This window comes from Sciurus vulgaris (genome assembly GCF_902686455.1).
Source record: "Sciurus vulgaris genome assembly, chromosome: 2".
In the NCBI taxonomy this organism is placed as follows: Eukaryota; Metazoa; Chordata; class Mammalia; order Rodentia; family Sciuridae; genus Sciurus; species Sciurus vulgaris.
This window is the reverse complement of record NC_136462.1, coordinates 172,817,252-172,961,430: the sequence shown is the minus strand read 5'-3', so window position 1 is coordinate 172,961,430 and position 144,179 is coordinate 172,817,252. Positions and strand designations below refer to the sequence as shown.

General features: G+C 39.7%; 1 protein-coding gene and 1 pseudogene across 17 annotated transcripts; one reads left to right on the top strand and one right to left on the bottom strand.

Moving 5' to 3' along the window:
- Positions 1–42,341: 42,341 nt before the first annotated feature.
- On the bottom strand, positions 42,342–42,626 carry LOC306653722 (dolichyl-diphosphooligosaccharide--protein glycosyltransferase subunit TMEM258-like; annotated as a pseudogene). Its single transcript has one exon. The product of its transcript is annotated as a dolichyl-diphosphooligosaccharide--protein glycosyltransferase subunit TMEM258-like (transcript).
- Positions 42,627–48,799: 6,173 nt separating this feature from the next.
- SHLD1 (shieldin complex subunit 1) lies at positions 48,800–136,039 on the top strand. Of its 16 annotated transcripts, XR_013762152.1 has the most exons (6): positions 48,853–49,416; positions 50,416–50,521; positions 56,388–56,525; positions 58,084–58,270; positions 83,305–83,470; positions 134,880–135,019. XR_013762152.1 is itself a non-coding variant. In XM_079129127.1 (5 exons), exons 3-5 carry the CDS (start codon positions 56,520–56,522, stop codon positions 135,320–135,322), a joined length of 636 nt encoding a protein of 211 aa, XP_078985253.1. In that variant the 5' UTR covers positions 48,813–48,842; positions 50,416–50,521; positions 56,388–56,519; the 3' UTR covers positions 135,323–136,039. The 16 variants fall into 16 exon arrangements, 15 of the variants coding, with proteins under 15 accessions (XP_078985256.1, XP_078985247.1, XP_078985259.1 ...); XM_079129127.1 differs by lacking the exons at positions 48,853–49,416; positions 83,305–83,470 and adding an exon at positions 48,813–48,842 and having other exon boundaries at positions 134,880–136,039; XM_079129125.1 differs by lacking the exons at positions 83,305–83,470; positions 134,880–135,019 and adding an exon at positions 78,475–79,149 and having other exon boundaries at positions 48,849–49,416.
- The last annotated feature ends 8,140 nt before the right edge of the window (positions 136,040–144,179 follow it).

Here is a 144,179-nt window from a genome sequence, read left to right as displayed (position 1 = left end):
GATTGTTTGTTAATGATTTGGTAATACCAATGCTATTCAGTAACAATAGATATAAAGTCAATGCTATATTAGCTGACCAAAACCTTCTTGATTTCTTTTAATCCAAAAGTGATTTGCACATTATTGTGAAGTTGATATGTTGTCCTCTAAAAAGATAAGCAATTCCAAGTTTCTCTTAAACTAAGTAAAAAAATTATCAAACTATTTCCTAGGGCTGGGGTTGTGGCTCAGTGGTAGAGTACTTGCCTAGCACATGTTGAGGCACTGGGTTCAAGACTCAGCACCATATGAAAATAAATAAATAAAGTACTGTGTCCATCTATAACTAAAAAAAAAATTTAAAAAAAAAAAAAAAACTATTTCCTAGAAATTTCGATTTCATCTTGACCAAAAGTTTTGGAACTAGATAGTTTTTCCTGTAGAAAAAATTTAAAGGAGTTATTGTAGGAAAAGGGAAAAACATAGGGAATGTTATTGAACAAATAATCACTGGGCGTGTCATGGTGCATATTTGTAATCCCAGCGACTTGGGAGACTGAGGCAGGAGGATCACAAGTTTGAGACCAGCCTCAGCAACTTAATGCCCTGTCTCAAATATAAAAATATGAAAAAGGGCTGTGGATGTGGCTCATTGTTAACACATTCCTGGGTTCAATCCTCAATGCCAAAATAATAATAATAATAATAATAATAATAATAATAATAATAATAATAATGTCTTAGACTATAGTTTCGCAGAGTTGCCTAAATCAAACTATTAGAACTTGTAACTAGAAAAATGGGTATTTGAAGCTATAGACAAGTGGATCGTATTATACTCATGGAGTGCTATAAGCACAGCCCCAGAAAAAGTGAAGGGAGGGAAGGACTTTAAAGCCAACTGTCTTAAAACTGCCCAGGGCAGCTCAAGAAGGTTTGAGATGTGGAGAATTCCATCCCTTACATGAATGGGCTTCAGGAAGAGCTCACTCCTTTCTCAAAAGCAGTTACTCCCAGTCAGTTGATATTTACCTGGTGTCAACAATAAAATGTGAAAGAAAATACACAGTCACTTTTAACTACACGATGTGCAGATTTGAGGGATTCAGAGATTTGGTGTGCACAGGCTGTAGGACATTTCGGCTTATCCTGAACCCAGAGGGGTCTTACAGCTTTCCTATCACATGCTGTAGATACCCTTTTGAAAGTCCACTCCACTGACTAAGCAGATAAATGAGAAGGCCTGCTATAAGCAAACCTATTGTTCAAATAGCAAAAGAACCCAAACTGGGTTGGGGGGCATGCGGTGTAGCTCAGTGGTAGAGTGCTTGCTTAGCATGTGTGAGGCATGTGTGAGGTTCAACCCCAGCACTGCACAACAAAAAAAACAAGACAAAATAAAACCCAAAATCCACCAAGCTGTTCAAGGTTAGCCTAAAATAGAACACCCCAGTAACGTGATGAGCACAGATCAAAGATCTACATCAGAGAGGGGAGGACAGAAAGTGACACCTTTGGCCAGCAACCCTGCGGAGACTTCCAGGAATATGCAGCAGCAGCTCAGAAATGCTGTTGATAACCAGTGTGTGGGCTATCCTACAGCCCCTGGGTGTTCTTGATTCTTATTTTAGGTTTTGTTGCTGTTTGGTTTTGGGGTTCTCTTTTTTTGTTTTGTTTTTGTTTCTGTTTTTGTTTGTTTGTTTTGGGTACTGGGGACTGAACCCAGGGATAATCTACCACTGAACTACATCCCCAGTCTTTTTAATTTTTTATTTTGAGACGGGGTCTTGCTAAGTTGCTGAGGCTGTCCCCAGACTTGTGATCCTACTGCCTCAGTCTTCCGAGTGTCTGAGGTTATAGGTGTGGGTCACATGCTCCTCTATTCCTCGGTTCTCTACTGCTTTTTTGTGTCACTAAAAACTGACTTAAGGTTTGGGGTGGTGGCTCAGTGGTAAGGTGCATTGCCTAGCATGGGTGAGGCACTGGGTTTGATTCTCAGCACTGCATATGAATAAAGGCCCATCAACATCTAAAAACAATATTAAAAAACAAAACAAAAAAAAAAAAAAAAACAACCCTGACTTATATAGAACAAGTTTCTGAACAGAAATTGAATAGAATCTCTTTAGTTGGCAAGGGAACAGGACTTGCAATTTGCAGATTGTGGACCCAATGAGGAACGAGCATCTATGTGAGAGGAGCAGGTGTGAACCCAACATGGCTACATACACTTTACCATTGAGCTGGCTGTTCAGTTGATATTTTATTCTTTTTGTTTATATTGGTGATGTGGACAAAGTTGTATGTAGTCTTATTCTGATGTGAATTCTTAAAAAATTTGTCTTTTGTCCCTTATTTTTCTGAAATGGTTATTCAAATTAAAAAGAAAAAAAGTTAAAAAGATCCCAGAGTGATGGTGCATACCTGTAATCCCAGCCCATCAAGAGGCTAAGGCAGGAGAATCTCAAGTTTAAGGCCAGTGTAGCAATTTAGTGAGGCTCTAAGAAACTTATTGAAATTTTAAATAAAAAATTAGAAGGGCTGGAAATGTATCTCAGTGGTAAAGCACCCCTGGGTTCAATTTCCAGTACAAAAAAAAAAAAAAAACAAAAAACAAAACCCAATTAATTAATTAAGCAAGTAAGTAAATAAGTAATTAAAAACAATATATATAGGAAGTTAAGACACAGCCCTCATTTTTGGAAAAAATTACTTATTGTTATCAAACATGGATTTGCACTTTGATTTTAGGTATAATACCAGTACGGCTACAAATAGAACTACTTCGTTAAAAAAAAAAAATTTTTTTTTCTATGTTTAAAATTGCCTAACTTTGGGACTGGGATATAGCTCAGTTGGTAGAATGCTTGCCTCGCATGCACAAGGCCCTGGGTTCAATCCCCAGCACCAAAAAAAAAAAAAAATTTGCCTAACTTTGCCAGGCTTGGTGGTGCATGCCTATAATCCCAGCAACTCAGGAGGCTGAGGCAGGAGGATCACAAGTTCAAAGCCAGCGTTGGTAACTTAGCAAGACCCTGTCTCAAAATAAAAAATAAAAAGGACTGGGGATGTGACTTAGTGGTTAAGTGCCCCTGAGTTCAATCCCTGGTACCAAAAAGAAAAAAATATATATGCTTAATTTTGTAATTGCAAATCTGAAATCCTCTAACCTCTTCATCCCATTGAAACAATTGTTTCTTTTTATATTTTGGTTTTATATTTTTAAGATCATACATGACAGTATTTTTGTTCTGTATTGAATGTTAATCTAAGTTATTCACTTAGAGAATTTTGCTTTCATTCCTTCTTTCATCTCTGACCTTCCATCTTAGATTATTTTCCTTCTGCCTACCTAACACTTGTTAGAATTTTCTTTTTTTTTAAATTTTTTTTTAGCTGTTGATGGACCTTTATTTTATTCATTTATTTATATGTGGTGCTGAGAATCGAACCTAGTGCCTCACACGTTAGGCAAGTGCTCCACCACTGAGCCACAACCCCAGCCCATAGAATTTTCTTTCATGTATGTTTACTGGTGTCCAGATGTTTCTTTTGACTTATCCATCCTTCAGTTTGCCTTTGTTCTTGAAGAATACTTTTGTAATAAATTTGATTCTGGATTGGTGGTTACTTTCAGTCTTCTGAAGTTACTAATCCATCTCTTGTAGCTTTTGATAATTCTTTCAAAGTAATCTTTTTTCTATAAATACATTGAAGATTACTCTCTGGCTTCTGAAATTTGTGCACAATATGTTTGCATATGAACTTCTTTTTATTTATCCTACATGAGATTTGTTGGGCTTTATGAATATACACATTAATGTCCTTCATTAATTCCCAAGAATTCTTAACTATTTTTTTTCAGATATTGCTTTTGATAGAGAGAGAGAGAGAGAGAAAGAGAGAGAGAGAGAGAGAGAGAGAGAGGGAGGGAGGGAGAGAGAAGGAAAAAGGAAAAAGCACCAAAGAATTACAAAAGCCAGACCCAGTGGCCTAAGTTTGTAATCCCAGAAACGTGGGAGGCTGAGGCAAGAAGATTACAAGTTTGAGGCCAGCCTCTGCAGTTAGCAAGATCTTCTCTCAAGATGAAAAATCAAAAGCACTGAGCTGAGTGTGTAACTCAGGGGTAAAGCAACCCTGGGTTCAATCTCCAGGACTTCCCCCTCCAAAAAAAAGAAGAGACCGAAATGTAAACTCTCTCTCCTCCATGTGAGGACACAGTGAGAAGGCAGTTCTCTGAAAGCTAGGAAGGGAAACCCAACCCTGCCGATACCCTTATCTCGGACTTTCTGGCCTCCAGAATCATGAGGAAATAAACTTATGTTTTGTTTTGTTTTTTGCAGTGCTGTGGATCAAAACCAGGACCTCCCACTTACCAGGCAAGCACTCTATTACTGAGCTATACGCCAGCCCTAAATGCACATTTTTAAGCCCACAGTCTGGTATTTGGTTCTGGCAACTCAGGAAGAATAATACACCCTCCACTCATTCGATTTTTTTTTTTTTTTTTTTTTTGTAATGGGGACTGAATCCTGGGGTGCTTCACCACTGAGCCACATCCCCAGACCCTTCTCTTTTTATTTTTAGCTTGAGACAAAGTCTCACTAAGTTGCTGAGGGGCCTCCTAAATTGCTGAGACTGGCCTTGAACTTGTGTTCCTCCTGCCTAAGCTTTCAAGTTTCTTGGGATTACAAGCATGCACTGGACCCTCCACTTGGTTTTGTATTTTTCTTTATTTTTTAGACCCAAATGCTCTTTTGAGCTCCTTTTCATATCTGCTAAGTTAGTTTTTACAGTTCGTTTACTATTGGGGTTTTCAAGATTATCTTTTATGTCTTCAAACACGGAAAACAAAGATTATCTTCTTATTTGCGTTTGATGATTCTCTGATATCACAAATTTCTGTGGATCTCTTTCTATTGACTGTTGGTGTTTTTGTTTTTGGTCTTCGCTCATATCGTCTTGTGACTTGTTATCTCTGATGTGTGTTAAGCATTGAATTGATCTGTGGGAATAATTTGAGGCCTGGGATGATGGTATCTTTCTACTAGTCAGCTGGAGGCAACACTAGTCCACTTTGACTTTAATTCAAGTGCAAGTTTAAAGTTTCTGTAGACTTCTCAGGTGACCCAGAACCCAGCTTCAGGACCTCAGGAGTTCTGGCTTACTTCTGATCACTCTTACTCTAAAGATGTAGTCTTGTTAGTGTTAGGGTTAGAGTTAGGGTTAGGGAGGGGGGCAAGAATGGAGGAAGGAAGGACTGTATAGAGGTAAAAGAGGGGTGGGAGGGATGGGGGGAAGGGAAAAAATAACAGAATGAATCAAACAACATTACCCTATGTAAATCTATGATTACACAAATGGTATGCCTTGACGCCATGTACAAACAGAGAAACAACATGTATCCCATTTGTTTACAATAAAAAAAAAAAAAAGAAAGAAAAGTTGTAGTCTTGCTTCCATCCCAAAGTGGTGCCCAGTCTGTCAGAATCCTCAGCTTGGGCAGCCTCTGATCTTTGACACTTAAGCCCCTTTCTCTTTGAGGCCGGGAGAATTCATGCTCAGTTCTGTAGTTATTACTTGCGGATCAACAAATATTCCAGGGGCCAAAAAAAAAAAAAAAATCCTGAGCACCACGATTACCTTTCTAGATTCTTGCCTAATCGATGGTTTAAAGATATGTTATTATTTCTTCTAACTTTTAAAATTGTTCTCAAAAAGGGAGTTAGAATTATCCGACTTTCATGACCAGAAGTAGAAGTCAAACAAAAATATTTGTGTGTGTGTGGGGGGCGATATGGGGGATTGAACTCAGGAGTGTTCTACTTCTGAAGTACATCCCCAACCTCTAACCCTCCCTTTTTTTGTGGTACTGGGTATAGTACCCAGGGCCTTGTACATGCTAGGATAGTGCTCTATGACTGAGCTACATCCCCAGACCTTTTTAGTTTTTATTTTGAGACAGGGTCTCACTAAATTGCTTAGATTCTTGCTAAATTGTTGAGGCTGGTTTTGAATTTGCAATCCTCCTGCCTTAGTCTCCTGAGTTGCTGGGATTGCAGGAGTGAGCCACCAAGCCTGGCCCTTTTTATTTTTTAATTTAAGACTTGTTAAGGTGCCCAGGCAAACCTTGAACTTGTGATCCTCTTGCCTCAGTCTTCCTTGTAGTTGAGATTACTGGCATGTGCCACTGCCACCCAGTTCCCCAGCCCATAGCCCAGTTCCCCAGCCCTTTTCAAATTTTATTTTCAGCCCAGCATGATGGCACATGTCTGAAATCTTAGTGACTAGGGAGGTTGAGGCAGGAGACTCACAAGTTTGAGGACAGCCTCAACAATTTAGGCACACCGTCAATAAAATAAAAAAATAAAATAAAAAATAAAAATGACTGGGGATGCAGCTCAGTGGTAAAGTACCCTGGTTTCAATCCCTCATACCTACCCCCTCCAACCACCAGTTTTTTTCAATGTTTGAAAAAGATTCTTCCTAAGTTGCCCAGACTGGCCTTGAACTTGGGATCCCCCTTGGCTTGGCCTCCTGAGAAGGTGGGGATATACAAGTACGAGCCACAGCACCCAACTTCAATAATCCTCCCACCCCGGTACTAGGGATTAAACCCAGGAGCTACCTAACACTGCACTATGCCCCCAGCCCTTTATTATTATTATTTTTAAAATGTCTATTTATTTACTTACTTACTTACTTACTTACTTACTTACTTATTGGTGGGGGGGTGCCAGGGATTGAACCCAAGGGCACTTAACCACTAAACCACACCTCTAGCCCTTTTTATTTTTTGAGATATGGTCTCGCTAAGTTGCTTAGGGCCTCACTAAATTGCTGAGGCTGGCTGTGAACTTGCAGTCCTCCTGTCTCAGCCTCCCAAGGTGCTGGGATTACAGGTGTGCGCCACTATACCACATATTTTGTGACAGGCTCTCACTAAATTGTCTAGGCTGACGTTGAACTTGTTTTCCTCCTTTTTTAGCTTCTGAAGTCACTGGGATTATGTGGTATGTGCCACCATGCCCAGCTTAGTTTTTGTTTTTTTTTAATGAAATATAATTTTTTTTTTTAATCTGTGTGAGATGTTCAGAAATTTAAATATTTTAGAGGAGAATTCTCACTTGAAAACTGTAATACAAAGCTGCTCTCCCCGCCCTGTTCGGTGCAGCCATTTTCCCCGCCTTCCAACTACTTGTCAGTCTGTGATCATCCTAGCTAGTTATTGGTTCATCAGTCAGCTTGCAAGTATCCTTCTCCATTATTGGTCCTCTGTTAGCCCGGGCGGGATTCAACTACTTAAGGGTAGCTACCCCGCCATCTTCTCATACTTTCTCTCCCCCTGACTCACTTTCTTTCTCCTCCTCGCTTTTCCACTCTCTGTAGCCCACACCCTTTCTCTTTCCTTTCTCTTTTCCTCTCATTTTCTCTCTTGCCCTGCAGGGAGACACTGTTTGCTTAATAAACTCCCTTATGTGATTTCCCGTGTCTGGCGTGGTTTTCGTGGGATTTCTTACACTGTCCATATGCAACTCTCCATCTGCAGGTTCCCCAACCTGTTCCTCCCTTGCAAACTTCCTTGTGCTCTACATATTTATCCCAATTTTAATTTGTCAGTAGTGGAGGTGACAATAAATAATGCTTTTCAACTGCTTGGATGTTGCAGTCCTTCTCTTTTGTGGAGGAATAGAGTGTCTGTGACAAAACCTTGCAAAATAACTGTGGACCCAGGCAGAGATGAAAATATAGGACACTAAAACAGCACACTTGATTTTTCTGTCTCTGATCCCCCAGCTTCTGAGAGTAGGCAGGACTAACTTAGGGGAGTTCACAGACATAACTGTCATGCAGTGTGTACTATTACCCAAACCCACCCTCAGTGTGGTTTCTTGATTTTTAATCTGCTTCAAGTTCTTTGATGCTTATGAAGTGACTTTTTTGCTGGCTTTGTTGACACTGCTAGTGTTGCCATGGCTACCACTGAGCTCAAGTGATACCTGGATCAGACTCTACTTAAATAGATTTCCTTCCTGCCCTGACCTGGCCAGAGACATCACAACCTTTGAGGTTTCTGGTATAGCCATGCCTCATATACAACCTGACATACACAAGTTGAGGTTATTGAAGAAGCAGGAAATTTCCCTTTGGTTCACTTTTGCCACATATTTGATTACACAGAGCCAAAGTTTACACATAAATATCATGATGAGAGACACTGTGTCCTTTTAGTAGGTTAGCAAGATCAAAATGCCTGATAAACTATTAGAGAGTGGGTAGAGAAAGAGATGTTGTTAGTGGAGAGTAAATTGATATGATCCTTTGGGAGAAGGAACGGACCTAGGTCCTTGTCTCTGGAGAAGTCAAACTGAGCAATGTTTCAAGTAACTAGCAAATTTTATTTTATTTTTTTGTTTGTTTTTGTTCCAGAGATTGAACCCAGGGGTGCTTTACCACCTGAGCTTCATTCCCAGCCCTTTTTAATTTTTATTTTGAGACAGGGTCTCGCTAAATTGTGGAGACTGGCTTCCAACCTGTGATCCTCCTGCCTCAGCCTCCTGAGTCACTGGGATTACAAGTGAGTACCATCATGCCTGACAATAACTAGCAATTTGAACTTAAAGTTAGGCCTATATCCTGTCTGTGTCCCTCACCCTAAGGTCATATGTTGAAGCCTAATCACCAATGTGATGGTCTTATGATATTGAGCTTTGGGGAGGGGATAAGAACCTAAGGACTTCCCATCAAGAATAGGATAAGTGCCTTTATAAAAGAGGCCCAGAGAGCAAGCTCAATCCTCCCACCCTGCAAAGACAACACTAGAAAGTGCTATCTGTGAGCCAGAAAATGGGCTCTCACCTGATTCCAAATTTGCCTGTGCCTTAATCTTAGATTTCCCAGCTTCTGGATTTTCTACACAGGCTTCTCCATGTGATCTCTTTGCATAGGCTAGTTTGGGTCCCTCACATGCCATAATCCCCTGAAGTAAGCATCCCAAAGACAAGAGCCAGACAGTGGGATTTTGTGACCTGGCCTTGGAAATCACATAAGCATCCCTTCCCCTGCACTCTCAGTTGGAATGGTCGAAAACCCACTGCAGTGCTGGGGAGGGGACATGGAACCCACCTATATACTTGTGTATATAATCCTGATATATTAAGTGGGCTTCAGATCAGTATCAGTGGGTTCACTGATCAGTATCAACTCATTGTTTTGTGAATTTTTGAACTGGGGATTAAAGCCAGGGATGCTTTACAACTGAGCCTTATCCCCAGCCCTTTTTCTTTTTTTTAAATCTTGAGATAGGTTCTCACCAAGTTACTTAGGGCCTCACTAAATTGCTGAGGCTGGCTTTGAACTTGAGATTGTCCTGGGTCGCTGGGATTATAGGAGTGTGTCACCACGCCCATGCTGGATGGGCGGTATCAACTTATCTTTACCACTTTCTCTTTGAACAAATTCCTTATCTACTCTTTGCCTTTGTTTCCTCATCTGTAAAATGGAAGAATACCACTTCAAGATTAAAAGAGACCATGACTATTAAAGATTTTTGGGTTGATTGCATTTTCCAAGGATGACTCAACAACAGATCCTGTCCAATCTATTTCTACACAATATGATCTCATCATTCCCCTATCAAGAGATAGAATCTCTGCTGGGCACAGTGACACATGTGCCTGTAATCCCAGGTTGAGGTAGGAGGATCACAAGTTCAAGGCCAGCCTTTGCACATTAGCGTGATCTGCAGCAACTTACCAATACCCTGTCTCAGAAAAGTTAAAATGATTGGGGATGTAGTTCAGTAAAAAAATGACTCGGTTCGTTTTCCTGTGTGTGTGTGTGTGTGTGTGTGTATACATGGAAAGAGAGAGAATATCTCATCTCCTTCCAGTGGGCTTGTAACATCTCTAACCAATGGTATACAATGGAAATTATATGGTTGGCTTTCCAGGTCTGGCTCAGAAAAGATCAGATAGTTTCTGCCCTGTTCACTGGGAACACCCACTCTGGGAGTCCTGGGTTGCTGGGTAAGAAATCTTGCAATGCTAAAACTGCTGTGCTGTAGTGCAATCACAAGGTCACACTTAGACGCTTGGTCAGCAATCCCAGTCTTTGAGCCAGCCCATCCCAGGAATCAGGTAAGAGAACAATTCCAGAAGATTCCAGCCTCTGATAAGTCTCCACCGGCCCTCAAATTTTCCCAGCTGAGCCTCCATATATCATGGAGCAGAGACACGTCATTCCCATTCCTTGTCTGAAATTGCTATTCACAGTTTATGTAAGCAGAATTAAATGTTTTATTAAGATACTACCTTTTGGGGTAATTTTTTTTTTTTTTTTTTTTTTTTTTTTTTTTTTTTTTTTTTTTTGTGGTGCCGAGGATTGAACTTAGGGCCTTGTGCTTGCAAGGCGAGCACTCTACCAACTGAGCTATCTCCCCAGCCCTTTTGGGGTAATTTCTAACACAGCAATAGTAACTGGAACACTCCTAAAGCAAGTTTTAAGACATAGCTATTGAAATTAGTTATTTTTTTTTCTCTTTTCTCTCTCTCTTTTTGAACCAGCAATTAAACCCAGAGGTGCTTAACTGCTGAGACACATCTCCTGCGTGGTTTTTATTTTTATTTTGAAGCAAAGTCTCAATAAGTTGCTTAGGGCCTCACTAAGTTGCTGAGATAGCCTCAAACTTTTGATCCTCCTACTCTCCTGCTTCAGCCTCCCAAACCACTGGAGTTACAGGTGTGCACCACAGCACCTGGCTCTTTCTTTTTTGAGACAGGGTCTTGCTGTATTTCTCAGGCTGACCTCCAACTCAAAATCCTCCTGCCTCAGCCTCCTCCTGAGTTGCTGGAACTAAAGGTGTGTGCTTCCATATCTGGTCTAGTGCACAGTGTTTTTCTTGTTGTTTTGTTTTGTTGCAGTACTGGGGATGGAACCCAGGTTCTTATGCAAGGGCTGTACACGGAGCTATAGTCCAGTCCCCAGCTCTTTTACTTTCTTGCATTGCTCCAAACAACCTAGGATACCACAGGAAGCATCTGACAGTGTTGGGGATCTAGAAGAACACATTTGTAAGTAACTACAACAAATATTACATCACCTATATGCCACAGAGAGAAACCAAGAGAGCAGAGGTTAGACACTCATCCCTGGCAAAGCTATGGTGGATTTCATGCCAGGAGGCAGGTATACAGAGTTCAGAGCTAGGTAAAGGGTCAGGAAAGGATGGGTCAACCAAGTCCAACATGTGACAGCTCAGCAGGGAATTGTTCCTGGGGTTTTCCAGTAGCATGAAGGACTTGCGAACAGGGAGGAACCCAGTGTTATTTAATCTTGGGGCTTGGACTGTTGCAATATGGTGGTGATTAATATGGGAGGGAATGGGAACTGACTGTATGATCTACCTCAAAATGGAAAAACACCATAAACTACCCATTATCCCAAGGGGCATGGTGCTTAGAGTTGTTGGTATCCTAGATGATGTGGTTAAACCAGTGGTTAAGACAAGGCAACAAATCTTAACCCAGGGCCTTGTACTTGCGAGGCAAATACTTTACCAACTGAGCTATATACCCAGCCCCTAGGCAACAAATCTTCATAGATGGCAGGTATTTCTTTAAATAAAGCAGTATCAGTCTTGTGAGTTCCCAGTCTATTTTCCAGCAGGAAACTGGCGTCACATGCAAATGAAGTAACTGAGGAAAATTTCATAGACTATTTAGAAAGGTCTTTGCAGATTAAGGGAAGTCAAAATAGAAAGGGCAGTATGAAGGGACCAGCAAGAGTGGGGAGCTATTTATACCCCTAACCCTGAAAGGCCAATGGGCAGTAGTAGGTATAATATAAAGCTGCTCCCCCACCCTTTACCCTGCAGCCATTTTCCCACTTCCCAACTACTTGTCAGTCTGTGAACATCCTAGCTAGCTATTGGTTCATCAGTCAGCTTGCAAGTATCCTTCTCCATTATTGGTCTCCTGTTAGCCCTGCGGAATTCAACTGCTTAAGGCTAGCTTCCCCTGCCATCTTTTCTCATGCTTTCTCTCCCCCTGACTCTCTTTCTCTCTCCTCCTCACTTTTCACACTCTGTTGTGTGCGCCCTTTCTCTTTTCCTCTCATTTTCTCTCTTACCCTGCAGGGAGACACTCTGTGTGTTTAATAAGCTCCCTTATGTGAATTCTGGTGTCCGGTGTGGTTTTCTGGGTTCTTACAGTAGATACAGTTAAAAAGAGTAGCAACTTCTTGGTAGCTCTGACTTTCAGCTGAAGGACACAGCCTACCTGTTGCAATCTTTGGGGAATACTTCAGGAAAATGAAGTCTCTAGTGTTACTCTCTGCCAGCCACAACACTTCTTGGCTAGATCCAAAGGAAAGGCAGGGGAAAGGGCCCACTGCAGCAGTCCAGAGGTCAGCATCCAGTGTAGAAAACAGAATGGAGAAAGGTTAGGATTGGATTTGGAGGGGCAAATGTAAGAGTGTAACACACTTTTTAACCAGAATAAGGTCCAGGCTGCTCACCCCTCAGTGGTCAATATCCATGACAGGACAGTTTGTAGGAAGGAAACATGTTTATTCAAAGACCAGGATCTTGATAAAATAGAGAGGACCAATCTCAAAATTCCATCTTGGGATAATCAGGAGCATAAAGAATTTTTATAGGAGGGAAAGGAAGGTCAGGACAGGAAATTTACGTGCTAAGCAGTCTCCGTCATCTGGGCTGTGTGTCTTCGTTTTCCTTCTTCTCTGGAACATGCAATCGACCTCCACCTCTGGGGGATAGTTCCTGTGGCTCTTTTTAGACATATTACTTTTCCCCAAATCAAATTTCATAGTAATTTACATGCTTTGTGTCAGTGTAGACATGAAACTAAAGACTAAGGAGGGTTATGACAAAGGGTGTGCCAGATGTTCTGGGTTCTGTAAAACTAAAGAGAGATTATTTAGCAGTTAACATAATAACCATTTAGGTAGGACTTCTCTTTAGAATTTAGAATGCTGGGATAAAGGAAGGGGGATGTAACCCTTTCGAAAGGATTAGGGATGGCCAGCAAAAGTCACTCTGCTAAGGGCCACAACTCCCACTGGAGCAGCCCAGTCATGCACCATGTCATCTGCACATCCAATTTAGGATAACAGTTCGACCGTAGAGCAAGAGTGAGCATCCTTGAAAGAGCCTCGTTGGTAAGAACTAGGCATGGGCTAGCCTGGGTTTATTTATGTGGTGGCAGAAGATCTAGCAATAGGAGGTAAACCTTCATGCACAAGTATTTTTTCAAGTCTCTATTTGCATCCTAATGCTAATGTCCCATTGACAAATTAATTTACATAACCAAGTCCAAATTCAAAATTGACTCCATCTCTAAATGGGAGATGCTGCCCTATATCGTGTCCCTTCCTTCCCATCTCCAATCTATTGCACTGTGTTTGTGGGGAGGTGGGGAGGGGTGTTGGTAAAGCAATGGTAGAGATTTTTAAGGAAAACACTGCAAACAAGCCAACTAATGTTGACCATACAAACACAAATGAACTGAATTTACCCTATAATTATCTGAGACTGCTCACTTGGCCTTTGCAATAAATGCATAACCACCAGAGGTGGGTGATATGTCAAATTATAAATACAGATAACGTATCAAGGACCTAGACTCTTCACTCTTGCCTGTGAATGTCCAACCGGTGGCTAAAAGCAAGATTAGACCTGGCAGACCTGCCTCCATTTTGCATCTATCTCCTTTGCTCCAAGTCACCTTGGATTCCAGAAACAAGGTCTGAATCAATAAACATCTTGTGATGAGTGAAAGCTACCTGACCCTGCTCCAGGCAACAGCAACATTCTTATCCAGCACAAGACTCCAACTGACCAATCCTGAGATAATGATGGACAGACCACATGTGATCAAGATCACCTGTTTTGGTCTCTGTGAAAGGCCTCCAGCTGCTGGGCATGGTGGTGCATACCTGTAATCCCAGCGGCTCAGGAGGCTGAAGCAGGAGGATCATGAGTTCAAAGCCAGTCTCAGCAATTTAGCAAGGCCCTAAGCAACTTAGTGAGACTCTGTCCCAAAATAAATATAAAAAGGGCTGGTTCAGTGGTTAAGTGCCCCTGGATTCAATCACTGGAACCAAAAAAAAAAAAAAAGAAAGAAAGAAAGAAAGAAAGAAAGAAAAACCTCCAGCTGTGTCCCCAACCCTTCCCCTTATTCCTCTTTTAATAAAACCTCAGGGTCATTGTCAGACCCTCAGAGATAGGGCTACAGTGTTCCCTCTGTGGCTGATAAAGTTCTTTTCATACTTTTCACCCCTATCTTTTCTGTTTGGTTTTTGGGATAAGAGTTGGACCTGATTTATTGGATCCCCAAAGTCAAGCCTCTGGCCTAGAACTACAGAAACAACATGAAGGAAAGACAGACTTGTCATCTAAGTGACCCATGAAGCCTGCCTATTTTGCTGGGGATATTCATGAGAGGTTAGCCATATTCACCTTTTAAATATTCCTGGTGGGAGCATGGTTCCAGGTTTTGTTTCAGAAGCCTTGGCAGCTTCTTAAACTGACTGTTGCACTGAAAAGTGTTGTGCAAACCACATCCAGCAGGATCTGGATGCCATTCATAAACATGTCCCTTCCAAGAATGTGCTCGCCAAAACAATACGTCCTATTTCTCTTTGGATCAAAACCGAGTACAAAAGATTAGAATCATTGCTTCTGACTATTGATTACTGGGCAGGCAAACCTGGAGCAGAAACCAATGCACCAGCAATTTGGCCTTGGAATTTTTGTTTTGGAATTTTTTTTTAAATAAAAGGACTATCAACTCTCAATGGCAACATAGTATAATGGCTAAAAGTATGGACTCTGAATTCAGAGTTCAGGGTTCAGATTCACTGGCCCACTCACTGTGGGCTTGGGACAAGTAGTTTAACATAATCTGTGCCTTCCTTTCCTTGCTTTTATTTATATTATTGTACTTGGGATTGAACCCAAAGGTGTTTACCACCAAGCTACATCCCCATACTTTTTAATTTTAAGGCAGGGTCTCACTAAATTGCTAAGGGTTTTGATAAATTGCCCAGGCTGGCCTCCAACTTGTGATCCTCCTGCTTCAGCCTCCCAAGTCACTGGAATTACAGGCATGCACCAATATGCCCAGCTTCTTTGCTTTTAAAATGAGCATGAGGGGATGGAAGTGTAGCTGAACTGTGGAGCACTTGCCTACCATGCACAAGGCCTGGGTTCAATTCCCAGAGATTGAACTGGGGTGCTTAACCACTGAGCAACATCCCCAGCCCTTCTTATTTTTTATTTTGAGAAGTGGTCTCACTAAGTGACTGAGGCTGACTTCAAACTTGTGATCCTCAGCCTCCAGAATCAATGGGATTACAGGCATGCATCACCATGCCTAGCACCACTAACGATTTTTAAAAGGACTATATAAGTTTATGTTTCTGAAATTTTGAAATTCTGACATCTGCTTTGGATAAAGTTAATGAGACTCGGGGGCACTTGACCACCGAGCCACTGCTCTTTTTTATTTTTACACAGGGTATCTCTAAGTTGCCGAGGTGGACGTCAAACTTGAGATCCTCCTGCCTCAGCCTCCTGAGTTGCTGGAATTACAGGTGTGCACCAGGGTACCCACCTCGCCATCGGCTTTTTGAGGCTGATGGGGAAGAGATGGCAGTGTCAACACTGTGGCTAGAGAATGTCAGAAGATTTCAATCATCTATGCTTTTTCAATCATCTGATTCCTCAAGTTGTGCTTTTTGGTGAAGTGGAGTGTTAATAAAGTGTGAAAATCACAGTCTGTAGACTCGACCCACGTATATAAGACTTGCGTTGGCTTTCTTGAGCTACCCAACACAGAAATCGTAAGCTGGGCACTGTGGTGCATTCCCATAGCTCCGGCTAAGGCAGGAGGATTCCTTGAGCTCAGGAGTTGGAGTCCAGCCTGGGATGTGGTGAGACCCTGTCTCAACAAACAACAAAACAGTAAAATTCAAAAGAATGACTAGCCATCATTAAAAATCACAAATACTTAGTATACAAAAATTATTATTCAGGAGGCATTATTAAATAAGCAAATTCTAAATGAGTTTCAAGGAACACAAATGAAGATTAAATGACTCTACATGAAGGACATGATGACACATGCCTGTAATCCCAGTGACTTAGGAGGCGGAGGCAGGAGGATTTTATGTTCCAGGCCAGCGCAGCAACTTAATGAAACCCTGTCGCAAAATAAAAAAATAAAAGAGGGTTGGGGATGTAGTTCAGTGGTAAAGCATCCCCGGTTCAATCCCCAGTACCAGAAAACAAAACAAAAAAAGATTAAATGACTCTACAGAAGAATGAGTAAATTCCTTGGGGCTAGCTTTGGAGCATTTCATTAAATCAGATAGCATTTTATTTTAGGTTGATTAAACCAACCATCCATACTACCCCAGATTCTTGTCTCATACATCCTTGATGTCCTTTCTTTCCACACAGCCAACACAAATATTTGTTGAATGAAAGAATGAATAGTTTCCTCAATGTAACTGATTTCAAAAAACACTCTATCAGGAAATGATTACTCTGTGAAGTCTGAGTCAACAGATATTGTTGAAGGGTGGGAAGAGAGATGAAGAGGGATTTATGCTAGCAAAATTGATAAGAAAATTATCTCGGAAAAAGATTTCATTTCAACAGCATTGCTGATATTTTAAGGATGGGGAAATCTCAGAAAAGTGAAAATAAGGATTATTTTTTTCTCCCGATTGAGCATTATTTGCAATCTCACTCTCAAGTTTTGTCATCTGGAAACCCTCCCAAAAGAGGGTTATTGTTTGATGCTTCATTCTATAAAAATAAATTTTAAGGAAAAGTTTCCATGAGGTTCCATAAAATCTCTAAGAGCATTGAATTCTGACCACATCAGTTGCTGGGAAAAGATGAATTGAATTGGGGGAAGGAGGAAAGGTCAGCTCTGGATTCTATTAGTAGAATTGAGACATTTGTTATTAAGAAATAAACTGGGGCTGGGTATGGTGGTGCATGTCTGTAATCCCAGCAACTCTGGAGGCTGAGGTAGGAGGATCCCAAGTTCAAGGCTAGCCTCAGCAAATTAACGAGGCCCTAAGCAACTTAATGAGACACTGTCTAAAGATAAAAATAATAAATAGGGCTGGGATTGTGCTTAGTGGTAAAGTGCCCCTGGGTTCAATCCCGAGTATCAAGAAAAAAGAAGGAAGGAAGGAAGGAAGGAAGGAAGGGAGGGAGGGAGGGAGGGAGGGAGGAAGGAAGGAAGGAAGGAAGGAAGGAAGGAAGGAAGGAAGGAAGGAAGGAAGGAAGGAAGGAAGGAAGGAAGGAAGGAAGCTGAAAAAGCTTCAGACATCTTGTTATGGTTATTGTGTTAGCTGAGAAGCATACCTGCTCTCTTTCAATACTTACATGTACCTGAGTATTCTGGGAAGGAGTACCACAGCAAAAACTGCTCCAAACTTGTTACCATAAAACAATCAGCTTTTTATTTTGAGTATATCCCTGGGTGAGGAATTCAGAGAAAGAACAGCAGGGACAGCTTGTCTCTGCCTCGCAATGGGTGGGACCTCATCTGGGAAGACTTATACAGCAGGGAGTGACTTTGCAGGTTTGGCTGCAACCATCTGAAAGTTGCTTACTCACACGCCTGGCAGTGGGTTCTGGCTGTTAGCTAAGAACTCAACTGGACTTTTGTCTAGGACAGCAACACAAGGCCTTTCCACGCCTCTGCTTGGCTTCCTCATGGCACACAGTGGCTGGGTTCTGAGACTGAGTTTCCCACGAGAATCCCAGGGAACCTGTCCTCTTTTATAATCTGGCTTTGGAAGTCATGTAGTATCCTTTCCACCACAGTCGCAAGTCCACCGTGATTCAAAGGGAGGGAGCAAGGCAGATAAGAGGATGGTCCTTTACATTGTAAGATGAAGTAGAAGGCCGGTATTATTGTGTCCATCTCTAGGAAATGTGAGTTGCAACTTCGGGCATAAAATACATTTCAAGTGTTCTCAAGCAGTGTAGTTTAGTTATTTTTTTAAATTTATTTTTTGGTCCCAGGGATTTAACCCAGGAGCACTTTAACACTAACACCTCCTTTTTTTTTTTTTTTTTTTTTTTTTTTGTATTTTGAGGCAGGATATTGCTAAGTTGCTGAGACTGGCTTTGAACTTGTGATCCTCCTGCCTCAGCTTCCCAAACCACTGGGATTACAGTCCTGGGCCACCATACCTGGCTCAAGTAGTATAGAGTTTAACAATGTCTTTAACCTTCATATCTGTTTGTGTAGTTTGAACAAAATTAATTAATACCCTTTTCTCTTTACACTGGTGAGGGGGAAAATAATCTTTTGTTAACACAGAGCGAAGATAGAGACTGTGAGAATTACAGGTAAAAATCTATAGTTCCATAATAAGAGAACACAAGAGTATAATAGATCTAGGCAAAAATGAGGTACAGTGAACAGGATGTGATGGCACATACCTGTAATCCCAAAGTCTCAGGAGGCTGAGGCAGAAGGACTGCAAGTTTGAAGCCAGCCTTAGCAACTTGGCAAGGCCCTAAGTAACTGAGTGAGACCCTGTCTCAAAATAAAAAAAAATTTTAAAAGGCCTGTGATTGTGACTCAGTGGTAATATCCCTCTGGGCTCAATTCCCCATACCAAAAAAAAAAAAAAAAAACAGAGTTATGGTGACTGCAAGAGGAAGTTTGATTAGATAAATAGCACCCTGGCATAAGAAAAGCCCAATTTGACAAAGTGAAGTATCAATGAAGCAGAAGCGCAGAAGCTTCTCTGAAGAATCAGCCCAAACTAACAAGAGGATTCTTGGGTTTAATGTAGCCTTAAAGCTTGCCATTCTTTCCCTCTTCTGAGAACCAAATTTCCTAAGTGTTTAGGGAGGTCCAGTGTGACCAGTATTTGCAATTAGTCCAGTAAATTTCTCTACACCAATATTTCCTCCTCTTTCTTATTGTGCTTTCTGCAGCATCCAACTCTATCTAGATTCAAGTTCAGGCAAATTCCTTAGACAAATTGCCGGGAGAGATTGCTCTTTCACCCTGCTGCATTTCCTATAAATTTTTGCTAGTGATAGACTTGAGATCCTTCCTTGGTTACTATAAGGGGTTCCTACAACCACTTGAAAATGTGTAGAGTAATGGAGATCTTCCTTTTTTTTTTTTTTTTTTTTTTTTTTTTTGTACCAGGGATTGAACCTGGGGTGCTTAAACACTGAGCCATATCCCCAGCCCTTTTTATATTTTAATTTTATTTTGAGACTGGGTCTCCCTAAGTTGCTTAGGGCCTCATAAGTTGTTGAGGCTGACTTTGAACTTGCAATCACCCTGCTTCAGCTGGGATTATAGGTATGCCCTTCCACACCTCGCTAGAGATCTTCCTTCTGAAGCAGTTTGGGGTGTTCATAAATTTGTCAAGGGAATAACAACTAAGAACAGTGTGGTAGACAGATTTATGCCCTCCCCTGCCCACAGATATTCACATTCACATTCCTGGAACCTGTGAGTATGTAACTTTACATGGCAAAAGGATTTTGCAGAGGTCATTAAGTGAATGAGAGATAGATTTTCCTAGATTCTCTGGCTGGATCAAGAGTTCTTGTAAGAGGGAGGTAGGAGGCTGAGTGTCAGAGAAGGAGATGTAATAGCCAGGTAGAAGTGGGCCACAGGGAAAGAGGGAAAGCAGAGAAGAGAAGAGAGGGAGGGAGATTTAAAGATACACTGCTATCTTTCTTTTTCTTTTTTCTTTTTTGGTACTGGGGTTTGAACTCAGGGATACTTTGTCACCTAGCTACATCTCCAGCCCTTTTTATTTTTTGTTTTGAGACTGGGCTTGCAATTCTCTTGCTTCAGCCTCCCCAGTCACTGGGTTTGCAGTTCTGTGACATCATAATCAATTCTCTAAGTCTTTATGGGTTGAAATGGGTTCACTATTAGGGGGAGATTAAATGAAGCTCTGGACATTGACTTCTGAAAGCAATACCTGAAGATATGCGAGGACAGCAAAATATCCAAGTTTACTGTTCTAAAATCAACTTTTTTTCCTATTTAAGCCACAATCACTCACATGAGGTATAATACAGACATATTGTACCAGACACCTGCACTGGTGACTTTTGTTATAGCAAGCCTAGCTCATATTAAATAAACCTAAATATGTTCACATTTGTCCAGAAAAATTGTTTTGACACTTCTGACTCCAGGTTGTACAAAACAATGGGGAATGCTGTGTGGACAGACCTTTCAAATCTCATGTATGGTAATTGTGAGATTGGGCATGCCTAAATGCTAGAGTTACCTACAACTTAAAAAAATGAAATGCTTTATTTTCCAAATGTATATGAAGATATATAATAACAAGATTTTCTTGAGAAAAGCCTGCATTATATCTTCCATTTGCCCTTCAGACTGGCAAATGGAGAGACCCAGCAGGTAATCTGGGAATGAGGAGGGTCAGGTAGGATTATATGTCCTTTCAACTTGCTTCCCAATAGACTACTAGTAGTCTAGTAGTAGACTAGTCCTAGTACTTGAATTCTTGATTTAGAGTCTGCTTCTGGGAGAGCCCAGTCTAAGACAGCTTGGCACCTGAGAATTGCCCTCCTCCCTTAGGCATCCTTGTTTGTACTACACAGAGTTGGCTGGACCCAAGCTGGGCACCTGACCCAAGCAGAACCCATCAGATTCTCTTTAAATTCTCATGTTGGACACAGAGAATGTCGGTGTCTGCAGGAGGCTGGGGCTCTCACACGTGAACTCAGAAACTTTGCAAAGTCATAGTGTACCACGTGAGGAGGAGGAACAGAGAAAGCTGGTCTGGGGTAGGAGGAGATGGATAGGTGAGGAAATCAGAGCTGGCTTCCTGTCTTCTCGAAGCCCTACTCCTGGTCCTGGTCTATGAATTATGTCAATATACGTATAACAATATCTCATCTCTCAGGCTAATCAATCAAAGAGTCAATTAATCCAGAAGAGCACACCCATACTCAGTGTGCCAGACAGTTCTGCTCCACTACACTCCTCATAAGATTTCCCTTCTCACAGCCCTAAGGCACAATGAGTGTTAATCTCCCCACAGGTGAATGAACAACTAACTACCCTCAGCTACCCTCCAGCATTCACAAGACCTGACCTGAAAACCTGGCTGGCACTTAGAGCAAGGTGCTTGTGGTCTAAGACAGTCCAGAATGATACAATTTATTCCCTAATTACCTTAGCTGAGGCAGCACAAGCTCACCAAGCTGCTCCAGATTTAGAGATATGCGGCAGTGGGAGGGAGTTGGGGAAATCAAATATGCAGGAAGAGGAACGGGCTGGGATGCCAGTTCTGCAGACTCCTACTTGCTTTATCCACCAGAGTTCCCAAATCCTCACTTTCCTGCCTTTGCTACTGAGTCACTTGGATGTGTGGGTAGAAGAGGCAGCTCCCAGTGAGATGTGTTATTAGCATCTGTACTTCGACCAGAAATATCTTTCTTTTTTATCATAGTTCATAAAATTCTCATTACTGAATTATCTTTTGATTAATGTATTATTTATAAAGAACATCTACTAAGAACATAAATATACTATAAAAATGCAGAAAGAAGACTGGCAGCACAGTCTCTGCCTTTAAGGTACTGCCACTCTGGTGGGCCTTGGAGTAGCTCAGTGACCACAGGCTTGGTCACTGAAATCTTTCTGACCCTCTAACCTCCATAACCGTTCATCCACAGACCTGTCCCATGGAGGTCTGCCACCTCCCAGGAACTCTTGCAGAGGCAGGTGCTGGACCTACTGTAGGCCTTCTCTCCCAGTGGGAGGGTAGGGTGACCAGAGAGGGAAAATTAAAATGTAATATCACCCTCCAACACACACACGCATCTTGTCCAGGAAAAATAAAACCCTTTTCTCTTCTCTCTCTGGAACAACTGATGCAATTCCCCAGGATGAACCAGACTTTTCGAACAAAGGCCTGAAACTAGAAATGTCTTTGTTCCTGTCCAAAGAAACTCAGGAGTCTGTCCTTTCCAATCATGGTAGGGTAGTGACAGGGAGATTTCTTTTTATGCTTTTTGATGGTGAGAGAAAGGATATAAGAAAGAGAGAATAAATCATCAAAGGGCCTTTAACTCTGTTGGAATTAGATGTATTCATTCATGAAACGAGTAGAGTGCCTACCTGGAGCATTGGGAATATGAAAACATTATAAAATTTAGAGATAAAAGAAGATATATAGAAATCAAATGGTCAGCAGGGAATGATGGTACACTTCTGTAATCCCAGCAACTTGGGAGGCTGAGGCAGGAGAATTGCAAGTTCGAGATCAGCCTCAGCAATTTAGTGAGACCCTGTCTCATAGTGAAAAACAAAAAGGGCTGGGGATATAGTTCAGTGATAGAGAGCCCCTCGGTTCATTCCCCAGTTAAAAAAAAAAAAGAAAAGAAAAAAGAGAAGAAAACAGAAAAAAAGAAAAAAGAAAAAATTAAATAGTCACTTCTCAATAGTGGTTCTAAATGAGGGACACTTTTGTTCTCTAGGGGGACATTTGGGAATAATGTGAGATATTTTTGTCATAACTGGAGGGGCCACTGGCAGTATCTATTGAGTAGACGAGAAGGATGAAGCTAAACATCCATTAAAGTACAGAACAACTCCTCCACAATAAGTAATTATCTGGCTCAAAATGTCAATAGTGCCAAGACTAAGAAACCTTGCACTAAGACAATGATTCTTGTGTGATACCAGGACAGAGAGCATTGGCATTACTTGGAAACTTATAACAAACGCAAATTCTTAGGTCCTACTTAAACCCACTGAATCAGAAACTCTCAGGATGGTAGCTAGCCATCTGTGTTTTAACAATCCCTCCAGGGAATTTGGAGGCACACTAATGTGTGAGAACCACTTAATTAAGGAATGAAAGGTATCTGTCAACAGATAGATGCTGAGACAAATGTTCTGAAGAAAAAGAACTCCAGACCAACACTTCTCAGAAGTAATTTGCCCACTATCAGCAGCTCAGTACCATTCCAGATTTTGTTAGAAATTCTACTGGAGGGCATTCTAGGTCATTAAGACTTTTTGGCTGTGGGAATGGGGTTGAAAGTGGCACATGCCAGTAATCCCAGCAATTTTGGAGACTGAGGCAGGAAGGCAGGAAGATTATAGGTTCAAGGCTAGCCTCAGCAATTTAGCAAGATCCTCAGCAACCTAGCAAGACCCTGTCTCAAAATAAAAAATAAACATGGACTAGGGGTGTAGCTCAGTGGTAAAGTACCCTTGGATTCATACTGCAAAATAAAATAAATAAATAAATAAAAACTTTGCATACTGGGAAACCAGGAGCCTCTGAATGATTCAGATGCTGGCAATAAAAAGGATTTAGTGGGTTGGGGCTGTAACTCAGTGGCAGAATGCTTGCCACTGAGTGTGTGAGCCACTGGGTTCAATCCTTAGCACCACATAAATATAAACAAATAAAATAAAGGCATTCTGTTCATTTACAACTACAAAAAAGTTTTAAAAAAGGATTTAGATGGAGAAACATTATAGGTAGAGAGGCCAATTGCAAAGCTATTGAAACAACTCCATGGGGATATGAATCAAGGCAGAGGTTGCAGGAATAAGATGAAGGAAATACATGGGAGAAAATCTCAGATGCTAGAGTGAACAGGATGTGACAACTCATTAGGAAATGGAGTGAAGGTGTATCAGGAATTCTTTTATTCTTCACAGTGCTGGGAATGAATCCAGGGTCTCCCACATACTAGGCAAGTGCTCTAACTCTGAGTTACATCCCCTAGCATGTTATTTTATTTTTTTATTCTGAGACAAGGTCTTGTTAAGTTGCCCCCTCTGACCTCAAACTTGCAATCTTCCTGCCGAGGCCTCTTAAGTAGCTGTGCCTAGCATCTCTGGAAATCTTTTGATTAAAAAAAATCCCAATTTATGCAAGCACAAGGACCTGGGTTCAATCCCCAGCACCGCAAAAAAAATAAATAAATAAAATAAATAAATAAATAAATCCCAATTTATTTATTTATTTATTTATTTTTTATTATTGTTTATAAACAAATGGGATACATGTTGTTTCTCTATTTATACATGGAGTCAAGGCATACCATTTGTGTAATCATAAACTTACATAGGGCAATGTTGTTTGATTCATTCTGTTATTTTTTTCCTTCCCCCCACCCTTCCCACCCCTCTTTTCCCTCTGTACAGTCCTTCCTTCCTCCATTCTTACCACCCTCTTTATCCCTAACCCTAAACCTAACCCTAACCCTAACGCTAACCCCTCCTACCCCCCATTATATGTCCTCATCCACTTATCAGCGAGATCATTCGTCCTTTAGTTTTCTGAGATTGGCTTATCTCACTTAGCATGATATTCTCTAATTTCATCCATTTGCCTGCAAATGCCATAATTTTATCATTCTTCATGGCAGAGTAATATTCCATTGTATATATATGCCACAGTTTCTTTATCCATTCATCAACTGAAGGGCATCTAGGTTGGTTCCACAATCTGGCTATGGTGAATTGAGCGGCTATGAACATTGATGTGGCTATATCTCTGTAGTATGCTGATTTTAAGTCCTTTGGGTATAGGCCAAGGAGTGGGATAGCTGGGTCAAATGGTGGTTCCATTCCAAGCTTTCTGAGGAATCTCCATACTGCTTTCCAGAGTGGCTGCACTAATTTGCAACCCCACCAGCAATGTATGAGTGTACCTTTATCCCCACATCCTCACCAACACCTATTGTTGCTTTGTGTTCTTGATAATCGCCATTCTAATTGGGGTGAGATGAAATCTTACTGTAGTTTTAATTTGCATTTCTCTTATCACTAGAGATGTTGAACATTTTTTTCATATATCTGTTGATTGCTTGTATATCTTCTGTGAAGTGTCTGTTCATTTCCTTAGCCCATTTGTTGATTGGATTATTTGTATTCTTGGTGTAGAGTTTTTTGAGTTCTTCACAGATTCTGGAAATTAGCGCTCTATCTGAAGTATGAGTGGCAAAGATTTTCTCCCACTCTGTAGGCTCTCTCTTCACATTACTGATAGTTTCCTTTGCTGAGAGAAAGCTATGTAGTTTGAATCTATCCCAGTTATTGATTCTTGCTTTTATTTCTTGTGCTATGGGAGTCCTGTTAAGGAAGTCTGATCCTAAGCCAACAAGCTGAAGGTTTGGACCTACTTTTTCTTCTATAAGATGCAGGGTCTCTGGTCTGATTCTGAGGTCCTTGATCCATTGTGAGTTGAGTTTTGTCCAGGGTGAGAGATAGGGGTTTACTTTCATTCTGTTGCATATGGTTTTCCAGTTTTCCCAGCACCATTTGTTGAAGAGGTTATCTTTTCTCCATTGCATATTTTTGGCCCCTTTGTCTAGTATGAGAAAATTGTATTTATTTGGGTTTGTGTCCATGTCCTCTATTCTGTACCATTGATCTACCCGTGTATTTTGGTGCCAATACCATGCCATTTTTGTTACTATTGCTTTGTAATAGAGTTGAAGATCTGGTATTGCGATACCCCCTGCTTCGCTCTTTCTACTGAGGATTGTTTTAGCTATTCTGGGTTTCTTATTCTTCCAGATGAATTTCATAATTGCTTGCTCTATTTCTGTAAAGTGCATCATTGGGATTTTAATTGGAATTGCATTGAATCTATATAGCACTTTCGGTAGTATGGCCATTTTGACAATATTAATTCTGCCTATCCAAGAACATGGAAGATCTTTCCATCTTCTAAGGTTTTCTTTAATTTCTTTCTTTAGTGCTCTGTAGTTCTCATTGTAGAGGTCTTTCACCTCTTTTGTGAGATTGATTCCCAAGTATTTTATTTTTTTCAAGGCTATTGTGAATGGGGTAGTTTTCCTAATTTCTCTTTCTGAAGATTCATCACTTAAACATGTCACTTATGTATAAAAATGCATTGGATTTATGGGCATTGATCTTGTAACCTGCTACTTTACTGAATTCACTTATGAGTTCTAAGAGTTTTCTGGTGGAATTTCCAGGTTCCTCTAAATAGATAATCATGTCATCAGCGAACAGGGATAGTTTGAGTTCTTCTTTTCCAATTCGTATCCCTTTAATTTCTTTGGTTCGTCTAATTGCTCTGGCTAGAGTCTCAAGAACAATGTTGAATAGAAGTGGTGAAAGAGGGCATCCCTGCCTTGTTCCAATTTTTAGGGGGAATGCTTTCAGTTTTTCACCATTTAGAATGATATTGGCCATGGGCTTAGCATAGATGGCCTTTACAATGTTAAGGAATGTTCCCACTACCCCAATTTTTTCTAGTGTTTTGAGCATGGAGGGATGCTGTATTTTACCAAATGCTTTTTCTGCATCTATTGAAATAACCATGTGATTCTTAACTTTAAGTCTGTTGATATGGTGAATGACATTTATTGATTTCCAGATGTTGAACCAACCTTGTATCCCTGGGATAAAACCCACTTGATCATGGTGCACTATCTTTTTAATATATTTTTGTATGCGCATTGCTAAAATTTTGTTGAGAATTTTTGTGTTGATGTTCATTAAGGATATTGGTCTGACATTTTCTTTCCTCCATGTGTCTCTGTCTGGTTTAGGTATCAGGGTGATATTGGCTTCATAGAATGAGTTTGGGAGGGTTCCCTCCTCTTCTATTTTATGGAATACTTTGAGGAGTATTGGAATGAGCTCTTCTTTAAAGGTTTTGCAGAACTCGGCTGAGAACCCATCTAGTCCCAGACTTTTCTTTGTTGGTAGGCTTTTGATGACCTCTTCTATTTCATTGCTTGAAATTGATTTATTTAAGTTGTGTATGTCCTCCTCGTTCAGTTTAGGTAATTCATATGTCTCTAGAAACTTGTCGATGTCTTCGAGGTTTTCTGTTTTGTTGGAGTATAGATTTTGAAAATAGCTTCTAATTATGTTTTGTATTTCACTCGTGTCTGTTGTGATATTTCCTTGTTCATTCCAAATTTTAGTAATTTGAGTTTTCTCCCTCTTTCTCTTTGTTAGTGTGGCTAAGGGTTTATCAATTTTGTTTATTTTTTCAAAGAACCAACTCTTTATTTTGTTAATTTTTCCAATTGTTTCTTTTGTTTCAATTTTGTTGATTTCAGCTCTGATTTTAACTATTTCCTGTCTTCTACTACTTTTGGTGTTGGTCTGCTCTTCTTTTTCTAGGGCTTTGAGCTGTAGTATTAATTCGTTTATTTGTTGATTTCTACTTCTTTTGTTGAATGTACTCCATGAAATAAATCTTCCTCTAAGTACTGCTTTCATAGTGTCCCAGAGATTTTGATATGATGTGTCTTTGTTCTCGTTTACTTCTAAGAATTTTTTTATTTTCCTCCTGATGTCTTCTGTTATCCAGTCATCATACAATAGTGTATTATTTAATCTCCAGGTATTGGAGAAGTTTCTGTTTTTTATTCTGTCATTTATTTCTAATTTCAATCCATTATGATCTGATAGAGTACAAGGTAGTATCTCTATCTTCTTGTATTTGCTAACAGTAGCTTTGTGGCATAAAACATGGTCTATTTTAGAGAAGGATCCATGTGCTGCTGAGAAGAAAGTGTATTTGTTCTTTGTTGGATGGTATATTCTATATATGTTGGTTAAGTCTAAATTGTTGATTGTGTTATTGAGAGCTATGGTTTCTTTATTCAATTTTTGTTTGGAAGATCTATCCAGTGGTGAGAGAGGTGTATTAAAATCGGTGTGGTCTATTTGATTTCTGGAATTGACAAGGATTTGTTTGACGTACATGGATGAGCCAATGTTCGGGGCAAAGATATTTATGATTGTTATGTCTTGCTGATTTATGCTTCCCTTGAGCAGTATGTAATGTTCTTCTTTATCCCTTCTGACTAGTTTTGGCTTGAAGTCCACATTATCTGAAATTAGGATGGATACTCCAGCTTTTTTGCTGTGTCCGTGTGCATGGCATGTTTTTTCCCATCCTTTCACCTTTAGTCTATGGGTATCTCTTTCTATGAGATGAGTCTCTTGCAGGCAGCAAATTGTTGGATTTTTCTTTTAAATCCAATCTGCCAGTCTATGTCTTTTGACTGATGTGTTCAGGCCATTAACATTCAGGGTTATTATTGTGATATGATTTGTATTCCCAGTCATTTGACTCATTTTTGTTTTTTGACATGATTTGGTTTCTCCTTTATTTGGCTATTCCTTTAGGCTAGTTCCTCCTGTTGCGGATTTGCATCGTTGTTTTTCATCTCTTCCTCATGGAATATTTTGCTGAGAATGTTCTGTAATGCCAGCTTTCTTTTTGTAATTTCCTTTAGCTTTTGTTTATCATGGAAGGATCTTATTTCATTGTCAAATCTGAAAGTAAGTTTTGCTGGGTATAAGATTTTTGGTTGGCATCCGTTTTCTTTCAGGGCTTGGTAAATGTTGTTCCAGGCCCTTTTAGCTTTTAGGGTCTGGATTGAAAAATCTGCTGATATTCTTATTGGTTTCCCCCTGAATGTAATTTGATTCTTTTCTCTTGCGGCCTTTAAAATTCAGTCTTTACTTTGTATGTTAGGTATTTTCATAATAATGTACCTTGGTGTGGGTCTGTTGTAATTTTGTATATTTGGAGTTCTATAACCCTCTTGTACTTGGTTTTCCATTTCATTCTTCAGATTTGGGAAATTTTCTGATATTATTTCATTGAATAGATTGTTCATTTCTTTGGTTTGTTTCACTGAGCCTTCCTCATTCCCAATAATTCTTAAATTTGGCCTTTTCATGATATCCCATAATTCTTGTAGATTCTGTTCATGATTTCTTACCATCTTCTCTGTTTGGTCAACTTTGTTTTCAAGATTAAATATTTTGTCTTCAATGTCTGAGGTTTTATCTTCCAGGTGTTCTATCCTATTGGTTTTGCTTTCTATGGAGTTTTTAACTTGGTTTATTGTTTCCTTCATTTCAAGGATTTCTGTTTTTTTTTTTTTTTTTTTTTTTTTTTTAGTATCTCTAACTCTTTATTGAAATGATCTCTTGCTTCCCATATTTGCTCTTTTAACTGTTGATTGGTGTGATCATTTAATGCCTGCATTTGCTCTTTCATCTCCTCCTTCAATGCCTGCATTTGCTCTTTCATCTCCTCGTTTGCTTCCCTGATTGTTTTAATTATGTACATTCTGAACTCCCTTTCTGACATTTCTTCTGCTGTGTTGTCATTGGGTTTTATTGATATAGTATCTAGATTTGTTTGGGACATTTTCTTCCCTTGTTTTCTCATATTGGTCAGATGTCAGTGGGACTCTGAGATATTGCAGATTTCCTCTATTGGCTTATAGTGTCCCTGTAGATTTCCAGTGTATCACCTCCCAGCCTTCAGTAGCCTGAAGTCTTGGAATAACTTGATAATGCTGTGCTTTCGAAGAAAGCTGCCCCTAGCCTGCTACTGGTTCCAGGGCTTGGAGCTGGTTCTGTGTGGAAAGGCTCTCACTGGGGGGCCTGCTCAGAGAAGCTGGCCGTGTGGGAGGAGCCCACTGCCCGAGTGCGCAGGGCCGCCTGGGGAAGACTCTAGAAGCCCTGCCCTGCTCTGATAAGCCACCCCTATCCGGGCCTGCCTCCCAGGCCGAGCTTCACCGGTTTGGGGAGACTCACCCCGTGGCTTTATTTTAGTCCAAGTCTCTCAATGCCTCCCCTTCTTGAATCCTGGTTCTGGAGTGACTGGAGATGCAGTCACCCTCTAGTCCACCATCTTGGATCGCCCCGTGGAAAGAGCCTGCGGCCGAAGGGGGCAGGGCCTCCTGGAGAAGTCTCTGGCTGCCCTGCCCTGGTCCCAGAAGCTGCTTGTGGGTCGGAGCTCTCCGCTGGCTTGGGGACTTGTGGCTGGCTCTGTGTAGAAAGGCTCTCACTGGGCGGTCTGCTCCCGAGAAGCTAGCCTTGAAAGGCACCTCCCGCCAGAGGGAGCCGGGCTGCTTGGGGAAGTCCCTGGCTGCCTTGTCCTAGTCTCTGAAGCTACCTGCGGGCCGGAGCTCGCTGCGCTGGCTCCGGGACTTGGAGCTGGTTGTGTGTAGAAAGGCTCTCATTGGGAGGCCTGCTCCGAGAAGCTGGAGAAGCTGGCCATGTGGGAGGAGCCCACCGCCGGAGTGCGCAGGGCTGCCTGGGAAAGACTCTAGCTGCCCTGCCCTGCTCTGATAAGCTGTCCGTATCCGGGCCTGCCGCCCAGGCCGAGCTTCACCCAGTGGGGGAGACTCACCCTGTGGCTCTATTTTAGTCCCAGTCTCTCAATGCCTCCCCTTCTTGAATCCTGGATTCTGGAGCGACTGGAGATGCAGTCACCCTCTAGTCCATCATCTTGGATTGCCCCCAAAATCCCAATTTAGAGTGGCTTTCTCACAAAGAGTTTATTTTTCCTCTATAAGAAGTTTGACTTGAGGCAACTGCTGCTTTTGTTTCAATAGTTCAACACTATTAAGACTAATATATATATTAATATATACATATACTATTTTATATATGATATATACTGTTAAGACTAATATATATATGTGTGTATATATATATTTATATATATACATATTTTTTTTTTTTTGATACTAGGAATTGAACCTAGGAGCATTTAACCACTGAGCTACATCTCCAGTCCTTTTTATTTTTTATATACTTTGAGACTGGGTCTTGCTAAGTTACCTCGTGCCTCACTAAGTTGCTGAGGCTGGATTTCAACTTGGAATCCTTCTGTCTCAGTCTCCTGAATAACTGGGATTATAGGCAATTGGCACTATGCCCAGCTGTTGACCCTTCTTAATGTTTATCACTTAATGGTTATGAGGCTGCTGTAGCTCCAGACATTTTATCTATTCAGGATTGTAAGGGGGAAATAAAGGCAGAATCTGTTCCTTTTAACAAGAAAGCAAAAGTTACACAGCAAAAGTTCACTAAACCAGTCACAGAGGACTGTGAGTGTAGCCTAGTGATAGAGTGCTTGCCTAGCATACTCAAGCTTCTGGGTTTAATCCCCAGCACTGAAATAAAGAAAAGTTGCTGCAGACTTCAGTGTGTTGGCCAGCATTGTATCACATGAGGATCTGTAGCTTCAAAACTGTGTGAAAAAGCACATCTATTTAATATCTGCATAATAGAGAAAGGGGATGGGAATTGACATCAAGTTCTCCAACCTATATCTGCTGCCAGGGATGAGAGTGTAGACTAGAACATCTCTCTCTGGAACAAGTGGGGTGGGATGGGGTGGGGGCTCTACACTGGCACATTCCCAGGGATAGAAGAGACAGAAGAGACAAATTTGGAAAAGGAAGAACATTGTGGTAGGTTGTCTGTTTCAGTAACTCTCCTATCTCTGAATACATGACCTTTTGTTGTATGTATTTGCTGTTCTTTCCATAAAGAAGTAGAATTTTGGGGGCTGGGGATATAACTCAGCTGGTAGAGTGCTTGCCTAGCGTGCATAGGACCCTGGGTTCAATCCCCAGTACCATCAAAAAAAAAAAAAAAAAAAAAAAAAAAAGTAGAGTTTCATTTCTCTGTCCTGAATCAGGGATTGGCTGTGTAACTTGCATTAGCCAATGGGACATTAGCAAGGGAAACCTAAAGAGAGACTTTAAAAAGCCTTCACATTGAGGCTGGAGTTGGAAAACTGAGGCAGAGATGTAAACAAACCTGGTGGTTAGCCATATCAAGAACAGAGATGTCTTAACCAAGAGCTGGCACAAACCATCAGACATGCAAGTGAGGCCATTTTAAGCCACTGAGCCCCAGACGAGCCACCAGATGACTGCAGCAACATGAGTGAGCTCCAGCGAGTTCAGTGGAAGAGCAGCCCAGCCAAAGCCAGCTTGTACTGCTACTCGCAGAATTATGAGCAAATTAATATCCTGAGGAAATGCCCAGGAAGTAGCTGGATTCTTTGATCTGGAACTGAAGATAAAGATGTGGGAGTTATTAACAGATAGGGGAAATTTGAAGCTACAAAAAAGGATGAGGTTGCCTTGAAGCAATCTCAAGCATACTAGTAAAGGCAGAAAGTAAAATGTAAAGGAACGAGGGAGGTGGGCTGGGGGTGGGGGCACTACACCGACACTCATTTAAGAAACCATAAGAGGAATTTCCAGAGAGGGAGGTATTGGTAGTGCCCTGTGCTCAGGAAATGTTAGGAAAGATGAAAATTGGAAAGAGGACATTGGATTGAGCCATTGGTAGGTCATTAGGGATCTTGTGTAGGACCAATTCAATAGGCAGTGGAGGTGAAGGTCATGATGAATGGGTAGAGGAGTAAGTGGGAAGAAAGGAAGTAGATTATTCATCCTAGGAGTTAGAAAAATGGAGAGAGGGGATGATAGACAGACAAAAATACATTCAAGCAGGTCTGGACCTTTTTAAAATTTCTTCTTCTAAGTCAGAATGGGTCAAAACTGTTTAGACAAAGTCCGAATGTTTTCTCTGATAAGTGCATGACAATTATATAACAAGGGAGGTTATGGGGGAAAGAGAAGAATGAAGGAACTTTGGATGGTTTCGAGGAAAAAGGGGTGGGAGAGGGTGGGGACGGAAAAACAGTATAATGAAACAGAAGTATTACCCTATATATTTGTATGATTACATGAATGGTGTGAATCTACATTGTGTACAACCATAGAAATGAAAAGTTGTACCCCATTTGTGTACAATGAATTGAAATGTGTCTGTAAAAATAAAAAATATTTTAATTAAAAGTAATAATAATTTAATTATTAACTAAATAAAGCAATTAAGTAAAAAAAAATGTTTAGAAAATGTTGGGAAAGGGGATTGTAAGAAAAGTCTTAGAGATCATTGGGGTTTGGTCTCTGAGAAGCAGAACATGTCTTTTTTCATCATGGTGACCAAAGACCCAATAAGAACAATTAGAGAAAGAAAAGTTTGTTTGTCTCATGGTTTCAGAGTTCTCAGCCCAGAGATGGCTGACTCCATAGCTCTGGGCCCAAGATGAAGCAGAACATCATGGCAGAAAAGTATGGCAGAGGAAAGTGTGATGGGCTGACAGATCTGGCTCCATGAGAATGTTACAGGCCAGACTATGAGGGAAATGACTAAACAGACTCCATTTTGCTCTGAGACTCCATGTTATGTGGGAAATAAGTTTCTCCCATGGGAACACCCCGCCTCTGTGCCCATCATCAGTTACTTGGTGTGACATGTTTAACAATATAAAATGACAATTCCTAGGTAATGAAAAATTGCTCTCTTTTGATCTCTATCGCTCCTAACCAGTGTACCATGTAGCAGTAATTGTGTGGTTGTTAGTAATCATTCTTTAGTTTGTACCTAGGTGACCCACTCCCCACTCGCCCCTCTGTCGATGATCTCATGATGTTAATGTGTAATTTTGAATCATAGCAACAGACACTTATGATTAATGTACTTTTTGGTATAAGAACCCCTACAACCCGGTGGTCGGGGCTGTTCTCCCAATAGCCATTTTTGGCGGCATTGTGTGAGACAGTCAGCCGACTGATTTAATAAAGACTCTCAAATTTGGACTTCTCAGTGGTGATCAGTCTGTTCTTAAGTTGCGCCCCATAACAAAAAGCAGCTCAGGACATGGCAGTCAGAAAGCAGAGAGAGCTTCTCACAAGTGACACACCCTCAGTGACCCACCTCCTCCAGCTACCCCCTACCTGCCAATTGTTGTCACCCAGTTAATCCATATCAGTGGATTTGTGCACTGATTAATTAATTAATTAATTAAGTTAAAGCTCTCATAACCCAATCGTTTCACCTCTAAACTTTCTTGCATTGTCTTTCACATGAGCTTTCGGGGGACACCTCATATCCAAACCATAACTATCTCTTAACCAGGAGAAAAGGCAACATGAAACAAAAAATGAAACAAAACAAAAAAATTAGAGCAGTGTTATGGGGAAGAACCACAGAGATAAGTTGTGAATATACTAATGGGAAGTTGAGCATGAGGTTGTCAGGTTGTTAGAGGTCAGAAAAGACCCATGCTTTTAAGAGGGGAAGGTTTGAAATAGCCTCTATGGGGGGTGGGAGGGGGACAAGAATGGAGGAAGGAAGGACTGTATAGAGGGAAAAGAGAGGTGGGAGGGGTGGGGGGGAAGGAAAAAAATAACGGAATGAATCAAACATCATTACTCTATGTAAATGTATGAATATGCAAATGGTATGCTGTTACTCCACGTACAAACTGAAACAACATGTATCCCACTTGTTTATAATAAAAATAAATTTAAAAAAAAAAGAAAGAAATAGCCTCTATGGAAGAGGAAGGATAAGCCAACTCAGTATCAGAGCAGGATTAACTAAGGCACTGAGGTTCACCTGGGACTCAGCCATCACTCAGTTGACCACTACCTGTGCAGCTATGTAGTGTTTAGCAGTCTTGAGTATGGGGACAAGAAATGTGAAGTTAAAACTGGGCATGGTGGAACGTACCTGTAATCCCAGCGGCTGGGGAGGCTGAGGCAGGAGGATCAAGAATTCAAAGCCAGCCTCAGCAATTTAGGGAGGCCCTAAGCAATTCAGTGAGACTCTGTCTCTAAGTAAGCTATATTTTAAAATGGCCTGGGGACGTGGCTCATTGGTCAAGTGCTCTTGGGTTAGATTCCCAGTGTTAAAAAAAAAAAGTGAAGTTTGGCTTCATTTGTGAATTTTCTCCAAATTTGGTTCCCTACAAACTAGCTCTTCTTTCAATTCTTCTAATTATATGTTGAGGCAGAGACTGTTTCTTATACCCCATAATTCATTCTGACATTTAACTGGGCACATAGCTCCTTGAATAACGGTTAAACTTTCAAGCATGTCTTCCACCTAGATGACAAAGCTCCCTGTTTATCCCGGCTGGAATGCAGGCACAAAAATATGAATTCAAGCAATAATTTTCAATGAAGAAGAAGCCACACGTTTAATTGCAAAGTAACAAAATAAGAGTTTTGGTCCCATTATAATCTTGGAGCCTGTATATAAACACTAGCCTCTGGATTTCACTTATGGGAAGAAAAATCTTCTATCATGTTTAAGTAAGTTTTATGTTATATGTAACTGAAGCTCATTCTGAATTGTTCATACTCATTGATAATTTATTTCAGATGCCTACATCTTCCACAGCTCACCATTTCATCTTCCTCTAAGGTCTTTTTCAACATCTACCTTTTTTTTTTTTTTTTTTTTTTAAGAGTAGGAAGTAAAAAGTTTTATTAAAGAAAAGTAAAAACAGACTTCTCCCGGGCAGAATAAGGGGACCCAAAGGCAGAATCCATGAGATAAGCAAATCTTGTCCTTTTTATAAGTTTTATTCTCCTGTTCCTTCCCCCTTATCTCTTTCCTTCCTGCCTATGTGACTAGACCAGGTTTTGCAGGTGAGATGCAAAAAGTGAGAAGCAGATGGGCAGGGGTAGGGCAGGTAAGGGCCCAGGGGCATTAATTAGCAACTCTGCCTGTAGTCCCCCATAAGGACAAGTAATCTTGGGCTCTGGAGATCCTTGACATTCCATTCTCCCAGGGGCAGTCTCCAACTTCCAGAGGCAGATGGCTTTCATGACCTCCATTTCCTCCATTTGACCTGATCCCCTATGTCTACACGAACTGCCTGTCCTCAATTTTGGTTTCATTCCCCCCTCTAGTTTTAGGAACTCCTTACTACTGTAAGGAAAAGGGAGTACCTTATGGTTTTAACCTGATCTCCTGTTTGCTTATTTAAATCTCTGAGCAAAGTTTTGTCATGTTTGCCTTTGGGGCACCTCTGCTTATATTTTATTTCTGATTAAATTGCAATAGAAATTCCCCAAACCATTCCTCTGTTATTTTTAGTATGATTTTCATAGTGTTATTAACAACAATTCCATCATATATTTTGCATCTGTTAATTCATTTATGCAATATTGATAGAATATCTTCCATGTGTTGAGGTAATGTTCCCCACAGGGATACAAAAATCAGTAAGACATAAGGTCATCTATTGAGAACCCGACAACTCAATCGGGAGGGGTGGCTCATTCCTGTAATCCCAGCAGCTCAGGAGGTTGCGGCAGGAGGATGGCAAGTTCATGGCCAGCCTGGCCAATTTAGGGAGACCCTTTCTCAAAAATAAAAAAAGACAGGGGAGATAGCTCTATGACAAAGTGCCCCTGGGTTCAATCCCTAATACTGCAAAGAAAGAAAGAAAAAAGAATCTGAGAACCCAGTAGAAGAGAGAAATACTAAAATAACTAATGTAATGAAAGTGAAATAGAAGCAGCTATATTTTGCATGCCTTCAGGAAGTCCACAAAATTTAAAATCTTTCTGAATTCACCACTGACACTTATAACTAGAGTGTAAAGTAGAGTTCTCTTATTCTCAATATCCTGATCATAGTATCAGAGTCCACAGTTGATTTTCATTCCACGTCTCTTAAAAATATTTTGAAGCCAGGCACCATGGTACAGTCTGTAATCGTAGCGACTCAAGAAGCTGAGGTAGGAGGATCACAAGTTGGAGGCCAGCCTGGGCAACTAAGCAAGGCCTGGTCTCAAAATAAAAAATAAGAATGTCTGGGGATGTGACTCTGTGGTAGAATGAGCACCTCTGGGTTTAAACCCTGGTACTAGGAAAAAGAGAGAGATAGAGAGAAGGAAGGAAGGAAAGATTGGTATAGCAAAAAAAATATAATAAGCAAGCAAACAAAAATCACCATGGGGCAAGGATATAGCTCAGTTGGTAGAGTGCTTGCCTTGCAAGCACAAGGCCCTGGGTTTAATCCCCAGCACTGCAAGAAAAAAGAAAAATCACCATAAACAAAGTCAAAAGGAAAATAACAAACTTGAAGGCAATAGTTGCCACATATTATATCTATTTCTTAAAAAGTTATTTTATAATTTTTTGTTTGTTCTTTTTAGTTACACACGACAACGGGATGTATTTTGACATATCATAGATACATGGAGTATAACTTCCCATTTTTGTGGTTGAACGTGATGTGGAGTTACACAGGTGGGGTATTTCTATATGAACATAGGAAAGTTATATCCGATTCTACTATCTTTCCCATTCCCATCCCCTCTCCCTTCTCCCTACTCCCCGCTGTCCAATCCAGTGAACCTTCATTCCACACTCCTACCCTCAAACTCACCTATTGTGAGTCAGCATCCGCATTTCAGAGAGAACATTTGACCTTCGGTTTTTTGGGGGATTGGCTTATTTCACTTAGCATAATAGCCTCTAGTTCCATCCAATTATCAACAAATGCCATAATTCCATTCTTCTTTAAGGCTGAGTAATATTCCATTGTGAATATGTACCACACATTTTATCTATTTTAAGTATTATAGAAAAAGTAACTTATCTATCCATGGAACCAGTCGAGAGGGAGAAACTGGCAAGGGAAGGAAGGGGAGGGAGGACCAGTAGTGTGAGTGTACTGTGAACATGCAGGGGCAGAGTGGTAGGCATAGATAGACAAAAAGGGACCCTGCAACTTCTGAGCTAAATGGAGGGAAGGAGGAGCTGTGGTCTGGACTTGGATGGATTTGGAGATTTAATAGCATTACAAAGCAAGTCTGCAACTGGGAGGGAGAGGAGGGAAATCTGAGATAATCATGGTGGAGGGGAGGAACGTGTGCTAACTGAACTGGAAGTGGAAGTCTCTGTTGAGTCAGCACAGGTGGCAAGGGAGGAAGAATTTACAAAGAAGCCATTGTGCCCCATGAGTGACTTTTCCCTGGCCTTTCTCAGAGAACTGAATTTGACTTTTCATGATCTTCTTGGGAAAAGGAGTGCCTTCTCTTTGGACCATTATCATGGGAACTTGCCTCCTACAGCTCCACCCAAAGGGAGGAAATGGAGGAATGGTCAGCAAGAAGCACTTGAATTTGTATTAGAAATATTATGTTCAACTCATTAAATTTTTCATGTAAGACAGGTGAGCAATGTCTGACACAGAGAGAGGCAGAGAAACCCAGAAGATTCCGAGAAGAATGTTAGGGACGACCATCAGGAGAAGGCTAGTGATGTGAATCTTGTCTCTATTCTCTGCTCTTCCTAACATGGTGGGTGACTGAACCCTTGCTCAGAGTGCAAAGTTCTAATGCTATTAATTTCGGAGGTGACTGCCTGGAGACGGGGGCGTGTGGGAGTGTCTGCCTCTGGACCGTGGATGCAACAGATGCCTTAACATCGGTAGCTTGTGATTTTCTTTCTGGCCACCCTGCAACCCCATGCAAATTTGTTGTTGTTGTTATTGTTTGTGTGTTTTGAGACAGGGTCTCACTAAGTTGCCCAGGCTGGCCTTGAATTTGTGTTCTGCCTGCCTCAGCCTCTTGGGTTGCTGGGATTACAGGTGTGCTTCACTGTGCCCAGCCCCGTACAATTTGCCTCTGTGTGTGTGTGTGTGTGTGTGTGTGTACGCACACACGCGCACAAGGGATTGAACAGAGGGCCTCACACAAGCTGAGCATGTGCTCTATCACTGAGCCAGTCCCCACCCCTCACTGCCAACTTCTGCAGTCTGTAAATTAAATATGCATTAAAAGTTTTCTGTTATGCAAACCTCTTCGCATTCAGGGTTGATGGGAATGGTTCTTAGTTTTGTGTTGTTGGAATTTAGAGGACAGTACCAATCATGGTAAAAGAAAGAATGTGGATATAATTAGTTCTTTTGCAAGAGGGAAAAGACAGGACCTTGGGATTCTTAATCAGAGTAGAATACTGACTCATTCTCTATGGAAAAGAAAAGATTTTTAAAATCTGTAGTGACAATATAATTAAAAAAAAAAAAAAAAAAAAAAAAAAAAAAAGAAAGCCAATCCTCTGGGGTGCAGAGGAAGAAAAAGTCCCTAGATTTCTTGCCTGTCTACATCTGATCTTTGACAGAGCCCAGCCCCAGGGGTCTGCAGGGCCTCAAACTGAAGAGAGAAATGATGCCAGTGAGTCACCTGTGTGCTTTGATTGGTGGCTGTTGTTTGCTGGGAAACTGCTTTTCAGTGTGGGGAGGGAGGTGACCACAGAGGGAGACCAGCCTGAATTGAGGTTTCCATGCAGTTAGAAAGTAGACCATCAGCTTGGCCTTGATCATGTGGGATATAATTACCTACCTAGAAGTCTGAGAGTCCTCAGCTATAGGGCTTGTCCTAAGCAAGATGGTCTGTGTCTCCTTTCTGGGGAGAATGACACCCTCTAATTCCCATGGGGCTTTTGAAACACCATTCTCTAACCCCAATTTAGAACTCACTGCTCATGCATCACACATCTGTAATCCCAGCGGCTCAAGAGACTAGGCAGGAGGCTCATGAGTTCAAAGCCAGACTCAGCCACAGTGAGGTGCTAAGCAGCTCAGTGAGACTGATTCTAAATAAAATGCAAAATAGGGCTGGGGAAGTGGCTCAGTGGTTCAGTGCCCCTGGGTTCAATCCCTGGTACCAAAAAAAAAAAAAAAAAAAAGAACTCAGCACTTATATGTAGGGCTGATGTGAGACTATTTGCATTTTGAAGGGGACTCTACAGGATTCAGAGGAATGTGTTTCTAATGGCGAAACTTCAATACATACAGTGACAAAGATAATTTGAGGTATTCTCTATCTTGTGCAATTCAAAATGCCAGACAGGTGGCCACCATCTTCACCCTTGTCAAAGGACAAAATTACAACAATTTAGTTCAGAGAAGTTAATTGGCTTTATTTTCAATTATAGAATTGGGCAACATTTTATTCTATAAAATAGGATAAGTGTTCTAATGAGCCAAGTAGAGGAGGTTGATGGAGGTTGGTTTTATAGACAGCTAAGGGCTGAAGAAAACAGAAACAGAACCAAAAACAGATTGGCTTACTTAATTTTTAAAAATTTTTATTTATTTTTATTTTATATATTTTAGCCACAGTGCTGGGGATCAAACCCAGGGCCTCACAAATGCTTGACCAGTGCTCAACTCTTGTTTACTTCTCTTAGTTTCAGGACAGGAGATGGAACAATAGGAAAATAACTGATGGGGTTGATATCAGGTCACTTTTTTGGTGTAAGGATTAAGGCAGAGACCTTAATTATCTTCCCAACTGACACTGGTTCACTGGGGAAATTTGGCTTAATCCCTCTAATCCTGATTTCTTGGAAGGTCAGATGAATGGCTTAGTTATAGCTTAATGAAGGGAACTTAAACATGAGTTGACTCCATTTAAATTTTTAGCCTTGTCTGTCAGGGCCTAATACAGAAGCTTAGTCCAAAATCATGGCCTCATAATTTTTATTAACACTCTCTTGAGAGGTTGGTTCTGCCTTTTGGAACTTCAGCAACATTTGGCTGGCTGTGCTTCTGGGAAATTCGCTGACTTCAGGCAGCTGCAAGAACTTGTTAATAATGGGTATTTATTGTGAAATTTTAAAAATCACATATTTTAATTGTTGATGGACCTTTATTTTCTTTATTTATTTATATGTGGTGCTGAGGATCAAATCCAGTGCCTCACACATCCTAGGTAAGCACTCTACCACTGAGTTACAATCCCAGTCCAATAATGGATAATGGGTATTTATAATAGATGCTATCAGTAGACAGTACGTCAGTGCTTCTCTCAGGGAAAAGGGAGTAGCAAGGACAGTCCCTTTGATGGCACGGAAAGACTATGCTTCATGCTCAGTTCCCTGCCTTCAAGTACTAGGTGAGATAGGTTTTATTACCTCGGTTTTATAGAACAAGAACTTCTGAAGCCATAGGTGCTGCCCACCTCAAGTACCACTGCAGACATAAGATTAGCACTTGGCCTCTCTCCTGAGTCTATATGGCCATCCACAACAAAAGAGGGAGCCAATTTAAGATAATAAGCCCATGGGAAGGGCTGTCTTCATATGTTTATTTTCTACATCAATCAGCATGAGGCATGTTAGTTTCATAATTATACATTTCTCATTTATTCTTTTATTAGTGATTTTCCCCTCTCTTGCCTTTTAAACAAGCCACTTTCGTAATGAGGTACTCTGACGTTGGGGGTTTTATAGCACACATCAGTGATGCTTCTAAAACTCACAAAGAGAGCTGAGCCTGGTCAAGCACACCTGTAATCCCAGCTGCTCAGGAGGCTGAGGCAGGAGGATCACAAATTCCAGGCCAGGCTCAGCAATTTATGGAGGCCCTAAGCAGCTTAGTGAGACAATGTCTTAAAATAAAAAATAAAAAGAGCTGGATATATGGTTCAGTGGTTAAAGTACTTCTGGGTTCAACCCCTAGTGCTCTCCCTTTTCCCCAAATAAAACTCATAAAGAAGGGGTTGGGGATTTAACTCAGTGACAGAGTCCTTGTCCAGCATGTGCAAGGCCTGGATTTGGTCCTCAGCCCTGAAAACACACACACACACACACACACACACACACACAGGATTTGGGTCACAGATATTCAGGACAGGGTTGCCCTACTGTATCTATTTTAGTAATGTTTTAAAAAATTCATGAATTCAGTATGGTCTGAGTCAATTTTTCTTTAACTAAAACTTACTTTTATTTTATTTTTGGTACTGGGGATTGAACCACCACTCAGCCACTCCCTAGTCCTTTCTAATTTTTCATTTTGAGACAGGATCTCTCTAAGTTGTTGAGGATTTTGCTAAGTTTCCCAGGCTGGTCTTGAATTTACAGTCCTCCTCTCTCAGCCTCCCAAGTCTCTGGGATTACAGGTGTGTGTCACCTGACTCCTCCAACTTTTTTTTTTTTTTTTTTTTTTTTTGGTACTAGGGATTGAACTCAGGGGCACTCAACCATTGAGCCACATTCCCAGCCCTATTTTATATTTTATTTAGAGACAGGGTCTCACTGAGTTCTTAGTGCCTTGCTTTTGCTGAGGCTAGCTTTGAACTCTTGATCCTCCTGCCTCAGCCTCCTGGAATTCCAGGTGTGGGCCACCACGCCCAAATCAAAACATTCTTTTAAATTATTTTCTAAAGGTGGGAATAGTAACTGTGTTAACCTTCCATCACTGTAACGAATACCTGAGATAATCAGTTTATAAGGAGGAAAGGTTTATTTTGGATCACAGTTTTGGTCCCTGGTTGCTTGGCCCTGTGGCGGCATTGTACCTCATGGCAGAAGCACATAGCAGAAGAGGCCTATTCACCTTATGGTAGCTAGGAAACAGAGAAAAGTAGGGTCTGGGTTCCAATGTCTCTTTCAAAGGTACACCTACCAATGACCTACCTTTCTTCCATTAAGCCTCACTTCCTAAAAATTACATCACCTCCCGTTAAAATTAATATATACACATATAAAAATATAAATATATGTATGTATATGTGTGTGTGACATCTGTCTTTATTGTGAGCAGCAGGTGGGACACTTCCAGCAACAATTAAAACATTAATTTACAAAAGCAGGGATTTAGTGAAGCTACCTGGTGAGTACCTTTGAGAGTTCATACAGAGATGCTGACCCAGAACAGGAGGTGGAGAACACATTGCCCATGAGGAGTGAGGCCACCAAGGAGATGAGGAACTCGTTGTAGATATCCCGTGTGTGCTTGGTGGCGGTGACCTCATAAATGAAAAACCAGGTGGTGAAGAACATGCCGATAGGCAGAAGCACCACGGTCAGTCAGATGGGGGAAGACAGCTGGGTGGACTGGGCTGGTATATCTGCTCCTGGTTCCATTTTGCCCTGCACACAGTAAGCCTCTGCTCTGCCTCCCACAGGCTGGCATCCAAGCCTTTATCAAATGAACCTTTGGGGAACATTTAGGAGTAGCAGAAACTATGATTCTTTTTGGATAATAGCATTCTTTACAGTTTATGTATTTTGTGTGTGTGTGTGTATGTGTGTCTGCTGGGAATTGAACCCAGGACCTTGTGCATGCAAGGCAAGCACTCTACCAACTGAGCTATATCCATGGCCCTAGTTTATGTATTTTAATATCTCTTAGCTAGTCTGGCTATTCGTGAGTTCTGTCACAGTTATTATATTCTCTGTGCCTCAGTTTCTTCATCTGTGCAATGATATACTAATAGTAGCCTATCACACCTTGGTTATTAAGATTAAATAAGGAAATTCACATAATTAGTGCCCTTAGTACACTCTAGAGTACTCTACCAAGCTTAGCTGTCATTAGCATTATTATAGATGTTTTTGCATTACAAAAGTAATATAGACATAAAAAATACCAAAACAAAATAAATATAAAAGTTTTTTTTTTTTTTTTTTTTTGATGGGGGTATAGGGGATTGAACTCAGGGACACTGAACCACTGAGTCACATCCCCATCTCTATTTTGTATTCTTCATTTAGAGACAGTCTCACTGAGTTGCTTGGTGCCTCCCTTTTTGCTGAGGTTGGCTTTGAACTCATAATCCTCCTGCCTGAATCTCTGGGATCCCAGGTGTGTGACACTGAGTCTGGCTTATTGTTTTTAAATTTTGAAACAGGGATCTTGCTGAATTGCCCCGACTGGCCTTGAACTTGCAATCCTCCTACTTCGGTCACCCTTGAGTCATTGTGTTCAGCCAAACATAGATTATAAAGTAAAAAGTAATAGCGTCCATTCTTGAGTCAGTCCTACCCAATTCTACTCTGTAAATAACCACAGTCCATTGGTCGTAGTTTTTGCCGAAAATTCATGCAAATGTTTTAAAATTTTGCTTGTGGCATCTAGCAAATTAACTATTACTTCTTTCCATGACAACTCCTCTTCACATAATTATGTGTATTAGCTCTTCATCTGATTTGTTTGTGGTTTTGATACGTGTTTAGGGCATCTTTCACGTTTCTTTTTTCTTTTTTCCTTTTCATTGGTATATTATAATTATGCTTAAAAGTGGAATGTTCTTACATATTCACATATGCACACAACATAATAGTATAATTTGGTCAATTTCATTCCCCCTTTCACATTTCTGGGTAGTCAACTCATCATTCTTTTCCTTATACCTACTGGTATTTTGTTTGTTTGATTTGGGGTGGGGTACCGGGGCTTGAACTCAGGGGTGCTTATCCACAAGGCACATCCCCAGCCCTTTTTGATTTTTATTTCAAGACAGGATCTCACTGAGTTGCTTAGGACCTTTCTAAGTTGCTGAGGCTGACCTTACAGGCATATGACCCCATGCCCAGCTATGTCTACTGCTTATTTGTTTGTTTTTGCAGTGCTGAGGCTTGAACCCACGGTGCTCTACCACTGAACTACATCACCATCCTTTTAAAATTATTTCTGTTTTGAGACAGGGTCTCACTAAATTGTTCAGGCTGGCCTTGAACTTGTGATCCTCTGGCCTCAGCCTACTGAGTCACTGAGATTACACATGTGCACCAACACACCCAGTCGCCTGGTGCATAAAAAATTTTTTTTTTTTCTCTTGTTGAGTTTTTAGGTATTTTGAATGTTAACCACTTATCAGCTGCATAGATTTCCATTCTACTGTCTTTTCACTCTGTTGATTATTTTTGTTGATGGGCAGAAGCTTTTGGGTTTGATGTAGTCCCACTTGTCTATTTTTTGCTTTTGTACTCTTGGGGTCATATCCAAAAAGTCATTGCCTAGACCAACATCATGGAACTTTTCCCTTCTGTTTTCTTCTAGTAGTTTTGTAGTTTCAGATCTTACATTTAAATCTTTAGTCCATTTTGAATTGATTTTTATAATTTTATTCTTCTGCATGTGGATACTTGATTGTCCCAATATTGATACCTCTGCTTAAAATCAATTGGCTGTAAATGTGTGGATTTATTTCTGGATTATTTTGTTCCATTGGTCTCCGTGTCTATTTTTATGTCAGTATTGTGCTGTTTGAGTTACTATAGCTTGTAGCATATTTTAAAACCACACAATGTGATGCCTATAGCTTTTTATTTTTTTTGGTACCGGGGGTTGAACTCAGTGGCACTTAACCACTGAGTCATGTCCCCAGTCAGTTTTTTAATATTTTATTTTGAGACAGGGTGTCACTAAATTGCTTAGGACCTCACTAAGTTGCTGACTCTGGCCTTGAACTTATAGTCCTCCTGCCTCAGCCTCCTGAGGATTACAGATGTGTGTCACCATGCCAGGCTTACAGCTTTGTTCTTTTTGCTGAGAATTGTTTTGACTATCCATACTCTTTTCTATTTCCATATACATTTTAGGATTGGTTTTCTGATTTCTATAAAGAATGTTGTTGGTATTTTGAAAGGAATTGTGTTGAATACATAGGTTGCTTGGGTAATAAAAACCGAGGTTCACTTTACCTCTGAACTATACCACTAGCCTCTTTTAGTTTTAATTTTGAGACAAGATCTCACCACGTTGCCCAGCTTGGTCTCAAACTTGTGATACTCTTGCCTCAGTCCCCCCAAGTTATTTACTTCATTAAGAAGTTAAAAAAAAAAAAAAAAAGTCCTGAACAGAAAGGGGAAATACTGGGGAATGATATTGACCAAATTACATTGTTATATAGTGTACATGTACAAACGTAACAAAAAAAATCCCACTATCATGTAGAACTATAATGCACCAATTAAAAAATATGGAAAAAGGGGGAAAAAAGGGTCCTGATGCTGGGAATATCACTCTTAGTAGAAAACTTGCCTAGCATACTGCAAGTTCTGAGTTTGATCCCCAGAACCTGCAAAGAAAGAGGAGGAGGCGGGTGTGGTGGCGCATGCCTGTAATTCCAGCAACTTGAGAGGCTGAGGCAGAAGGATCACAAGTTCAAAGCCTGCCTCACCAATTTAGCCAGGCTCTAAGCAACTAAGCAGAATCCTATCTCAAAATAAAAACAATAAGGACTAGGGATGTGGCTCAGTGGTTAAGTGACCCTAGGTTCAGTCCCTGGTACCAAAAATAAAAAGGAGCAGGAGCAAAGAAAAGTCTGGAAATCTCTCTGTCTCTCTCTTTACTGGGCATTGAACCCAGGGGGCACTTTGCCCCTAAGCTTTATCCCCAGCCCTTTTTATTTTTTATTTTGAGACAGTGTCTCACTATGTTACTGAGGGTCTCACTAAGTTGCTGAGGCTGGCCTCCAACTTGCAATCCTTCTGCCTCAGCCTCCTGAGTCACTGTGATTATAGGCATACGCCAGCACCAGAAAGCATTTATTGCTCCCTTTTTGCAGATAAGGAAATCAGGGCTCAGAGAGAGAGATTAAATGGCCATAGTCATATAATTGGTTGGTAAAAGAGCAGAATTCAAGGGCTGGAATCCACATTGAATATACTCTTGACTCCACATTCAGGGCACCTGATGTTTTGCTGTTGAGTACAGACAGTTGAGGGTGGCTCTGGACTATGAGTCAGATATGCCTGACCCTAGCATCATGAATTGTGCTCTTTATTAAGCACTTGAATACTTGAGGTGCCAGGAAATTCTTCTTCCTAGCATTATGGAACGTCCATCAAGTAGCATTTTAAAAGTCTTTACCATTTACCTAGCACTGTATTAGTACTAATTTTAGTTTTTACAGTCCAAGCTTTTGTTCTTTGTAAATATACAAGAAGTTACTGACTAAAACATTGTCCAAGTGCTGGAAATTTATGGGGAAATAAAGTCCATACTACCACCCTTGTGGATCTTTCAGTCCTCCCCTCCCGCCCACCCCTTGGCTTTCTTTTTCTTTTCTTTTCTTTCCTTTCCTTTTCTCCTCCTCCTCCTCCTCTTCTTCTTCTTCTTCTTCTTCACTATGGATTGAAATAAAATACCTTGAGACTCATTAATTTTTTAACCCTTGAACCTCTGGGATGTTTCCTTTCTCCTTTCTTAAAGTTAAGTTCTCAAGTGAGAGAGCAATTAGACAGATCAAGGTTCAGTATGACAAAGAGTGACAAGATAATTGCAAATAACCTCACTCTATTTTGAAAAAGCTATTTTGGTCTTTCAACTAAAATGACTTCTTTCTGCTGAAAAGAGATTTGGTTGAAGTAGATGGCATGAAATTTAAAGAGCATCATAAAGTTGTGACATAACTCACTTTCATAGCTTCTATACAATCAATGTCAAAAGATCAGGGAATCCAAAATGATTTATACTTTATGTTTGGAATGCAACAAACTATTTTACTGTCTCTGCAGAGTTAAGATTATGTTTGCATGACTACTTCAATTAGTTTTCATTTTTTGTGGACTGAAAGGAGTTAGAGAGGATGGTCAGAGGCATGCTATATGGCAAGGAAAGTCACTCTAGACTTAGAAATATGCTCCAAGAAGCTCATTGGAAAGATGAGCCTCATTAAGGGAAAACCACCAGAGAATACCTGAGAGTTAAGTTAGACACATTTTTTTCTCTTTAGTACTGGTGACAACGGCAAAAAGGCTTCAAGGTTTGTTTCACTGTGAACAGGTCAGGAAGAAATCATGTCTTTGAGACTTCTGAGATGTTGTAGTGGGGTATGTATGGAAAAGGGAGAATGAAGAATTCCTGGGTGAGATATAGTCATTCACACACATAACAGCAATTTCTGAGCAATATGTGAGTCATTGAGCTGGGGTCTGGAGGACAAGATAGACCTGGTCCTTGTCCCTGAGGCAGGTACAGTTTGGTGGGGGAAGTGGAAAGGGCAAAGGAATTTAGAGTCATCAGGATGAATAGAGGAATGTGGACAACTAACTCCTGTTTGACAAATCAGAGGTAAAATTCCCTAAAGTTGAGATATGAGGAATACCAAAGGAAAGAGGAATGTTTCTAAGGGAGGAAAGTTGTATAGGGGAAAACTCAGAGATAAGAGAGGGTAAACATGTAGTATTTAACAAGAAAACAAAAGAACAAAAACCCAGCCATTGTATGGGTAGAGGGTTGGGGGATAGTGAGGGGAATAGCTCCTGTGTATCTTCATGGCAGCTGGCAAGTGGTTGGTCAAACCCCAGCCAGGGTCATTTAAAAATATTCATCTTAAATGCAGGAGGTCCTAATTTGTGGGTCTTATCCCAAATAAGACATTTCCAGGAGGCTACGAGTATTTAGGATTGTTTCAAGAAGAAGCTAAAATAGGAAAATTGCTCTCACTCTTGTTAAAGTTACTGTAAGGCCATTATTCTGGACTTCTGTAGTAGGCCCCAGCAGACAGAACTCAACCATACTGTAATCACCTGTACTAAGTGCCACATAAACCAACTTGGAAACTCAGAAAACGGTCAGTTTTCCCCAAACCGGAAGTTCTGTTCAACCTGTCAGTGTACTAAGGAAGTCTTCTCCGTTTTGTTTTGGTACTGTGGGTTAAACCTAGGAACGCTTTCTCACTGAGCTACATCCCCAGTTCTATTGTTATTATTATTTTGAAACACAGTGCCACTAAGTTGCTTAGGGCCTCCCTAAGTTGCTGAAGCTGGCTACGAACTCTGATCCTTCTTGCTTCAGCCCCTCCAGCTGCTGGGATTACTTGCGTGCACCACATCACGCAAAATGAAAAGTAACTTTGAACCCGACAATTCTTTTTTTGTTTTGTTTCTGCTTTCTTTAGCCCCTTTCTACTTGTAATGCCAACCTCCTTTGCTTAGCTCTTCAGAACATCGATTAGACTTTGTTGTCATTTTGTCTTTTAACAGTCCCTTGCCTGGTCTCTTTTCTATGGTCCTGCAATTCTAGCAGTTGTGTCTAGCTGTCTGAATGCATTAATGTATTAAAATACTTTCATGCTCTTTACTTAACTTCTCCCTATTTTTAACGTTTCTTTTAAATAGGAGGAATTTAACTTTTTAAAGACTTTAAATATATTTTTTCTGTTCCCTTGGTATCTACCAACTGCACTTAAAAATGAGCGTCCTCTACAAATCAATCACCCAAGTGCGGTGAACTTCCTAGGCCGCAAAAAAATGCCCTCAGTTAAGATGGCCGCACTCCCTTCTATTGCCCTCGCCTGCCCATAGCAAGAATGGTTCCAGAGACTTCCTTTCACGCCTCGGTTTTCCAGTAACAAAGATGGTGTCACCACTTCCGGTTTCCGGACCCTGGCTGTGGGCGGTGAGTGTAATTGAAGCGTCCCTGATTTTTTCTGCCACTTTTATCCATCAAATCAGGAGCGCCTTGGGAAGGGGCCAAGGGGTCACAGCCAAGTGTTCGATCATTCCAGCTTCACAATTAGAAAGCTATAACGATTTCCGTAGGCTGTTAACCATTTCTTCCCCTCCCCTCGTCCCTCCGCTTCAACCCTAGACGCCCCCGCGGCTGCCAGGGCTTTGGGACTCCCCGGAATGTACAGGCGGTGGAGCGGGGTGATTTTCAGTTTTCTTTTTCTTTTGAAAAATGGTTTTCTTAAGAAATTTCACGAACTGTAAAATTTGCTCATTTAAAGTATAAGATTCAGTGAGGTTTGTGGTTCTCAGCATGTGCAGTCATCATTACAAGCTAATTTTAGAATAGTTTCGTCACCCCAAAGAAAAACTAGCCTTGGGAACTGTAGTGAATTCCTGTGCGGAGTAGCATCACACTCTTCATTCACCATGACCCCCCGGATCTAGGCAATTAGTGGTGTACTTTATAATTTTCTAATGTAATATAAATGGAATCATATCTTTGACCCGTGCCTTTCAAGTAGGTATGTTTTTAAAACTTGTCCATGTCACTTGTTATCAGAACTAAATTTCTTTATTGCTGAACAAATATTCCATTGTTTGCATATATCATGATCCATGAATATGGGATGTCTTTCCCTTCCTTCAGCTTTTTAATTTCTTCCAACATTTTAAAAACAGGTTTTAGTGTATGTCTTACACCCATTTAATGTGTTCGTATTTTTTCTTTTTAGACTATAAAGTGGAAATACTATACTTATAAGTGGAAATGTGTTCTTAATTTCATTTTCAGATGTTTATTGCTAGTGTACATAAATTCAAATGATTTTTCTATATTGATCTTGTATCCTGCAACTTTATTCTAGTTTTTTAAAAAGTGGATTCCTTAGGATTTATATACATAAGCTTATGTCTTTTACAGTTTTGCTGCTCTCTTCACAATCTGAATGCTTTATATTTTAGTTTCTTGCCTAATTGTCGAGGCATAAGGTTCTAGTAAAAAAGTGTTGAATAGAAATGATGAGAGTAGACATCTTATCTTGTTCCTGCTCTTAGGGGGCCATCATTTAGTCTTTTACCATAAAGTAGTATGTTAACTATGTGTTTTCAAGAACACTCTTTAAAAGACTCAGGAGGTTCCCTTCTATGTCTAGTTTGTTGAGGGTTTTGATTAGGAAAGAGTGGCTTTGTGGAAAACTTGTGTGTGTGATGTGGGGGAGGGTTGTGGGTTTTATACTTTATTAATATAGTATATTACTTTGATTTTCAGATATTAAAATGACTTTGAATTCCTAGGGTTTCACTTAGGCATGGAATATAATCCTATTTTTCTTTTGAGGGGAGGGTGCTGGTTATTGAGCCCAGGGCCTTGTGCATAATAAACACAGCTGAACCACTGAATTATACCCCCTGGAGTGTAATACTTTTTACATTTTGCTAAATTTAGTTTGCTAGTATTCTATGGAGGATTTTTGTACCTGTGTAATATTGATTTGCAGTTTTCTTGTGATGTCTTTTTCCAGTTTTGATGTCAGTGTAATTCTGGATGCATAGAGTAAATTGAAGAGTGTTCCCTCCTGCCAGGCCTGGTGCTACATCCTCGTAAGCCCAGCTGCTTGGGAGGCTGAGGTAGGAGAATCTCAAGTTCCAGGCCAGCCTGAGCAATTTAGAGAAACTCTGACTCAAAAAATAAAAAGGGCTGGGGTATCTCTCAGTGGTACAGGGCTCTTGGGTTCAAACCCCAATATTGAGAAAAAAAAAAAGTAAAAGAATTAAAAAAAACAAAGATTGAAAGAAAAGGGAGTAATAAAAGAAAAAAGGAAATGTTCCCCCTTTTTGTCTTATTTATTTATTCATTCATTCATTCAGTACTTGGAATTGAACTCGGGGGAAATATACCACTGAGCTACATCCCCAACCCTAGCCTTTTTTTGGAAACAGGGTCTCCCTAAGTTGCCTAGGCTGACCTTAAATTTGTGGTCTTCCTGCCTCAGCCTCCCAAGTTGCTGGAATTGTCCTGTGGCACTGTTCCTGACTCTCCTCCAGTTCTTAGAAGCATAATTCAGGAGAGGAAGATGCACTTCTGTTGGAAGGAGGACTATATTGGAGAACCTGAAGGAAAGCTGTTATTCCTGAAGCAGGGAAGGAGAGGGGGCCAGACATGCAAGGGGGAGTTGAGGGGGAGAGAGGTTACTGGTGATCATTACTGCCCCACAAGAGGAAAGGAAAGGAGGACAGGAACAGGCAACAAGGTGGGAGAACAGCCAAGAGACAGACTTCTTGAAAAGAGTATTCAAAGGAGTTTCTGGAAATTATGCAGTGGAGTGATGGAGTTGGTGGACCTGTGGACATGAGCCACTGGTAGGCTATTTGAGAAGTTGGTGGAGGGAGAGGAGGTATCAGGTTTTTCTTTGTGATTTTTTTTTTTTTTCTTTCTTGACAACTTTTTATTTTTTTATTTTATTTTATTGGGGGGCAGTTACTAGAGATCAAACCCAAGGACAGTTTACCACTGAGCCACATCCCCAGCCCTTTTTATTTTTTATTTTGAGACAGGGCCTCATTAAGTTGCTGAAACTGGCTTTGAACTTGCCATCTCATGGCTGAACCTCCTGAGTTGCTGGTATTACAGGTGGATGCCACCATATCCAGCAACTGTTTATTTCATATACTTTTATACCTTAAAAAAATTGTAAGACTAGAACCTGGGGTATATAGTTAAGTAGTAGAGTCTTGCCTAGCTGTGTGAGGCTCTGGGTTCAATCTCCAGCACTTCAAAATAAAAATAAAAATTTCAAGGAATTCCCAAATAACATTTTCCAGATTCTTTGTCTATGTTTGTTCCTTTTACTTTATCTTTCTCCCTCTATTTCTTTCCCCCCTTTCTCTCTTTCTCATATATTTATAGAGAGAAATAAAATATTAACAAATATGACTATACTATATGTAATAATAATTACAATAATAATTTAGATGAGGAAACTCAGGATAAGTTACCTGCCCAGGGTGACACAGTTAAACAGTGACAAGAGGGCTTGAGCCTGGGGGTCTCTAACTCCAGGATATTCAGGGTCCGTCAGTTTGTGTTTCATTCAGCTAAGAGTGAGCATCTGAAATTCCAAATTGATCATATTACACTCCAGTTCAACCTTCCTTAAGATTTAATGAAAATATCTATTAAAAGTAAATGGATTGATGAATCAATAGAGTTGAATAGATGGGTAGTTATGAAATAAATCAAATTATAATAAGATATTAAGGAATCTGGGTAGTTGCTTTGTGGATGTTCATTGTATAATTCTTTCTACTTTGTGTACATGTGTGTAGTGCTGGGGATTGAAATATCCAGGGTCTTGTGCATGCTAGGCAAACACTCTACCCTTTCTACTTTTAAGTTTGAAATTTTTCATGCAGTATATTGGGAGAGGCCAGGTGTGGTGGCATAGGCTGTAATCCCAGCATTTTAGGAGGCTGAGGCAGGAGGATCACAAGTTCAAGACCAGCCTCAGCAATTTATTTAATTTTTTATTAAAATGTTTTTTATTTTTACAGACTGCATTTTGATTCATTGTACACAAATGGGGTACAACTTTTCATTTCTATGGTTGTACATAATGTAGATTCACACCATTCATGTAATCCTATACATACACAGGGTAGTACTGTCTGTTTCATTCTACTGTCTTTCCATCCCCCACCTCCTCCCACCCCATTTTCCTCTCCACCATCCAAAGTTCCTTCATTCTTCTCTTCCCCCAATCACCCGCCCTCATTATATATTGTCATCTACTTATCAGAGAAAACATTTAGCCTTTGGTTTTTTGGGCTTGGCTTATTTCACTTAGCATGATATTTTCCAACTTCATCTATTTAGCAACAAGTGCCATAATTTTATTCTTATTTATGGCTGAGTAATATTCCATTGTGTATATATACCACAGTTTCTTTATCCATTCGTCAATTGAAGGGCATCTAGGTTGGTTCAACAATCTGGCTGTTGTGAATTGAGCTGCTGTGAACATTGTTGTGACTGCATCACTGTAGTATGCTGCTTTTAAGTCCTTTGGGTAAAAACTGAGGAATGGGATAGCTGGGTCAAATGGTGGATCCATTCCAAGTTTTCTGAGGAGTCTCCATATTGCTTTCCAGAGTGGCTGCACCAATTTGCAGCTCCACCAGCAAAGTATGAGTGTGCCTTTTTCCCCACATCCATGCCAACACTTACTATTTATTGCGTATGTTCTTGATAATAGTCATTCTAATTGGAGTTAGATGAAATCTTAGGGTGGTTTTAATTTGCATTTCTCTAATTACTAGGGATGATGAGCACTTTTTCATATATTTGTTGATCACCTGTATATCTTCTTCTGTGAAGTATCTGCTCATTTCCTTAGCCCATTTATTGATTGGGTTCTTTGTATTTTTGGTGTAAAGATTTTTAAGTTTTTTATAAACTTTGGAGATGAGTGCTCTGTCTGAAGTGTGTGTGGAAAAGATTTTCTCCCATTCTGTAGGCTCTCTTCTCCCATTATTGATTGTTTCCTTTGCTGAGAAAAAGCTTTTAGTTTGAATCTATCTCATTGATTCTTGCTTTTATTTCTTGCACTATGGGGGTCTTGTTAAGGAAGTCTGGTCCTAAGCCAACATGATGGAGATTCGGGCCTACTTTTCCTTTTCTTTGGTGAAGGGTCTCAGGTCTAATGCCTAGATCCTTGATCCATTTTGAGTTGAGTTTTGTACAGGGTGAGAGATAAGGGTTTAGTTTCATTTTACTGCATATGGATTTCCAGTTTTGCCAGCACCATTTGTTGAAGAGGCTATCTTTTCTCCATTGTAAGTTTTTGGCACCTTTGTCTAGTATGAGATAACCGTACTTATGTGCTTTTGTCTCCGTGTCTTCTATCCTGTACCTTTGGTCTACCTGTCTGTTTGGGTGCCAATACCATGCCATTTTTGTTACTATTGCTCTATAGTAGAGTTTAAGGTCTGGTATTTTGATACCTCCTGCATCACTCCTGCCCAGGATTGCTTTAGCTGTTCTGAGTCTTTTGTTCTTCCAGATGAATTTCATGATTGCTTTCTCTATTTCTGTGAGAAATGTCATTGAGATTTTAATTGGAATTGCGTTAAATCTGTATAGCAGCCTCAGCAATTTAGCTTAGGGCCTGTCTCAAAATAATAAAATAAAAAGGACTGGGGATGTGTCTCAGTGGTTAAGCATCCTGGGTTCAATCCCCAGTACCAACAACAACAAAAACGTGTTGATGGTGTAGCTCAGGGGAAGGCACCTGTGGGTTCCCCAGTACTCCAAAAATTTTGGGAAGGAAGTGACTTAATTGCAAAAATGTAAGTCAAGTTAAAACACTTTTTGTATGTGACCCTTATGGACGTATATTGGTAGGTTTGTAAGGTTCTGTAAAGTAATAGAATACTAGCTGCTTCCTTCTGGTAAGCAGGCTTTTATGTAATTAAAGTCTTCTTATGCCCAACTTCAAGACAGACTAGACTTCCAGTATTGAAAAATAATATTTATTTAGATTGTATAATTAGGGAAATTTTAAAAGTGGAAGATAAATATTCCTGGAGGGAGAAGTTGAAGCATCTATCAAAAGATTTTGGGGAGAACGGGCTGGATGGGGATGTAGCTCAGTGGTAGAACACTTGCCTCGCATGCACAAGGCCCTGGGTTTGATCCCCAGCCCTGAAAAAAAAAAGAAGAGTTTGCGGCAAAGGATAATCATTACATCCTCCTTGCCATCCATGCTATTTCATACCACAGGAAGGGGCTCATCTGTCTCATTGCTTGCTTTTTCCTGTACATATTTACTGCTTCCCAAATGATGTATTTAGAAGAAGAAGATGCTTATTTTGTAATTAAAAGGATTCACCTTTCAGTAGGCTTTCCTTTTGGGGGCCCAGTGTGTAATGTACTTGGCTTTTAATGTAAGCAATTCTAAAAGCAAAGAATAGGTAACCACATCACTGTGCTAATTGTTGCAGAAAACATTCCTTTCCTTTCTTTTTTCTTTTTGACTCAGGGGTGCTTTACCACCAAGATACATCCTTTTATTTTTACTTTGAGATAGGGTCTTGCTAAGTTTCTGAGGATCTTACTAAGTTGCTGAGACTGGTCTTGAACTTGCCATCCTCCTGCCTCAGCCCACCGCCTCCCCCCAGAGTCACTGGGATTACAGGCATGTGCTTAGACCTTGCTGATTGATTTCATCAGACTCTCAGTTGATGGTTCACTCAAGGCACCTTTGAAAACAGGCAGGATATGCCAATATCATTGCTGTTTGTGCCCTTCCGGAAGCCTCTGAAGCAGAGTGTTAGGTAACTGGAGGGGAAGGGGAGCCAAAGGAGCCTGCTGCAGAGGTGTTTGCTGAAACCTCAGGGTTGTTGACTAATATAGCACTTGTGAAAAGACAGGACATTCTGACTTCTTTGGGAACGTTGATCATTGCATTCAGTTCAGGAGAAATCAGCTGATATGTTGTCTCCCTCTCTGCCTGAAGGAATGTCCACAACAGCACATGACTGGGTGTCTGCAAATAAGAAGGATCTCCTTGGGTTTCAACATTGATTTGTTTTCGTATGCTTCCTGTCTTTGCTATAAGGTGTAGCTTGGCTGCAGGATTGGGGCTGTACCTTCAAGTGGGCTCATCCTAGTGTAGCTACTTTCTAGGTCTGGCTGTAAGTGAGGGTGATAATAATAGGATTACTTGCCTCATAGGTTTATTGCAGATGAAGCTCTTAGGACTATGACTGGAATCTAACACGCATTTAGTAAATGTTAAGTATTCTTATTATACTGCTCATATTATTCTGAAATTGCTTTTTTTATTCAAACATGTCTTAGATCTTTACGTACTGATTAACAGCCCCACCCCACATCCTGTGCTGGGGGTTGAACCCAGGGTGCATGCTAGGTGAACATTCTGTCCTCAAACTACATCCCCAGCCCCTGTTTATTATTTCTAACAGCAGTGTAGTATTCCTTAATTGGGAACACTGCCTCCTCCCAAATCTATTCCTAATTCAGTTGATAATTAAACCAGCTACCGAAATTGTCTCACCTCACTGACACAGTTCCTCTTTAATGCCTTTGTTCATTCAGTTACTAAGTTCTATTCTCTGCTTGATTCTTTCTTTTCTTTTCTTTTCTTTCTTTCTTCTCCCCCCTCCCCTCCTCCACTCTCCCCTCCCCTCCCCTACCCTCCCCTCCCCTACCCTCCCCTCCCCTCCTCTCCTCTCCTCTCCTCTTCTTTTTTTCTCTGCACCAGGTATCGAAACCTGAGGGTCTTAACCACTAAGCCACATTCCCCAACTCATTTTTATTTTTTTATTTTGAGACAGGATCTTGCTAAGTTGCTAAGACTGGCTTTGAACTTGTGATTCTCCTGCCTTAGCTTCCCAAGCTGCTGGAATTACAGGCATGTGCCATCACGTCTGGCTTAAATATATTCTTAATGTTTCTCCTGTTCTTGACCTGTAGGGCCCTGACTTGTTTCACATGGTTTTCCTCTCACCTGTACCCTGTATGTGAGTGATTTCCTATTTCAAGACTGCCTGCTACCATAATTAAGCAGGCTTAAGCCTCAATCCACCTGCCATCCAGCTACCAAACATGAAGGTATGACTACATAAATTCTCTGCTTGGTGCATGGAAGCTGGTGGCATTCATGGCACCTGGTACTGGCCATGATAAAATTTATTGATGATAGCAGCTTATAGGGCAGAGAGTAGCAAAGGTCCAAGATCTGCCCAGGTCTGTAGTTACTTCATAGAGAGGTAGACGGGGCTGGGTGCACTGCACAGAGCCCTCTAGTAAGACCTGGAGGTCCCCACAAGTAAACGTAGACCCAGGAGTGGGAGGGAGCACAAGGAATGTTTAAATATTGAACCCAGCAATTCACCTTCAAAGCCTCCGGAGTTCGGCTGGAAAGTATTTGTATTCCAGGTTGCTGACTGATAGCAGCAAGGCCTTACTGTCCCTTTCTAGAGTCAATGCAGGAGGAGGAGGGCTCCTTGGCCTTTCAGCTGGAGACAACAGTGTTTGTCCCTACCCACTCAGTGCATGATCAGTACTTACCTCTCCCTTGAAAATCCCCAATACCCTATGTTACTTGTGATTGTCTAAACTGGTTCTTTTTGAGTTCATGCTTGCTTCTGACCATGGCTGTAGCCTGGCTTGGTAAATTCTTCTAGAAAGACTCTGGTCCCCTTCTGGGCCATTCTCTGTCTTGACTCACTATGTTAACAAAATAAGTCTCTGTGTTTGGATCACCCCAAACTATGAGCTTCTTGAAAGAAGTATCTGTTACATTCACCTTTGTATCCTCCAAGCTTGGCACCAAGCCTGATATGCTAACTAACTGGCTGACTGCACATTTGAATAAGCTACAGGGGAACATGCAAATTGCCTTCACCTCATTGCAGTTAATTTGGAATATATATATCCTTTTGGACTTTTGCCCCTAGCTTTACATCTCTATTTCACACACGTGCACACACACACACAAACATGCATGCATGCAGTATTTTATTTTATAAAATTCAGATCAAACCTTAAAACCATCCCATAATTTACTATATTATGAACATTTCCCCTCATCAAAAAATTATTTTTATTTTTTACTTTTTACTTTTTTGGCACTGGGGATTGAACCCAGTGGTACTTTACCACTGAACTACTTCCCTAGCCTTTTTATTTTTTATTTTTATTTTTTTGAGACAGGGCTTGCTGAATCACTTAGGGCTTCACTAAGTTGATGAGGCTGACTCTGAACTTGTGATCCTCCTTTCTCAGCCTCCTGAGCTGCTGGGTTTATAGACATATGACACTGCACCTAGTTATCAAATATTCCTGTGGCCTTTGAATCAGTCTTACACAGTATTTTAGTGAGGAAGTGGTCTGTGTTTGAACCTTTCCCATTTTCAAAAATATAGCCTGTTTTCCAGCTGAAATGACTAATGGTGTCTTTCAGCCAACAGTATTTCTTTCTCATGATGAAGAAAACATGGTAAACAAATAGTAGGTCTGAAGCAAGACAAGGAAGACCATTAATAAGAGGGGAAAGGAAATTATTCTGGTTTTACTGATGTTTGATCTTTAAGATTCTTCAGGCAGTGACTCTAATGAAGGTTTCTGCTATTAGTACCTTTTGTGAGAATTGTTGTTTTCTTTCCAGAGCAGAACTATGGCAGCCCAGGAAGCCAGTTCAGGCAGCCAGTCAGGGGAGAGTTGTGCTTTGGACCTACCATCAGCATGTGACATAAGAGACTATGTGCTGCAGAGGCCCAGCCAGGAGATCAACAGCGAGACTCTTAGTTCTGTGGAATTCCATTCTTTTCCTTGCTCTTCTGATGTGGATCCAGGTAATAAGCAGAGTTTAAAACAATCTAACATAAAAACAATTTAGCAGATACACTGGTGTATGAAATAGCTTGTTTCTCCTTCTTCTAGTAGCCGATCTCAGAGGAATGATTTATTGTCCTATGTAGAAAAACATCATACCCCAAGAAAAGCTGTAGGAAGAGACTTCAAAGGACAGCCTCCCTGACGTGACAATGAGGAGGAGCTGTTTCCTGGAGTTCTTTTTAATCTTGGGTCCCTTTCTGATCTCTATCCAAATGTACTCAGAGACAGGCAAGCACTTTGTTCAACAAGGAGAGGGTAGAATTGGTTTTTGTTTTTTTTAAAGGTGTTATTGTTAATAATTGAGATTATTATTCCTATAATGAAGCATATGCTGGACTTAATATGTATATATGTATATATATATATATATATATTTTTTTTTTTTCTATGTATGGTGCTGGGGATTGAACCCAGGGCCTCATGAATACTAGGCAAGTTCTCACCACCAAGTTATACCTCCAGCTACTCTGGATTTTTAAAAACAAATATTTACTTACTTATTTATTTTATTGTTTTTTTAGATACACATGACAGTAGGGTGTATTTTGAGATACTTTGTGTTTAAACAACAAATTTTCTATAAGGGTCCCTGATTCTGACTGAATTGCCAAAAAGTTTATTATTTAAGCTTAATGATAATTCCCTGACAGAGCTAGTGACCATCTCTAGTTGAAAATTCATCTATTACCTATTCATTATCCATCCTGGCGGTCTACAAACCTGTAAAGTTCAGCTTTGCTATTTACTGCTGTGTGACTTGGGGCATTTTTCTTAACCCCTCTGAAAATCAGAGTCCTCTATAAAATGATAACCAGAATGCTTGTGGAATAAGGTTTAACTCAAGGAATAACGTAAAGTACTTACCATGGTATCTATCATATATGGGTGTTCATACTGTGTTTTTTTTTATTGTTATTAAGAAATCAAAACATGTATTTTTAATTAATTGTTTCTTATACTGGGGATTAAACCCAGTGGCACTTTACCACTGGGCCACTTCCCTAATTCTTTTTATTTTTTATTTTGAGACAGGGTCTCATTAAGTTACTGAGGTTGCCTCAAATGTGCAATCCTCGTGCTTCAGCTTCACAAATTGCTGGAATTATAGGCATGTGCCATTGCTCCTGGCTAAAATACATATTTTTAAAGAGCACTCATTGGGTATGAAGAAAAATATAGGCATTTGTGATAAATTCATTGGTGACTGTGGCAAGGGTATGTGTATTAGTCACCTTTCTATTACCATAGAACAAATACCTGAATTAACCAACTGATAAAAAGAAAAGATTTATTTTGACTCATGGTTTTAGAGATTTTAAAGATTTCAGTTCATGGTTGGGTGCACCCATTGCTTCTAAGCCTCTAGTGAGTGGTTGGGGAGCATAGAATATGAGGGACATGACAGAGCCAAACTACTCACCTCATAACCAGAAAGTTAAAAGGAAAGAAGAAGAAAGAGGCTGAGTTCCCACTGTCCTCTTCAGGGCATGCCCTAGGTGACCTCAAGACCTCCCACTGTGCCTGATTTCCTAAAGGCTCTACCATCTCCCCACAGCACCACGCTGGGACCAAGCCTTGACTGATGGGCCTCTGAGGGACATTTAAGATCCAAACTACAGCACAAGTACTTGTCATTGTCTTGAAGTAGTCTATGAAAAAAATTTAAACTTCCTTGTGATTCTGTTCTGATGTACAGTAATCAGGATCAGTTAGCCTCCCATTTAATTTAGTTCCGGACCAAGAATTAACTTCATCTTATTTTCCTTAACCTTTTCTCTTCTTCTTCCTATACTACTGTTTCTACTTTGAACCTCTAAAACTGATTTTGTTCATCATCTCTGATATCAACAGCTTTTCCTACAAGTTAATGGATGTAATTGAACAGAACTTTTGAAGTGTTGGCCTATTGCAGTACTTCAGGGCAATGACTCTATGCCATGTAAACTACTCCATAACCCTTATGTTCAACCTCCACAAAGTACCATGGTTTTATGGTTTGGTGATGAGGTTTCCCCCAAAAACTGCTGTTCCTGCAGGAGTGAGGTGACATGATCAGATTGTGAGAGGTGTAACCTAATCTGTTCCATTTTAATTTGAACCGACTGACTAGGTGGTAATGGTTGGAGGAGGTGAGTCACTGTGGATGTGCCCTGAAAGAGTGCATCTTCCTTGTGGCCCTTCTCTGTTTCCTGACTGTCATAAGCTGAGCAGTTTTCCTCTGCTGGGTCCTTCCCCTATGAGGTGCTACTCTGTCTTGGGCCCAGAGCAATGGAGTCTCATCTGTCTATGGACTAAGTTCTCTTGAAACCATGAGCTCTAAACACACTTTCTTTTCCCTTTTCCAAGTTGTTCTTGTCAGGTATTTTGGTCACAGCATTGCAAAATTTGATAAAAACATCTCCCATCTTTAAATAAAAAATACCCATCCTTGACCCTAAATCTCTCTCTAGTTACAGTCTTTTTTCTCTGTTCTCTTCTGTAGACTTTCAAAAGATATTATCTTCGCCTGCTGTCTCCAATTCCTCTTCAGTTCCTTCCAACCCCCCCAGCCTGGCTTCTATCCCGAGTCCTCCACGGAAAGAGCTCTTGTCAGGGTCACTAGTGACCTCCACATTTTTAAATTCATTGGCCCTATTTTTGGCCTTATCCTTTTCAGTGTATTAGCAGCGCTTATACAGTTGACTTTTTCCTTCTTTGAGTTTTTTCTTCTTGTCTCTTGGTGTTCTTATTACTTTTCTGGTTGTTTTAGTCTCCTTTGCTGATTTCTTCTTTCTTATCTCTCCAGCATTTAATGTTGGAAAAACCCAGGACTGAGATCTCAGAGCTCTTCTCTTGTTATCACTCACTCCCTGAGGGATCTTATCCAGTCTGGGGGCCTTAGATGCCCTTAGTACCTTGCTCAATTCCAAATTCCTGTCTCCAGTTTAGATGTCTAGGCTGACATTTAGACCATCTGCAAACTTGACATCATCATCTAGTTCTACTTAGACTAATTAAACCTGACATGTCCTAAACCAAATTAGTAATTCCTCTACTTCCCCCCCAACCCCTTCTGAAACACACACACATCCACCTGCTCTTTGAAATTGTCTCATCTCAGAAAAGGATTTTCATCCTTCTATTAACTTAGCCATAAAACCTAGGAATTAACTTCTACTTCTTTCTTCCTCTTAAACCTCACATCCTATTCAGTTCTACTATTAGAATAAATCTAGAATCTAAACAGCCTTTGCCCTTTCCACTTTTGCCACCCAGATCCCAGCTACTCTCTTTTCTGAATTATTATTATATTCTCCTAAATAGCTTTTCCACATCTGCCCTATCACCTTACAAGCTTTTTTTTGGGGGGCGGGGGTACCAAAGATTGAACCCAGGGGCACTTAACCACTGAGTCACATCCCCAGCTCTTTTTATTTTGAGACAGGGTTTCATTAAGTTGCTGAGGGCATTACTAAATTGCTGAGGCTGGCTTTGAACTTGTGATCTTCCTGCTTCAGCCTCCCGAGCTGTTGGAATTACAGGCATGTGCCACTGTGCCCAGCACAAGCTCAGATCACGTTAGTCCTCAGTACAAAGCCTCTGTGGCTTCTCATCTAATTCAGAGCAAAAGCCAAAGTACTTATCAAGGTGCCCATGATCCCTGGGCTGTATACCCTGCCATGTCCCTGACCTGGTTTCCAGCCCTGTCAACTTCCTAACTATGCCTCTACCATACTGAGCATACCCTTCTGCCTTGCATGTGCCCTTTTTGGGAAGGTCCACCCTCATCCCGTTTCTTAGATCACTTCTGCCAACCACTGACACTCCTTCCTGGCTTTATTCTTCTCCACAGCATTTACTACCATTAATATTTGATTATTAGCTTATTTGTCTCTTCCTGCTAGGATATAAGTTCTAGGATAGCAGATACTCAATAATACTTGTATGAGGAATAAACAAGAAAATGTGAACTGCTTTTATTATATCATTAAGAGATGGGCGTTGGTGGGTACAGTGGTGCCTGCCTGTAATCCCAGCAACTTGGAAGGCTGAGGCAAGAAGATCACAGGTTTGAGGCCAGCCTGAGCAACTTAGAGAGGCTCTAAGCAATTTATGGAGACCCGGTCTCAAAATAAAAAGGGCTGGGGATGTCACTTAGTGGTAGAGCATCCCTGGTTCAATCTCCGGTACCACTAAAAAAAAAAAAAGAGAGATTGAGAGAGAGAGACAGAGACAGAGACAGACAGATGTAGGTACAGATCAGATTTAGGGCTGAAGTTGTTCACAACATAAAAATTTCTATTCTTTTCATACACTTTACATAGTTTAGAGCTGGTGTGGATAACTTGGGGAAGTTTCATGTAAAAGGAGTGAGAGTCATATGCAGCACTGAATTAGGTGGAGTCTGAATTTAGTCCCCTAGAATGATCTTGTTAGAAGAGGAGCTTATCAGGTTACCTCTGCTTCCCAGAAGCCAAAACATGTGACTGCAGTATATACGCAGCAGAACTGTCAGCCATTTTAACATGTTCAAAGTGAGTCATAAAGTATGCTGCCATGGTATGAACTCTGTACCACTCTGTCAAGATGGAAAACTTATGTAATGTGTGCTCCACAAACTGGTGAGTCACTCTGCCTGTGCTCTTTGGAGTCCCAGTTCTCAATTCCCTTCTCCCCAGCTCTAGGTGACCAGTGCCTTCATGTGTCTCTTATTAAAATTTCTCAAAAAAGTTAGAAACTTACTCAGAATAGAATACAAAGGACTGACTGTGGCTTCAAGTGCTACCTTTTCCAGGCAGGTGTTTATAACCTAAAAGAATGGTGAGATTTCAGGAATCAAGGGGCAGGTAGAAGACACATTGGCAGGGATTGCCTCTCTGGTATCCTCAGAGACCTTTTATATTTTCCACCCCATATTTTCTCACTCTTCTTTCTCTGCCCACCCTCCAACTTGACCTTTCAAGGTGGGATTATTCCTAAGTAGCTGGGATTACATGGGTGCACCACTGTGTCTGCCCTAGGTGGGATCATTCTACTTCACTGTGACCATCTCTGACATCCAAACAGAAGCAATCTCTATTCTGTACAACATATTTAATTGTTTTTTTTTTTTTGTTTTTGGTACTGGGTATTGAACCCAGGGTATTTTACCATTGAGTTACAACCCCAGCCTTCTTTATTTATTCATTCATTCATACATACAAACATACATACATACCAGGCATTGAACCCAGGAGTGTTTAACCCCTGAGCCTCATCTCCAGCCCTTTTTAAATATTGATATATTTTTTTTTTTTTTTAATTTAGAGACAGGATCTCAATAAGTTGCTTAGGGCCTTGCCAAGTTGCTGAGGCTAGCTTTGAACTTGTGATCCTCCTGTCTCTGCCTCCCAAGCTGCTGGGATTATAGGCAGGTGCGACTACACACAGCTCCTTATTTTTTTATTTTGAAATGGGTCTTGCTAAGGCACTGAGGATCTCTCTAAGTTGCCCAGGCTGACCTTGAGCCTTACAAATTGCTGAGATTACAGGTGTGTACCACCACACTCAGCTATATAGCATATTTTAAACGCTCACATTAGTTTATACATCCAAGGAATATTCTATGTATAATAAGTTTCTCTGTATCTATAGACACTGGATGTTTTAGAGCCCATTAATAATTATCACTTCCAGTTATCCAGAACCTACTACCTCTAAGTAGTAATTTTGTATTTCTAATTCTATGCTTTGTATTTGATAAACCCAGGGACACCCAACCTCTGAGCCACATCTCCAGCACATTTTTGTTTTTTATGTTGAGTCAGGGTCTTGCTATGTTGCTTAGGGCCTTGCTAAGTTGCTGAGGCTCGCTTTTTTTTTTTTTTTTTTTAATTGTAAACAAATGGGATACATGTTGTTTCTCTGTTTGTACATGGAGTAAAGGCATACCATTTGTGTAATCATAAATTTACAAAGGGTAATGTCGTTTGATTTATTCTGTTATTTTTTTCCCTTTCCCTCATCCCTCCCACCCCTCTTTTCCCTCTGTACAGTCCTTCCTTCCTCCATTCTTGCCCCCCTCCCTAACCCTAACTCTAACCCTAACACTCACCCCTCCCACCCCCCATTATGTGTCATCATCCGCTTATCAGTGAGATCATTTGTCCTTTGGTTTTTTGAGATTGGCTTATCTCACTTAGCATGATATTCTCCAATTTCATCCATTTGGCTGAGGCTGGCTTTTAACTTGCAGTCCTTCTGCCTCAGCCTCCCCAGCTGCTGGGATAACAGGTGTGCATCACTATGCCCTTCACCTTTTTAAAATTCTTATCACAAACCTGCTAAGTAAAAATCATCCACCTTTTGTAAATGAGAGAACAGGCTTGGAGAAGCTAGAAAGCTCGTCCAGTGTCATTAAGTAGTTGAGAGTGGTGGGTCAATGCAGAGGCAGTGTTTTTATGTTTTGGTACTGGGATTGAACCCAGGGATGCTTTACCCACAACCCGCTGTATTTTTTATTTTGAGACAGAGTCTCACTAAATTGCTTAGAACCTCACTAAGTTGTTGGGGCTGACCTCAAAGTAGCAATCCTCCTTCTTCAGCCTCCTGAGTCTCTGAATGATAGGTGTGTGCTACGGTGCCTGTCTGGGGCAGAGATTTTGTTTTTGGAGTTGGGGTACTGGGGATTAACTCAGGGGCACTCAACCACTGAGCCACATCCTCAGCCCTATTTTTGTATTTTGTTTAGATACAGGGTCTCACTGAGTTGCTTAGTTCCTCACCATTGCAGAAGCTGTCTTTGAACTTGAAATCCTCCTGTCTTAGCCTCCCAAGCCACGGGGATTATAGGCATGGGCCACCACACCTGGCCAGGGGCAGAGTTTTAAATCACATTTTTGTGGGAAAATAATTACATTTCTAACCTTGGAAATGACTGAAGGGATGGTACAGATAAGGAACTGCTGGACATTTTAGGCAAGTTTTATTAGCTTGATAGAGCAAACAACTCACATGGGGTTAAGGAGGAATTAGCATGCTTTGGTATATTTTATTCAGACTTCATACTGAAAAACAATTTTGATTGTGTTGTACATTCTGCCATTCTCCATTAGTTTTGTGTATTATGCCATCTGTTACTCATAATGATTACTAGCTGTGTTTAAAAAAAAAAAAAAAGAATAAAAGGAGTAGCTCATTCAGTTTCCCAGAACTAAGTAAAGATAGTATTTTCCAGCCATGATGGGAGCAAGACATTAGAATCAAACGGAAGACCAGCCACCCTGTTTACTTAATAATATTATCTCTAGTAATTTATGCTCAGGTTTATCTTCTCCAAAGGGAACTTTGTGTACATAGCATGGAAACATTAATTTTTGTCCTAGAGCTACTGTCTACAAAGTCAGTACTGTCCTAGAGACTGTCTATAAAGGTCATCACTTGTGATATGACTATTACCAAGCAATGAACTTGAGATGGACAACCCTGAACTATGTCCTAATAGCCCAGCCTGATTTACTTGCATCTGACAGTTTTCCATCTCTAGTTTCTCAAAATTGTATAAGGGCCTGGGATTTTCATTTTCCATTTGCAAGGTCAGTCCACTTTCTCCTATCACTGCATGTTCATTGATAGTGGCAGTTATGTGTTCTCTCTTCTGTAACTTCTCAACAGACTTTTCTAACATTTTAGCTTTTCTCTGAGAACTCTGACTCTTATCTGCTCAGAGCCATACCGACCTTTACATTGATCTTCAGTGGTGTTCCGATGTCTACTGTTCTATCTCAGATTCTTAACACATTCAGGTCCCAAGCTAATCTGGTATCCTTGGTTTGTTTGCTGTTATGTGTTATTGGGAAATTAATCTTTCAGGGATTGGTGAATACCAAAGTTTCCGGTTAGATAGTCATTCATGGTAACTCTGCATTGGTCTATACCCGCCCTGGTACTCAGTGAGGCACACTCTTGGCTGTATTTGTGTTGCCATGCTTGGGTCTAAATAGAATTGACTGTCTCAAGCATTGGCAGATCATGGCAGGTAACTTACAGTGGAATGGGGTGGCAGTGGGGGTGGGGTCTAAGGGTGAACCTAGTACGTGACTCTCCCAGCTACTAGGTGAAATAGGAGCCAGGAGTTGACTATTAGAATTCAGCCAGATCATCCCAGTTGTCAGAATCTTCAGTCACAAGCCAGACACACAGTTGGCACTGGGGTGAGGTAGGCAGTAGAGTAGAGCCCTGCAATGGGTAAGCTAGCAAGAGAGCTCTCAGAAACTTAGGCAGGTGGCAGGTAGTGCACAGGTGGCTTATCAGTGGGTATCAGGGGCCCATCTTCTGGGTTGGAGTTGCTGTCACAGTTTTCTAACCTCTGAAGAGTAGTAGGCAAGAGAAGAGTAGCCTTAGGTTTATGAGGCAGCAGGGACACTATAACAGCTTAGTTACAATGATGTGGCTCAGGCTTAAGCCTAACTTTTGTAAAGGATTTCCTGTTTCATCTCTAGCTGTGGCATTTCTCTGCCTTGCTCTTCCCAGTCATTCTTTGTGAAGGGGCTGCCTGCCCTTTTTAAGATTTTTGGTGCTGGGGATTAAACCCAGGGTCTTGTGCATGCTAAGCTATACCCCCCAGCCCTACTCCTTTCTGCTTCTTCATCTTATGATTGTTCCTCTTGCCTGGGCCCATGCCCTCTACCCCATCTACCCACTGGACTAAACCTGCACTTAGAGCCAAATTTAATGGACACTTCCCTGTCCTTATGTGTTCAACTACCATGTCACTGTTCATGCCCTGGAGGAGGCTATTAGTGGCAAGAAACATGAATCTTAAGAACACTTTCAAGAAATTAATGGGTTGATAAGAATCCCAGTCAGAAAAACCTCAAAAGTCTTGATCATTTCACTCTGGTATGCAAAGGCCGGTAAGTCTGGGCTGAGATGTCTTAGTAAACATATATCCATTCTGAAGTTGGAGGCAGCACTTCTCATGAAGCCCTGGTGGAGGAAATGACTTTTCACTGGAGCCAGGCATAGGATTATGAAACTCCTCCCAGCTGCCCTTCCTGGTGAGATAAGGGAGAAGACCCACTGTTGCCAAAAAAGGTCTTCCCAGGATACTGCTTCCATTGCGTTCCTTTTGCATTGAGATGTTGTGTGTACTGCTTCATAACTACCAGCTTCAGTCAAAACTCCTCTGACTCATTTTCAGGACTCTTTATAATCTGGTGTTCAGGGTATTTGTTCAAAGTAGTTAGCCGCTGGTACAGCAGTTTGGCAGTATTTTAGCAACTGGTCAGGTTGTGTAGGTGCACACCAGCTGAATGAACATGGGCCCAGCTCTATCTAACTACTGATTAACACAGGCCCACTGCTTCTGCTTTTAGGCTGAGCCAACCTTTAATTCCTTACAATGTTCCTCTCTTCCCTGATCAACTCTAATTCACTCCAGAGGCTACTGAATTGGATCCATCAATTAGTCCCAAGTTCAGACTAGATGGACTTGAACTCCCTGTTAGGTGCTTGTTTCCCTTCTCCATTGCTGCTGGCCTCCAGGGAAGCAAGGAGTATACAGAATGGGAATAACCCAGTTAAGTGACAGGTACTCTTGGTTAAACCTCTCATAAGCAATGTCACAAAGGTTTCCTGGGAGCACAGTCCTGTTTATACTGCTGTGGCTTCATAAGCTACTGGTAGCTTCTGTGGCATATCTTATCAGGGCCTGTGGAACCTTTGTCCTGCAGAGCACCCAAGGTGAATTCTAATACAGGACAAAGAGTTTCTCTGAAGTTGTTGTTTAGACATTGCAGTACGGATATAGGAAATCTCAGCCCTTTCCTTAAACTTGAACTTCTGTCTAAGAACAGTGTTGGGGAAATTAGTTGAATGTGTGCAGCAGATCTGAATGTTAAACACAATAAGTCTTTGATGATTAAAAGCCCTAGCTGGCAGGCGGCTATAAGTTTAAATAATAGTTTAAAGCCCCTTTATTCTTTTTTTTTTTTTTTTTTTTAATTTGTCAACATCCCAGTCTTTAAAGGTCACTTATAACCTTTATCTTGAGATATTTCATCCAGGACATTTAATATTTAAGAATGAATAAATATAATTCATGTGGTATCTCTTTGTAAGTCTATAAAATTTTATTCTCATGTAAAAGCAGTTATAAGCTCTTGAGTCAAAAACTCAGGCTAGAAGTTTTCTAAATATTACAATATTCTGGCTGTGTTTTTACTGTTTTTAAATAGTAATCGGTATTTTTCAGACATGTAAATAATGTTAAAGACATTTTCTTTTTATAGGTACATTCAGTAATATCCAATATAGTAGCTAATGATCCAGCACCTTCTACACTGGACCCAAGATACAACGAGGAAAGGAAAGAACAGGACAGTAATTGTTAAGCCAATTCTCTGAGATATGACTGAGCATAAAACTAGCTTGTTTCCTATCATATGCCAAATTGATGGGTTTTATAAGGAAGATTCAGGTTTTCTATATGGCAGTGCATTTTTTTTTGACTCTTGCTGGATTGAGTTATGCAGATTCAGCCATTTAGACTGAATTTTCAGATTCAAAACAGGATTCTGAATGCATTACCTGCTGCTGGTGGAAAGCAACAATAGTGGGTCCTAATTGTGTGGCCCAGATAATGAAAGAACGACAAGCATGTTTACAACTGAGTGTCACAAGGTTAGAGCTTCTGGGCTGGTGGATGCTCTGGACAGCTCTTTAATAAATACAAATTTGGAATTGGGAGAGAGTTGTGAGCTTGTAGGGGCCCTGGTCTCTCTACCTGTGCATACTTTATTAGCTTGTTTACAGTTTGGGCTTCCAGGCCAGCGTTCATCCAAAGAACAACTTCCATGACCAAAGGGAGTTTGAACCACCAAGCTTCAGTAATTCTCTTATTTTCCACATGTGGAAGTTGAATTTCAGGGTAATGAAGAAAATCACCCAAGGTCACAGCAATCTGGCAAGTCCTATTCCTGAGTACACAACTTATATAACTTCTGACCCCTCCCCTTTTTTTTTTTAGTAAAAACAATATAGTTCTCTATTTAATTTTTTCTTTTTTTTTTTTTTTTTTTTTGTGCCAGGGACTTAACCCAGTGGCACCTAACCACTGAGCCACATCCTCAGTCCTTTTCTCAATTTTATTTTGAAACAGGGTCTCACTAAGTTACTTAGGGCCTCACTAAATTGTTGAGGCTGGACTTGAAATTTCAATCCTCCTGCCTCACTCTCCCCAGTTTTTGGGATTACAGGTGTGGGCCACCATGCCTGGCAGTTCTCTATTTTAGACCACTAAATTGTGGCTCACATCAGGCAATCATTGGAGATGGTATTGTTTCAGAGAATTATTTTTAAAAGTACAAGAATGATACTTGCTAACAAAGTATTCTCTAAATTAATAAAAAATTTAGAAAGAGGGGCTGGGGTTGTGGCTCAGTGAGAGTGCTTGCCTAGCATGGGTGAGGCACTAGGTTCGATTCTCAGCACCACATAAAAATAAGTAAATAAAATAAAGGTCCATCAACAACTAATAAAAATATTTAAAAAAAAAAAAGGAAAGAATGCTACTTGCCATCTGTGACATCTTTGATGGCTCTTCAAGGATACCTGCTACTGGAAGAGATACTTGTTTACTTCTGTGTACTTTGCCTGCAGTTACAGTTTTATTTAAAAGAAGTCCCAATGGAGTTGAAAAACAGGTTGCGCTTCTGTCACCAGTCACACCTGCAGGGCACTTATCTGCAGAGTCCACGTCTACAGGAGTGACTTCATGGTCTGACCCAACAACTTTCTTCAAAGTCTTCGCCAAGTGAGCATTCATCCGTGACTTGTCACTCAGCTGTGTCTTCTTAAAATATTAGAAAACAACTTGATTACAGTAGCCAGATAGACACCACCCCTAGTTTAAAAAATTCATTGTTATATATCTATAGGATGAACAAGACTATCTGTGATTAGGGAAGATTGAAAGATTGATCATTTCTCAGTCGTCAGTACATGTTCACTGTAGGCACTGTGCCAAATGCATTTTATAGGCACTGTCTCCTTGAGTCCCACAGCCACTCCCAAGAAGTAAATACTGTTATGATTCCCATCTTACCCAGGAGGAAACAGAGCCTTAGAGAGGTTGGTTATATATTAATACATTACCCAAGAGTGGTAGAAAGTTGAGACTCAGTCTGGTCAGGCTGACTTCAAAGGCAGGACTTTAAAGAAATGTAAACATGAGATACACTTAAGTACTGTGTATTCAGCAGTGAGCCTTAACCATTTATAGGTACCTCTTCAGGTCGCTGCTGGCTCTTTTCTGCTTACTTTGAATATTTGCAAAGTGATATCAATACCCTCTCAGGGTCCACCATGCCTCCTGACTCAGTTGGCCAGCCTTGTGTCCACTGTCCACAGAACTCCCAACCTCTAATCTTTTCATTGTGGAAGAAGCTCTAACCACCTGCAGACTAACTGGAGAGAAGGCATTGCTTCCCCAGTTCAGTTCCACGCCATGTAGGATATATTAAAACCCAGGGAAGAAAATAGGAATATTAACTCTGGGAATGAATGAAATCCTTTTTCTACCCAGAAGGAATTTTCTTATCTGGCTCCAAAACCTTTATATTTGTTTATTTGGTAATGAGGATTGAACCCAGGGGCTTTTTACACTGAGCTACATCCCCAGCCTTTTTTACTTTTTATTTTGAGACAGGACCTCAAGTTATTGAGTATCTTGCTAAGTTGCCCAGGCTGGCCTTGAAGTTGTGCTCTTCCTGCCTCAGACTCCCCAGTCACTGGGATCAGAGGCATACGCCACAGCACCTGACTTCTGGCTCCAGAACGGTTTTTATTCTTCCTTTTGGCCTTTGAAATTGTTCTCTTTTTTCCTTGAGTTGCTGCCCTTTTGTTCCCTGGGTGCTGACATACTTGAAGATACAAAACCCAGCTTATTGGAACATAACTCTTCAGGGTAAGTGCTTTATTCATTACTGAGTTCCCCAAGCTTGACTGGCAGAATTCATGTTCTGATTTCTGCCAATTCTGATCACACAGCACCCACAATTGCCATCTGCTAAACCTAGACCCTGGTGTGTGATTAGAGAATAAGGGGACAGTGTTTGACACTGGTAGGTGCTCAGTAAAGGCTGGTGGACTGAATATATGAAAAACACATAAAAGGGAAACTTGATAAGATTTAAAAATAAATAATATAGCATTTATCAAATGCCTTGCTCATCAATTTGTAACTATCAGCAAATTTCAGCTATGTTTGTGTAGGAGAGTATGAAAAAGTTTTTGAGTAAAAAACTATATACTCTTACTTAGGCCCTGCTTAACTGTTTAACTCTTGAGTTTATATAAAAGTCTTATTTAGAAAGTCTGGACTAGCCCAAACTACCCCTGGCTTTTTTTTTTTTTCTGTGAAAACAAAACAGGAAAATGAATAGCTGTAAGGAGAGACAGTGCTCCTGAGAGTAAAATATCCCTCTGCTTCCTCTTCATGAAGAAAGTATGTCCCAAGTAGATTATTTATTTATTTGGTAGATATTTCTCTAGTCATAATGTGTGAGGTTATGGCTTTAAGGATATACAGAAAGACTGTTTTTAATGCTACTTTCTTAACTATTCCTATCACATAGCATTGTGAGTTTTTTCATGATTGCAAAATAATACAATTGAGGTGAGAATTTAAGTAAATTCTAAAAATCTAATAAATAGAAATGTACACCTGTTTTTATACAGTATATTCAGGAGTTGTTCAGAATTTCCTTTCACAAGATTTTGGAAAATATTAGGGAATGTTAGGTGCAGTATAATTAAAAAGATGAGGAAGTTATTTACTAGCCAACATCATTTTAGAAGTAGAGTTCTGGGGAAATTGGTTGAAATAGTCTGTGTTTTCAGCCAGTAATTTCTAAACAGCGTAGTGGAGATGGGACCTAGCTTTCTTGACATAGGGCAGTGTTTGAATCTACTGCCCTCTAGGGGCTGTTTGTTGCACATTCTTGAACCTTACAGCGAAAAGGAATTTAAATGTCCTGGATGTGTTGGGCCTTTAACATTTATTCCTTGCAGAGTTCTGTGCCTACTAGAGATAAAATGAAAAGTTGTTAGAGATTATTTTACTCCACTGAAATCTGAGAAGCTAATTTTTCTTAAGGTCACCACTGTTAGGTATATTCACTGTGCATGTGTTATGTGATTTGAAGAGACCTTTTTCATTTATCCTGCTCAGTTGATTGCAGACTAGGATGCAAAATATAGATAGTAATGTCTGATTTTTCTTTGTACATTGTCAAGTAAAAGTTGTGCTCTTTTTTGACCAGTCCAAAGGGATTTAAGTTTCTCCTTCTTTGAGGAAATTACAATAGCATTTAAGGGCACTCATGAAATTTAAAAACTCTTGGGAGTTTTAACCCAACAAAATGGCATGAACCTATTTCTCCTTGATTTTCCCTGCTAAGTACAACTATAAATAACTTGAAATACAAGAGACAACCAAAGGAGATATGATAAGAAGAAGGTGAGGGCTGGGGTTGCAGCTTGCAGTAGAGTGCTTGCCTGACATGTGGGAGGCCCTAGGGTCAATCCCTAGAACTGTCACCAAAAAAAAAAAAAAAAAAAAAAAGTTTAAGAAGAAGATGAATTGGTTTGGAGCAGCAGGGTGTCTGTGTCCTCTTACCCAACTGAAGAAGGTGATTCAGACCTTGTGCTTCCAGACCTGCAATCTAGCAACACGAAGGTGTCCCAGGTAGGTTCATTTCTCCCCAGGATTGATTGGCTACCTACCCATCAATGGAAAAGGCTAGCACCCAGCAAGGGGGATCAAGTGGCCAAAGACACACTCTTCTCTGATGGGCCTGATACATCCTTCCCCTGCTAAGCTATACCCTGGGGACCAGGAGACACACAAGATTTGGCCAAAACAAATGATCCAGCCTGGGAAGCCTCTTTGTCTTTAGGACCCGAGACTATTCCCCACCCACACTCAATGGGGCAGCCAGGGACACAGGCAAAGAGGATCTCAGCACAAAAAGCAGCCTGGTCTGGGAAGCCTCCCCTCTGAGGGGCCTTGAGATCTCCTTTTCCCACCAAGAAATATCCATACCTTGAGGCTAAGGCCTGGAGGCTACACCTAGATTAAAGGGGGGGGGGGGGGAGGCAGTACCTCTACTATACCACATAAAGCAAGCCGACTAAAATAAACATTAGATACTCAGAAAATTCAATCATTGAAACCACAACCCTCAAAATTAGGTGAGGACCTGTATACTAAACCTAAACAGGATGACTAAAAAGTCATTTACTTTGGCGTCTATAAACCTCATAGTTGGAAATGTTCAGGTACAACCAAAGATCACCTGTCACGCTAAGAACTGAAAAATCACAATTTGAGCGTAATAAGAGTCATAAATGCCAACACTCAGAGGAATCAGATGGAGTATGACAAGGGATTTACAGCAGCCACTGTAAAAATGTTTCAACAATTATAAATTCTCCTGAAACAAGTGAAAAAAATACAAAATCTGAAAAGAAGTTAAAGAAACAAATGGAAGTGATCAAACTAAAAAATACAATAGCCAAAAATTAGTAAGATGACCTTTTCAAATTAAAGAGCTTTACTTTGTGAAAGCCCATGTGAAGAGAATGAGAAGTTATAGATAGGGAGAAAATATTTGCAAATTCTGTATCTGACAAAGGGCTAGTATCTAGAACATATAACTCAACTCCCCCAAAATTTATGCAATCCAGTTTTATAAAACAATACCCAGTTTAGTTTTCCACATCCTCACCTCACTACTTATTTTCTGTTTTTTAATGGTGAAGTCCTTTGCCATTTAAAAAATTGAGTTACTTGATTTTTTTTTATTGTTGAATTGTAGGAGTTCTTTATATATTCTGATTATTAACCCCTAATCAAACATTGTTTTCCCTTTCACTCTATTGTGTCTTTTGGTATGTAAAAGTTGAATTTTTAAAATATATTTTTAATTTGTTCTAATTAGTTGTACATGACAGTAGAATGCATTTTGACACATCATACATAAATGGAGTATAACTTCTCATTTGTCTGGTTGTACATGATGTAGAGTTACAAAACTCATGTAATCATACATGTACATAGGGTAATAATATCTGATTTATTCTACTATTATTCCTACTCCCATGTCTCCTCCCCTCCCTTCATTCCCCTCTGTCTAGTTCAAAATACCTCTATCCCCCACCCCTCCGCCCTTATTGTGAATAAGCAATAAGGGATTGTTTATTTCGCTTAGCATAATATTCTCTAGTTCCATCCATTTACAGGTTATGCCATAATTTTATTCTTTCAGACTGAATAATATTTCATTGTGTGTGTGTATATATATATATACACACCACAGTTTAAAAGTTAAGTTTGAAAAAAAAAAGTTACATTTGATGTAGTCCCATTTGTTTGTTTTTGCTTTTGTTGCCTGTCCTCTTGTATCATCCAAGAAATCATCGCCAGTTCCAACATCATTCTTCTAGAAGTTTTATAGTTTTGTTTAGGTCTTTTAATTTTTTCAAGTTAATTTTGGTATATGGTATAAGATAAATGTTTTAACTTCATTCTTTTGTATATGGATATTCAGTTTTTCCAGCACCATTTCCTTTCCTCATTGAGTGGTCTTGACATTCTTGTCAGAGATCATTTGACCATGCACACGAAGGCTAATATATATATATTTTTAAAAATGTATTTTTTTAGATATACATGACAGTAGAGTGTACTTTGACATGTTATATATACATGGAAATATAACTTACTCTAATTATGATCTCATTCTTGTGGTTGTACAAGATATGGCGTTTCACTGGTCATGTATTCATGTATGAACATAGGAAAGTTATGTCAGTACTGGGGATTGAACCTGGTTGCTCTACCACTGAACTGTTACACTTTTTAATTTTGAGACAGGGTTTTGCTAAGTTGCTTGAACTTGTGATCCTCCTGCCTCAGTCTCCTGCCACCACCTGATGTCCTTTTGCTTTTAAAGGTTCCCCTTACTTTAAAAAAAAAAAAAAAAAAGTCATGGTCTACATTTTTATTTTCAGTTTTGGAGCCAGACTTGTCCTGAATTCGACCTTGATTCTGTACTTACTAGCTTTCTGACTTTGGGCAGGTTGCCACATTTTGCTTTGCTCAGTTTCTTCATCTGTGAAGTGAGAATGATGATAATATTGTCTGTTTCACCTGGAGCTCAGTATACTTTGTAAAAGCTAGCTGTTGTTATAACTAGTACTGCTACTAGCACTGCTAGCACTGGCTTCTGGTTTGCATTTCTTGGTCAAATTCCTTTATGTTACTTAGAACAAAGCAAAAAAAGGATTTGTCCTGGAACAGAGTCTTCAGAGAAGAAATTCTGATTAATACTGACCCAAAGTATCTATAGAATTACTTTCAAGCATTTGCCATTAGTTATAGCCAGCCCTCTGTATCTGTGGGTTTCACATATGTGGATTTAACCAACTGTGGATTGAAAAATATATATATATATTTTTAAATTGTGTTGAAATTGAACATATACAGACTTCTTTTTCTTGTCATTGTTCTCTAAACAATATAACAACTATTAACACAGTATGTACATTGTATTACTTATAATGTAAGGATGATTTAAGTATAGGCGAGGATTGTGCAATATGCAGAGAGCTTTGACTTGTATTTGAAAGGTGTTCCTATACAGTCTCTACAAATAATCTTTGTTTTTTAACCAGGAATTGTATTCAGGTGTGCTTAACTATAAAGCCACATCCCCAGCCCCCCACCACCCCTTTTTTTTTAACATGTAGAGAGAGGGGTTCTCTGAATTGCTGAGGCTGGCTTTGAATTTACAATCCTCCTGCCTCATATCATCCTACCTCAGCCTCCCAAGCCACTGGGATTTACAGGGGTATGCCACCATACCTGGCTCTACAAATAATCTTATGATTAAGGATCCCAGTGAATTTGAGGTGTCTCTCAGCAGAGCCACATCTGTAAGAATATATTATATAGCATGTTTATTATAGGTCTGATCAGTCAACTGAAACAGTTTTTTGGTTGTCCTAATTTCACCAAGCACCATGATACATATTTAGGGTGATAGGAAACAGTGGGAATACATGGTTCTCAATGGCCTAGGTTTTTTTCAGTATTGGGGATTGAACCCTGAGCTACATCCCTAACTTGGGATTTCAGGCATGCACCACTGCATCTGGCTGCATATCACTTTTAAAATATTAACTCAACCTTCAACAGGCATGAGAGGTTGAAGTTGTTTGTAACTGGCCAGGAAAATGAGAAGGTTTATCGAATATCTTTCAGCATAGTGAAAACAACTGGGAAGAAATAACAAACAGAGCTGTGAATTCTATTTTTATTTTTTGCCCCAAGTAATGACAAGAAACTTAATTTCTCTAACAGTGTAAAATGTAACTGAAAACTTTAAAACTACCTTTTTTTTTTTGGTACCTAGGATTGAACCTAGGGTGTTCTACCACTGAGTCTCATCTGCAGCCCTTTTTACTTTCAGTTTTGAGACAGGGTCTCACTAAGTTACTGAGATTGGCCTTGAATTTGTGATCCTCCTGCCTCAGTCTCCAAGTCACTGGGATTACAGGCATGTACCACCATGCCTGGCTGAAACTACCCTTCTCAATGAAAGAAGGAAGAATAAGGAAAGAAGAAGGCAGAAAGGGAGAGAAGGAAAGAGGTAGAGATGGATGGTAGGTATGGATGATGCGTACTTCTTCCTCCTGCCAGTAGTCACACTATTAATTCTATCTGCCTCAACAGTGATTTAAAACAACTACCATTGTATTATGTCTCACAATTTTGTGGGTTGACTTGATTCATCCGGTGATCTTTGTGCTCTATATGATGTTGACTGGAGCCACCTCAGCTGGGGGGTAGAGCGGTCTGGTATGTTCAAGACTGCTGATGCTAGCCATCCATGGAGCCCAGCTGTGCTGTCAGCTGGAAGAAGCCACCATGGCCTCTTCGTGCCCATGAGGCTCAGGCTTCTAACCATATATATGGCAGCTGAATTCTGAAAGGGAAAATCCCAAGAGTGAGCCTCCCAAGAGAAGGAAAGCAAAAACTGGCATCCTCTTAAAGGCCAGCCCTTCTTCTCATGTCTTCTATATGTCAAAGCAGTCACAGGCCAGCTCAGACTCAAGTGTTGAGGCTGTTGACTTTTTTTTTTTTTTTTTTTTGGATGCCAGGAATGAAACTCAGGGACTGAAGGAGTTCTAATCACTTAGGGATGGATGTAGCAGTCACCATCCTCAATATTGTTATTGCCATGTAGAGGGGAAGAGAGAACTCTAGAGAGCTTCACTCTGGCAATTAAATGATCTGCCCTGGAAATGGCAAGCGTCAAGCGTCAATTCCATTCACAGTTCATTGCCTAGAACTATTTACATGGCCTCATTTCCATAAAGGAATGAGGAAGTGCAATCCCGACAGTGGCTGGAGAGGGAGGATTGGAAATGTTTGTCATACCGCTCTACTGCCTCCCTCAAGAGCCAGGGGAGACAGAATCTGATAGAAGGAAGAAGCCACAGCTCAAAGTTGCACAGGGCAGGACTACGGTAGAAGGTGGCAGTGTCTCCTAAAGTCATGAGGAGGAGGCGAGAACAAAACATAGTAATTTCTTAAAGCATTGTAACAGGAATGCTTATGAGATTGATATCCACCTGTATCTCAGAGATGGGAGAATTAGGATGAGTGCTCTATTTTTTTTTAATTGAAAGATATTTATTTTTAAAAAATTACCTTTAGTGATGATAAATTTCAATCCATTTCACTTATTTCTGAACAATTGTAAGAATTTCATCCTTGTATATTTATATTAGGTTGAATCAAATGATATTGCTAATATTCAGCTGGTTTTGACCTACAGAAATGGCAACTTTTTTTTTTTTAGGATGAGTGCTCTATTTTAACTTAGAAATTTTGTAATATTTAGTAAGTATTTAATGTGCTATAGAAGTTACACAAAGCCTTTTCTAAAAGGTTTTGTGTTCAAAATTACTGTGGCTAGGGTACAGTGCCTGGTACATAGTATGTACTCAGTTAATATTTACTGAATTGAATGAAAGCTGTAAATTTACCTTAGGAAAAAGCAAATGCTAGTTTTAAAAACTATTATTGTTCTTATCATCATCATCATCATCATCCTATTATTCTTTCTTACAGACAAGGTTTGTTTGGAAACAAGTCAGAGTCCTGACCCCCGTGATAGGACACTACTTCAAGGAATTGCTTCTGCTCAGCAGGCTACTGCTAGGAAACAAATAAAAGGCATGTCCAGCATGAGAATTTAGACTCCAACTTCCCTTATTTTATAGCTGAGTCCTTATTTTTCCTTGTAAGTTCCTTGACCCATTCACCATAGCTTCTCTTCTCACCTTCTCAGCTTTGCAAAGGATGTCCTTGTCCTCCAGGCCCTGCTTTCCTGTTGGTGGCTTCTGTCTGCGTTGGATTTCTGGAGACAATACAAGTGGGTTCAGGAGTCAGACTGCCTGAGTCCACATGTGCTACTCACTAGCTCTGACATATTTTTCTGGGCCTCATTTTCTTCATTTGTAAAGTTTAAATATATTGCATATATCATAAGGTACTGTGGTGAATATGAAATGAGATAATGCTTAAAAAGTGCTTGGAACAGTGCCTGGTACTTCATAATTTGGTCACTGCTGCACCAGGCTATGTCCATATCCAGCTCCTAGGACTTCTTAAAGGCAGCTCCTAGGAAGAATCCTCATCTCTTCATTCCCTTTTATTCTGGATGATAATTTCTTTGACATTTTTTTTTATAAGTCAATTTCTCAATACTTCAGAATCCCAGGATATCGTTTTTAGAACTTGCTTAGTATCAAGTCATTGTTAGCATTTAACCTCATGTACCTTCAGAAAATTATTTAGTGACTATGTCTGTTTTTTGCTGTGTGAAAAAAATGAGAAATACTTTTTCTTCCCCTTGCTCATGGATTTGGGTTTTTTGTTTTTTTTTTTGGTCCTTGTTTCTTTCTCCAGGCTTTATTTTACCATCTTGTAGACTTCTGTATATCCTTAAAGCCATCTTCAGTCTTCATGGGAAAAAATAGGAGTATACATAAATAAATTAATTATTTAAATAATTTAAAAAGAGTAGTTATGAAAGCATTGAAACAAAGCATCATACATATTATATATAAGACATTCTTAGGCAGTATTATTATAGAGGTTGGAAAATCCACTTTGTCATTATGTCCTTTGAGCTTAGAAATATCCAAGTCACTGTAGATTTCATGTCATATCTACAGAAAATAGAATGTAAGAAAAATACTGTGATGGTTAATTTTATGGGTCAACTTGACTGGCCTAAGGGATGCCTAGGTAGCTGATAACATTATTACTGCTAGCAGAACTAAGAACATACTTTTTTTTTTTTTTTTGGTGGTGGTGCTGGGGATTGAACTCGGGGCCTTGTGCTTGCAAGGCAAGTACTCCACCGACTGAGCTATCTCCCCAGCCCAAGAACATACTTTTAAAATATGTGGTCACAAGGTTCTGAAATGGAAGCATTAGCATAGAAATCATACTAAATCTATATAGTCTTCAATGCAAAGGTTACAAAAATTATTACAAAGGGAATATTAAATCTCCTGAAAATAGTAATCATGATATTTGACATTATTAAATGTATACTTGGCATTATCTCTGATAATTCTTTAGTAAGCAAAGATAGAGATACTATCTTTATCCCCTTTTCACAATGGACAAAACTGAGGCCCAGGTAAGCTCATTTGAACCCTTAAGAACATGGTAAAATTAAGCAGTCTTAACTCAGAGCTTTGTTTGGAGACCATCATATGCAACACTTCCCCTTGATTAAGCAGTTTCTCTTAGCTCACGCCCTAATATGGAACAGTGCTTCTGGAGATTTTTTCTGATAGCTGTGCCACAGAATTCTCTGTTGCTTACACTGCAGGACCAGGGCCAGCGTTGGGATAAAGTAAGAGAGTTCCATTTTGCTTTGGCACTCATCTGGCTTGATTCCCAGTCCTGGCTTTACCTTCTCCCCATCGTAGGTTTATTCTTACCTGTGGGGACTATATTTCAATATGACCTTTTTGAAGACCAGATAGCCCTTTGAGGACATTTGATCTTGACTTCATATGATTGTAGATCATGTTGAAAATCTGATAGAATAAAAGCTTTTGGGTTGGTGGGGATGGGTTTCAAACGTGGAGGTATGTGGTTTTAGGAGAGCCACCAGAAACCTAGGCCTTGGGTTTAACATTTAAAGGAATACAATCAAAATGAGAAAAGAGCAAGTAGGCGGGCTTACTGTTTGGGGTTTGGAGGCCTGGTTCCAGACTCTTCAAAGAGGAACTTGCCTACTCCTATGGTTGGACTAATGTAATTAATGGTCCCCATCTTAACAATGAATTGGCTTGTGATTTTTTGAATTTGTGATGATGTAAAAGCCATACACATTCAATAGAAACTATACTTCCAATTTTGAAATTTGATATTTTTCTAGACTAGCAATATGTGGTATGTATTCTTTTGTGACATTGGGCATGGCAGTCAGTCCCATGACCACAGGAAGTGGGGAGGACCCAATACTTCATAGCATACTGTGTTGCTGAGCTATGATGTGGAGTGGATTAGGATATTAAATGCATTTTCTTTTTTTATTTTCTCATTTTTTATTGGTGCATTATAGTTGTACATACTGATGGGATTTGTTGTTACATATTCGTACATGCACACAATATACCACTATAATTTAGCTAGTATCACTCCCCAGAATTTCCCCTCTCCCTTCATGCCTCCTACCCTTTCCTCTACTCATCTCCCTTTGATTTTTAGGAGATCCATCCCCACCTTTGTTTTCTTTTTTTCTCTCTAGCTTCCTCATATGAGAGAAAACATTCAACCTTTAACCTTCTGAGTTTGATTTATTAAATGCATTTTCAACTTAAATATTTTCAACTTAAAATAAGCTTTGGGGGGCATGTTCCTTTTGTGAGATTACAGTGAGACAGTAGATTAGCTTCAATAAAAGGCTTCTGTTCATTTCTACTCTTACTAGTGAGACATAAGGTTTTGATAAACTGCCTCCCAATGTTTGAAATAATTAGGAATAGCTTGCAGAAACTAAGCATAGAATGTTGAAAGAAGCAGCACAGAGGCCTGTAGTGCTGTCCCAGGAGCTGTTGACCATAGACAGAAATTCTGACCATGGATAGAAATTCAGCATCACCATATTATTGTAGAATGATGGCAGAGTTGGCTTCAGTCATCTTGTCTGTCCATGACATGCAGATCAGTTAGGACACCTACATTTGTTTTTACATTCTGTGGTTTTGTTTCTGCGCACCCAGAAAGTGTGTAGGAGAAGGTTTGGAGTAGTGGCAGTAATGACTGCACTTTCTTCACAAGAATGCCACTTCTTGTGTCTTTCCACTAAAAAACTTTATTTTAGCACCTAAGAGTGAGTGAGTGATCTTATAACTTTTGCCTGTAATTTTCTGCCTTGAATTCTCATTTTATTCATGAACACACTCTGGCTTAGATATCAGTTACCTAGTAGCTGTGTGCCAGGACTGTTTCCAGTGAGTTTTTGGAGTTCTGCAGGGTTGTGCCTCTCCCTGATCAACCTTTGCCTCATTCTCCTCCTATGCCAGGCTGAGTGCTCTTGGCCATGTTTGATTATACTTGAATTGTAATTCAAAATTGACACAGTGATATAACTCTCATTAAAAAAATAAAATCTGGAAATACAGTATAGACTTCTAACTTCTGAGAATATTTCTGATAATACCACCTATCCCAGTCCTTTAAAACAGTTTCATAAGTTACAGAGTCCTATTGCTATGGAATGCTTCCAATTTGCTAAATCACAAATCCCAAAATTATTGGGAAAGAGGTTTCCCTTACATTCCTTTGTCAGGATTCAGAACTTATGCTGCTTAGAAACTAGTAGCAATTTTAGGCAACGAGCTATAGTAGCTCCTTTTTTTTTTTTTTTAATGGTAGACTCACTGCTACTAGTCTTTGGAGGGAGGTACCCACTTGGGTATATTCATGATAATTATCACACTTGTGATTTTTTTTTTTTCCTCCAGCATGGTACATATTAGGCAAGTGCTGAACCACTGAGCTACATAACCCAGTTCCTAAAATTATTTCTAATATAATGATAAAGCATTCATCACCCTTTTATTGAAAATTATAAATAGTACAGAAGAGAATGAAATAAAATATTAAAGTCCTGGGTCTCCTCGATGCTTCTTCCTAGAAATAATCATTAGAAGTAAGTTCTATATATTCTTCCAGATATTTTCCATGTGGGATAGGGGTATAGGTCAGTGGAAGAGCACCTGTTTAGTTCGTGTAAGCCCTGGATTCAATTCCAAGGACAAAAAACCAAAAACGAAGCACTCAGGTATTTTCCATGCAATTATAAGCATATAAATACATACACATTATACATGGACAGACATACTTAGGCACATTTATACCTATTCACCTATTTTACACACACAAATAACACACATATCTATTTAAAAAATTACAAATGGAATTTTACCATACTTCCATTTTGTATCTTGCTCTTTTCATTTAATGCTTTATCAAGGCACCTTGTTATGTTAGTACATGTAGATTACTCATACATTTAGGGGCTTCGTTGTATTCCATTGTATGACTCGGCCACAATGAAGTTAATGTGATGTTTGCCAATGAATGTTTAAAGTCACCCCTGCTTTTTCACTCTCATAAACAATATTGCAGTGGATCTCTTACCTGATGCATTTGGTGAATGAATATGCTCATTAATGTAGTTAAACGTTAACATGATGTTACTATATTTTAAGTATTAGCAATTTAGTAGATTTTAGTGGAAAATATATTGAAACCTAATGACTAAGTAAGAAAAGATGTCCCTAAAAATGTATAGGAAACATATTTCCAGATTGTAGAGGTGTTTAGAATCTAGGTTAGTTAGGTTTATTAATTTATTAATAATTTCAGTAAAATATTTTAGAACATCAAATTAATGCCCCATGCAGAAGTTTAAGAGGGTCACATTACTACTCCAAACCTTACTGTAGTGGCAGGTACAGAGATGTGGCACATGCAACATTAGACTGTACTTCCAGAGGTGGAACTGAAAATGAATAATTTCTCATAAGAGGAGGTGAGAAATGTTGGGGATGGACTTTTCTTTCTAAAAGTGTATTTATACATGATTAAAATGACAGCTTTTAAAAATTATTTAATAACTAAACAGTAGAAAGGATCTGAATGTATGTATTTGTACAAAAATAGGAAAGATTTTAATTTCATGAAATGAATACCAACTACTGTTTAGAGTGAATCTTGAAAACATTAATAGATATGACTGGTTTGTTGTTGTCGTCGTTGTTGTTTTGTAGCAGGGATTGAACCTGGGGGCACTTAACTGAGCCACATCTCCAGCCCTTTTTAAATTTTTTATTTTGAGATAGGGTCTCGCTAAGTTGCTTAGGGCCTCACTGAGTAGCTGAAGCTGACTTTGAATTTGTGATCCTCCTGCCTCACCCTCTCAAGCCACTGGGATATGACTGTTTTTAAGTAGATCCTTAGAATTAGATTTGTTTGCTCTGAGCTCACAGTCAAATCCCATTTCCCTTTATGTCACATCCCTACAGTCAGGTGTCTGATTAGCAGATTCCAGGTAGGAGCTGAGTGTCTCGTGTGAAGTGAACCCCCATTACCATAGTTCAGATTGTTCCTGAGGGGACTGCCACTCTGCCACCACTAATTGCTCAGTGCATTTGGCCCTCAGCAGCCCCAGCTCCAGCTGGACTGGTTTTCTGCTAACTGCTCCTTATCCAACATCTTACAACAACTGCATCCATCCTCCCTCCGTGTAAGTTAGCTCAAGTATTTACACCACCAGTGGTTCTCAGTGCAATTTTGCCTCTGTGCATATCTGACAGAGTTGGACTCAACATTTTTGGTTTTTATGGCCTCAGGTGTGCTACTGAAATCTCGAGGGTAGAGAGCAGGGACACCACTTAACATCCTACAATGCACAGAACTGCAACCCACACACAACTAAGAATTATGTAATCCAGTAGTCCTGGGGTTATGAAACCTTGCTGTACACAGTGATGCCAGATACTGGGGTCTCATTGCTATTTTAATTTTCTGGTACCTAGTTGATTGTTTACTGTGCCTTCATCAAAAATTGTGTTATTCAACAATGGACCACCTTAGACTCAGAGTAACTAAGGTGACTGATATTGCAGTGGAGTGATATTAGCATTAGGCTGGATGGCAATTAGGAGATAGGAATTCTAAGCTCATTATTGCCTCTAATTAGATGCAGGACCTTTGGCAAGCCATTTAATTATTTTTCTCTGAAATGAGGGCATTTACCTGAGTTATCTGCAGAGTCTCTTTAAGGCTTAAAATATCCTATCACTCTACCATTACAAATGTACTTCCAAGGTAGGGTAAGGATGAACAATAGGTATATACAGATGTGCTGTCCCATTGATTCTTTCTGTTTCCCCTGTCACCAAACATAGTTCTGTCTTCTAATCCTTTGCTAACTCTGCAGATGTGCAGGATTTTAAGATCATCCTGTTCTTTGACTCTAGATCTCCAACTCTAAGAAGCTCTGATGACCTAATAATATATCACAATTGACCCTTAGTTTTCCTGCAACAGTAACGCAGCATTAGTTCATTCAGCATCCACTGTTCAAACAGACACTTACTGAGCACTGATCTCTGCCAAGTATTTGATCCATACAGCAAGGCTGAAGACAGGCAGAAAAGAGCTCATTCTTCCGTAATTAGGGTGCAGAATCACAGCTTACAGAAATGTCTCAGTCATATGGCCCCCTAAGTGACAGTTCTAGGGTGGCAATCTCTTGGATCCCCTTAATTCTCAGAAGGGAACGTCTTTCTCCTGTGGTTCCATCAAGTCACAGGACAGCAGAACCATGGCCAGTTGCATCTGAGTTGAGGCCTTTACTGATCAGATTAGAAAACATGTGCCCTCAGAAAGGTGACGTCTCACAAAATGGACACAAGTCTCAGGTGTTTTAAATTTCCTTTGTAAATAATGCATTCTAGATAATGCATCTTTGTTATTAAGGATTTTAGTCCTAAATGGTCTCTCTCTGGCAACAGAATTAGAACATGTATTTGACCAGTTGTGGTGGAACATGCCTGTAATCCCAGTAACTAGGGAGGCTGAGACAGGAGGATCATAATTTCAGTGCTAGCCTTAGCAAGCAACTTAGTGAGACTTGGACTCAAAATAAAAAATAAAAAGGTCTGGGGATGTGGTTCAGTGGGTAAAGTGCCCATGTATTTTGGAATTGGAGTCTTGCATTAATTCCATCTTCTACATTTCCAGCAAGTTACTTAACCTCTAAATCTTAATTTCCTCATCTGCAAAATGGGAATGAATAATATTTAATTTAGGGAGATGAGTAAAGGAAAGTGACCAGGGGAGAGAGGAGGAAAGGAAAAGGAGAAATACTGGAAAATGATACTGCCGAAATTATATTGTTACATTGTGTGCATGTATGAATATGTAAAAACAAATCCCAACATTATGTATAATTATAATACACCAATAAAATATGGAAAAAAGAACGGGGGGATATAGCTCAGTTGATAGAGTGTTTGCCTTGCAAGCTTGAGGCCCTGGGTTCATTTCCCAGCACCACAAAGAAACAAAAACAAAAATATGGAAAAATACAATAATTTGTAGGGTTACTATGAGGTAATCTATATTTAAGAGTCCTAGACTTTTTATTCTCCCCCCCCTTTTTTTCTTGAGAATCTATTATGATGTCCCCAAAAATGCACAGGTGAGATAATGCTAGAAGGTTCAGAGGAGAAATGATTGGGTTGTGAGAGTCTTAACCCAATCAGTGAGTTAATCCCCTGATAGGGATTAACTGAGTGGTAACTGAAGTGGTAGGGAATGCTGGAGGAGGTGGGAATCAGGGCATGACTTTTGGGGCATATATTTTGTATCTAGAGAGTGGAGTCTCTCTCTCTCTCTCTCTACCCCTCTCTCCCCCTCCCCTTCCCCCTTCTATGCTCCCTCTCCCTCTCTGCTTCCTGATGATGTGAGCTGCTTCCCTTTGCCACAACCTTCCATCATGATGTTCCACCTCACCTCGAGCCCCAAGAAACGGAGCTGGCCTTCTGTGGACTAAGATTCTGAAACCATGAGCCCTCAAATAAACTCTTTCCTCCTCTATAAATGTGCTGGTCAAATCATTTAGTCACAGCAGCGAAAAAGCTGACTAAAACAGAATCCATGTAGATTAGCCCAAATTTTTACTTTGCAACAGAAAGATCTTAGAAATAGCCTATATGACTATCCCCACAAATCCACCATAATCTCATAAAAGAAATGATATTTTAATATCCAAAGTGAAAGAAGGGCCTAATCAAAGACCAGCTTTCTGTAGTCCCTGGTTCTTTTACTTGACCATGGCTGGTAAGAATTCCATCGTCTACAGGCCAGTGTGTGGGAAACATATGTATGTCGCATATCTAGCACTGTTTTCTGTACTAGGTGCTTACTGGAAGATGGTAAGAAATATCATCAATACCTATATTGCTTAAAGATTTTGATGCATAAAAACTTGAGTCCTTTCTTTCAATTCTAAAGATCCAACAAGCATTGAACAAGTGAATGAATGGGTGGCCTCTTGCAAGAAAACAAGTTTTGTTTTCTGACCAGATTAGTGAATCATATTTTTTAGATTATTCAGATCTTTAAATATCTCATAAGTATCTCTCTGCTTTATAAAGTAAATCACGAGGTTAATGAGAAATAGCTTTGCTGTGTGTGTTACATTCACTGGGTCTGTGTCTCACCAACACACTGAGTTCTTTTCCGTTTTCTCCGTATTATATTGAGATGTTTATCTGATCCCCTCATGACTAGATTCTTTTCAGTGCAGTGGATGTTGTTCATTCAGTTATTTGAGACATGTTTATTCAGTATCTCTTCTGTTCCAGGCCCCATGCTTGGCTCTGGGGACACACAGTGAACAGAGCAAAGACCCTGATGTCAAAGGGGCTTTTTTATTCTATCCAGGATTGGGGTGGGGTACTGAATAGGGGGTGGACAATTGAACAAAGAAATATCTATGAAGAAGAGGAAAGCAGTATTAAGGATGGGGATGTGTTTAAAACAAGGTATCCAGGAAGGGCCTTTCTGATAAAATGACACATTTGTAGAGCCTGGAAGAACTCTGGGAGTAAGGGAGTAAATTCATATATTTTTCCTTTGCTTGTGAGGTTAATTCTATGATATGGCACTCTTCTGTAGAGGAAGAGAAAATGCAAATATTAGATGAGAACAAGAAATGGTCATATATTTTAATAGCACTATTTCCTCACCTTACAAAGAAAAGAAAAACAAATGTGCACATACTAATTGGTTGTTTTAGGTTTGATTTTTTTTTTCTTGCCAAGAAATGAGCCTGCTTGTTTTCAAAATGCATTATTATTTTTTCAGAATAGAATATTTATTCACTATGGCTGCCTTGGTATAGATTCTGGAACTATCTTTAAGGGTATTTAATATTTATTAACACTGGGTAAGTCTCGTGTGAAATTGTATAGGATCTGAGTATCTTGGAGAAACGCACTGACCACTCATTGGTGGCCTATTTAGGAATAACTGAATATTTTCAGTTAAACATTTCAAAATTTAAAATATTTCTGAGCATAGCCCTAAAGGATTGAATTAGGTCCTTTAAATAGTTTCTTGAAAAAGATGAATGCGTTCTCTACTTTTAGGTAAATGTTAAACTTTTGAGGCTGAAATGGCTAACATCCTTTTAAATAAGTTCTGTATTTCCCAAAGTGCTTTTTCTAGTGACACATACCACCAGAACCTTGAAAAGAAACATCAAGAATTTTCTCTAATGTTCTTTGTCATCCCTCTTGCTCCTTACTACCCTGTGGTTCTGGAATCCATTCATCCCTGAGAAGAACTAGCCCTGGCAGAGAATTGGGCTGCTTTCCCTACTAACCAGATGAGCTTGATGATTGATTTGATTGAGTCAGTCTCTCTCTGTCTCTCTCCCCATCCCTCACCTTCTCCCTTCCCCCTCCCTCTCTTTCTCTCTCTATGCACATGCAGTACTAGGGATTGAACCCAGGGATGTTCAACCACTCAGCTACATTCAAAGCCATTTAAAAATTTTTTTTATTTAGATACAGGGTCTCCCTAAACTTAGCTTCTCTAAGTTGCTAAGGCTGTGATATCTAAATAAGATCGCAGAGCAGAAGTTGGCTGGCTATAGTGTACAGATGTTGATCTGGCCTGAGGCCTGTTTTTATAAAAGCCTGTCAGCCAAGAATGACCTTTATACTTTTAAAAGAGCTATTTAAGAAAGAAAAGGAGGAGGAGAAGGAAAAAAAGAGAAGGAGGAGAAGTAGTATAGAGCACATATATGGCCCTTTAAAGAAAATGTTTGCTGATCCTTGCTCTAGAATAGGATTCCTTAAAAAAATTTTTTTTTATTTCTTCTTTTTAGATACACATGACAGTAGAATGTATTTCAACATATTATACATACATGGAGTATAATTTCCATTCTTGTGGTTGTACATGATGTGGAGTTTTACTGGTCGTGTATTCATATATGATCATAGCAGGTTATGTCTAATTCATTCTACTGTCTTTCCTATTCCCATTCCCCTCCCTCCCCTTCATTCCCTTTTATCTAATCCAATGGACTTCTATTCTTCCCTCCCTCCCATCCCCCAGAATAAGGATTCTTGATACAGCTGCACATTATCACTGAAAATCCCTTCCAGGATTATCCTACATTGGATTCTGTGACCCCTTTTCTTCCTATACTTAGGAATTTGTTTTTATATAAGAGAAGTGGCATTATTGGTAGAATTTGAGGCTCATGAATTATTGGTCATAGAACTGACTACAAATATAAGTGTTATAAAGGAAATATCAACTCTAACTACCTTTTTTTTTTTTTTTTTTTGTTACCAGGGATTGAACCCAGGGGCGCTTAACCACAGTCCTTTTTATTTTACTTTTACTTTTTTTTTTTTTTTTTTTAATTTAGAGACAGGATCTCACTAAGTTACTTAGGCCCTCACTAAGTTGTTGAGACTGACTTTGAACTCAAAATCCTCCTTCCTCAGCCTCTGAAGTCCGTGGGATTACAGGTATGCATTATGCCTAATCACTACATTTATTTTTTAAAAATTTTTTAGTGATTTCATTGTAAATGTAGTGCCCAAAAGACACCTGCTCTTTGAGTGGTGATTTTGTGGTTTTGGAATCTATTCATCCCTGAGAATACATAATATATACATATATACTGGGGATTGAACCCAGAAGTATTCTGCTTTTGAGCTACATCCTCAGCTCTTTTTAATTTATTTCAAGAGGGGGTCTTAGTAAACCATTCATACTTGCCTGGAACTCATTATCCTCCCCCACCTCAGCCTCCCAAGTAGCTGGGATTACAGTTGTTTTCCACTGCGTCTGGTAATTTTCTGGTTTTAAATAAGGGTTCTCAGAGAAGGATTCAAAAATCACTGAAGATTCCTCTTTAGATACAGTACAGTTCCACTATTGCAAATCCAGGATTTATCAAAGAGAATCTGATTAAACAGAACCCAGGATTTAGCAAACAGAACCTGATTGAAGAATGAAAAAATTCAAGTGAAATGCTAAATAAGTGAATTTTGGTGCTTTAGGAATTCATTGTCTGTGGGTGAATAGGAGGCAGTATGAGTCTAAAAAAAGGAAAATTATTAAGGTCAACATCTACAATTCACAGATAGGGAAACTAACTCTAAAAATTTCAGGTTAAGGATCTGAGGACCATAGCAAGACATTGGCAGAACTGGAACTTGTTCTAATTTGATTCCATTTCATAATTTTTCTATGATATCACATTCTACTCAAGAGTTAATTTATGACTAAAATGTATGACCAATTTAAAAACTTATCATGGATATTCCTGTTCTTTTGTACATTATGTTCATGCTTTTCTTTAAGTCTTTGAGGGTATTTATAATACTGTACTTTCAAATCTTTGCTTAATAATTTTATCATGTCTGTAATTTCAACATCTGTTTCTACTGCCAGATTTTTCTTCTGGTTATAGATCCTATATTCCTGCTTCTCCTGTCTAGTATTTGTATTGGATGCTGGACATAATGATATTACATTATTGTGTGTCTGGACTTCGCTCTTTTTCTTCAAAAAGTATTAAAGTTTGTTTTGGAAGACAGTGAAGTTGCTCACTCATCATTGGGATCCTTTCATTGTGATCACTAGGGAGATTTTAGAGTAGCATTTACTCTCTGACTAGAACTTACTACCAAGGTGGGCATTTCTGGGTCTTTCCAGAATAATCCAGGTGTTTCACCAGTATCACCACTCTGGCTGTTAGAGCATGCATTTCTCCCAACCCTGTGAGAGCTCTGGGAGTTGTTTAGTTCACAGCTCCCATGGCTTTGTCTGCTTTTATGGAATTTCGTCCTAAACATGAACAGTTTTAGTGCTGAGGAAGACTCAGAAGAATCCCTTTGCTGATTCCTGGAGCCCTTTCTCTGGGTGGCTCTCTCTCCCCAGGACTCTACTGCACACATCCAAGCATCTGAATCTCTAATCTCTGTCTCTTCAGTGGGGAGATTAGAGACTGCTGAGAGTCAGTGAGTCTGCTGTGCTCTGCTTGGATTCTCTCTTCCTACACTGTGGTCCAGATGGTGCTTCCAGGTAGAAAGGTAAGGCAATTGTAGGCACACCTTACTTGTTTCCTTTTGCTCAGCGATCAAGGTTTATACCACCAGAGTTCAGTATCTGAAAACAATTGTTTTATATATTTCACCCAGTTTTCTAGTTGTTTACTGCAGAAGAGAAAGGTTATTTTGGTCCAGTTATTCTGTCATTGCTGGAGGCTGTTTAATTAGATTTTTCTTTTGATATATGAATATATTTGATAGTGGGGATTGAACTCAGGGATGCTTTACCACTGAGCTACATCAATGGCCTTTATTTTTTAATTTTGAGATAGGATCTTGCTAAATTGCTGAGGCTCCCTTCAAACTTGCAGTCATCGTACCTCAGCCTCCCAAGCCACTGGGATTACAGGCATGCACCACCATGCCCAGCATCTTGATATTTTTCTCTTGTAATTAAAGTCAGGGATTCAGTCCCCATTTGGGGCAGGGTACTGGGGGATTAACCCCAGGGTGCTTTACACTAAGCCACATCCCTAGTCCTTTTTATTTTTTATTTTGAGGCAGGGTTTTGCTAAGTTGCTGAGACTGACCATGGACTTGCAATCCTCCTGCCTTAGCTTCCAGAGTCACTGGGAGTTCAGGCATGCACCATGCCTGGCCCAGTCCCAATTTTATGGGTTAGATAGCCCAGAATTGCCAGGAGTCACTGGGAGTACAGGTGTGTGTCACCATGCCTGGCCCAGTCCCTGTTTTATAGGTTAGATAATGCAGAGTTGCCAAGAGTGAGAAAGACTTTGACAACACATATTGGGTTGGCAGGTTAGGAGGAACTCTTGGACTACATGACCTGGGCCTTGCCCCACTAGACTTAATCCCATGTCTTTCCTTCTGCATACCTGAGCACACCTTGTATATTACTGGTTTCCACTGGCAGAGACAAAGCCCGTGAAGTTAAAAAGGAGAAAAGAAAGAGTAAGACAGAAAGGTGATAGAAAACAGGACAGGAAAAGTCTCTATAATGTGTCAGGAAAGAGTTTTGGGGATGGAAGAGGAACCCCAAGAGCTGCAACCAGTATCATTCCCATCACCCATAATGATATAGAAATAGTAGGCACCTTTATCAGTATGCCAGGATCCCTCATTGTTTCATCTTTTCAAATCTTCATTCTTTATAGAGGACCCTTTATCACTATTTTACAGATCAGGAAACAGATTCAGAAATGCAAAACTGTCTGCTCAGAGACCCAGCTAATATGCAGCAAAGCTAAGACTTTAACCCAGATCTGCAGACTTCAAAGCTCATACTTTTGATCATTGTGATATAATACCAGGTGTTACTTTTCTCTGTATTCATTTTTACTGAAACACTGTTTTTCCTCCTTCCATCCCTGTTGGAGGACCATTTATTTTCTTCTGACTTCAAAACCAATTCATGCTAAGTATAGACGAATTTGAAGATACAGAACATCCAAAAGGAAAAAAAAAAAAAAAAAAGAGTTGTTTATACTCTTACCTTTATCTATTATTTCCAGTCCCAACTTTGTATATTAACTGTAATGCTCACCTTCAGAATTGCTTTGCCTCCATCAAATATAGGAAGTACTCAATGAATGCCTTTTGATTTCAGGTACCATAGGAATGGCATAGAATATTTAAATATCATGTGACTTACCAAAAAAGCCATACCTTTGCGTTTACACCTAAAAACCTACTGGGTTCCAGTGGAAAAACAATGAGGACTTGGGAGTCCTTCTGAATACTCTTAAGTAATATTTTACTTTAAGTTTTGTGGCCCTGACAGCTTTTGCACTGTGCTATAGCCTGTAGGCATTCAACAGATATTCTTTGGTAGGCCTTCAGAGATGGAAAGCAAATTCAGTGCATTTATTCAGCAGATATTGATGAACTATCACAGTGCCTGGCACATATTAAGGGGGATGAAGTGTGAGTTAAATGCAATCAGTGTCTGCCATTTTGTAGTTTACTACCTAGTGATGGAACACTCAACAAACTAGCCCCCAAAATATTAAGGTTAGAAAAAACACTCCCACAGTGATATTTTCACCTGGGAAAGTTTAAGGCAGAATCATTGGAAAAGACAAGGGAAAGTTTATAAAATAAAGAAAGAAAAATATTACTTGAGTCTGATATTAAGTGATAGCTTAGCCAGCTGACCATACTATCTCACAGGGAAAGATGTTCCCTTTGGTCTTGTCTACTTTTCATCTCCAGGTTTGACATATACGTTTAACTTGGGCCTTTGATTTACAGTGTTTTGAAGAAAGAGACCAGAGATGACAAAACCAGCTAGGATGTACCTAAACCCCTGATGTGTTTGTTGTCCTAGATCCAGAAATCCTAGCTACCTCAGGGAGAGCCTGCTGGGAAGGTAGTTCCCCTCAAGCCCCATAAAAGAAAGAGTTTCCCAACTCTTCTTTGACATACATAATTTGCTTGGGTATTGGATATTCTAGCAACGATTCTGTAGTCCTTTGAACTATCTTTTAGCATTTGAGTTTAATCAGTTGAAAAACTAGATTATGACTCCATCAATTATAAATGTATTAATTATGAGGTTTTAAAAAATTGCATGGAAGTCAGTGGCCAACACTTTTTTACTGTAAAACACAGTTTGGTGAAGACTTTGTTTATAACATACTTGATGTGGAGCTATAGGAAATTTGGTTACCCGTTAGGAGATATTACAAATTATTCCCCAAATCAGTGGCTTAAGATGACAAACATTAGTCATCTCAGTTTCTGAGGTCAGAAATCCAGGCTGGCTTAGCTGGGTGCTTCTGGCTCAGGCTATTTCATGGGATTGTTGTCAAACCTGGACCAGAGCTGGAGAATCTGCTTCTATGAGGGCATTAAGTGACATGCGGGCATTTGGTTCTTCTCCAGAGGCCTCTCCCCAGGGCTGCTGAGCATCTTCAACACATGGCAGTCAGTTTCCCTGACAGTAAGTCATGAGAGAGAGAGGGGAGACAGATTGAAGATATCACTTCCACCATATTCTGTAAGTCACACAGACCAGCCTAGGTACAGTGCGAAAGAGGACTACACAGGGTGTGAATCCCAGGAAGTGGGGACCATCTTGGAGGTTGGTCACAACATGGGCTATTGGACAGGCAGAATTTCACTTAGTTAATTGGTTCATTGTGTTGGCTCAGGTGAACTAACATATACTGCATTTTTTTTTTCTCAAGAGATTTAAAGTACAAACCAGGAGCTATGTGGCTGTGTGTCTCTGAATCCCAGCAATAGGACCAATTGTATAATTATCATTCTAAGGGGTTCAAGAACTGACTCCTGAGAGGCAGGGATCAGTCCACAAGAAGACTTTAAAAGTTTTAAATCTCACCCTGAACAAGAACAATGCTCCAGGTATGAGGGACAAGCCTCTTGTATTCTATTCTTCGGTTCACTTCAGGGGGCACTGGCCAGGCTAACCCTGTGAGAGATCTGAGGAGGGAGCCTTTTATCATTGGAACTATTCTGGGAACACCATCTCAAATATGGCCTGGGTGCCTTTTCATCCTTGTTTTTCAAAAAGGGAAAAGTAAGAGAATCCAGTCCCAGGCAGCTGGTGGCGCCCGTTTCCACATTAGTCCTGGGGTTAGGTCTTAGAGCAAGACCATGGTTGCTCTGGACCTTAATTTCCTCCACAGTGACCAAGTGGTTGAACCAGAAAGGTGATCAGCACATTCCTTCCTTTTGGCTCGGTCATTTTGCAGCTGCTAGTTCACCAGTATTCCACAGCAGAGTTCTACTGCAATTACCTGGGCACTCAAATGTGAAAGCTGCTGGCTTCCAAATGATATTTGATTTCAACTCAGAACCCTGCAACCAGCCAATCTTATGGCATGCAAGTGCCATAAGTTACCCAGTAACACTGCAAAGTAACAAGTAGTTGGAGGGAATCTCCAAAGTCCCCCAACATAATAAGCAGTGTGCAGACCACTTGCTTATTTATATTTTATATCCAGTGTTGCTTTTCTTCTTTTTTTTTTTTTTTTTTATTTGTTCTTTTTAGATATACATGTCAGTAGAGTTTATATTGACATATTACACATACCTGGAGCCAATGTTGCTTTCCAAAAGGCGTTAGTTGTTATAAGAGTAATGCTGTCATTGGGACATACAGAAAAGCTTAAAGAAAGCTAATAAAGAAGGAACTTCAGAAGGAAAAGGATGGAAAGATAGGATGGTCTTCAAATGTATCTAATGATTTATTTCTTTGTAACCATCAATATTTGTTAATGATGCTGGGTGAGCTGGGTGAAGTGGTGCACGCCTGTAATCCCAGCAGCTCAGGAGGCAGAGGCAGGAGATCACGATTCCAAAGCCAGCCTCAACAACTTAGTGAGGTCCTAAGCAACTCAGCAAGACCCTGTCTCTAAATAAAATATAAAAAAGGGCTGGGGATGTGGCTCAGTGGTTAAATGCCCCTGATTTAAATCCCTGGTTCTGTCCCCTCCCCCCCCCAAAAAATTAATAATAATAATAATAATAATAATAATAATAATAATAATAATGTTGGGTGGTGGGTATGTAGAGGTTAACAAATTTGCTTTTGTTTGTATTCTGGTTATTTGAATGCTTCCTTTTTTTTTTTTTTTTTAAAGAATTCAGAGGAGAGTCTCTTTTTTAAAGGCTAGAGATAATCATTGTTACCATTTTTGTAATTTACTTGTAGCTTTTTAATTAACCTAGTAAGGATTATGTTGTCCATGTGATTTTTGCACCTGACTTTTTGAGTCTGTGGAACAGGTTCCTAGCAGTGCTAGGAACTTGATGTGTCAAAGGGCATGTACATTTCCAAATTCATTAGAGAACTGCTAATAACTCTGAAAGGCAGTACCAAAAATGTGTGGGAATGCCTGTTTTCTAATATCCTTGCTGACATGGATGGAAAACAAGAACTTATTGTTGTTCTAATTTACATTTCTCTCATTAGTGAAACTGAGGATTACTCCGTGTAATTTTGTTAGACACCTTTATTTTCCTGTAATTTTCCTATCCATTTCTTTAGTTCCTTTTCCCCCCCAAAATTGGGTATTGGCTTTTGTTAAAAAAATAACCTCTACAGATTGTCCTATTGTTAACATTTTGCACAGTTGCTTCATCATTCTCTCTGTATATTATTTTTTCTTGAAATAATTTGGGAGTAATTATATTCATGATCCCCACTTCCCTTTAAGTACTTTGAAGCAGTGTATATTCCTAAATACAAGGAAATTTTCTTTCCCCCCCTTCCTTCCTTCCTTCCTTCCTTCCTTCCTTTCTCTTTCTTTTCTTTCTTTCTTTCTTTCTTTCTTTCTTTCTTTCTTTCTTTCTTTCTTTCTTTCTTTCTTTCTTTCTTTCTTTCTTTCTTTCTTTCTTTCTTTCTTTCTCTTCCTCCCTTCCTTCCTTCCTTCCTTCCTTCCTTCCTTCCTTCCTTCCTTCCTTCCTTCCTCCCTCCCTCCCTCCCTCCCTCCCTCCCTCCCTCTCTCTCTTTCTCTCTCTCTCTCTCACCCAGGGACACTTTACCAAAATTATGCTCCTCCTGCCTCCGTCTCCTGAGTCACTGGGATTATAGGTGTGTGCCACCATGCCCAGCATTACTTTCTTTTTTGACTACAGCATGATTATCAAAATCAGGAAAATCAACAATGATACAGAATTATCTAATCCACAGACCTGATTCAAATTTTGCCAGATGTTTCAGTTTTAGCCATTATTATGAGCCTTTTCTTAGGTCATTTATAATCTGAAATATGGGGCTGGGGATTTAGCTCAGTTGGTAGAATGCTTGCCTTGCAAGCATAAGGCCCTGGGTTCAATCCCCAGCACTGCAAAAAAAAAAAAAAAAAAAAAAAACAGTTCTATAATCTGAAATATGATAATTTTTAGTGACAAGTAATGTTCCAATATATAAATGTGCCACAATTTAGTAACCATTTTGTCACCTATTATTAATATTTTTGCTTTCAGATACTGCCACTGTGAACACAATGTCCCACATATTTTGCATTGTATCCTACTGATACACCAGAGCTGGCAAGTCTGAAAAGATGATTGTTTATAAAGTGTGTTAGAGACACCTGACTCAATCGTTCTGATCTCTTTAAATAATATCCAGATGGACTGCTGACCTCCTTCCCCACTCTTTCTCTTTCCAGCTCCTCTGGTTTCTGATTTTAGGACAATTTCAGTTTCTGCTGAAACTGGAACTGGGCAGGGTGGTGGCTTCCCTAGTCTCTTGCCCACTATTATTTGTGTCTTTCAGACATTTCTTCCAGTTGTTGTCCAGTGGAGGTATGCTCTGGCCTTCCAGCACACAGTGGATCAAGACAAATGCCTTTAGTTATTCTGAGCCCGGCTACTATTTCTTTTGAATAAATTCCTCTTTGTGTGTGTGTGTGTGTGTTGCCTGGGATTGAACCCAAGGTCTTGTGCCTGCAAGGCAAGCACTCTACCAACTGAGCTATATTCCCAGCCCTTGAATAGATTCCTGACAGATAAATTACAATTTTCTCTGGGAAAATGACACCTGCTTAACCTGCACTCAGTAGGCTGGGAGGGAGCTCATCCCCCACCTCTGCCAACCCTGGGGGACATTTACTCTTCATTCTACAGATCTCCTTGCCCACTGTGTGTCCTCACCAAAGACGCAGTATATGTGCAAAATGTCACCTCATTGTTTTAATTTGCATTTATTTTGCCAATAAAATGCAATTTTAAAGAAAATTGTTGTAAAATGCATTTAACAAAAAGTACCATATTAACCATATTTAAGTGTATCGTTCAGTGGCATTAAGAACACTCGCATTATTGTATGACCATCACCACTATCCACCTTTAGAACTTCTTCGTCTTCCCAAACTGAAACTCTGTGCCCATTAAGCACTTAATTCCCTGCCCCACCTCTACCCCTAGCCATTGGCAGCCACCACCCACTTTTTGTCTCTATGGATAAAATACAATTTTTTTCATATGTATTGGCCATTCACGTTTTTTAAAAAACATATGGATTCTTTGTAAATGACCTTAGCCCATTTTTCCTATTGAGACATTTTCCACATTGAGTAGGATGAATTCTCTGGGACTATTGAGAGTGAATGGATCAAAGATTTTAGTTTTAAAGCATTGTTAAAAGGTTGTTAGTATTTCTCTGCCTGGTCCTGATTCCTGAGAGATTTGCCTTTTGTCTCCTGGCTGCTTAGTAAGGTATTCCTCTCCTTAGAAATGGGCTTCGCGGTCTCTTACTGGGAGCTGAGCTGCCAGGTGGGCTCTGGCGCCCCCATGCATCCAGCCTGAGGCTTGTTATTGTCTCCTCTGTAGAAAGCTGTTTCTGCCTTTTCTAGGGATCACCCCAAGAACCCAAACCTTGCTTCCTACTTTTACTGGGAAAACTGAAAAATCTTTCTCATCCCCTACCACCTGCTTGTGTCCCCAGACGCCCCCAACTGTTACTGAGGATGAACTGTCTGTGCTCCTTTTGAAGGCAGTCTCTCTACTTAATCCCGCTTCCTGTCTCCTGGTCACGGACATAACACCTGCAATATTCTCCTCAATTCTACACTATTGATTTTTTCCCTCTTGACCTGCTCATTCTTAGCAACATACAAAGATGATGTAAGAGTTTCCATCTTAAAAAAAAAAAAATCCTTCTTGACCACATATTTCTCTTCAGTTACTGGCCCGTTTTTCTCCCCTTTTTATAGCAAAAGGCTGTGAAAGATGTGCCTAATTCTTCTATACCCATTCTTCCACCTCTTCCTTTCCCAATTTCTCTCCAGCCCACTCCAGTCAAGCTTTTGCCTTCCCCACCCCAACCTTCTCCCCTCCCCCTGTACACTCTCCACCACTGTTATTTTTACAGCTTTGCTGTGGTGTATTTTGTCTTCTAGAATCCAGTGGACAGTTCTCAGTCCTTATCATGTTAGACCAAAGAGTGACATTTGATGCATTTGGTGATTCCCTTCCTTCCCTGTCCTTCCCTTGGCTCTTGGGCCACCCTTTTCTCCTGCTTCTCCTCCCACCTCACTGGCTGCTCTTGTTCAGTTTCTTCTGCTGCTTCTTCAAGGCTCTTCCCTCTTCCTCTGTCTCTTGGTGCTCTCTTTTTACCTCTGTGGTGCCAGTCTTCTCCCCAGAGCCCTAGATGTGGACTGTCAGTGACTACTCAGTATCCCCAGATGGCATCCAACAGCACCTCAGACTTGGCAGCTTCCAACAGAACTCTTGATACCCTTAGACAACTCTAGCTCTTTCTTAATTGTCTTCTCTTCACCCAGTTTTTGTTTGTTTTTGTTTTTTTGGTACTGGAGATTGAACCCCCCTGGTGCTCTACCAACCCTTTTTACTTTTTATCTTGAGACCAGGGTATTGCTAAGTTGCTGAGGCTAGCCTCAAACTTGGAATCCTCCTGTCTCAACACTCACTGCCAGCCCCACCCCACCCCACCTGCCCCGCAGTTGCTGGGATTGAAGGGTAATGGAAAATAATATTCCTAAAAGACAGCTCTCCAAGAAAAACAAAGGGACAGTGTGACTTGGGAGGAGGGAGGGGAATTTGGCCAAACATTAAGCCTCTCCCAGCGCACCCTTTCCTAATAACAATGGGCCCTGAACTTAGACCTTCCCCCATCAAAAATTAGCCCTAGATGGAGGCACAGCAAATACTGAAACTTTGGGAAACAATGGATCCCAGAGAAAGAACAATGAGCTTCAACCTTTTTACAACCACCCTCCTAAGTTAAAGTTTTAACCTGTACAACTAGCCCCTGATGGTCAAAACTGCATGAACATGGCTTCCAATGATTACATCATTGTACCCTATAAAACCAAAATCCTCCTTGTAACTGATAGTCATTTTCCCCATTTGGAAAATGGCTCCCAGTGGCACCCATGTCCACGAAGGAATAAAGGCTTCTCTGAATGTGTTGAGTTCTGCCTCCCATCCTTTTGCACTTACAGGGATTACGGGTATGTGTCACCATACCTGACTTCATCCAGTTCTTTAGGCCTCTCTTCCTTCCACTCCCTGTACTCAATATAAGCAAGTCCCATTGGCCCTAACTCCAGAAGTGTTCAAGTAAGGTAATGACTCCACCTCCTCTATTCCACTCAAACCCAAGCCATACCAGCTAGCACAAACTCCTATAGAAACCTCCTAACTGGTCTGCAGACTATTCTTACCCCCCTGTCTGCTTCCCAGCGGCAGCCAAAGTGATCTTAAAAACTGCCAGTTCCTCCACTTTTCTCTCCTGCTTAAAACCTTCTAGGGTATTTAGGATACAATCCAGTACTTCTTTTGGCTCTTAGGACCCCAGGTAACCTGACTTCTCCCTCTCAGGCTATGACTGCTCTTCCTACTTGTCCCCAGCCACATTGACCTTCCTCTAGTCTCCACACTCAAGCTGATTGCCACCTCTAGGATTTTGCACTGCTGGACCCTAGAATGTTCTTCCCCCAGAGCATGGAACATTCTCTCGTGTCTTTCAGATAGCTGCTCAAATATAACTTCTTCCAAGAAGTCTTCCTGGCCCACCCATCCAACCTGGCTTTCCCATTCGTCTCCTGTATTCTTTCTTTGCTTTCTCTTTCATCATAGCATTTATCCGTGCCTTCAGTGATACAATTCTTTATGTATTTTGTCTGTTTTAGTTCTGGGAACCTAAGTTCCATGATATCAAGCTCTTTGTCTCTCCCTCCGTTTTTTTTTTTTTGTTTGTTTTGTTTTGTTTTTCTTTTGGTACTGGGGATTGAACTCAGGGGCACTTTACTACCTAGCCATATCCCCAACCCTTTATTTTTTTTTTGTAATTGAAAGACTGTGTTTTAAATAAAATAGTACAGATCTCTGAGATGAATTATTTGCTTATATGTCTATTTTTTGCCTTGATTTAAAGTGTTATTTGTCATGTGAAGCTGTGACAGCATAGAATCTATAGGATTCTGCTTATGTGAGGGATCTAAAGCCTACCAGTACTAGCATCTACTTTTACCTTTTAGTGAAGAGGACTGGAAGTGCTATTTTTTATGGTAACTATCAAACATAATTTGGAGTAGACCAGAATTTTGATATGGATTTCCCCTATGACCATGGCTTAAGTGAAAGGAGACATTTCCTTCCTGGAAAAGGAGGTGGCTTAGGGAATTGAGGAAGATGAAAACAAGAGCTCACAGGGAAAGAGATGTTACCAGTCATTGGATAAGTGGCATGAAAGAGAATCTGAATAAATATTTTTAAATAGATCAATAAATTTATTTGGGAAATAAATTTAGTTAAAATTATAAACATTTGCATATAAATTAATAATATTTAGCCAAAAAAATTCTTCCCAATGTAGAATTTATTTAAATATCATGTATGTTGATAACCCTAAGGTTATAGATGAATTATGTTTTAAAAAATACCTTTTATAAGTCAGTTGTTTAGAACTCAGAGTGATTTTTTTTTTTCCCCCTGTAAAAACCATTTTGGATGCAGCATTTAGATTTCCAAGCATGCCTACATTTAGAAGTTGGTTTTGGTCACCTGGAGCATATGGGTCACGGCAGGGAAATTGTTTCTCCTGGCCTTTGCCTCTGTAGCTGCTTCAGCAGTTGTTGGCATAACAGCCCAGCCCCACCCGACTATCGGGGGAATCCTATGCTGTCGACTTGAGGAATTTCGAATTGCTATGGTGTTCAACATGCCCACTAGGCAGCATCTGGAGAACTATAGGAAAATGTATATGTGAAACAGTGATACACTGATTTAGCTCATTTCTCTTTTAGGCACTCTCATGTAATTCTGATTATAGAAAGTAATTTTGTTTTTTTATTTGTTAATTTTCTACCTTTTTTTACATTATTGGGAACCACTTTATTGACTTTTTTAACTTTTTAAAAGTTGTGTTGAAAGGTTTTGCATTTTAAATGTTAACAAATTTTAATTTCATAGGAATAACCTATAATTTAATTTTCTAAGTTACCTTAAGGTTAAGCCTACATATTTCAAATGAGTGACTTTCTAAAGTTTTAAGAAAAAAAGGTGCTTGATTTTTCAGGCTACATTAAAATAAAATATAAATATTTTATTTTTGTTTCACAATTAAGTCTTTTGACAAAATACTATAAAAACATTCTGTACCAAAAATGTTATCAACACAAAATAAGCACTGTTTTATAAGCATTTGTATTGCTGCTTCATGGCATATCACTCGTGAATTAAAATGATTCCTGCCCTGACAGGCTAGGATTCTGTCCGTTCTTTGGAATCTAAAGAATGTCTTCCCCCACACACATTTGCCATTTCTTTCAAAGTTATAATTAAACCGTAAAATTATTTGGATAATATTTAAATAAAAGTACACTGAAATGCACATAAACCTAAACAGTGATATTAAAAGAAAATGTAAGTGTAATGTAATTATTTATATTATCTGAGATAACAGGTAAGATTAGTTTATGCAGGAAGATTTTTAGCCATTTTCAGGTAGAACATTTAGCTCATGGTGGATCTGAGACTTGGTGGTTAGAAGAGAAGCTGTTGAAGTATCAAGTATTGCCTCTTTCTTAAGTTTTAGAGATTAAAAATGTAGATGTTATCTTATATGCCAAATATCAGAAATAGAATTTGGGTCATCCAGTCACCATTCTGAGCTGGATAGCCATAAGATTCTGGGGCAGTCTAGAGTGGCCCTATTCAATATGGTAGCCAGAAGTTATTTAAGTCTCCTTAAATTAAAATTAAATGAAGTTTAAAATTCATTTCCATAGTTGTACTTGTGATTCAAGTGCTCGATGATCACATGATCTAGTGGCACCACATTGGATGGAATGGATAGAGAACATTTCTGCCATGCAAAGTTCTCCTGGGTAACCCTGGTTTAAATGAAGGAAACAAAAATGAACTTTCCTTCTAGTGGCTTAATGGCTTTTGCAGAGTGCTATATAAATAGTCTGTTATCTTTATTCATTGAATTTAAAAAATAACTATCAGCTTTAAATTCACAGCAAAATTGAGAGGAAAGTACAGAGGTCTTGTCTGCACAAATGCATAGCCTCCTCTCTCACCAATCTCCCCCACCAGAGTGGTGCATTTGCTATACTGATATGTCATTATTACCTAAAGTACAAAGTTTACATGAGGCTCTTGGTGTACGTTCTGTGGATTTGGACAAATGTAAAATGACTTATATGTGCCATTATAGTATCACACAGAGTAGTTCCACTTTCCTGAAAATCCTCTCTCGGCCTATTTCTCCCTTTTCTTCAACCCCTGGCAACCACTGATATTTTTACTGTCTCCATAGTTTCCTCTTTTAGAAGCTATATAAGCTTCTTTTAGAAGCTATAATTTATACAGGGAAATTGATAACAGAATTTTGAATTATCAATTGCAAGCTTTTTTAGGGACATTTTAGTGTTTTATTAAACTTTTGAATATCCTAAGAATAGGATGTGAATACCATACTGTTTTGCTTACCCCAATAGAAATTTATTTCTTGCTCATGTAAAACTCCTGGGCAGGTCAGCAAGGTGGTTTTTCTCCAAGCAGCCACTCAAGGACCCACATTCTTTCCATCATGTGGCTCCCCAGGCTTTATCATTATTCACAACCATCCAAACAGGAAAGAGTGTGAAGGAGCGATCACAGTATTTTTATGGGCCATTCTTGGAAGGGGCACCTATCACATCTGATCTCATTCCAGGGGAGAGGCCGTAGTCATGTTGGCCACACTTGGCTGGAAATGCAGCCAAGCTGTGCATGCAAAGAAGCAAAAGTCAGATTTGCAGGGGACAATTAGTGGAATGTCACAGTGAAAAGGGAAACGATCTCAGAGCTACTAAAAACAGAATGAAGCAAGATGTGAATGTACACTCTCTTCCCTGTCAACTGTAAAGAGGATTTCAAGAAGAACCCAGGTAGTTCTGGATAACCCAGGCCCCACACACAGAGGCAGGGCTGCCTTTGTACAGTCAGAGCACAGAGCAGCAGACCAGAAAGCATGCTTCCTGCCAGCAACTAGTGCCCAAGCTTAATTTCAGGTGAAGGTTGCATTTTTAAGGAAAAAAACTGCACTATGGAACAATTTTTATTGCAAAATCTCCAATTTTCTACAATGTAGATTGAACTTTGTTCTTGTCAGTTTTATTTGAATATCTTAAACGAGATTGCCTTTTCCAATACTTGATGTTTAGATTAATACTTTAAAGTTGTGGATTGATTCCTGTGGCTTATATATACACATTGACCATTGTAATCATTAGAGACCTTAGCTTTCCTTTCAGAACCACAGGATTGCTTAGCTAAACAGTGTTCTTTTACTACTTTATTGAATCCCTCCCTCTACCGTCCCCAAAGGAGAAGGTGTACTCCTTTAAAACAAAATAGAAATTTGTACTTGCTTTTGCAGGGCTTCTGTTAATATAAGTGTGTGGAACATCACTGACTAACAAGTGTCATCTGCCCACTACCCTTTCTTGCACATAAAAACTAAGCGTAATCATAGCAAGGTGCCTTTGATGCTGAGTGAACAATTGCAAAAATGGACTGTTCTCTCCAGTTTTGTCACTGCTGTGCATGAGACCCTGCATAAGGACATTCAGGAAGCGCAGAATGAGGTCAAGGCCAGTGGATAGAGTCAGTCACTGTTATCAAAAGCCCACTGCACAGCTAAAGTCTCCTGGCAACATTTTAAAGAGCCAGTTATTAGATTCCTCATTTCAGTCTTGGCTGAGCTGGTATGTTTGGCAGCCCACAGGGCAAATAAGAAAGATATGTGTCTGACTAGGGAGCATTTTCCTTTTCTTTCTTCCTCCTTAAGGGGAAGAAAGTGCTTGCTGGGAAGTTATTTCTGGTATTAATAGGCATGTTAGCTTGGCTCAAAGACAGCCTGAGTTAAGATGGTGAGATGCCATTTAAAACAAGTAGCAGGATGTGTCTTGCTCTTGTTACACACCTATAGAGCATTCCTCACTTTCCAGAGCACTGTTGTTTTCATGATCTTATCTGCCGTACGAGACCTTAAACAAACATTATTAACTATATTTTCCTTACAGTGTAAATTTTCATTCTGAGAACTGTTATCCTGCAAACTGGCTGTTATGTAACTGACTGAGCGGGGAGCAGGTTTGAATATTCTGGACTACTAGTGGTAGTGATTTCAGCACCTGAGGGAGCCCTGGACCTGTAGGAAGGAAGCAGCTGCCCATGGAGCACAGGGTTCACCTCGCACTCTGTGCCTGGAGGGAGGCCAGCTGGCAGCACAGGCTTCTTTGCTGTGAGTGGGTGTGAACTTGGATCAGGTTTTCTGTGCTGTTCATGTATAAAGGTGGGATTGGTTATTACATATTCATACATGCACATGATATAACAATATAATTTGGCCAATATCATCGACCAGTATTTCCCCTTTCCCTTCCCACTCCCATCCCTTTCCTCTACTCTACTGATCTCCCTTTTATTTTCATGAGATCACCCCCTCTACCTTTCTTTTATTTTTCCTCTTTAGATTTCATTTGTAAGGGAAAACATAAGACCCTTGACTTTTTTGAGTTTGGCTTATTTCAATTAACATGGTGTTCTGAAGTTCCATCCATTGGGTATACATATATTGCTATAGTATGCTGACTTAAATTTTTTAGGATAAATACCAAGCAGTGGTGTAGTTGAGTTTTATTGTAGTTCCATTCCTCATCTTTTGAAGACCCTCCGTACTAACTTCCATAGTAATTCTACTCTTTATTGTTGAAGTTCCTGTAGGAAAAATTATCTAGTTTGTCTCTCTGCAAGTGCAACCCTCCTTTCCTCATATGGAAATAGCTGTTTCTTTAATATGCTTTTTAATAATGTGAGGTTTCTTTAAGACATAATTATGACTTTATAGCAAAACTAATTAATTTATTTGGATATGGTAATTTAGTTGAGAATTACTGCATTCTGCTACCTGCACAAAATGATGTATTGTCATTGAGCTGGGGTTTGCTTAGCATAGCAAGATTTTCCCAAAGTAACTTTTCTTCAGCAGTCTACACAGATGGCCAAGAGGCCAAGACTGCTGTCTCCTTTTCTACTGTTCCACCCATCTACAGACTGCTCACCAAACACACCATGACCTTTGCAACTTGTTTTCAACCTTCTATTCCTAGCCCCTTTCCCAGGAATGCTCTGCCCCCTTTGTAGGCCTGGAGAAATGCTAGAATCATCCAGTATTGGATACCCTTGTTCTCTGAAGTCTTTCCCTGCCTCCTGTTAGGTTCCCTTACACCTGACTCCATGCATAACTCAATGTGGTACATTTCATGTTGTGGTCTTGCTGGTCCTTTGTGGGACTGCTTCCCTATAGACTAGATCACTCCTTGTGACCACACCATGGTCATGTCTGCATTCCTTTGTGTTGCTTCCAGGTAGTTGAACCAAAAATGAGTGTTCAAGAAATTATCTACATTGAAATGACTAATGGAAAGATATGATGAGTATCATTTACCTGACAGCAAATGGTGTTAGTTATGGATAGTAGACCCAACACGTTTTACACTCATTAACTGTATCACCTATTGTACATAATCTAGTCACTCCCAGACATACATGCTACCCACCCACATTTAGTTGATGTTGTGGCCTCAAGGAGCACCTTGCATACCACTTATTCGTGTAATTACTTATTCTGTTTCACTCCTCTCTAGCATCTTTAGCTCCATGAAAGCAGGGTGCTTGCTGCATATTTGTGTTGTTCATCCTGGACTCTCCAGGCCTTAGAATAGTGTGTGGTATGTAATACATCTTTCATAAGTGTTTTATTTTTACTTTTCATTTGTCTTCACTAATTATGCTTATTTGTATTTTTTTAAATTTGTGGTGCCAAGTAAAATATATTTAATTGTAATTTGGACCATCTCAAACCTATTTAGTAATTTGAAAATGTATAATAGGCATTATTACATGTTATGATTGAAAGTTGACATCTTTTTATATTATTCATCATTAGGATAATCAAACCAGATTTTATTATTGTTAAATGACTTCAGCGAGTTCTTTCTAAAGGTCACAAGTGATGTTTAATAACCTGAAAAAAGATTACCTTATGGAAACAGGAAGTAGCAACATAGCCTAGAAGCCTTAATTTATTTAAGCCATGTCATTGCTCAATGGTCTTTTCATCTGCCATTTTCCAGAGGCTTAATTTTCTGAAAAAAGCATTCTGGAAAGGAAATTAAACCTGCAGTTTGAGATAACAGAGCTTTTGAAACTTATAAACTGAAGATATTAAAAAAGATATTGATCAAAAAAAACCAAAAATCATTGTTTAGAGGTACTAAGTAGGATTGTCAAAAGTGAAAACTTAAAAAAGAAATGGGCAGATGGTCTTAATAAACTTGGGGAAGACTAACTCTGGAGCTGTGTTCTAACAGGTTTTTACTGATGCATCTGTTGCTAACTAATTTCCTCTTGCCTGTCTGATAAGCTAAGCTTAAGTTTGGAGGTTTTGTAATAGAAGCAATTAAATGTTCAATACTGTCATATTTTTCATTAATTTACTAGTAAGTACTTGATTTATATGGAAAATTTGATTTATTTTGAAGTGAATAGTAATTACAAGTTGTGTTTTATTAGGCAGCTTGTTCTTTTGTGATATGATTTGCTTTTAGCTACAGTATAATTTCTTCTGCCCTTCTTAGTTAATAGCCAGTTCTTTAGAGGGACAAATAAGCCTAGGCAATATTTATGAAGATAGGATTTTTAAGGCAGATTAAAATAGATTGGTTTGGGTAGGCTCTCAAACTTGGGTAATAGATTGGATTTGGTACAGACCTGGTATATGATGCCATTATTATGATGTAGATAAAAGTAGAACTGGGCCCTTAATTCTCTGAGAAGCTCTCATACCCATTTGCAGTATCTCCAAAAGCTAAATATATGTATAACTGCAATACAATAGTTCTACTCCCAGGTAGGTACCTAGCAGCAGTGCATCCATGTGTTCATGGAAAAACATGCCCTGAAAAGGTCATAGCAGCCCTAGCTGGAATCTACCCAAACGCCTGTCATCAGTAGAATGGATAAGTAATGGATGATGATGTTTTTCCACAATGGAAATCTGTCATTGCAAAGGAACACACTGCTGCTGTGTTCATCATTTGAAATGATGAATTTCACAAACATAAGGATGAAGGAAAGAAGCCAGATACTAAGGAGTACATATGGTATGGTTTCATATATGTAAAGTATTTAAAAAGACAATCTAGGTGTTCAGAGTCCTTAGAAGTACTTTAGAAGAGTAATAACTGGAAACAGACATCAGGAGGGTTTCTGGGGCTCTGGTGCTGTTTTGGTTCTTGATCTCAGTGCTGATTATCCCTGGGTATGTTCAGTTTATGAAAATTATTAGAGCTTATGATGATTCAGAACATATGATGATATATGCATATATATATATATATATGTATTAGTATATAGTCATTTCTTTTGGTACTTGACTGCAATTTTGTTGAAACTACCAGCCACATCTTTAATTTCTCTATCCAGGATCAGGAATTTGGTGGACATTTAATAAAAATACAATAAGTGATTGTTTGTTGCCCATGGAGAAATAGTAAGATGAACAGAGGCACTACCTGAAGCAGGAACAAGCGATAGCTTTTATGTGGCAGTAGCTTTGTTGATTCCCTTGAGTTGTCTCAATTTGATTAATCCCTTTGACCTCTCTCTCAAAATTTTCCTGTTTATGCAGTCATTGTAGAAGATTAGGAAATATGAAAAAGAAAACATAAAAAAGAAAAAGACAAACACTATAATCCTTCCATACAGAGGGGAACTCTTATGTTGTTTTGTTATATTTTTTCTTCTTTTGTTTTTCCTATAATTCTATTGCTTTCATGCTCTCTGTCCTCCTCTCTCGTGTCGAACCCCCTCTTGTTTTCATTTCTTAAGACAAGTGGAAGTAAGTTCAGGAGAGAAACTTCTCCACTGTTGTAGGGTTCTTGGGTCAAGTGGGACCTATGTATGTTGCTGCCTGCATTTTCTTTCCACCACACACAAAGGTATAGCTTGTTTTAAGGTCCAGGCCTTCATGTCTTGCTGGAAAATCATATCACATAACACGTAACTCAAACTCAAACTCCTCTTGTCCATGACTTAAACTTTTGAAATTAGCTTGGTCAGTATATATCATATACTTCAAACCTCTGAGAAAGAATTCCTCCAGGATAGAACCATGCTGCTTACTAATATTACCATCCTCACTCTCATCTTGAAAGAGTCCTGGATCCAACAGCTTTTAGATTAAAATCTCATGACTCCTGGTTCTTTGCCTTACAGTCTGAAGATTTGCTTCTCCAGGTCCCACCTGAATTTCTGGGCAGCTGTGCAATGCTGCACTGTTCTTTATGTTTCTGGAACCATGTGGAGGCCAGCCAATGCTGTGTGGTTGACATGGCCCCCTTGTTCTGACTTGGAGCTGTCAGGCTCCTGGGTGCATACAACCTACAGCGTTTGTACTCTTGCTCTTGCCTCCTAAAAATAGAGTCCTAAGATTGTCTTAAAATAGACTCCTAGGCGTCTCTCCTTGACTTTCTCCAGATTTTTCCTTCCAGACTCCTCTGAGCTTTGTCCCTACTTTCTCCTTTGTCTCCTGAAGTATTTAAACAATCCTCATTTAAATTATATTATTCATCCCCCTAACACTGATAGACTGTTTCTCTTGACCTTTAAATTACCTTAATGGGTACATTGTTTCATTTGTTCTGCTCTGCTCTGCTCTGGTTTAGGACAATGTGACATTTGCATTATCTCTAAACCTCTACTTAACTGGGTTACTATACATTATTGCCTGTCCTGAGCACAGTCCATCCAAGTGAGTACCCTGCTGTGTGGTGTGGGGTGTGTGTGTGTGTGTGTGTATATGTGTGTCTATGTGTATGTGTCTGTGAAATAGAGAGAAGTAAGAGAGAGAGAATCATTCAGAAAAGAAAAACAGGATATAGTTGGGATTTGTATCTTCATCATTTCCGTTTTGTCTAACCCTTGGCCTATGCTCAGTACCTAAAGTGGCCTAGTAGTCCTCTTCTCTTGTTACCTCCCATTCATCTGCAATGCTCCTGCTGTCCTTTGGTGCTGAGGAGTGAAAACTTCAGGTGATTGTTTACATTTCATTCCTTTGTGACCATCAGGATCCAGATACCTGCATGAGGGTGAGTTTGTAATGGTGATATTTCTGTTCTGCTGGCTATCAGGAAGGCAGTGCTCAATTTTTGGGAAAGCAAATTGGGAGCTGTCATTAACATCCAAGCCTTCTCTTGGAGGCCTGAAAATCCTGGGGAGCAGCTGCCTACAGGAAGGTTTATGGTAGGATCTTCATGCTTCCTGGAAGTGCTTCTCTATCCTGAGTCCTTCTCTTCCAATATAATTTTTTAAAGATTTTTGTTTATTCGTTTATATTTGAGAAACTAGCAGTGTGGAGCGTTCATGAAGAGGAAAAACAAGGAAAGGGGTCATTTATATAATAATACAAGCAAAAAATATTACAAACTCATCCAGTTGGGTTGCATTCTAATTTGATTAGTTCTTTGAGTAAATTAGCTCTTTTAAACATTAAAAGTTTTTAATTGTTCTGTGAAAAAAAAACCTACAGAATTTAATGGAGGAGAAAAGTAATAATAAAGGAAAACAATTTGCATTTATCTAGCTATTGGTAGCACTTCTGCATCACTTCCTCCCATCCTCCTCTAGTTCTAGGGGCAAGATGCTGTTGTGCAGAGGTCTGCTGTAAAAAGAACTGTTTACTCTCTTAGTCTCTTTGAGCTGCTATAACAAAATAGCATAGACTAAGTGGCCTACAAACAACAGAAATTTATTGCTTACAGTTCTGGAGGCAGTGAAATCCAAAATCAAGGTGTCAGTGGCTTTGATGTCTGGTGAGGACCTGATTTGTTGTCACAGATGTTGCCTTCTAGGTATATCTTCACATAAAGGAAGTGGGCATCAGGGCTTTCTGAGATCTCTTTTATAATGGCACTAATCTCACTCATGAGGGTCCCTCCCACATGGTCTAATCACCTCCCAAAAGCCCCACCTCCTAATCTCATCAGCTTGGGGGTTATGATTTCAACATAGGAAATTGGAAAAGACACATAGCATCCTGCTATTCTCAAACATATTAGAAAAGTAGTCCACATTTTTTTTGGGGGGGGGTGGGATACTTGTTAGCATTCAGAGGACACCGGTGGTATTCTACAGACACACTGAAAAATGAGAGGTTCAACACTCAAATCACCAGCTAGAGCTGAGCTAGAACCAGACAACATTTGCCTCCTGCTCTATTACCAGTTTTCCAGAGTCTTCTGTAATTGAGTAGATGGTGATTTGGGATTTTTCTTTAGCATTGAAAACTAGGGCAGTACATTGTAATTCATTCTTTCTTATTCACTCAAACACATTTACTGTAGCACTGTGCCAAGACACTATAGATAGGACAGGGTCCCTGCCTCTAGGAACTAAAGAATAAGAAAAGAGACATGTGAACTTTCAGTAGGACATAACAGCTGTTGATGCCCTGTACTGAATGCTGTGGAATGTGGATAAGGGCTGGCCAGCGTCACCTGGGGAATTGGGGAAGACTTTGCATAGGAGGAGGATACAGGGTCCCCAGGAACTATGGAGGCCTCCAAGTGGAAAAACCAGGGAAGGGGAGAGTCAGGAACCTTTTTGGTGTCATGTGAGTGGCAGGATTTTTGGCAGGGTAGTTGGTAGAGGAGCACAGATGGCATTTAAAGTCAACTCTGAGTCACTCTGAAATTACAGACATTCAAGGAGAAGGATCTGGAAACCCTCCAGCAAGTTATTTGACCTTCTGGTCTCTCAATAACCATTGGTGTCACACTAATAAATGGAAGTTCTCTGCAAAATTGTGTCATACAGGAAGTTGCAGAATCATTTTTAAATTGAAAAATAAAAGTTCTTATGAATTAGTCTACGAACTGTAGCACTCACTTTATTTTCATAAGTGACTTTTTACTAGTGAGGCTCCCCTATATTGTGGATTCTTCATTCACACCCCATCTTCTAAAATGGATTATTAGGGGTAAATAAAACTTCAATTTCCGAATGCAGTAGTTCTTGAGTTGGAAACTGTTTTTTTCTGGTTATTTTTCTTGTTGCCTTGACAACTGCTTGGTTATTTTTTTTAAGCTTTTGATTTTTCTCAACAATATGAGCTGCTTCCTTTGATATAGCTGAGACCTCTGTGTAGAGATTTGTATCTTATTCAGAGAGTCTCTAGTATAAGGGTTTATGAGGAGTTTTTTGTTTTTCAGAATCTTAATAGGTCGAATGGGATAAAAAATATTACATAACTGTTAGTTTGCCTGCTTCACCAAGGGAAAACTATTGATGAATTTCTATGTCTGATATCAAATATTGTTAAAATAATTTGGATTCATTTTTATAAAATGTCATGAACTATTTTAATGTTTGACTTTTAAATGTCCCTGACAAAATCTATGTAAAAATTATTTCCGGATATCAGAAATGCAATCCTTCCTCCTGATCTCCTTTGCTCACATGGCACTAGCCACTGTAGCCTCCTGGCAGTTCTCATCCTTGCCAACCTGTCCCCATGTCAGGGCCTTTGTCATTTCCTCTGTTTAGAGCCTGCCCCAGATCATCACATTGTTCCCACCTTTGTTTAGTTAGTTCTCTGGTTAAACACTGTCACCACAAAGAGGACATTTTGAATCTCTCTGTCTGAAACAGTATCCTTACCCATCTTTCTCTGGTTAGTCAAGCAGTAGGAAGGTCTCTTTCCAGCAAAACTGTTCAGACATACTGTAGAAATCCCCCCAATCCATAAGCCTACCCATAGTAAGAGCTTCCAGTAAACATTTTAGTTTTTTTCCATTAACATTTTGATGCCTCACCCTTAAATATGAACCCACAGCCAAAGATCAGCTACTTGAGGAGATCCTCTATTACAAAATACAGAGATCAAGACTAGTAAGAAATAAAGAACATGAAAAAAACAGAGACAATAATGAAGGAGGAATAATAAACAAAAAATAAAACAGAAGACAAGACAGAGGAAATCATCATAGAACTGATACAAGAAATTTAGCAGAGGAACAGAGTGTAGTCCCAGGTCAGCACCTGTAGAACTGGCAACATGCAAATGCAGAAGAGAAAAAAAATTAGTTACCATAGAAGCAGCAATATACTAATATAATAGTATTATACAATAAAGAAAAATGTTCTTAGGCTGTTTAGCAGTGATCTTTATTTTTATTTTTACAATAATACAAACAATGAATATTGTTTTAATTAAAAATTGACATAACCATATTTAGAAAATGGGAAAGGGAAGTCTTTGTATCTGCACATATCAGTGTGTCTGAGGCCTAAATTGTGTTTGTTTTTTCTTTTTTTCTTTTTTGGTACCAAGGATTGAACCCAGGGGTGCCTAACCACTGAGCCACATCCCCAGCCCTTTTTAGTTTTTATTTTCAGACACAATCTTGCTAAATTGCTTACGGCCTTGATAAGTTGATGAGGCTGGCTTTGAACTAGCGATTCTCCTGCTTCAGCCTCCTGAATTGTTGGGATTGCAGGTGTGCACCACTATGCCTAGCTTGAGGCCTAAATTTTTACCTACCATTATAATGTATCAATAAACTATCTAAAAGTAATGCATTATTGTAGATGAGCATATTAATTAAATATTTTTAAAACTAGAATGTTAAGATTTTATAGTAGACTGTGAGGAATGGGAAAAAAGACAATAGAAGAAGTAAAGAACTATTGTTTTTCATCATAAGAACTTTAGCCTCATCTTATCTTAAAATCTATGAGCACATATTACATTGATAGAACTAAAAGTTAGTTATTCATCAAAATATAAGTTTTAAGAAGCTCTCCTTGTGAGCGCATCACTGATACAGTTTGATGTACATTTGATTAATAGGAAATTCTGTCCAGCATGTGGCTGATGAACTTGCCTGGCAGGCTCATTTATTTAACCAAATCCATTTTCACTTGCACACGGAATAATTAACTCAGACTCATCTTGTTGGAAGTCATGCTAAGGATATTTTTCATTTCCTTCTACACCATGGAGACAGATTGGGCTATGGTTGGTGAAGGCTATAAGCTTATTAAAAATGGTATAGACATGTGTGATAGTAAATTGAGCTTTTTAATTACTTTTCGTTTTAATGATGTACCTTTGCCATGTTCTTAATCTTTAGCAAATATTTACCTTCCCAAACTGACATATTTACAATTTATAACTTGCTGTGTCAAAGGAAGCATTTTCTTTTTCTTCCACCCCCAAGAAGGATCTCTGTTCAAAATGATCTTTGAAAAATAGCTGACACATTCTCTTTTGTGGGGAGCATTCAACATTTCCATCCTATGATTTGGAACTTACCCTTCTTTCTCCTCACAGCCATAGTATATACTTATTGATATATTTATTTTTGATATGGTTTAATGTTTTTATTCTGATAACTGAGTCATAGAAGGAGGAATGAATAGATGGATGGATGAGTGAATAGAGATCGGTAGATAGATGGATGAATGATCAGATAGACAAATAGGCAGTCAAGCAGGTGGACAGACCAAATGTATGGAAATACAGTTTCAGATAGCAGAGAATACATTGCACGTGTTAGTGTTAAGATTTCCAGTCCATAAAAATCTGTATAATGGTCAGCTTTCAGAGCAAAGGCTAAATAATGATCATTCTGCTGTACCCAAGAGTTACTGCTACAGGAAGAATCAGTAATATGCTGTATTAGAAAGTCTTAAAATAACTTAAGGGTATTTTTTATTTGTACCATGACACTGATGTGAGGACCTGGAGTTGGAGATGGATATCAAAGCCTGAGTATGATTGTGTGGTGATAGAAAGATTTTTGGATCCCCCTCCCTCTTCCCACAGTACTTGAGATCACTGTCTAGACCACAGGTAAAATACCACGTAAATGACCACGTAAATGAACATCTTTTGAATTTAGAAGATGAGAAACTGTGAGATTCAGTTCCTACAAGTATTATCAGAATTAATGAATACAGTAAGTTAGAAGTTGCTAATTAAAAGCTGGGCGTGATGGCATACACCTGTAATCCCAGTGACTCAGGAGACTGAGGCAGGTGGATCACAAGTGCAAGGCCAGCCTCAAAATAAAAAATAAAAAAAAGGACTGGAGATGCAGCTCAGTAGTTAAATGCTTGAATAGCGTGCACAAAGCCCTGTGTTTTATCTGCAGTAACACACACACACACACACACACACACACACACACACACACACACATTGTTTTTTGTTTTTTAAATGGGGCAGACAAATTTTATTCAATGCTATTCTAATGAGGAAATTTGTATGACAGGAATGGAGACTTCCTACCTATGAGTAAGACTGTGTGCTGTATTATTGTTCTTTTATAGGCTTAATCTCTGGAGACATATTTTTTGGGTTTGAATTCTGGCTCTGCCACTTGCTAGCTGTGTGTCTTTGAACAGCTTCTTAATCTCTGTGCTTCAGTTTCATTATCTGTGAATCTATCAGTTAGCCCACTCAGCGCCTATTCCAGTTCCCTTGTAGCATGAGTTCTTGTTTTACAAAGGATGTGAACTTTCTATTTCCATAATCTCCAGTAACTAGTGTTCTGGTTATAAGTCAAGATCTGCTTATCAAATGCATTCCCATAAACATTTTGAATTCAGACCTAGATTATGTGGGAAGAGAGATGGGGCATAGAACCCTCATTTTTAGCTGGTAGCAGCAAAGACATCATGGTTCTAGAACAAGTGGCTATATTGATAGTGCCCTGATTCAGCAGGCAGCTTCCTGATTGGGAAGATTCCCTCCTCCATTTTTTTTTTTATTGGTTCCTTTTAGTTATACATAACAGAGGGTTCATTTTGACATAATTATAAAAGCATGGAATATAATTTGCTCTAATTTAGTCACCAGTACTTCCCTTTTCCCTCCCCCATTCCTGTCCCTCTACTGATCTTTTGGCTCTTATAGTTTTTTCTTTTTTCTTTTTACTTAGTGTCTCATGGATATACATGGTAGTGAGATTCACTGTGGTATATTTCTCTGACTTGCAAGATTTGGTTGTTAAGCAATGGTGATAGTTTGGAACAGCATTTGTAGCAGCAGCTTCCTAATCCTTTAGGTTCCTAATAGTGATGGGGACAGCATTCCCTTTGGCTATCCCATTCTGCTATATGTTTTGAGGAATGATTTTTAGAAGCTCAGCCTATAGTCTATTTCTGCAGTTCTCCCAACAGTAAAATCAATTGTATTAAACTTCTTAATGTATCTTTCTGCTTATAGTAGCTATAGTGATTTAAGTTGGTTATAACGAAAAGCACAGAACAGTTAACTTACCTCATAGGGTATTTGAGATTTTTTTGTTAGTCAGTGTGGTGTTACTATAATGATTACCCAAGGCAATTAACTTACAAAAAGAAAAGATTTGTTTTGGCTTATGGTTCTGGAGTTTCTAGTAAAATATTGGGTGGCCACATTGCTTTGGGCCTCTGACCACAGCAGCATGTCATGATGGGAGCAGTGGAGGAACAAACCATTCACATCTTGAGTCAGGAAGCTGAGAAATACTGGAGACCAGGGTCCCACAGTTTCCTCCAAGCACATGTCCTCAGTGACCTAAGGACCTTCCATTAGGCCCCACCTCCCAAGATATCACTACCTCCCAGTAACACTACCCTGGGAACCAAGTCTTTCAAGACATTTGAAGAATACTAACCCAAACTATTCCAAGATTTAATAAGGCAAAACATTTAAAGTGCTTAGAACATTAACTGGTTACCATCCTAACTGAACATTGGAACCATCTGGAAATCTTTTTGAAAAACTAAATTTCTGTGCTCTCTCCAAGACTTACTGAAGACATGGAGTATATGTGTTGTAGATATATTTTTAATTGAGGTACAATTTATATGAAGTACATAAATATGTGTTATACCTTGGTGAATTTTTACTTTTGTATCTACCCATGTGACCACTACCTAGATCAAGATACAGAAAAACAGAATGTGCATGAAAGATGGATTATGCACATGGATTCTGAAGGTTCCTTTTAGGAGCTAAGTATCAAATGCACTTGAAGTTTTGCCACTTAGAGGTTAAAAAAAATTAAGTCATTCAGACTGACCAGTATAACTAGGTTGTTCTTCTATTTTTTTCTTCTTCATAGTTCTCTTCAAGATTTTATTCCTTTTTAGATTTATGCATTTGTATGTGAAATGAAATGAAATTAGGTAACAGAAAATTCTAAAATGTCAATAAGGTAGTAAATGTTACCAGCAATAACTCATGATGCTCTGATATATATATCTTCTGATGATTAACATAGTTTATTGGCTAAAAGGAAGCTTCTTCAAACTGAACTGTATAACTTCTTTTGCATGATTTCTTCAAAGACAGTGAATACCATGAAAGGGTAAAAATAACTATTTCCCTCTTTTTTCCAAAAGAGTGTTTGGAGCAGGTATCTTGTCTGAAGGCCAAAGGCTGCGCACTGAGTATTGAAGTGCAGAGCAGCAGTTATCAGCTGAGTCAGGAAGATAAAATTAGTAGTTACTTGAAAAGCAAATGGAAATAGTTGATTACAGAGAGAGAGAAAATATCATCTGCAAAACATCAAGAACATTTACTTTTTTTAAAAAAACAAAACCAACCTTTAACAACTTTGAATGATTTTACATAATTGACTTATGGAATGAAACTTTCAGAGCAAAATGTAGGATGGATATGAACTATACTTTTTAAGATGATCACATGTGACTTGGGATCAAAGTCTAGTGTTGGAATACTGTTTCAAGGATAGCTGGACCATCTTGGGGAAATAAGCAGACTTATGTCCACTTAATTAATAGTCTTCCACAATTCCATGTGGCTCTTTCCTCTGCCTTCAGGCAAAATTTCCATAAATTGACGTAAGTGATATGAATTTTGAACATGTTAATCTCTTAAGTGAGCCAAGGACAATCTGACTCTGACATTTATGATTTTGTTGGTGGGTCACTTTTGAAACTGATGTCTTAATTTCCTCATCATTTCCTGAATGGCCCTAGGTTAGTAATTATTTTCGTAGAACTTTGAAGGCATTATTCCATTGCTGTCTGCTTGCAATGCTGCTATGGAGATGTCTCATCCAACTTAATTGCCATTCATTCACCAGTAATTCCTCTTTTCATTGGTTGCAGAATTTTACCTTTGCCTTTAGTAATATTTTGTTTTATCTAGTACATAGCTATAAATTTTCTTTTGTCCTGCTTCCAAAACATCATATTGCTAAATCTGAGAATTTATGCTTTTCATTGTTTCTGGAAAATTCCCATCCATTGTGGATGGCCTCCTAGATCAAGGCCAAGACTCATTGTGCACTGCCCCTCCACATTCTCTTTCTGAAATTTCAATTAGATGCATATTAGACTATCTCACTTTGACTAACATACTACTTACTTTTTTCCTCCATCACCTTGTGCCTATGCTAAATTCTTAGTAATATCTTTAACTCTGATTTCTATTTTTCTCCTTCCAACTGTGTCTAGACTTCTGTTTTACCCATTTGAATACATATCTAGTACTATAATTTTTCACTTTTTCTATAATTGCCTTTTTTAATTGTTCTTTTTGTTTCTTTTCCTCATTTACCTCTTCACTTTTTGTAGTCTCTTATTCCTTACTCAAACCTCCAATTCTCTATTTTATTTCTTCAACCTGTTGAGCACATATGTTTTATATTTTACATTCGTTAACTCCAATATCTTAAGTTTCTGTGGGTCTCATTCTAGTGTTGGCTCTTTTTGCTTACTCCCTCTCTCCATAAAGGTTTTTTACAGTGTAGATTGTGTGAATATTGTTTTTATTGTGAGCTTCTGGTTAGTGGAATTTTATGTGTAGGGTCTATAAGCTGCAGGTTGGGAGCACATTATTCTAAGATTAAAATTTGCTTTCACTAGACTTATGAGGGCACATCAATCTGGATTCCTATTAAAATAAATACCTGGCTTGGAAGTTTTTAGACCACAAAAACAGTCTCAATTCAGGTCACAAACGTGAGTTCTGGCTTGTGATTAAATCTCAGGGGAGTTGTTTCTTTCTTTCTTTTTTTTTTTTTTCTCTCTCTCCTCCTAGATCAAGGCCAAGACAAGTTTTCCTACTATGACTCTTTGCAAGAGCTATGCTTTTTGTTTTTTGTTTTTCTAGTTCACCTTTTCTTTGAAGGTGTACCTTAAGGACTCTTGGCTTTATGTATCAATCTTCTTCTAAGCACCCTATCTTGCCATGGCTCTAGACTTCATGTCCTGAGACCCGTGTAGCCATCAAAGCTGACATGTTAGGTCTGAGTAACCTCTTGGAATTCCCACTTTTGTTTTGCTTCTGGTCTCTAAGGACTGTCCTTACTTTATTGCTAGCTCAGTCATGTATCTTGAAAGACTTTTTTTTTTTTTTTTTTGGTACCAGGAATTGGACCCATAGTGCCTAACCACTGAGCCACATTCCCAGCCCTTTTTTAATTTTAATTTTGAGATGAGGTTTCACCAAGTTTCATAGGGCCTTGCTAAGTTTCTGAGACTGACCTCGAACTTGTGATCCTCCTGTCTTGGACTTCTGAGCTCTGGGTTTATAGACATGAGCCACTGCATTTGACTTGAAAGACTTTTAAAAATATTTTATATAATACTTCTAGATGTTTGGTAACATAGAGATTTTCATGATATCTTATCCACCATATTTGTCAAAACTTTATAACACCTCTAAAACCTTGCTAGACATGTTTTTCAAAGGTAGAAATTCAGCTCTATATTTGAAATCCTCATTAGAAATGTTTTCAACACAAATACATCCCAAACCCATCCTGGCTGATATTTTCTGTTGTTTAGGCAACCCAGGTTTATATTTCTCTGCTTGCTATATAATGAGTTTCTGCATAGGTTGTTTTATGGAAGTTTTAAATTTGAAAATTTTTCCAATTTCTCTGAGTTTTCCATGTTATCTGCAGTTATGTGCTCTAGAAGAGAAGGCTCAAAGCTTTCCTCTCAAATTCAAGTGTAAATGGGGGGAGGGGTTCAGAATTGACTCCTATATCTATTCTTGTATTTTCCAGTCTCATCTTGCCTTTTTAAATTTAACTCCACTGCATTTCTGACTCAGTCTGCAATCATTCTGTGAACCCTGGATCTTTTCTACCAAATTTCACAATCTTTTTTGTTTTGTTTTGTTTTAATATAGCCTGATTCTACTTTGGTGTATTTACTATCCCAAACTTTTCCCTGAAGCTCTTTGCCTGATTTATAGTTACCCTCAACTTACAAAAACTTCTACCACCATCAAGCTCTGGAGATTGAATCATTTCAGACCCACCCACACTCTGGTGCTGGTCCCCTTGGGAGGATGTGTTTGGGGACAGCTGGAGGGCTCCACCAGCTTGAGCTTCAATATTTGACACTCCCACACAGTGAGGCACCTGCTGTTCTGCCCACACTGGGATCGTGTTTGCTTTGTAGTGGGTGCACTTGGGACCTCTCTGTAGTCATAGTCTCACTGCTATGAGATGGGTAGTGTTCACTGTGATTCACCCCTTCAATTGTGTTACCAGAGTGGAGCTATAGCTATTGGTAAAGGTGATGTTCCTTCTAGTCACACATAACTGTTTGTCCATCTGGACTTTCCATATAATGTGCATCTATCGCTATGTAGTAGAAATACAAAAGCACTTATAATTTATTTTCTTAAACCCCTGATGTTAAATGACCAACACTTTAATACCTAGATATAACAACTCTGCTGTGGGTACTACACTTGTTACTATGGTAATGATTACAAGATATCTTTTATTTATTGAGTGTTTACTATGTGCTAAGCTTTATGCTAACAAATCATTTAATTCTTACAAGAGTCCTATGAGATAAGAGCTATTAGTATATAAATTATATAGATGAGGATATGAGTTTCAGAGATGTTTAAGTAACTTGCTCAGGTTACGTAGCTTATCTCGTTAAACCCAAAGTCTGTGTTTGCAAACATCTCTTCAGCCAGGGCACAAATGTCTGTGATCTGTGACCATGAGCTTTTACAAGACCAGAACTTGCAATGCAACAATTTGAAAGTTTATACATGCTAAAACTGTGCTGCTATTGCACAGAACATTTTAGAATTCTTTTGTGAGAATCATTTTTAAAACCAGCTCGTGAAATCATTTCCTTTTGTAGATAAACCTTGCATTTGACCCTGTGCCATGTTACTCTGCTCAATCACCTACATTATTTACCAGATGTCATTGCTGATGCCTCTTGACAGTTTCCAAAAAGGCAATTCTGTCCTCTGAGAATGGAGATTTGTCACCAGGGAGGACATTTGGAGGAAATTTCCAGAAGGAGTGAAGCTATTTCCTGACATGCTCTGAGCAGCGTTAGCATTTTATAAATAAGACCTGACCCCTAGGGTGATGCTTTTGGAGGGAGAACTCTGAACTGTATAAGTACATTCTGGCAGCAGGGGGGGGGTGTTTGTTTTTGTTTTTGTTTGCAGTGCTGAAGGTCACTCCACCACTAGCTATATTCCCAGCCCTTGTGTATATTTGTTTACAATTCAGTCTATGATTTCTTAGATCAATGTGGAGATCCATTTACAAAAATCTTCCTAACAAAAACCCCACTGCAGGTAGAAATGTCAGACTTCCCTAGTTTATCCCAGATGTTATATTCTCTCGGAAACCCCTATAATGAATGTCGACATGGATTGAAATTTTGTTCAATTTTTCTTTAGGTTTTAAAATTGCCAAATATTGACTTGTTGATTTGAGCAAATTGTGTGAGCCCCCCATTCCTCTTCAAGAAAGGATCATGTTTCTGCTTCCTCAGAAAAGAGGAATGATCTCCTTGCTAAATTTAATGTGTCCATCAACCATGCTTCAAGCATCATTTTTAAAGTGCTTATATTTTTCTTACAGTTAAGGTTAAATTTTCAAGCCTCATCTTAGTTGGCTGCTCACATTTAACTTAACTCTGCTACAGTAAACAGTCATAATCAAAATAGCAATGTTGCCATAGCAACCAAGATCCAAATCACTGGCTTTTCCTTTCTGCTCACAAGGGCTCCTTACCATCTAGGCCAGGATGTGAAATAAATCTGCAGAAACCTCCTATGTGAAATTAAAGTGTAAAAACCATTTGAGGGCACATATTTTTAAATTATTGTTTTAAGTGTTTTGATGATGCTCTGAACTCCAAATGACTCCTAGAGGAAATTGTCTCTTTTCCCCTTGTTTGACAACCTCCCTCATTGTTTCTTCTTAGGATATGAGGTAAAGAAGCGCCGAAGAACTATTCTCCGGCACAAGGCCTGGTCTGGGGATTATAGTTCTTTGTCTCAGCTCTAGCTACAAGATTCTAGTGCAGAAGAGTTGAACCAGATAATTTTCAATGGTTTTTTTAGGTACAAAGGTGTCTGATTCTATAGGGCTGGGGGTGGAGCTCAGTGGCAGAGTGTGTGCTTTGTATGTGCAAGGCTATGGATTCAATCACTTGTACCACAAAAATAAATATATACATACATACATAAATAAATAAATTCTGGTCCTACTAATTTTTGACAAAATGTAAAACCAGGCTGTTTTCAATCTAGTTTCAGGGTAAGTTTCAATCTCATAACAAAGAAGAAAATTGTTGAACATTTTTATGATCCAAGCCAGTAATTCCTAAACTTTTATTATCTGAATCATCAACAGAGGCCCTCTTTTTCCGCTGCCCAGCCCACTATTGCCAACATGTAACCCTGCCTCTGGTTCTCATTATGGCAAATGATAACCATATGAAGGTTCCATGAATTAGGAAAATCAATGAGCAGATAGACCTTTTTATGTTTCACTTGTCTGTCCCTTCATCCAGTGAATCTGGAAATTTGGTCCTTGTCTCAGTTTTCTTTGAAAAACCAGTCCTGATTGAGCCAGATGTTTTCCCTGCCCTTGAATCCAGCTTGGTACTGACTCTTTTATTAAATGAAGCTGAAACACAATATCATCACCTTTTGCTAGTGATAAGCTGACACTGTGAGCCATGTATTGCTTTAGATTTGTCATTAAAACAAAAACAAACTTGTATCTTCTCAGAAGTCTTTATTTCTCCCTCACATTCTTTTTATCCTCTTCCTTGTATGAGACTGGAGTAATCTATTTATGAGATTAATCAAAGAAAAGTCAAACAAAAGTGTTTTCTTAATAATTCATTTTGTATGCCAGTAAAAAAGAAGATAAAAGGAGAGAACAAAAAAACAGAAAAATGGTACAAAATATGAATAAGCAGTTCACAGAATAGGAAACTCAAAGGGCCCATAAGTGTGGGGAAAGCAGCTCAACCATGCTAGTAATCAGGGAAACGCAAACCAACCATTTAAACCATTTCGGATATAATCCGAAATGCCTGACAATATCAGGGTTTGGCAAAGATGTGGAGAAACAGGAAAACCCAGACCTTGCAGGTGGGAGTGTAATTGCTACGATCACTTTGGAGAGCAGTTTGGCAGGGTCTAGTAAAACTGAAAATGCATATTCCTCTTGACTCAGTAATTCCACTTCTGAATGTATTTCCAGAGAAAGTCTTGCAAGTGTGCACAAAGAAGTATGTGTAAGGAAGCTCACTGAGGCCTTGTTCATGACTGTGAAAAATTAGCAAACTATATGTCCATCAGCAAGAGAATGGATGAAAAAAATAGCATGTTTCTATATTAGAATACTATAAAGCAGATTCATATCTATCAACAAAGGCTAGAAGTAAAAAATTATAAAGTTGGAAGCAAATATTTGTGTATCAAAAGCAGGATGCAGGGGCTGGGTTTGTGGCTCAGTGGTAGAGTGCTTGCCTAGCACATGTGAGGCACTGGGTTCAATCCTCAGCACTACATAAATAAATAAGTAAAATAAATTTCTAAAAAATAAAAAGAAGAGGAAACATTTATCTTTAAAAAAATAGGATGCAAAACTTTGCATATGGAAAGTAAAAAACTTGAAAGCAAGATGCAAAACTTTGTGTATTGAAAGTAAAATTCAAATGACCACCATACACAAACAATACTGTATGGCAGATAGATAAAAATGGACTGAAAGGAAACATTTATATCTGTAAGAGAGCAGTCAATTTTAATTGAAATACTTAGTAAGAAAAAGATTTGAAGCAAATGTGACATTATGGAAATTGTCAACTTGGGGAAGTTGAACTTGGATATTTTAGTTCTCTGTAATTTTTAGAACATTTTATGTCTTACTTGAGAACAATATTGACCAAATTATATTATTATATTGTGTGCATGTACAAATATGTAACAATGAATCCCACTATTGTGTATGATTATAATGTGCTAGCAAAAATATGGAAAAAGAAACATTTTAATTTCTTAAGAAAATATAAAATTTGCAAAAGTAAAATAACTTATAAATCAGACCATTGGCATCACTAAATGACCCTGGCACCTGATTTGTGGGGGGTCTTTACTGTCCATACATATCTCTGTTTTTTTCCAGCGTTCATTTTATTCCTCAACAGTGGCCTCTTCGAGGACCTCATCCTCTTGCATTGCATCTGTTTGTCATTAGGATGAAGGGTGACAGCATATGCCACTTCCCTCTGGGTGATTCATCCACTTTTAGCTTTCAGATGTAAACAAGTACAGACAGACACAGTGGCTTCAAAAGCACCTGACAAAAGCATCCATCCTTTTGAAGTGTTAATTTGGATTAAATTATCTTGATATCCACACACCCTCTCTTTGTGACTATGTGGTTTTTGTCCTTTAAAGGAACAGTTGCAAATTCTAAAAGGTATAAACTGTGCTTGGCAGGATTGCTACAGGAAAAAGGAAGCTTAAGCTTATTGATGTTTGGATCATTAATTTTATTATTAATAAGAAAGGCTATAAGGTGCCTTAGAGTGCCAACGCTGCTGCTCTTGCACAGCAGGGACTCGGGAGAGGCAGGTGAAACCAGAAAGAGGAATGCTGTCAGGGGCAGATGGGTAGAGTGACTGGGGGCCTTCACTTACTGGTAGTAACCAGATTCTCAGACAGCAAGGAACTAGAAGAAATACCAGTTATGAAAAGAGGGAAAAGGAAAGGAAGATTGTCTTGGAGTCGTAGAACAAATCCAAGATTATCAGAAAAAGCAAAATCATATATTTACACCATGGACTGGGATTATTCCAGCTTCAATCTCGGCCCCCCCCCGCCCTACCCGGTAACATAGGATGTGTGGTAGGAACATGTCACTTTTATTTTTACATTTTTTTTGTGGTGCTGAGAATCGAACCCAATGCTTCACACATGGTAAGCAAGCACTCTACCACTGAGCCACATCCCCAGCCGGAACATGTCATTTTAACCCAGCTGTATCTACCCATCAGTGTGTCATGATGCTTATACATGTGTTGTGAATAATGTAATCTGGGGCCCTCCCCAGAGTGAAAGAGGGCACTATTAATAACTCATTGAGACAATAGGCATAAACCAGGACTGTCCTGGATAAACCTCCCAGTACCCCGAGTGAGTACTGGTCACCTCAATAATAGCATGCTTTTACAGTAGGGAATGGCTGAAGCTGGCTGATTATCAGAAGTGCTTGCTGGCTTCTCCACCTGGCACAGGCCTCCAAAGCCTAACGTGCTCTCTTGTAAGAATTCTCTGCCCCTGCCAGATCAATGCACCCTAGGCTCTTGGACATCTTTTTCTCCACAACTTGCTTCAGGCCTTCCCCCAACTGGCATGGCTTTCCTTCCTCTGTCTGAAGATGACTCATCTTTCCGTCTCAGTATTACCTGTTCATCCTGGCCTTACTCAGCTTTTGCCTCCTGGACATCAGTAGCCATCACTGGGCCAAACTCTGTGCCTCAGGTGGTAGATGGTCTGTAATTATTGAATCTGAAAGGCAGAGACATCTGGGCCACTTTAGAAAGCTGGACCTCACTTCCTTGTAGGAGTGTTCTGCAGGGGCAGCTGGCAGAGGAGTACAACAGAACACTGATCACCTGGGTGTGGACATCTCATGCTTCTCTAACAGCATGGGACAGCACATTTGCTATGGTTTGAATGGTTTGAGTTTGTCCAAGGATTGTCCAAGGATGTGTGTTGACATTCAGCTTAGTTTGTGAGGGGTTAAGAGGGTGGAATCTAAATCCATATATGGTGTTTAAAGGTGAGTCCATTAGGAGGTGATTGGGATTAGGCAAGGTCATCAGGGAGGAGCCCCCAAGATTGAATACTGGTGGCTTTGTGAGAAGAGGGAGAGAGACCTGAAAAGAAAGTCACACACAAGAGACTCTTACTGGCTCTCCCTGTCTCTTGCTATGTGATTCCCTGAAATACCTTAGACCTCTGCCAGCAAGAAGGCTATCATCTGATGTGAGCCCTTTTACCTCCAGAACTGTGAGGTAAATAAACCTCTTTTCTTTATAAAGTTACCTACCCTCAGGTATTTCATTATACTAACATAAAACAGACTAATAGGGGCTGTAGATATAGCTCAGTTGGTAGAGTGCTTGCCTCACAAATACCAAGCCCTGGGTTCAATCCCCAGCACCACCAGGAAAAAAAAAAAAAAAAAAACACACAGACTAATACAATCTGCCTTCAGGATATCACCAAGAGAATTGATTGTTGATTCCAAGAGAATCAACAAAAATCTTCAGTAAAGATAAATATGGAGCCAGTCTTCTTAAATCACAACTATAAAGAATGGGTAGACCAGCCATTGTCCAACAGAAATACAATCTGATATAATTTTAAAATTTCTAGTAGCCACATTAAAAAAACATAAAGTTTTATAGTAGATTTTATTTAACTCAATACATTGAACATTTTCAGCAAAATATTCTTAAATTATTGAGGTATATATTTTTTCACGTTAAATCCTTAGGATTTGATATGATTTTATGCTTGCATCTCCATTCAGACTAACTGCTTTGCAAGTGCTGGACAGCAGCCTGTGGCTAGTAGCTAGTGCATTGCATAGCACAGAGAGATGTATATTTCCAGATCACCCTTCATTATGCTGTGTGGAATTCCATAATTTGCCATTATAAAGTGTTTCATATATTTTCCTTAAATTGTGTCAGTCTTTAGGAAATGACCTTGAATTGTAGGTATGTTGGGAGTAGAAATTCAACTGCTCATACTTTGTTGGCTTACATGTCTCATTTAGAATTTTGTTTACCTTAATTTCATTCACTTGTTTATTTATACCACAAATGTACTAGTGTATGGGGCTCTGGATTTATTAAACATAGAATACATAGGTGTTTGTATACTAAAGATTAATTATGTCTTTGAAAATGAAACTCATCAAATAAAAGGAAAAATATGTTAATGAACTGAGTATTTGCCATGTACTAGGCACCATATTAGGCCATCAGGATATAGCAGGAAACAAGAAAAAAAAAAAAAAAAACAAAACCTTTGAGTAGGGATAATTAGAAAATCAACAAATATAAGGCAGGAAGGGGAGGTTGGGATAGCCTGATTTAGGGGAGCAAGAAAAATGCAGTTACTAAATATTGTGGTAAAATATGCGTAGCATCAAATTGATTATCTTAGCCATTCTTAAACGTGACCTTTGTTAGTGTTAGGGACATTCACATTACTGTTAACCAATCTCCAGAACTCTTCTCAGGTTTCAAAACTGAAACTTTATACCCATTAAATAACAACTCCCCATTTTCCTCCCACCTAGCCAATGGTAACCACCACTGTATTTTCTATCTCTATGAATTGACTACTCTAAGTACCTCATCAGAGTAGAAACATGAAATATTTGTCTTTTTGCAGCTGGTCTGTTTCACTTAACATGATGTCCTCAATATTCATCCATGTTATAGTATGTGTCACAGTAGCTTCCTTTTTAAGGCTGAATATTATTCCATTGTATGCACATACCATACTTTGTTTATTGTGGAACATGATTCCTTCCACTTTTTAGCTATTGTAAAAATGGGAAATGAAATTTTAAAGGGAAGGTATGGTAGAATTGCTCTTCACCAGTATTCTCTCCCTATAGGAAAAATTTTCATGCTCATCTTTTGAAATCATGCTTGACCATATGACCGTACATTGATCACTGAAATGTTCAGAAACATACTAAATTATATCTTTGAAAATGAAACTCATCAAATAAAAGGAAAAATGTTTTAATGAACTGAGTATTTGCCATGTACTAGACACCATGTTAGGCCATCAGGATATAGCAGGAAACAAGAAGTAAAGAGCTTCCTCACACACTGCCTGCTTCAATGTGCTCTTTTAGCTCTGTTACATACAATCACTGAGCAGTTAGGAGAGTAGCCGCTCCATCAGACTGGGTTCTGGATTAAGGGTAAGGTGAACAGATCTATTTGTATATGTGTACCTTTGCGGTGTGATACAGTTCTATAGGTAGTGGTAACTATTCCTTTGTTATTTCACACCCCTGAGATTTGGTGCTTATTCCTTATGCAGTATAACTTAGCCCATTCTGACTGATACTGAAAGTTTACTAAAAAGAAAATGAAAGGAGATGAGGAAACAAATTGTGTAGACTTATGAAGAAAACATATTGCATGCAGAGGAACTGCAAATGTGAAGATTCTAAAGGGGAGCTTGCTTAATGTATTCAAGGGCCAGGAAAGAAACCAGGTTTCTCAAGGTGGTAATGCAGTCAGAGGTGTGAGTGCCAGTCAGACACTCGTGCAGCTTTATAGGGTTGGGCTTGAGGTCGCACTGAATTGTGCTCATTCTATGATCCTTTCCTCCACGGAGTATGGAGTAGGGTAGCAGGAGTAAGAGGAACAGAAAAGAGTATGAAGGAAAAGAAAGCAAGGTCCAGAGCAGGAAGATGCAGTGTAGCAGAGCAGAGAGCCTGATCTATGGGCCATAGCCCATAATGTTGTCCAGGGCAGCTTGAAGCTTCCAAAGTCTAACTTCTGTCCCAAAGATGAGTGGTGTATCAAAGTGTACTAATAAATGATTTGACTCTCAGGAAATGCACCCCACACCCCTATTCACCTTGTTTTATGCCCAGGACTTTCTTTTAAAACCACACAAAACCCAGGGAGCCTCCAGCACAAAAACCAAGGCATCCAGGCCTGGGAACTTGGGAGTGTGCCAGATAGCACCCTGAAATGAGCAGATTCCCATCAAGCAGCATAGAAAGAGACTTAGAAGCCACATAGTCCTTCTTTCCTTAGATTGTCATGCTTCCCCAGCTTTTTAAATTAAGTCTTAGATTCTTTCAGCTCTTACAGCCTTGAAACTACAGATTCTCCTAATGAACTGTTGCGAGTAAAAGAAATGGGGAAAAGGTGGGTGGATGGCTATCCATAAGGATGCATGTAGACAAAATCCTAAATATCAAATCTATTTAGTAGAAACATGTTAACGTTGAAGGCTAAATGTTTTACAGAGATAAAATCCTGCTGTGCATTTATCAACCACAGATGTAGCCATGGAAGTTTCTCTGGAAGAATTCCCCAATTAGATATATGGGTGTCTGAAGGCTAATGACATCTCTCACAGTATACAACTGTGCTAATTGATTGTCTTACATTACCGAATTCAAATTATCATTGGTAATTCCTAAAGCCATAAACTATTTTTACTTTTATAAGCATCTCAAACATCTATGTATTCTCCCTCCCCTGACCCCAAGAGGAAAATTAACAAATGGATGCTGTACCTTGAAACAGTGCATGCAAAATCATTGTGATATCAAGCCCTGCCATCCTCCTTTTCTCCTTGTTGTTTTCTAAAGAAATCTTGCTCATGATGGAAAGCATGTTAAAAGAGAAAGGGAAGTTCCATCTAATTTAGGTAATGCCAGGATCATTGGGAATGAGGTCCTTGCTAAGAAGGAAACAAAAACTATCTCAAGGTCAGAGAAGGGAAGAACACATAATGTGAATGGGGACCAGTAAAAAGGGTGTTGGGCAGCAAAGGAGGAGCAATGGCAAAGCTGCCTTGGGAGTTCAAGGCCAGTCTATTACAGTGTGGGGGGACTCAGCACTCACTTCCTTCTCTTCCCAAAATCCATCCTTGGCATCAGTGTTCCTCTTCAGGATAGGAGTAAATGGAGGTGGGGACATTATTGGTATTTGGGGGAAGACCACTTCTCTGTTGTGTGGGACTGGCCTATGCACTGCAGGATGTTTACATCCTTGAACCCCCTCAATGCAAGCAGCACTTTGCAATCACTAACACCAAAACTTCTCCAGACTCCCCCTATTGTAGTTGTCTGTCGCCAGTTGAGAGCCCTAAAAATTTGCAGTATACCAGCAGGTAGAAAAAAATGGGGTTTGAACACAGTTGGGAGGATGGACCAATGAGCAGGAACTGGCCAGGTTATGGAAGATCCACCTTTCTCCTCGTGCTCAAGTGTATCAGGAAGGGATAGGTGATGAACTTCACTCGCTGGCAAAGAAGCAGTGATATCTGAAAGAGCACAACAGCCATATGACTGGAGAGAGGGCTTTGTAGCTATAGTAAAGCACAGTTTTAAAGGGAATCAAAGGTTAAAATGGACCAGAGGCAGCGTTAGAAAGAACTGATACAGTAAATGACTGACATAGTAAATGACTCAAACCATATGTTATTGTTCTTTTGAAAGGGGAAGGGCTGTTTCTTTGAAGATGGATTTCATTCTGCTTGACATTTTTATGAAAAATTCAAGAGGCAGGCTAGTTTTGAGGCTTTTTTTTTTTGTAGACACTGGATTTGAGAATTAAAATGAAATTAAACCTAAAAATGAAACTCTCATGAATATTTGACATCTTTTTTGTGAAAGTATTATTGACCAGTTACTCACCAGGACATGCTGGGCTATTTGGAATGTTCTATATAAGTGACTACCTTGGGTGGGTAAATTTCAGGAATTCTTCGAATTCCCCAGAATTTCCAGGGATCTCCCTCCTCTCAGCTCCTTCTAGCCCCCATCTTCTTACCTTCCTAAGGCCAGATCATCTGTGGAGAGGAAGGTGGCAAGGGAAACCTCATCCTGCCATTGTGGGCCCTTATCTCCCTCCCTTCTCTTTTTGGTTCTTTAATAGCAATACCATTCATTAGGCAAGTGCTTTTTGCCAAGTTCCTAGGCTTTTTCTATTCAGTTGTTTAATTTTAATGTAGAATCTCAAGGGAAGTTTTCACAATTATCCCTCCAAATTTAAAAAAAATTATTAAAAACAACCTCAAACTCATAGAAAATTTGCAAATACAATACAAATAACTTTTTATGGATTATTTGAGAGTAAATTGCCAACCTGATGCTCCTGACCCCTTGATTATGCAACAAAGATACTCTCAGACAGAATGAAATTGAAATAGCAATATCAGGAAATTAGTAGTGATACATTACTACCATCTAATCGTCCAGCCCTACTCCTGGTGCTCCAGTTGTTCCAGTAATGTACTTTGTAGAAAAGGATCCAGTTTATAATCACCTGCTGCATTGAGTTTTCATGTCTCTTTTTAGTCTCTTGCTGTCTTGGGCAGTTGCTCAATCTTTCCTGGGTTTTCATGAACTTGGCACTTCTGAAAAATATAAGCAGTTATTGTTTCTCTGACATTAGGACCAGCAAGAGACCAGCATCTGCCTCCCTCTCCTTCCACCCACCCATGACACATCAGTTCAGCAATGGGGTTATTGGGAGAAACAGGCAGGAGAACTGGGCAGAAGCTCCAGACCTATCAAGGTTACGGGAAGTTTCCTCTTCCTCTTCCTCTTTCTCCTTTTGCTGCTTCTTCTCTTCTTTCCTCCCTTCCTTCCATGATTGAGGGGCATGCAACATGGTTTTAGGCTTTCTGGGAGCCAGCGTGGTGGGAATATCATCCCTTACTAGTGAATTCTTTTAAAGCTGTGCTTTCTATCTTGTTCACAGTAGTTTGTCAGGCAGCTCTGAGTTTTCACTTTCCTACCTCCAGGCTGTCTCAGGGTGCTGGAAACATGGTCAGCTGGTAAACAAGGAGAACTGGAACCAGTCACAGAGTAGTTTTTGTTTCTTTTTGCAAATTGGTCTTTATTAGCCTTCCTCTGTTTCTGTGGTCTCTGATTTTTGGTCCTTTCACGATAAGTTTCCACGTGGCCTTGCACTGCATTTATCTATTGAACCCACACTGTTCCAGTTAATGTCATCACATTATTATGTATCTTTGTATGTCCTGTGTTTACTTTTCAGTTGTTTGATATCAAGAAGTATATCAGTCCAGATCCAAACCATATTGCCATCCTTTGCTCTGTAAGTTGTCTTGCAGCAACTTCAATAATTTGCCTTAATATTTGCTTTCTATAAATGTGTGTTGGATCATAAATGCTTGCCCAGGTGTGCATGTCTCAGAACATGTCTCCACATTCTTTTCGGATTATCTACTTCTCTGATCCTTATATTACCATAGACATTCTAGAAGAGAGAGAGATGATTTAGTAAAACATTGCTTTGAAGATGAGAATACTAAAACTCAGAAAGGTTGAATGACTTGGCTAAGGTGACATATCTGTTAGAAAAACTAGGGCAAAACCCCAAATCCTCTCTTTTTTCTAAAGCTCCACCCACTACACCAAGCACTTTCCTTCATCATTAGTTAATACAAATATTTTAATCATAGCCATTAACAGAAGCAAGGAACTTCCAAAGCTAATGATTTATGAAGGCTTTTATCTGTACAAAAGGGAAAACATAACATATTGATTTAAAGTATAAAATGTTATAGAATAAAACAGATACATAAGGAACTCTGCAAATGAAATAATTCAGATTATGTACATGTATGATTACATGAATGGTGTGAATCTACATTGTGTAAAACCATGGAAATGAAATGTTGTACTCCATTGGTGTACAATTAATCAAAATGCAGTCTGTAAAAACAAAAATAAATAAAATTTTTAAAAGTATAATGCAGATTAATTATTTGTACAAAACCTTTTCTTGAACTCATTGATAGGAAAGAAAACCCTGTTTTCAAAAGACCTAAGAGATCCCTATGTTAAGAATCAGAGTGGTCAGAGAGGTTAGAAAGATAAATAAAAGACTAGGATTTGGCTTCAGTTCTGATATCTTATTGTCTATGGTTAAATGACTCAGTTTATTTTTTATCTGCCTTTGAAAAAACACAAAGATGGTGATTTTTTTAAATGATTTTTTAAATTGTCGATGGACCTTTATTTTATTTATTTATTTATATGTGGTGCTGAGACTCAAACCCTGTGCCTCATACATGCTAGTCAAACCCTCTACTACTGAACCACAACCCCAGCACAAAGATGGTGATTTTAATTTAGAAATAAATAGCCTCTAGAATTATTATAGGATGTCAGGAAAGAGAATATCTGAATTGTGTAAATGCTCAGAACTGTTTAATCAAGGGTCTGCACAGTGTTTGTGCCATGGACCCCTTTAGTGTCTGCAGAAGCCTATCAACTCTTTCTCAGAATGATATTTTTTAATACATAAAGTAAAATACTGAATATAGGATTACCAAGAAAAAAATACTGGAACGTAGTTATTGAAATATTTTTTAAACAAATGCATGCTCTTATAATGAATATATGGTTTTCAATTAATGCATAAATCATAAGATCTAATATCAGGACTAATAATTGTGGTAATTTCTTTCTAAAAATACTGTAGCTTACATTTTTTTCGATTGGTGCATTATAGTTGTACATAGTGATGGGATTTGTTGCTACATTTTCATACATGCACACAATATAAAAATATAATTTGGCCAATATCATTTCCCAGTATTTTCCCTTTCCTTCCTGTCCTCTCTCCTCTATGAGATCCACCCTGCCACACACCTACTTTCTTTTCCTTTTTCCTCTCTAGCTTCTACATATGACAGAAAACATACGACCCTTGACCTTCTGAGTTTGGTTTATTTCACTTAACGTAATGGTTTCTAGTTCCATCCATTTTCCTGCAAATGACATAATTTCATTTTTATTTATGGTTGAATAAAACTCCATTGTCTTTATCCATTCATCTGTTGATGGACATAAAATGATAATTTCAAAGTAGTGTGTCTTGGTCTCCTCAGACTGACATAGTAAAATTCCATAACTAGGTGGCTTAAACAGCAGTACCAGAGGCTGGAAGTCTAAGATCAGGATACAGGATGGTTGGTTTCTGGCAAGGGCTCTTCTTCTGGCTTTCAGATGGCCACCTTCTCACTGTGTGCTCATGTCTTTCCTTGGTCTATTTCTTCTTCCCCTCCCTCTTCCTCCACCTTCTCTTCATATAAGGCCACCAATTCCATTGGATTAGAACCCCATCCTTATGATTTCATTGAACCTTAATTGCCTCCTAAAAGGCCTCTCTGAATACCACCCCTTGAGGGGTTGGAGCTTTAACACATGAATTTTGTGTTAATACAATTCAGTCTGTAGCATAGTGATAAGAATAAATATTTCGAAGCATCTTTAACAGATTACAATGTGAAATGAAAATATATGTGATCTATTGGTGACAAAGTCATAAGGATTGCTACTAATAATGTGGTTTGTTGCCTGCATTCATCATGGAAGGAGATGCGTAATTTCAGGTAGGCATTGATGAAAATAAAAATGATTCTTTCCCATCCAAGTTCACAACCACCCTGCCTTGCCATGCAGGAACCCCAGGTTAAGAACCCCTGATACATGCAAGGAAGGTGCTCTTGTGGTGAGCAAGCAAGTGGCATGGCCTGAGGCTGGTAGGAACAGATTCTGAAATCAGCTGATTCTGCCACTGCCAGTTCCCCAGGAGTAGCATGTGTTGAACTGAAAAGAGACATCATCTGCTCTTGGCTTGCTTTCCAATATTTTTTATTGTGTGCTCAGTATTGGAATGTATTTTGTCTTGCAGAAAGTAGTAATTCAAATACTGAACAAAAAGCCTCCTGGACTTCTGAGAACATCTGGTTTGACCCTTCTGTGAAAGGCCAGTCGGAGACCACAGAAGAGGAAGATGAACTTCGGAAATCCCTGGATAGATTCTATGAAGTGTTTGGCCACCTGCCGTCAGTCTCTGGGAATCCACTCTCTGCATCTGTCTGCCATTGCCTGTCTCAGAAAATCACTGAACTGGAGGACCAGGAGAGCCAAAAGTATGCCCTTCGCTGTTTCCAGATGGCCCGGGTCATCTTCAACCGGGATGGCTGCTCAGTCTTACAGAAACATTCCAGGGACACACGCTTCTATCCACTGGGGGAGGCAAGTGCTTCTCTAGATAATGAAAAGCCCACCCCAGGACTTTCAAAAGATATTATTTATTTCCTCTTGCAACAGAATGTGATGAAAGATCCATAACTGGTACTGGCAGTGAGAGCAGGCAGCATTGTAGGTACAGCACTGTGATCAGTGCTGTTGGTACCCCACCTCCCTGGAACCCTTGGGGCCCCTTGCCAGCTGTGTGTGCCCAACTCCCAGCTAAAGCTTTGCAGTTAAACACTGGCCCCTGCAACCTGTCCTGAAGCCATTTGGCCTCTATGGAGAACCCTGTGGCTGCCCCACCTCCCTTTCCACCTACCACTCACCCTGGCCAAGGCCACTGACTAGCAGGGTTAGGAGTCAGAAGCCTGGCTTCCTTGCCTCAATCTATGCTCCAGAGTTCTCTCTTCTCCGGATCAGGCCAAGACTGGGACTTTGCAGGATATCACACCCTTGCTCTACTTCATCCCTTTCCCCATCCTCCTCCTCCCACTCCACCTACTGGTGTCTCTGGGAGCCTTTCCTTAATAAACCTCTTATATCTGAATCCTTGACTCAGGGTCTACCCCTGGCAGAGTCCAACCTAAGAGAACAGACTTTAGTGGGGTAAGTTTTATGTAGGGACAATGCTCTGTACCAAATCAAGTATAAGAATTAAATCAAGTTGTAAGATGGAGACCACATGTTTGAGATCATAAGTCCTAAAATAATATAGAGATTTAAATATGGTGTTGTGTTGGTTGGTTGGTTGTTTCTGGTACCAGGGATTCAACCCAAGGGCACTTAACCACTGAGCCACATCCCCAGCCCTTTTTATGTTTTTTTTTTTTTTTTTTGGGGCCTTTTTTTTTTTTATTGTAAACAAATGGGATACATGTTGTTTCTCTGTTTGTACATGGCGTAAAGGCATACCATTTGTGTAATCATAAATTTACATAGAGCAATGTTGTTTGATTCATTCTGTTATTTTTTCCCTTCCCCCCACCCCTCCCACCCCTCTTTACCCTCTATACAGTAGTTCCTTCCTCCATACTTGCCCCCCTCCCTAACCCTAACTCTAACCCTTCCCTCCCCCCCATTATGTGTCAACCTCCACTTATTAGCGATATCATTCGTCCTTTGGCTTTTTGAGATTGGCTTATCTCACTTAGCATGATATTCTCCAATTTCATCCATTTGCCTGCAAATGTCATAATTTTATCATTCTTTATGGCTGAGTAATATTCCATAGTATATATATACCACAGTTTCTTTATCCATTCATCAATTGAAGGGCATCTAGGTTGGTTCCACAGTCTGGCTATTGTGAATTGAGCAGCTATGAACATTGATGTGGCTGTATTTCTGTAGTATGCAGATTTTAAGTCCTTTGGGTATAGGCCAAGGAGTGGGATAGCTGGGTCAAATGGTGGTTCCATTCCAAGTTTTCTAAGGAATCTCCACACTGCTTCCCATAGTGGCTGCACTAATTTGCAGCCCCACCAGCAGTGTATGAGTGTACCTTTCTCCCCACATCCTCGCCAACACCTGTTGTTGCTCGTATTCTTGATAATCGCCATTCTAATTGGGGTGAGATGGAATCTTAGGGTGGTTTTGATTTGCATTTCTCTTATTACTAGAGATGTTGAACATTTTTCCATATGTTTGTTGATTGCTTGTAGATCTTCTTCTGTGAAGTGTCTATTCATTTCCTTAGCCCATTTGTTGACTGGACTGTTTGAATTCTTGGAGTAGAGTTTTTTGAGTTCTTTATAGATTCTGGAGATTAGCGCTCTATCTGAAGTATGATTGGTAAAGATATTCTCCCACTCTGTAGGCTCTTTCTTCGCATTGCTGATAGTTTCCTTTGCTGAGAGAAAGCTTTTTAGTTTGATTCTATCCCAGTGGTTGATTCTAGCTTTTATTTCTTGTGCTATGGGAGTCCTGTTAAGGAAGTCTGGTCCTAGACCAACAAGGTGAAGATTTGGACCTACTTTTTCTTCTATAATCTGCAGGGTCTCTGGTCTGATTCCGAGGTCCTTAATCCATTTTGAGTTTAGTTTCGTGCATGGTGAGAGATATGGGTTTAGTTTCATTCTGTTGCATATGGATTTCCAATTCTCCCAGCACCATTTGTTGAAGAGGCTATCTTTTCTCCATTGCATATTTTTGGCCCCTTTGTCTAGTATGAGAAAATTGTATTTATTTGGGTTTGTGTCCGTGTCCTCTATTCTGTACCATTGATCTACCTTTCTATTTTGGTACCAATACCATGCTGTTTTTGTTACTATTGCTTTGTAGTAGAGTTGAAGATCTGGTATTGCAATACCCCCTGTTTCACTCTTCCTGCTAAGGATTGCTTTAGCTATTCTGGGTTTCTTATTCTTCCAGATGAATTTCATAATTGCCTGCTCTATTTCTGTAAGGTACATCATTGGGATTTTAATTGGAATTGCATTGAATTTGTATAGCACTTTAGGTAGTATGGCCATTTTGACAATATTAATTCTTCCTATCCAAGAACATGGAAGATCTTTCCATCTTCTAAGGTGTTCTTTAATTTCTTTCTTTAGTGTTGTATAGTTCTCATTGTAGAGGTCTTTCACCTCTTTTGTGAGATTGATTCCCAAGTATTTTATTTTTTTCGAGGCTATTGTGAATGGGGTAGTTTTCCTAATTTCTCTTTCTGAAGATTCATCACTTATGTATAAAAATGCGTTGGATTTATGGGCATTGATCTTGTAACCTGCTACTTTACTGAAATCACTTATGAGTTCTAAGAGTTTTCTGGTGGAATTTCCAGGTTCCTCTAAATATATAATCATGTCATCAGCAAACAGGGATAGTTTGAGTTCTTCTTTTCCAATTCGTATCCCTTTAATTTCTTTGGTTTGTCTAATTGCTCTGGCCAGAGTCTCAAGAACGATGTTGAATAGAAGTGGTGAAAGAGGGCATCCCTGCCTTGTTCCAGTTTTTAGGGGGAATGCTTTCAGTTTTTCACCATTTAGAATGATATTAGCCATGGGCTTAGCATAAATGGCCTTTACAATATTAAGGAATGTTCCCACTATCCCTATTTTTTCTAGTGTTTTGAGCATGAAGGGGTGCTGTATTTTATCAAATGCTTTTTCTGCATCTATTGAAATAATCATGTGATTCTTGACTTTAAGTCTATTAATATGGTGAATTACGTTTATTGATTTCCTGATGTTGAACCAACCTTGCATCCCTGGGATGAAACCCACTTGATCATGGTGCACTATCTTTTTAATATGTTTTTGTATGCGATTTGCTAAAATTTTGTTGAGAATTTTTGCGTCGATGTTCATTAAGGATATTGGTCTGAAATTTTCTTTCCTTGATGAGTCTCTGTCTGGTTTAGGTATCAGTGTGATATTGGCTTCATAGAATGAGTTTGGGAGGGTTCCCTCCTCTTCTATTTTATGAAATACTTTGAGAAGTATTGGAATGAGCTCTTCCTTAAAGGTTTTGTAGAACTCGGCTGAGAACCCATCTGGTCCCGGACTTTTCTTTGTTGGTAGGCTTTTGATGACTTCTTCTATTTCAGTACTTGAAATTGGTCTATTTAAATTGTTTATGTCCTCCTCATTCAGTTTAGGCAATTCATATGTCTCTAGAAACCTGTTGATGTCTTCGAAATTTTCTATTTTGTTGGAGTATAGATTTTCAAAATAGCTTCTAATTATGTTTTGTATTTCCATCCTGTCTGTTGTGATATTTCCTTGTTCATTCCGAATTTTAGTGATTTGGGTTTTCTCTCGTCTTCTCTTTGTTAGTGTGGCTAAAGGTTTATCAATTTTGTTTATTTTTTCGAAGAACCAACTATTTATTTTGTCAATTTTTTGTATTGTTTCTTTTGTTTCAATTTCATTGATTTCAGCTCTGAGTTTAACTATTTCCTGTCTTCTACTACTTTTGGTGCTGTTCTGTTCTTCTTTTTCTAAGGCTTTGAGCTGTAGTGTTAGGTCGTTTATTTGTTGAGTTTTACTTCTTTTATTAAATGCGCTCCATGAAATAAATTTCCCTCTAAGTACTGCTTTCATAGTGTCCCAGAGATTTTGATATGATGTTTCTTTGTTCTCATTTACCTCTAAGAATTTTTTAATTTCCTTCCTAATATCTTCTGTTATCCATTCATCATATAATAGCATATTGTTTAATCTCCAGATGTTGGAATAGTTTCTGTGTTTTACTCTTTCATTTATTTCTAACTTCAATCCATTATGATCTGTTAGAATACATGCTAGTGTCTCTATCTTCTTGTATTTGCTAACATTAGCTTTGTGGCATAATATATGGTCTGTTTTAGAGAAGGATCCATGTGCTGCTGAGAAGAAAGTGTATTCACTCTTGGTTGGATGGAATATTCTATAAATGTCCGTTAAGTCTAAATTATTGATTGTGTTGTTGAGATCTATGGTTTCTTTGCTCAATTTTTGTCTGGAAGATCTGTCCAGTGGTGAGAGCGGCGTGTTAAAATCACCTAGTATTATTGTGTTGTGGTCTATTTGGTTTCTGAAATTGAGAGGGATTTGTTTGACATACATAGATGAGCCACTGTTTGGGGCATAGATGTTTATGATTGTTGTATCTTGCTGATTTATGCTTCCCTTAAGCAGTATGAAATGACCTTCTTTATCCCTTCTGACTAACTTTGGCTTGAAGTCCACATTATCGGAAATGAGGATGGATACTCCAGCTTTTTTGCTGAGTCCATGTGCATGGTATGTTTTTCCCCATCCTTTCACCTTTAATCTATGGGTATCTTTTTCTATGAGGTGAGTCTCTTGCAGGCAACATATTGTTGGATCTTTCTTTTTAATCCAGTCTGCCAGTCTATGTCTTTTGATTGATGAATTCAGGCCATTAACATTCAGGGTTATTATAGCGAAATGATTTGGTTTCCCGGTCATTTGGTTCATTTTTAAAATTTTGTTTATTTATTTGTTTGACACAACTTGTTTCCTCCTTTATTTGACAATTCCTTTAGGATAATTCCTCCCTTTACTGATTTGCTTCTTTGTTTTTCATCTCTTCCTCATGGAATATTTTGTTGAGAATGTTCTGTAATGCTGGCTTTCTTTTTGTAAATTCTTTTAGCTTTTGTTTATCATGGAAGGATTTTATTTCATCGTCAAATTTGAAGGTAAGTTTTGCTGGGTATAAGATTCTTGGTTGGCATCCATTTTCTTTCAGGGCTTGAAAAATGTTGTTCCAGGCCCTTCTAGCTTTTAGGGTCTGGATTGAAAAATCTGCTGATATGCGTATTGGTTTCCCCCTGAATGTAATTTGGTTCTTTTCTCTCACAGCCTTTAAAATTCTGTCTTTATTTTGTATGTTAGGTATTTTCATTATAATGTGCCTTGGTGTGGGTCTGTTGTAATTTTGTGTATTTGGAGTCCTGTAAGCCTCTTGAACTTGATTTTCCATTTCATTCTTCAGATTTGGGAAATTTTCTGATATTATTTCATTGAATAGGTTGTTCATTCCTTTGGCTTGTTTCTCTAGGCCTTCCTCAATCCCAATAATTCTTAAATTTGGCCTTTTCATGATATCCCATAGTTCTTGTAGATTCTGTTCATGATTTCTTACCATCTTCTCTGTTTGTTCAGCTTTGTTTTCAAGGTTAAATATTTTGTCTTCAATGTCTGAGGTTCTGTCTTCCAGGTGTTCTATCCTATTGGATATGCTTTCTATGGAGTTCTTAATTTGGTTTATTGTTTCCTTCATGTCAAGGATTTCTGTTTGGTTTTTTTTCAATATCTCTAACTCTTTATTGAAATGATCTTTTGCTTCCTGTATTTGCTCTTTTAACTGTCGATTGGTGCGATCAATCAATGCTTGCATTTGCTCTTTCATCTCATCATTCAATGCTTGCATTTGCTCTTTCATCTCCTCGTTTGCTTCTCTGATCATTTTAATTATGTACATTCTGAACTCCTTTTCTGTCATTTCTTCTGCCATGCTGTCATTGGGTTTTATTGATGTAACATCTAGATTTGTTTGCAGCATTTTCTTTCCTTGTTTTCTCATGTTGTTCAGATATCAGTGGACCGCTGAGATATTGCAGATTTCCTCTGTTGATTTACAATGACCCTGAAGATTTCTATATATATCCCCTCTTAGCCTTCAGTAGGCTGAAGTCTTGGAGGAGGTTGATAATGCGGTGCTCCACAAGGAAGCTGCCTCTCTAGGAGTGGTGGCCTTCAGGTGGGGTATATTCCCTGCTAGTGGGCAGAGGTGCCTCCACTTGTTGACCAATGGTCATCCAAAGGGGACCTAGGCTGTGGGCTGAGGCAAGGCCTGTTTGGGCCTGTGTCTCTGGTTTTACCGTCCTTGTGGGGAAACCTCACCAGGCAGGGAAGACTCACCCAGTGGGGAGGTCTCGCTGGTCAGTTTCCTCCTAGAGGTTCCCCTCAATTTACAGCTACTGCCTGGGCTGGGCTGCCTTCCTCTGCAAAGTTTCCAGGGGCCCAGCCCTACCTCCTGGGCCTGGGAGCCTCACCCTTCGCAGATGAATCTCCTTAGGCTGCCCCTCCTCAGAGAATTTGCCCATAGGCCTGGAACCTTCGCTCCGCCCTAAGCCTGTCTCTGTGCGGCTCTTCCACCCAGAAGCCTCCTAGATCCTGGGACCCTGTTCTGCACCTAATCGCCTGGCTGCGTGGCCCCTCCTCTGAGCAGCCACCTGTGGCCCCGAACAATCGCTCTGAGTCCCAGAGACCCGCCACAGGCCTCTTCCTCCAGACAGCCGCCCAGTATGCCGGTGCGGTCACTAGGAGTCCAAGAAACTCACTTCGTGCCTCCTCCTCCCACCAACCACCCGTAGCCCGGGGCAATCAATCACTCCGAGTCGAAGTGACCCTCCCCGTTCCTCCTCCTTCTCCAGATAACCCCCCGGGTGTTCAGGAGCAGTCCCTCTGAGTGGCTCTGAATCCACGTGATCCGCTGCACGGGTCCTCTGGGCAACCGCCCGGAGCTCTGGTGTGGTCCCTCAAGACCAAGCGTCCCACCACGCTTCTCCTCCAGGCAGCCCCCCTGTGTTCAGGAGCTGTCACTTTAAGACCAAACAACTCACCACTCGCCTTCTCCTCTGAGCAGCCGCCTGGAGCGCTAATGCAGTCACTGCGAGTCCAAAGGACCCGCCGCGCTCCTTCTCCTCCTTCTCCTACTCCTCCGGGCAGGCCCCGGGGTTCAGAAGTGGTCAGAGTCCAAACAGCTCGCCACGCAGCCCCTTCTCTGGCAACCGCCTGTAGTTCCCGTGTAGTCACCCGAATCCAAGCGGCCGCTCCTCTTCCTCCTCCTCGTCCTCAGGGCAGGCCCCGGTGTTCAGAAGCGTCGTTCTGATTCCAAACAGCTCGCCGCGCGGCTTCTCCTCTGGCAACCGCCTGCAGCTCTGGTGCAGTCTCTCCGAATCCAAGTGGCCACGCTCCTCTCCTCCTCCTCAGGGCAGGCCCCGGTGTCCTGAGTCCACACAGTTCTCCCCGCCACTCCTCCCCCGGGCAGCCGCCGGAGCCCCAGTGGCTGCTCCGAGTCCCAGCGCTGTGCCGAGCGGCCTCCCTTTTTATGTTTTAATTGCTAAGTTGCTTAGGGTGTTGATAAGTTACTGAGGCTGGTTTTGAACTCACAATCCTCCTGCTTCTGCCTCCCTAGTTGCTGTGATTCAGGCATGCACCACCATGCCTGGCCTTTAAATATGGTTCTAAAAAGTAAACCACACTTACCTTGCCTCTTCTCCAAGAGCCAGAATTCCATTTTATAATACTAAGGGAATGTGGAAGGAAAATTTGTGCCATCTAAAATAACAACTAAAATTCACAAATTAAAGAAAAATGGTTTCTTTGTCTCCAATATTGCAATGTGAAAGGTGAGAAACAAACACCCACTAAAATATGTGTAAGTGAAGTTATACTCTTCTAGCCTGACACCATGTGGGCTTGTCAGTTTGTGCTTGAAGAGAATAAAGAATCCTTTGCCCAAGTAGAGGGTCCTCCTCTTATTTTTCCTTCTGCCTGCCAGCATCCTCTGTCGTCCTCTGAACAGTCCCCTGCCCCAACCCTCTTCTGTCCTTGTCTCCAACATTCTGGGCTCCATTACAAATACTTGCCCAGAACAGGGCCTCGCTGCCACCCTGCCCCTGTCCGCCAGGCCTGGAGCTCTTTAAATAGCCCGTGCAGGCTTGTGCTGGCAGATGCTCCACTCTGCGGGTCGTGTCCTGAATGCTGGTTTGAGACTTTGTTGGTAGAATTACATCACCTGGCACAGAGCTCTCTCGAAGTATAATTGGAAGCCTCATACTAATCCCTGCTTTGACAGTTCTTCAAGCAAATTACCTTGACACAAAGGGTTATATCATTTGTTTTGGGAAACAACAAAAGCTGGCAACCTGCTACCATTACATTTTGAGAAACTCAAGGTGCGATTTAATTGGCGCTAAGGCTCCAAAAGCTTTCCAGAAAGCAGATTATGCAAATGGGGCAGCCTAAAAGTGTACATTAAAAGTGAGTGCACTATCTCAGGATGGTCTTTTGAGGATTCTTAGATGGAGAGAGGAGCCTTTTAAAGGTTAGCAATGACATACTCAGTCTACCAGTTCAGGGAGGATCAGAGGTAAGAAACTTCCAAGTTGAAGGGCAGAGACACCAGTGGAAGCAGACCTACATTGTAGAAAATTGGAAATGAATAGGCTTTTGAGAGGTACTCAAGAAAGTAAGACTCCAACTTTTTCTTTGACAAGCATCATCTGCCTCTTTCTCCTAATCAACAGGCCTCCAGATAGTTGTGAAATCAGTGGGACTTATAACTGAAAACCTGCCAGTGGAATTTTAAGTTTGCTAGCTTTATTGTTTTTTAATGTGAAGCATATTAATAGATGCCCTTGAAGAATGTTGTCATTTTTAGTATTATTCAGCCACTGAAATATTTGCAATTAGTCTCCATGGCTACCAACAGAAGGAAA

What these genes read in the sequence shown, in the direction of transcription:
- SHLD1 (XM_079129130.1), top strand. An exon ending in CTCTTCTGATGTGGATCCAG is followed by an intron (nt 58,271 to 134,879) that starts GTAATAAGCAGA and finishes TTTGTCTTGCAG; the next exon opens with AAAGTAGTAATTCAAATACT.